General features: G+C 35.4%; 1 protein-coding gene and 3 long non-coding RNA genes across 4 annotated transcripts; 2 read left to right on the top strand and 2 right to left on the bottom strand.

Annotated features, from left to right (window-relative positions):
- The first annotated feature begins 27,790 nt into the window (after nt 1–27,790).
- Nucleotides 27,791–31,219, top strand: LOC109109262. Its single transcript, XR_006156327.1, has 6 exons — nt 27,791–27,904; nt 28,017–28,069; nt 28,181–28,249; nt 28,867–28,941; nt 29,125–29,205; nt 30,571–31,219. It is a non-coding gene; the product is annotated as an uncharacterized LOC109109262 (long non-coding RNA).
- Nucleotides 31,220–37,928: 6,709 nt separating this feature from the next.
- On the top strand, nt 37,929–126,217 carry zgc:171482 (zinc finger protein). Its single transcript, XM_042737403.1, has 7 exons — nt 37,929–38,416; nt 58,714–58,818; nt 69,136–69,228; nt 86,950–87,109; nt 92,508–92,732; nt 103,733–103,829; nt 126,166–126,217. The coding sequence occupies exons 2-7, from the start codon at nt 58,714–58,716 to the stop codon at nt 126,185–126,187; spliced, it is 702 nt and encodes a 233-aa protein (XP_042593337.1). The 5' UTR covers nt 37,929–38,416; the 3' UTR covers nt 126,188–126,217.
- Nucleotides 96,600–97,654, bottom strand: LOC122139465. Its single transcript, XR_006156326.1, has 2 exons — nt 96,870–97,654; nt 96,600–96,722 (listed from the first exon to the last, which is right to left on the bottom strand). It is a non-coding gene; the product is annotated as an uncharacterized LOC122139465 (long non-coding RNA).
- LOC122139464 lies at nt 98,713–112,923 on the bottom strand. The gene is made up of 3 exons (XR_006156325.1): nt 112,785–112,923; nt 98,952–99,156; nt 98,713–98,823 (listed from the first exon to the last, which is right to left on the bottom strand). It is a non-coding gene; the product is annotated as an uncharacterized LOC122139464 (long non-coding RNA).
- Nucleotides 126,218–126,586: the final 369 nt, after the last annotated feature.

The raw sequence follows: 126,586 nt of genomic DNA, 5'->3' as shown, positions 1-126,586 counted from the left end.
GGTCGCATCGGCCGACTCTCATCAGCAGCGCAGAATTAATCGCGAGCACAGGAGCTCATAATTTAAGAGCACAGCATCTGTAAAGTCCATCATGCCGCTGCAGTCCCGCCGACCACCTCGCAGAACAAACACGTCAACCGGGGAGATTTACGCCTCTACGGAAAAACAACTGAATCTGATAAATAAATCCATTTCCCTTGCGAATCATCGACAGCGAAGCTTCTCTGTCACTGCTTTGTGAGAGGAACCAACACGGGGGCCCCTGAGGGGTCAAGGTTGTTGGAAAGGTCACATAGAGCGACAAGCCTCTGTGTTTTGGCAGCAGGGTCGCAAACTTTGACCTCTGGGCCCTGAGAGCCCTAGCCTGGGAGGGTTGCACAGGCAAGAGTTAAACTGGGACCACCGTCTCTCACTAATTGACATAATCTGTAAACTCCAGTATCTGCCCCCGTTTCTCAGCCGAGCGGGTGGGTTAATCAATAGAGCTGAGACAGTGGAGGGTCTGAAGCCATTCATCCTTTCCAAAAGCTCCTCTATATACGGCTTGAACAAACCTTGACAAATAAAGCTATTCTCTGGCATTGTTCATTGGGAATGGCTGACTGCCATGTCTGGCTCTTGCGACCCACTCCTTACAGCACACACTCAAAGTAAGTTCCCATGAGGCAAGTGGAGGAAAAGCACAAAGCCCCTTTAGCAGGAGAAATACAGCTTTTTATCAGAGTGGTAGAATTGGGGTCATTAGGGTTGTGCCACCCCCTCACTAACCTTTACCTCCCTCATTGCTGTAGTCCTTCTTCCAGAGGTTCCTCATTCATATGCATAAGTGGCTTGAGAAAAGCTGCTGGGGAGCACAACCACTGATGACCTGCCAATCAATCTGCCACTCACAACTGTCAAACAGCATGTATATGATGGGCTATTGGACTAAATCGCTATGCTGAAAACCATTGTATATATATATATATATATATATATATATATATATATATATATACAATCAGCTAAAACCAAACCCGGATCTTATTGTTAGCCAACAACAAAGAGTAAATTCTACACCTGAATGTACAATTGTGATTGAGCACTTCAGGTGTCTCTTTTAACACAATAATGTATCAAAATGCCATTACAAGACAAAATACATAAAGTAGCTGGCCAGTTTCACATTGTGATACTGATATATTTTCTCTACAGGATTGTTTTTTTTTTTTTTTTATCTTAACTCATTTTTCTGTAGAGTATTTGTTAGCACAGCTAGCTACACTTTTTAAATAGCTTGCCCAAGTTGGCTGGCACTGTAATCTATGCCTGCTGTCTGAACTATGAGTCCAATGTCAGAGAAAATCACAAGGAACACTGACGATGGCAATGATTCAAACAGATGGTCTATTCTACACTAGTTTCAGCCAGACACAAAGCTGTAACACATTTAATCTGTGGTAAAAACATGATGAGCATGTGACACCACATCTACATAACTGGAAACGGAAGATACAATCAAGTCACCACTAAAAATAAGATGTTGGTGTGTCATATTAAAGAGAAACAACTAATTGCTAACAGTAAATACTTTCTGCATCTGTACAGTCTTCCAGAGCAAAAACAAATCACAAATGAGGTCTGTTAAACATCTCAATTGTTTCTTCTAGACAGTAATGAGATCAATTCAATTTTTGGCTGAAATAGCTTAAAAGGATTTGTCTAATGAAAAAAAGAAAGAAAAAAGATAATGACTCTTATAATCTCATGTGTCTCCACTTTGTATGTCTCAAATTTTCCAAGATACCAAAGACTGCGATCAAGTCACCAATTTCAATTTTTTAAAATTTTTCCATTGAAAAGCACATCTTGGTCAACCACTCACTAATGGATATATTTTGCTTTTTATTATAGACGTAATTGCATGAATGCCTTTTTAAACCCATTCCCTCAAACCTACCTACTTCCATAATTTCACAGTCCAATCAATTCCCAAAGGATCAAAGTCCCACCCTACATTTTTTTTTTCTAGTTGAATATCCTGTTTCACTTAAAAATACATCAGATTGCGTAAGTAAGATTGCTTGCAATGAGCATGACTTTAATTTTATAGTTCTATACTCTCACTCTATGCCAACAATTGTCTCATTTATTAAAGGATTAAAGGATTTCCATGAGATTCTCTGTGAGCACCTGGTTTTGTGGGACCAGCATGGATCTGTTAGCTGACCCCAGAGAGAGGAAAGTACATCCACCTGGCTCTCACACAGTAACACTCCTCAATGCCTGCATTCAAGAGCACAGCTGAACGTAACTTACAGAACAGCCATAATGCTGTCATCCCACACTTGTAGGTGTTCCCCTGGACTCCATCTGTAGCACTGAGCTCATGTTGCTTATGCTCACAGGAAACAGACTGACAAACAGGAAGAGAGTCTTAAAGAACTCTGCAAACTTCACTTTAAGAAAAAAACAAACAAACAAACAAACAAACAAAAAATGTTAAAGAAAAATACATTTGTATGCATTTTATTACATTTACATTTACAGATTATTAGAACACTAGTATTTTCACCAGCTAAAAAATGGTTTTAAGTCAGTTATTTCTATCTTTTGCTGTAGTGCGTCAGTAGGAAATTTCAGTTTACATTCCAAACATTAATTTTGCCATTAATTGCAATGATCCAGTGACATGCACAAGGAGTCTGACAACAGCCAGTGCTGTTATAAAAAAGATAAAAGATAAATAATGTCATAGATAGATTTTCTTTATCAATTATCTTCTATTAACTAAATTAAATCAACATTTGGTGTGCCCATTCTTTATGTTTAAAGCAGCTTTTGCCCTACTGTAGAGGCAAAAACTCCATGAAAGAGTTTTGAAAGCTGTGAGTTATGAAGTGTGCCACTGTGAAAACTGTAAGTCTATCCCTCACAGCTGCATTTTTATCTGCGTTAAATTTAATATGGTGTCTAACCTTACCAAGGTGTATAAATACATGCATATAACACAACTGATTTTAAACCCAAGCTAAAACCAGACATGCAGACCTGATTTATTGGCAATATCTTTGTTCTGAAACATGGGCTCCACCTGGAGGAATCTTGCAGCCCAAATTTGCTGGCTAACCAATCTGGTAAGATGGGAAGAGCAGGTTTGTATGATTCACAACCTTTCATTACACACTCAATCACTGTCACAATATCTCCCTCTCACTTTTTAATTTACATCCCTGCCTTACCCAAACACATCCATTCATTCGGTTGTGTCACTTCAAGGTTATCAGCTGCCAAGCCATAGCAAGTCATGATTACTTCCCTTGCCCAATCGAAGGTGGAAACTTCCAAGGAGAGTGTGTTAGATTCTTGGACCGACCAATCTGGGAAAATGTTGCATTTTTTTTTATTATTATTATATCGTGGCGTTTCTTGCTTTTGAAACTTTATATGCAAGACAAACGATGTCACATTTTACCTGTGAATGTGAGCATGCATAGTCAGGGAATGTGATGCAGTAAAAAAGATAGTGTACCACCAAATAAAACACCCATCTGTTCTATCTATTGTGACTAGTAGCCACCTTATTCTTCACGTAAAGTCTCGCCCATAGGCTTACTTCCACGAAATGATTCTTATCCGATGTCGACAGCTCTTTTAAGTGAATTACACACATACAGCAGTGTATTCAGTATAGTCTACTTCAAAAATGAATGACTCATGTGAGTCTCAGTTAAGTGAATGATTCATATGAGTCTCATTTCAGTGAATTAAAAGCAGTGCAGCCCAGTACATGAACAAATTAATCTTATGAGACAGTTCTTTTCAGTGACTCAAAACATACAGCACAATCAGTGTGGTCTGATTCCCGAACTAATGACTCATATGAGCCAGTTAAATTAATCTTGTTCAACAAGACAAGTTACCGTTTGAATCTGTCTGATGAATCATCCAATGAACTGAACCAATCAGAATGGTTACCGATTCAACATCTGATTTGCACAGGGAACTGCAAGTTATCATTAGTATCACCTAAGTATGAAATACTTTTTAAAGGAATACTGTCCTGCTGAATTTCCATGTTAGCCAAACTTAGTTTTGCTGGTTAATGCTAGTTTAACATATTTGTGACAGTCCAAATCATTAATGAACTGGTTCTCTATATGTTGCTTTGGAAAGTCTGAATCATTCTAATGAATTGTTTTGTCTTTCATGTTTTTTTTTTTTATATGAAGCACTGGAAAGTCTGATTCTTTCTAGTGAATGAATTTGTACATACTTGTTTTAAATATACGATTTGAAAACATCTCTAGATGACATGCTTCTTGAATAGCTTAATTTTTTTAAGCTAAGTTTTAAATTATAGTGCATTATACTGCATTGCATTCTTGTATTGTTGTAAAGTTTAAATGTTTATATGATTAAAACTGTTCATTAATTTCAAATCTATGGCTCTGATTAAATTATGAGCTATATAATTAAACGTTTATACCATTATTTACCTTCACTGTAATGACTTTTTGTGAACCATAGGAGGAAAAGATAGATTTGGGAACCACTTGGCTTGTGCTGTTGTGGTCATATCTAATTCAGTGGCATTACAGCAATAGAATAGGACTTATTTTGAAAGGGTAAGAAAAAAATGAGGCACAAATATTGAGCTCTTGCGTTTGTACAGTAGAGACAAGTCACAGATTGAAATGATTTATGTCCGACTATGTTGTGCTCTTTTTTTTTTTCCTGCTCAGCTTTCAGAGGTTTGGAAGTCCAATACCCTAATCACTCTCTCTGACAATATACACTCGACTCTCTCTATGTCTACACAAATTGTGAATTTGAGATCTCTGTTCATACATGCCATGATCTCTTTCCAAGAGGAGTATTCATGCACTTCAAAGAAATCAGAAGGGCTTATCACAGTTCCAGTGTGCCCCTCTGTTTATGAGGCAGGCAAGAAATCATGCGACACATTTTAAGTGCCAAGAGAGATGTTTGCAGCAGCAACCCAAGCCAGATCTGAGAGATCTGAGGTTTAGCTGATATCCTTGGCAAAAGAGCACTGCGATTCATCTAACACCTCACGGTCCTGGTACTCGATCTAATGAGCAGTTGGCACAAATTGAGCAAGAGAGCCTTTTTTTTTCTCAACACAGGAAAGATTTTTGACTGTCATGTATGGGAGTGGAGGAAATGTGGTGCTGGTGAGGTGGACATCCGGGCACGTGTAGCTCTGAAATCAAGACGATTCCATATTTTATTTCTGTTTTGTTCATTTATGCTCTCATGCAACGTGACACAAAAGGAATCCACACACAAAAAAATTACTTGCTCACCACACCAGTCAGAGAAAAGTCATGGTTTCCAAATGCTGATGAGTGAATCCTGAGTGAACATAAAAATGTAGCCCACCCTACAGTACATATCGATATAAAATCAGCTTTAGATTATGTTCTTTGGCATATGTCCCAAAGTATGAAGGGACCAAATTTATGAACTTTCTTTAACTTTGTGCACAGTATTTCACAGTATTTCAGTTCAGTGTTTTACTTCTGTTTATTAAATCTCTTTGAGTACTTCTCAGTAGGTGCTTTCTGGTTTTCTTGTTCCTCTTTGCTCAAGCAGCCCATGATCTGAAAATCAATAAAAAAAGTCTGCCATTATGAAAGATATACAGTACCAATTCTCTAAATGCACTGCTCTAAATTAATTCTCGTTCACTGCTTCTTTACAGTGCATTTAGAAAATTAGCTTCTTTAGTAATTAAAATTTTAAAATTTAATTACATTTTTACAAATGCTGCTGACAGAGTTAAACATATTTTCTATAGTTAAAAGAATTGTTTACCAAAGTTGCTGAACATTTGCTCACCCTCATGCCATCCAAGATTTAGATGAGTTTGTTAACATTATGTTACTTGCTCACTAACGGATCCTCTGTAGTGAATGGGTGCCGTCAGAATGAGAGTTCAAACAGCTGATAAAATATCACAATAATCCACACGTACCAGTCCACACGACTCCAGTTAATCAATTAATGTCTTGTGAAGCAAAAATATGTGTGTAATTTGTAATTAATGGGCAGGAGTTAATTAGTTTGTAATTAATGGGCAGGAGTCATGTGGATTATTGTGATGTTTTTATGGACTCTCATTCTGACGATCCATTGGTGAGCAAGTGATGTAATGCTAAATTTCTCCAAATCTGTCCTGATGATGAAACAGGATGGCCTGAGGGTAAGTAAATTTTCAGCTAATTTTCATATTTGGTGAACTATTCCTTTAAATTAACAAGGTTAACAACACTTACAGAAAAGTCACGTTCTTGATGTTCACATAAATGCTGCCATATTTTTCACAACTAATTAAATCTCCATATAGGCATTCAGGAACTTCACCAAGGTCACGGGTAATTATGAGCTTCTGCTAATGATGATCAAATGAATTCTGAACCTTGTGCTTTCAAAGTTTTCTGAAGTCGGGAGAAGACTACTGTATATGAACTCTTGTGTTTAATTAACTCTGGAGTCCAGCGTTCACTTGAATTTGTCTGCTGTCTCAGCTTTGGATGTTGTCTAATAGATCAAGTCAAAAATGCAAAGACACAGCACATTTGATCCATGCACTTTGATTAACAAACAGTGCTATAAAAACAAGCCGTTTCAGGGATGCAGGTCCAAATGGCATAAGCTATTCATTTAAATCAATATCCACCTCATTCAATCATTCTGTACATATACACTTTGATGTTCTAAACAACACCAGCAGCCAGATTTTGTGTGTGTGTCTATTCATTCATATACTGTAAATTACATCATCTGAAAACAGCACAAATATTGCATTCACATGTACTCTACTGTGTGGTCTTCTCTATGTAGCAGCACGTGACTGTGATGGCATACTACAAACATTTAGCATAAGAAAAAACAAATGTTCTGAACACACCTCACACTGGCCCTCTTTATTTAGACTGACGTAGTAATGGGCCATTACTTTTATGCGTAATATGCATGAGTATTATAATAATAAAATAAATAATATAATAAATAATAAACATTATATTATAATAAATAAAATTTATATTCTTATAAACATTAGACATGTCAATTGATTATTTTAAAGGGGTCATATGACGTTGCCTAAAATAACATTATTTTGTGTATTTGTTGTAATGAAATGTGTTTCTGCGGTTTAAGGTTCAAAAAACACATTATTTTCCACATACTGTACATTATTCTTTCTCCTCTCTGCCCCACCTTTCTGAAACGCATAGATTTTTAAAAAGCTCATCGTTCTGAAAAGCGAGGTGTGCTTTGATTGGCCAGCTATCCAGTGCGTTGTGATTGGCCGAATACCTCAAGCATGTGACGGAAATGTTTTGCCACTTAACATACTGTGATGCCGTGTCCCGGCGCGATGAGACAACAACAATAAAACCCATTACAAACGAGGCATTTGTAGCATCCAGTGGGGCCATAATTACTGATTATAATGACTTATACTGTCTTTTTACGTGTTGCGTTGCAGCGCACCACGTAAACATAAAACCATGTCTGCAATCTGCATTTGTGATCGGAGAAACAACAAACAACTAGCACTGCTAGTGAATCATCAGTGGCAAATCCTTTAAATAAAAAAACGTAGCCTACTTACAGGCTGTGAGTCAGCATTATTTGTCAGAACACCGGCACTGTAGGCTACTCTACCAGGAAACGTGTGCAGGAAATGCATTGCACACATCGGAATATTTGGGTTGAACTGTTCTGGAACAGTGTTGTAAATACAACTTAACCACTGATTTCTAGTCGTGTCCTCTTTTGGAACACACAGCGTCTCCACGACATGGCGGCGGCAACAATACTACAGCAAGAATAAAAGTTATGCCTTCTTTCTTTGTGTGAACATTTGGGAGATGTTATGCAAATCTTCCCACACAGTGATGTAGATGTGGGGGCGTGTTTAAACGAGGTGTTTTAGGAGGGCGTGGACAAGTCTTAACTTTTATAAAGAATATCTCTTTGGTTTTGAGACTTTAGTCTTTGCAACTTTAAGGATCTTATCTATTCACGAACAGCTTGTAACACTCCAAAGAGAAAGGAAAACTTGAAATCGCATCATATGACCCTTTTAATCAAATAAATTAAATGATATGCTAATTAATCAAATTTATCGCAAGCATATATCAATACTCAGTGAGAAAATCCCCAAATTAAAATATCTTTATTATTATAGCAGATAAAATCTTAATGAAAAGTGGCGTTATATATTTTTTTAAACTAAATATTTTTTTTTTATTAATTTATGTATTCTTTTGTTTACTGTACTTCCATATGAATGAACAGGCCTACAGTTCACAGTGATACATTTTAAGAAATCCAGAACCCAAGGCTGCTTCACAGAGCATGATAAATAAACGAATAAATAATAATAATAAATAATAATAAAAAACAGCATGACAAGCTATTAATTACAGAAAACAAGACAAATCGAAAGAAATAAATTGGATACAGAAAGGGAACAATATGATTCAGAAGGAAACTTAATGCAGATAAATGCACTCTGGCAAGAAAAACAGGAAAATAAAAACTGAAGAATCAGAAAATTTCAGTAAATCAAATCAGATGTGAAAGGAATCATTAATCTGATGTTTTCCGAATACAAATGATGAGTTTTTTAAATGCTTTTTTTTTTTCTCTTTTTTTTTTTTCTAGCCAGGAGGGGAAAAAGTTTAAATGAGCTTCTGGGCAATTTATTAACCTTTACTTAACGTGCATTTTTGCGTTGCTGGATGGTAACATACCCCAAGGTGGTGATAGAGTTACCTTCTATTTTTGGCATTCAAATGAATGTTTATTATTAAGGAAGCTAGCTATAAACATGTCAATTTTAACTTGATCTGCACGACAGATGTCTTCAATATGAAGTGTGCAGTTTTGGAAACACACGAAGATGAATAAATAATAACAGAGTTTTAGTTTTTGAATGAAATATTCCTTTAAAATAAACTGTTTTTGACACACCAATGTTTCTCAGAAACTCATCACATGGAATTTCCAAACAGGTTTCCTGAACACTCTTCCTATCTCGCACTGGTCACGCAACTCAGATAGTCCTGTTCCAAACTTCTGAAATAGCAGAATGTAGAAATTTACTACTGAAAAGTGAGTTTTTAAAATATGGATCTGAACCACTTGGAATTTTCTCTGTGATCCAGGAACACCCAACGCCTTTTAAAAAGGTTATCAGAAATTCACCACTGCGCTCAAACCAGAGGAGATTCATCTTAATTTATACCAAAGGATCTGTCATGAACTACTTTTTTTTCTTATGCTGAAACCCTGTTTGTAGGTCTGCTGCTTAGATAGCGCTGCCTCTGTTCTCTGGATCTTAAATCACCGGCTCTTCGCTTTGTCTCCAGCACTCAACACCTCCGTATAAAGTGAGAGGGATATTCTGCTGGCAGCCAGAAGCTGCTGAGCTGATGGCCTCTTTATTTGCTCAAAGCAGTTCATCAGTCCCCGGGCTAAACGTCTGTCTGCACGTGGACATCACATACAGGTAAAGTTGACTCTGAGTCATTTATGAGTCCACATGTGAGGGATCAGAGCCAAGGACGATGTCCAACCTGCATTTGTATTGTGCTTTAGACTGAGCTCAGCCCAGGAGTTTATAGACAAGCGATTCCACCAGGTGATGTAATTCCTTGGAGAAATCAGCTGATTGCTGAATGTGACAGCAGTGTGTCTTTTGGAAGTTCGTTTCTGGATCACACCTGGGGGGATTAGTGGGCGGCAGAGGAGCCATCATTTCCAGGAAACATGGAACATGATGAATTCCATCAGAATAACCACGTTTCCACATCCCGGGTTCAGTCTGTGACACATGAGACTTGAGTCAAAGCTCAGGGGTGAGCCGTGACATGTCCAGATCTGGAGACAGTATGTCCAGGCAGGGCGTGACAGCTTCACTGTTATCTATGGTCAGGCCTGACTCTCTGTCTTGGAATGTTTGGGAATGTCCTCACCGCAAGGGGATATTTCAAGTTAATTTGGAATGATCTGAGGGGGCATCATGGTTATCAACTACCAGTTGATAACCTTGAAAAAACACCTACTGCACAAGAACGCATTACTGGTTTAAGACAATCTCAAGACCTACTGCATGATTTTGCAATATATTTTGTATATATATATATATATATCTTAGCAACCATTACTCCAAGTTGCAGTCTTCTTATTTTTATTGTCGTACTTTTTATAATTTGTAATACTGATAAAAGTTGTGTTGCTTAATATTTTTGTGGAAACAGGGATGCCTTTTATATATTTATTAATAGAAATTTCAAAAGAGCAGCATTCATTGAAATAAAGATTTTGGCAAATTACAATGTCATCACTTTTATAGCTACTAATCAATTTAATGTGACCTTGCTAAAAAATATTTTATAGTATTAATAACTAATAACTTCAAAAAAAAAAATACACATAAAAACACATAGAGTATATATTATAATAATCATCTTCATCATTTATCAACAATAATAAAAAAAAAAATAAACACACATTTTTAAATATAATTAACAAATTATAATTAATTTATATTATAATATTATAAATAAAATTTTTTGTAAAATTATTATAGTTATTAATAATTATATATTTTTTTTAAAGCTGCTCAAAAATCTGTTTTGAATTCAAAAGGGCCTAGCTGTGTTTCTGTGCATGTATTTCTTCTCAATTGTATTAAATTGTATGAATAAAAATCAGTTTCTTTGCAAAGACAGCTAGATTCCTCTCTCAAAAATGATTCTCCAGTGCATTCCATGACGCTTCCACTATCACCATCAAGTTACCAATCCCTCAGTTTGGTGTCCCTTCCTCAGTCTCCATAAATCAGACGGCTAATGAGATCTGACCCTCTGATGACTGGCACAGCAGCAACTGAAAAATGCTCCCTTTTGTCTCACCTGCTCTCACCTCACAGCTATAAATCTTCTGCTCCGTGTCTGTGCTGAATGTCTCTCTGATGACCTGACTGACGGGCTCCACAAAGACTCCTGCGGCAGGAGGGGGAACTGGGCTGAGAGAGAGAGTGAGAGAGGGAGAGATTAAAGACTTCTGCTGTCCATCTGGCTGACAGGCTAATACATGAACATTCATCATGAGAAAGAAGCATTCTTGAGAGATATAACAGGAAGAGCAATGAGGTGTGCATGTTGGGATAGACAGCAAAGAGAACCTAAGATCCAAAGATGATGACATCATCAGGAACTGGGGAGGACTAAATCAAACAAGAACACCTTCAAAACTAAACTTCCTGTTTGATGCGTGCACAGCTACAAGTTTTCAATCCTTATTGAAAACTGGGTTAAAAATAAGAATGCATGGACATCTGGGAAATTTGGACTGCATTAATAAGAAAACAATGTTTTGCTGTATAAGTACCAAATGTATATTACAGCATAATATTTGCTGAATGAAATGCTTTCTTTCTTCTTACTCTTCTTGCTAATTTTGGGTTGCTGATATAAAAAACATTGCGCCTATTTTGCTCTAGCACATCATACTTTCTCACAAAAAAAATATTTTTTCATAGCATTTTTGCTTTTGGTAAAAATCCATAAACAACTTTTCCTCAGAGAAAAAGTCCATCCCCTGTTGTTCTCTCACATCAAAATCTGTTTCGAACTGTTTTGGTCCTTTTTTTGCTTGTTAAAAGTGCTTGATCTATGCATATTTCTCTCCTGATTCAGACGGTATATGACTTTTTCACTGGAGAAAGCAATATTATGGATAGAGGAACTGTATTTTAGCAGGAAGCAACAGCTTGAAGTTAAAAATGTCTTAATTGATGCACTGGAATTGTGTGGATTATTCGGATGTTTTTATCCGCTGTTTGGACTCTCATTCCGAAGGCACCTATTCACTTCAGTCCAAACAGCTGTTAAAAACACTGCAATAATCCACAAGTACTGCAATCCACATGAATCCAGTCCATAAATTAATGTCTTGTGAAACAAAAAATGTGTGTTTATAATTAATGGTCTGAAATCATATGGATTACTTGTGGATTATTGTGGTGTTTTTATCAGCTGTTTGGACTCTCATTCTGACGGCACCCATTCACTGCAGCAGATCCATTGGTGAGCAAGTGATGTGATGTTACATTTCTCCACATCTGTTCTGATAAAGAAACAAACTAATCTACATTTTGGTTGGCCTGAGGTTGAGCACATTTTTAGCACATTTTCATTTGTGGTTGAATTATTCCTTTAAAGCTTATATTTGTCTACATAATTTGAAAAATCATAGTTCTTATTTTGTAAAAAATTTGGTAATATTAGGCCTTTTTTTTTGCAAATCAACACAAATCTTTCACAAGATGCAGGGTTGTGTATTTATACAACAACTGGCGTGTATATGAGATTAGATTTCTTTCTTTTTTGTAACATGAATCACACTGATTCTTTTGAATCCATCAGTATTGAGCGGGACCTCCATCAGTGTATGGCTCTCTTGTGCTGGCTGACTGCTGGCTGGCCTGGACATGTAGTTGACAGCAATTTAATCGTGTCGTTTAGTTCATCATCTCAGAGTGAAAGCTCAACAGATCTGTTGATGGAGAGGCACATGTAAACAAATCCGCTGCTTCCTGTGAGCGCTGACTACACCGCCAAAAATATGTGTACAAGCCTGCACGCTTTCATCCTCACACACTCAGACTCTCACACACAAACAGACACAGAACAGTTTTGGTTTATTCCAATTTTGTGCAGCGTCTTCCAGTTTTACTTTGGAGGGGCTAAAAATATGTTTTCAGATACTCGTCAGCCAAGGCAAATATGAAAACATAAACATGAAAACAAGCGTTGTGAAAGGCACACAGACAGACTTTCTGCTGATGCTGAACGTCTGCTAGTGCTGAACTCATCTAAAAAAGTTTAGGGTGCTGAATGAAATTAGTTTGGGCCATCAAACTTACAAAATAATTTAGTATAATAAATATATTTAAAAAAAAAGTTAAAAATTAAAACATTTTTTCATGCCCTTCATCTGTATGTCTTGTAAATTCCATTATAATAAATTTTCATCTTTAAAATATCTTTAAAATGTTGTTCACACGACACAATCTTACTAGTTTTAATAGTTTTGAGACACATTTTAACAATTAAAAATAGCAAATAACAAAACAAAACTTTTTAAGCATTGGATAGGCTTATGTTCAATGATATGGAAATAAATAAACAAACAATATATTGACTTTTAAAGCCACTTAAGATACTTTTCGTCTATTAAATGCCTTTGTTTGTTACAATAAAGTATTTGACTATATATATATATATATATATATACACACACAGTACACACACACACACAAACAATATCAGATTTACAGATGTATTTTCCAGTAAGAAATATTGGCTGGTATAATTAAAGTTGGGACAGATCACATTTTTTAACATAAGATTGTCTTTAACATCTCGCCTGTGGCCCAGACAGTAAGTGTTCAAAGAATGTTCCAGGCTTGTTTTCGTAGCACAGTTCAATCAAGATAATTCCAGTGATGATTTTTGTTCAGCCTCAAGGGGTTTGTTTCCAGCGGCTGATTATTGACTGTCTGTCTTTGGTCTCTCTCCTTTCGTGCAGTCGTCTGTCACCAGTAAATGGCCTCTCTAAAACAGGAATTAGGAAAACTAGGCTGCTTTGCTGTAGTGGTGTGTAACATTCAATGCATTGCTAATCTTGTGAATTAACCGCTCTTGTGAAATAATGCTCCAGCTTTTGACCCAGTCATTTGGATCTACCATTTCAAAGCATTTCCCATCCTGCACATTTTTCAGTGGATTAAACAGCCTTATTTGCTGCAACAAACATTTCGACTAGACAGCTAAAAGCTATACAGTAAATGATGAAATACACATCTCATAACCCAACTTGATTGACAAATGCATTTGAACTTTGTCACCATGCTGCAAAATACTACATGCACCACACACAAAGACTGATGGCATATTTTGTCTGCAAAGGAAATATCAAAGGGATCATATCATGAGGAATTAGATTTTCATTGATACTGAGATAAATAATAGTGCAAGGCTAACATTAAGTTAATTTCAGAACTTTAAACTCCCTATCCAGTTAAAAAAGATCATTTATTAAAGCTAAATTCTAAAATTCATACTTTTGAAACATGCTGACATCATACAGATGAATGCATTTCAACAAATAGCCGCACACATTCAACTAAGACTTTTATTCACAATGTGCAGCTTTGTAAAATGAGATCCAGTGTAGTTCCAGCAAACCTGCAGCTTGTGAATTAGTGCAGCGCAGCACTGTATCTTATTTCGCATGCAAAGAGATGTTTACATAAAAGTCTACAGCAGCAGAAAAACTGCCTGTTTCATAACTAAATGTCAGAGACAGAGTGGAAAATGGTCTAAATTATGACTTTCTGGTGCAAAAACAAACTTACTAGCATTATAAGTGGACCTCAGGGGGAAAAAAAATTAGTTGTTGCAACATTTGCCATTTGAACTAGATGACTGAATGCTTTATGAAATATGCAACACATAGCACTGACTAATCAATGTGTTTAGGCTCTGCATATACTTGGAAATAAAATTCGGTGGGCTTTTTTATTTCATTTATTTATTGCAATTTACTACATGCCAAAAGAGCCTATTATATGTAAATATTTACACTCTTTCTTATCCTCTGTCTTTCCTGCTTAACTTTCCATCACTGAGAGTTTAAAGTCTATACATGGTATTATTGATGGAGATGATGAACTTGCTCAGAGAGAAACTCCAATGAGAACACTGCCTGTATCCATAAACAGGTCGAGGGGGTTTAGTGGATGTATCAATGACAAACACTTCCGACAGTTTCCTAATTGTTTTACTGCTCAGTTTAAGGGAAAGGCAGTCATTGACTCCTTGAGGCCGTTGAGTAACGCCCAGGCACTGTGAAAGCCAACACACCTCCTAACAGCTCCCGGGGTGAAGGGGCCTCAAGGAGAGCCAGGTCTGCAGTAATCATCGACTTATGGCTTTATTGGTTTCCTGTCAAGGGACAGAGCCTTTGAGCTGGATTTATCTTTTTCTGAAGTAATCAGCAGATAAGATAATTGTGAAAGCAGCATCTCAACCTGACTAGTGATGTGTACACATGTCACTATGTTTTTGTGTTATGAGACATCCAGAGCTTTTAATAACACTGTCCTGAGGTTAATCAACAGCAGGAATTGATCAGAAAGGGTTTGGAGCTCAAGAGACATAAAATGAATGGCTCACCTTGACATGTTGACCTCTTGATGGTCAGAAGGGGTTTTCAAGCGAATAATGATACAATAGGTTATATGTTAAAAATGGGGGGCCGATAAACAATTTCAGTCCTCATTTACTTATCCTCATGTCTTAGAATGTTAAAACAAAAAATAACTAAATTGTGATTAAAATTTTGTAAAAAAAAAACAAAAAACAAAACAATGCACATTCAATATTATAATTGCACTTTCTCTTATTCGCCCTCTTCGGATGCTATTTGGGAAGAGCTATTTGACTCAGCAGGTGTTACAGGTAATATTAAAGCTTTCTGCTTATAACGATTCAGAAAAAATAAACCAAATTTGAAAAAAGCTATTTATCACAAAATGTATAACTTTCGTACATTTTGAGGACTTTCCCCCCCACTTTTTCACTGTGTTTTTAGTCAAAAATGACCTGCCTACAAAAATGAATTTGCTTATACTATAAATATCTTGGATTTCTTGACATAAAACTAAACTTGCTAATTTTTTGTACTTGTTTTCTTTTAATTATCACAAAGTTAGGCCTCATTGATCTCAGCTTTCATGCACCTCAGTTAAGTGATTATTGCCTTAATTACCTACAAATAATGCATTTTTCAACCAAATTCTGAGGTGAAAAAGCTCAGATCAGTGAGCCAACAATCAGTCAGCTCAAAACTGAAATAGAAAATCTATACTAACTGAAAGAAAACAATTTGACAAAAAGACTAAATTCTAGATTTGGTGATGATATCATAATGAAAAATTTCCAAGAGTACCAACACCAAATTAGGTAAAGAATTAATTTATATTTCAGAGACCTCTAACATATAACAGGCCATGGTTTTACTGACCATAGTAAACTCCATACAGTAATACATTCAGTGCAATCTACTCTATGCACGCTTTTGTGCATGACCACAGAACAACAACTTTTAGGTTATCTCGGGTAATACAGTACAAATGCTGCTGGTCTTCAAAATCTTCAGGCCTGATATTGTAGTAAGATTACAAGGAGATTTTGAACAGCACTGAAGCAGACATACTGCTCAGATCATGATAAACACAATAATCTCTGTGCAAACTCATTACTTCCACAGCCCAGTATGCACCTCATATAGAACAATGGCTGCATATAGACCATGAGTCTTATTGATCTATGAGAAAATTAGCAACTGTACATGTGCAATATCAAGCATAAATAGAGTTGCAGTTCAGAACATGTATCCAGTCACTATTTCAGAAAATAATACCTTCCCCCTTATGTGATCTATTGTGTTATGTTTTATCCTCTCCATAATTTAGTTTTTCACTATATTTGCCCTAGTGCATTTAACCCCATAAAGCTGATGCATATTAAATATGATATGTCAGCTATTGATGAACATTTAACTGTTCATATCTTAATCATCTTTGCATTGCATTGCATTATATAATTTGATAAATTAATATAGTATGAGATCCATATTCTTATTATGTCCACTAAATTAACCACAAAAGCCTAATGTATCAAATATGATACAGAACAAAAAACACATGCAAACATCTTTTTAAAAGTTTAACTGAACCTTCAAAAATGTATTTTTTTATTATTATTATTATTATTTAATATGTTAGGCATTACAGGGTTAACGCAAAAAATACACACTTCATTAAATCATTCATCTGATTTAGAAATTTCCAAATGAGCATTTTTGCAGCAGCTTAGTTTAAAAAAAAAGTATTTTTGGACTGGGGAGGACATTTTCAGCTACACAACTTTGATTTCTCATGATATGACCCCTTTAAGCCATGATGTTTTTTTATGCAATTTTAGCCTTTTAACAAGGACTCCATGAGGCCTAGTGCAAGTGAAACAGGAATTTTAATCCTCTTTGTGCCTCTCTCAGCTATGATTAATCTTTTCAATATTAGGCACGATGAGAAATAATCAGTCTGAAAGGGCCCACGTCTACACAGAAGGAGGAAAATGCATTTTTTTGAGCTAGCTGTGGATAAAAGTCATACTTTAAGCTGAAGAAAAAAAAAATGGCAGGTTTGGTGGGCCTCCACAGTAGTAGAGGCAAAGACCTCTTAGCATTTATTTTCTAATTCATCTTCTTAAGAAAATCCAAAAAGTTACTTTAATGGTTCGGATATTTGGAAGCGTTCACTGTTGCAATGCATGGATAAACTGAGTGTCAAATCAATTGAAAGGATATAACTTCTATTCCTGTAAGTGTTGCTGGCTGCCTTCAAAAAGTATTGGCAAAATAATCTAGACTAATTTGCGAAGTCAAAGAACAAAGGCTGTGTTGATGAGACCATGCCAGCATTCTGAATGAGACTGTATTTCCCGCTCACACAAGGTTTTTGGATGGACACCTGCATGTGGGCTGCCACTGAGCTGTTGAGATCCAAAACTAAAGTCCCAGACACTTAGCGGATACGCAGTCCTGATGACTGTTCAAAGGCCACAGAGGACTGTGTTCTTAACCTCAGCATTTCCTGGAATGTGTTTGGGAGCTGAAGGCAAGCACGTTTTTTCCATGGCCCTGAAATTCCATGGCTTTGTCATATCTCTCATTGCAATTGGTGAGAGCAGCAGAGCACAGTAAATGCAAACAAACCCAAACACTCAGTTAAATGTTTTTAAAGTCAGAACATTATTATACAACTGCATATACCAAGCCACCAAAAACACAACAGCGCACAATCTTGAACACTCTGACAGGGAATGGCATTTGTAAGGCTGGTCGCTAGAGACCTCTAGCTATATCAGCCCTCACCCGATTACAGTATACTGACATGAAGGTGGTGGGTAACAGCTGGAGAGATATTAGAGGCTCTCAAACAACGTGTTGATTGACTGCTTCCAGTGTAATTCCTTCTTGCAATGCATAAGGGTGACGGGGGAATCAGAGGGCTGGAGGTCGACTGAGGAAGTGTCATATGGCACTTATCCAAACCAACTAGGAAGACGTGAGAAAGCAGACAGCAAATTTGCTGAATGGTTGCATGCATTTTTTTCTGCATAAATCCTTTCAGTTTATTCACACTAGTCGTATATGTTTTTAATAGGGTTGTTATTTTGATTTTGAATCAATTTAATCACTTATGCTGATTAATCAAAATAATCTCAATGATTATATACAGTATTCCAATTTGTTTACAAAAGCTTCTTTTAGACAGATTGCATGAATATTATATTTAATAAAACTACACTAAAAGCAATAATATTGTGGAATATTACTAAAATTTAAAATAGTTGTTTTCTATTTAATATGTCATTTATTCCTGTACTGGCAAAGCTGAATTTTCAGCATCATTACTCCAGTCTTCAGTGTTGCATGATTTTTTGAATTTTGATTAAAAGAAAAATTCAAAAGAACAGATTCCATCTGAAATAAAAAAAATCTTATAAATGTATCATATTAACATTATAAATAATTTAATGCATCCTTTCTGAATGCAAGGTTTTTTATATATATAAGAAAATCATGATAACCCCAAGCTTTTGAACTTTCTGTATCAGTGATTTTTTAGTATAATTTTGATACTCTTATAATTTGTATTAATATTTCAAATAGTTTTATTTTTATATTTTGTTCTCATTTTAATTGTAGTTTTGCTGATTGTTTTTGTCATTTTTTAAATAATTTTTTTTAAAATGTCTATATAGTTTTTTTTTATACATTTTTATTTCAGTTTCAGTTTTAGTTATCACATCAAGCTTAAAATAAAATGAACAATAAATGTTGCCATGGCAACTCACTGAAATAAAATGTTAAATTTTTTATATATTTAATTTTTTTTCAGTTAAGCTTACTTTATTTTGAGTACCCATTTTTTGTTTAACCTATAGTTAACCAAAATAACCTTGGTGTGTATATAACACACTTTTATTCTGTTACTCCCCAACACTGATCTGCTGCATCCTCCATAACCCAGGGTGGCACTCAAAACTGGCCTGCCAGCTGAAGAATTGCGCTGGGCAAATTTTAACCAACTCTTGTTTGTGCCACAGCTTGATTTGCTTGAGGGTGCAAAAATAACGCTGACAATGTGTGCAAATAAACAACACTATCAAATCCAGCCCTTAAACATGCCTGATAACAAGGATGATGTCCCACTGAACTTTACCCTAAACGTGACTGTCCTCTACTGGCCACAGCCACCTTGAGAATCATTGATGTTTTTTTTTTTTTTTTTTTTTTTTTTTGTCTCCATGTTTGGATGACTTTGTAAGCAAAATTATATGGGGAAAAGAGCGATAATGATGCTGATCTTTTGAAATGCTTAAAATATTTCTGAATGACTTCATTATTCATCTTTACTATACATTTAACAGGATATTCTATCCAGTGAGGTTTTGGCCTGATTAATTTTCTCTCAAGTGAGGGCTGAGCGACTCTATCTGAAAGTCTAGTTTTACACCACAGGATGAAATGAGCTGCAAAGACCCACATTTTGTAGTCTACAACAAAGCACACTGCACAGAATATGCGATCTCATAATGCATTGCACTTAACTTGAGCTAAAATTTAAAATACATTTTTGCTGCTTTTTCAGGCTGATTCTCGGGCATGACAAAATTCCTGGCCAGTTTTTCCATCCGTATTTATCCATATCACTTTTGCTCCATTTCAAGTCACAATTTGCACAGCCATAATATCACTGATGCCCATTTAAAAGCAAGAAAGAAACCAGGTGGCCTTTTTTGAAGGATTTTTTTTTTAGAAATGTCCAACCATTAATGGAGCAATAGAGTTTCAAATGGAAGCGTGTGCATTGGTGCAATGCATCAGGATGGCTTGCAGAGAGCATTTTATTTTCTGTTTTAATGGTTTACATTCTGCTTGGCTACTGAACTGAACAGTATTCCCTCTAATATTCATTTGGAGAAACATAAATCGTGATTTATAGTTAGCTTGAGTTTGGTTACATTTAAATTGGATGGCAAAGATCATTGCATCCAAGCTTACATTTCCATGGTAACATGCCTATGAAGTCATCAAATCAACAATAACTCACTCTGTGGTTTCAGTGCTGTCAGCTCCTGTCCAGCCCTCCTCTCCCCTCACACCTCAGGGTCCAGCTGGGAAAGTCATTACCTGCCCGCTGTATTGACCAGCATGCTCAGTGCTTCAGAGAGGAGCACAGTGACAGCCCACACAAGAGCCCCAGCAGGCCAGAGGCTAATTCACAGCACAGTGTGACACACAGAACAAATCCACGGGCAGAGGATCTGTGCTCTCAAGAGATGAATGCGGCAAGTCTATGTATTCTACATTTTAGACTATTACGTAAGAACTAAGAGGTCTGCTGATCTGAGATGCCACTGCGGCTGACCAGTTTTGTCATATACACCTGGTTTTATCCATAAGTTATATCTTATTGTATTATATTTATTATTTTACAGTGACACCCTTTAACACTTAAGCCACAATGAAACTGATAAACTGCATTATTTGCCTTGCTCCATTATGCATTGGACAAATGTAACAAGTCCCTTTTCATCACCTATATATATATATATATATATATAAATATATATATATATAAATTTCCAATAACAATTATTTCATATATATATATAAATTTTAAAATATAATATAAATTTCCAAAAACAAAAAAAAAACAATTTATAATACAAATTATTTCATTTCAGTTAATGTTTATTTTATGTATCACTGATTTTCTGTTAATAGTATAAAAAAAGTATTTTCTTATGCATTTTATTTCATTTCAGTTAATGTTTATTTAAAAAAGTATTTTCTTATGCATTTTATTTCATTTCAGTTAATGTTTATTTTATGCCAAGTAATGAAAATGTTTTCTATGGTTTTAGTTTTATTTAATGATAACATCCCTGGTACAAGCAGACTTTTCAATCAAAACAAACTTTATATATATATATAAATATATATATATAGATATATATATATATATATATATTATATATATAATATATATATATAAAGTTTGTTAGAATTCAAAATATAAAACAATAAAAGGAATATTGTTTAAAACAAACAAATACTTTTAGTTTGTCAAACTTTGTGGTATATGTTGATATGTTAATATAATGTACTACACCAGTGGACAATCATAGGACACTTGTGTGAACTGACTTCATACATCTATGAAAAATTACCCCAAGAACAACTGGTTAACAATAATTTAAAACAGTATTTCTGAGAGAAGCTCTAGAATCATTTGTTTGCAGATGAAAATTCATTTTTAAAGTGTGACTTTAGTGTCCAAATACAGTTATTTTTGGGGACACTATATATAAATTTGCTTATAAATGATACATTTGGAAAGCAAGTGGAGACTCTGCATTACCTCTTATTCCTAGTGCGTCTTTACTATAGCAGAACCAGATCATGTAGTTTCAATAATGACGACAAGCATCGGTTTATTCAGACTCACTAGACACATGCGATCCTGCTACTGCTGCAGCGGTTTCCACCGTCTCACTCTGATCTCTGGAGAGCTCATGCTTCTGGTTGTGCACAGATGGCAGGCTGCAGTCAGCCCTGGAGACACACACATGTGCGGTCTAGTGTGAGTGAAGTTAGCCAGAACAGGCAGTGTGTTGAATCACAGGTGTTTTCACCTCATGTGCACATGGCTGCTCATTCATTTCAAAGATTAAAATAGAAATGAATAGCCAATTCATGGTTATTTTTAGAATAAAAAATTTGACAAGATGATAAAAGATGCAGGTGGATTGTAGAATTTCCTGTCACAAATGTGACACAGACTAAAGGCTGCATTGACACCATGTTGTAATTACAGTAATTCCGAGATGACAATACGGCGTTCTACTCAGACTGGAAATTATGCTTTTCTATGGCAACACTTCCAATGCCAAAGTTTTCACGTGTTCGCAGAACTCGGAATTACAATTTGTAACCTATGAATGTTCTGAGAGCCATGTTGCTCCGAGACGCACAACAAACAAAAACAAGTTCTAAAATCTGTTCAAAATATCAAACATGTTTATAACCTCAGACTGGATGAAATTAAAGTCTGAAGATAAAAAAGTAGTCTGTAGCTATCATACACTATGAAATCTAGCATCAACTCATCAAGACTGCAAACTGGGGCAGAAATCTGTACATTTCATTTAATGTATTCCAGCTATAAATCACTCTAAATTGAATAAAAATCATTCAGTCATTTCAGCCATTCCATTAGCTAAAGTATGATGAATTATGTTAATAAATGTACAGGAATTATTTTACAAACAGGGTACAATAAAGCATGACCTGGAGCTATATTTATTTGTTGCAGCTAACAATTGGTGAAAAGAGGTGCTTAATCTTCAGAGACCTCAAGCATTCAAACTAAATGGCTTATTTTATGAGCCATTTTATTTTCTATAAATTTTACATTAAAAACTGACTTTGATAAACTTGAATAAATATTTGAATAAATTTTAATGAAATAAATGTAATAATTTTTTTTAAAAATTTATAAAAATGTATCAAATTTATTAAAAAGTACACAAAAACATTACACCTACAACAAAGTAACACTGTTTTAAGAATTATAATATAGTTTAAAGTGAATAAAACTGCTTAATATGATAAATATGAGAGTTTTGGTAATTAAATTGATTGTTAAAATACAATATTAAAATATATATATAACACACATTATATGTTTAAAAAAAAAAAACTTTTTTCTTTTTTTTTTTAGTAAACAACTTTGGCAACCAGGATTTGTTTTCTCACTGGTGGGCACGTCCTCCTTTTTCTGAAGTATTTCTCTTATATTTCTATGCTTATCACTAACCTAAACTCCCATTTTTGAAGAGTTTCTACTTTGAGTTTCTACACACTGAAGACTGCTTTCTATAAGGTCTATGGCTGAATCATGGAAATATAGGAAAGCATTTAAGACACTCATGACTTTAAAGCCCCAAAGAGAGGGCGAGGAAACGCAGACATTTTTCCTTTCATCCACTTTATTGAACGCCATTAATCATTAGCTTACATATGACCCCCAAAGAGCCAATTCAAACACAGAAACCAGAGAAAGATTTACTGCTGGGTCATTAGAAAGACATGCAACACAAGGGAAAATTTCTCAGTGAAACAAGTGTTAAAAAACGAGCTCCAAAGAACAATTCCCAATCATCAAGAGAAGGATGGATGTTAAGAGTGAATTTGTCATTGGACGTTCTTGTATTTTTATGCCGTCTGAGCTGTTTATCTTGTCTAGCTAATTATTCTACGTTGACTTAAAACTCTTTTTGGTCCAGAAAGAGGGAATTATGGGTACTGTGGATCATGTTCACGTGTCTCTTATTGTTTTACTTCTTGCTTGATTTTAAGGTTATTCATTTAAAAACGCTCACATGTTTGTCTGTCTTAAAGTTCCATCACATTCAACGTGCTACCACAACTGGGCACAAGAATCCTGAATTGTGATGAACGTTGCTTTGGTCTAAACAACTAAACATATTGGGTTAAACCCAATCCAGAAATGGAAAACTATGTGAATACTGTTCATGAAGAACAGGCAGTTTAGCCTCGATATTCGGTAAACAGAAAACAGGAAACTTCACATGAAAACTCAAAAGCATAAATTCAAGCAACCAATTGTTGCTGGGAGTTTTGCTTTGTTGTTTTGGTGACAACCTAAAGAGAACCTATACAGGGCATTCTCTAATGGTTATTTTTAAGTTTGATTTTATAACCAATAACTAATGTTCTCAGAATGTTCTTAGCTGGTATAATGCATTCATCTGGTGTGGGATTGTCAAACAACAAGGAGAGATCTGAGGTCAATATTATAATTCGTTCAATGCCTTAAGGGAACCTCAAAGCCTGGGTCAACTAAGCAGGACCAAATGGACTCTTTTAAAAGGGTGAGAGTCCAAAGTCTAGGCTTATCAAGGCCATTAACACTAGAGGCTGTGCTTTATAATTGACTTGGGGCTCATTGGAAAAAATCAAAATCATACTTTGCCTGCTTGCTGCGACACCGAGGTCCAAATCCTATTGCTTTTATGTGGCTTCAGAGGGCCATTGACTCCAGCTAGGGCTCGTAGAACCATGAGGCCCGAGCACATAGATCAAGCATGTAAGGACAGCATTGAGACGCTTTGCCACCTTACTGGGATAATTATTTGACTCGTTCAAAATAATGATGGTCTTATCCTCAGGGCAGTGCCAGTGATGATTTAAACAGGGGAAGAAAACCCTCTGTATGGTGGAATAGAAGGCCAGCACATTTACTACTATAAAACACAAAATCCCTCACAGAAAGAGCTCTATTGTTGTGGAGGATGGAGAGTGTGCCATATATACGGCGCTCTAATGAGACTGCTGACAGCACAGGCAGGAGAAATCAAAGAGCGCTGAAGGTGTCGAACTCATTGAGCAGTAAAGGGAGAAGCAGAACTGAACAGGTGCTGAGATGACTGTTACGCTCGCTCTTTACTTTTACTGTCCAAATAAAACAAACAGAATGCAAAGTTATTTTTGTTTGTCACTTTATTTTGTGAAATCCATCATTTAGGTTGAAGTGTGTCACAAGAAATGCAATTGTACGAAAAAACAAACAAAAACACATTACTATATAAACACAAACATTTTGCATCTATCAGTTTGTAGCCTATTTATTTCTTTGTTTCAATTCAACATTTTATGAATATGTACAATTGCAATACAATTTAGCTTTTATATTGTTTGCAAAGTAAAATGCAATTAATTGCTAACGGACAGATGCAATTGAATAAAATTTTCACATTACTATAATATTAATATAATATGTTCATATATATTAATATTTATATATTGTTTAAAAATACTGTTTTATGTATTGAGTTATATTTATTTATTGTAAAAACTGTCAAAAATGCAATTGTACAAAAAAAGACACATTACTATATAAACATTTTGCATCTATCAGTTTATAGCCTATTTATTTATTTATTTCAATTCAACATTTTCTGAATATGTACAATTGAAATTAAATGTTGCTTTTTTGCTTGCAAATAAAATGCAATAAATTACAAAAAGACAGATGCAATAAAATGTACACATTACTATAATATTAATATGATATACTCATACACGTTAAACAATATACTGTATATTCATATTAATATATTGTTTAAAAATTCTGTTTCATCTATTGGGTTATATTTTTTATTTATTTATTGTAAAATTGCAATGAAATGTTGCAATTTATATTGCTTGCGAAATAAAAATAAATAAGAAATTGCGAATGGACAGATGCAACTATAAAAAAATTATACATTACTATTATATTAATATTGTACACACACATATAGCCCATAGTTTAAAAATGCAATTTGATCTATCAGTTATACAGTATCAATATATTTTATATTTCTTAAAAATAAAATCATTTTGTATTTTTATATTACTTGCAAAAATACAGTAAATTAAGAACTTACAAAGATGCAACTGTATAAAACATATAATATAAATCACAAAAAAAAAAAAATTAACTGCAATTTCATTGCATTTTTACATGTTATATGGGGCAAAAGGAGTGATTTGGGAAACTTATAATTAACGCCTTTCATTTGGTGTCATGCATACATGGCATAATTTATATTCAACATGGGCTCATTCTAGTGCAGGAATGCATTGACACACGCTCATTAGTTTATCATAAAAAAGTAATATCACCAAAAATCTGCCGTTTAACAAAAATTATCCTGGAATCCTTCTGATATAAATGCAGATCATCTCATCCTGGGATCTGATCCTGACTGTAAAGAGTATTTTGTGAACAGTGTTCTGATGTTAGCACCTACAATCCATCACTCAAAAACTTTGACGCATATTTGCGCTGTTAATATTCAGACAGTGAGGTTTTTAGTTCCTGTGAGATGCTCCATAAGCTTACCATTAATATAGCACATATGCAATCCAGTCTTCTTACATTACCAGAGAGAAAACACACACCCACACACACTCACAAATCCCTAAATGGTCAATCATCTCCATGCAAGGAAATCCCAGTAAAATGGTCTCTGAAAATGAAGGCTATTGAATTAGGAGGATAACAGTCTTAGCACTCACCGGTAATCAAGTTTGCTGATTTTACCAAGCAAATTGAGCAGCATCCTGCTGAAGCATTCAAGCCCTTCACCCCCCAACCAAAGAGCTGTTGACCCAAACATCAACCCCAGAGGATTCGCTTCCCCAAACCACTAATGCAATTAGAGTCGCAGGCAAACAGAGGTGTTGAGGCCACGTCAAAATGTCCATGCCAACATGGGTAAGCTAGCATGAGCAACAATACTGTACATGCAGCACTATAAAGAACCCTCATAAATGTCTGTGTCCTTCTCCAACCACAGAATAACACTTTATGATTTGTGAAATGAAGCCTTTGCCCAACTGGACGAAAAGCCAGGGGTGACGAACTGCATGCTTTTGCCCCTTTTTCATTAGTTTGTTGTTTTATAGTCAAGTTTTATAGAAAGTCCTCTTTGGGTCATTAGAAATGTCTGAAATGCTCCCAGAAACAATGCAGCAAAGATTCAAAGACACAAAATCAGTATATGAGAATTTCTGAAATGGAAAAGATGGCAGTCAAACGATGCACTCAAGAGAACCATAAAAGAACTGTAAAAATACACTTTCACTTCACCTTTAGCTGTTCCATGGGTCCATTCCGAGGTCTGCACCACTGCTTCCAGATATATCGGCTCATAACTTCATCCTCCAGCGGCCCAGACTCTGATCATGGAAGAACTTGGGTAACAAGTTTGACCTTCATTCAGGACAGCAGCAAGTGGAAGCATGTACTTCTTGTCTGAAACATTAAGAACAGCCTATCAACAATCTCATTAGACAACTTGAAACATCGCTATTTGTTCCTAAAACATCTGAATAATAATATTTCTTGGTACATTAAATGGACTGGAACGGCCAACATTCTCCAAAGGATGTCCGAGCTCGGCTCCCACGCTGCAATTTTTAAAAGTATACTGATTATTGGATGGGATTTGAGTCAGGATTATTGGTTTCATGAAGGGACAGTAAAATCTCCAGTGTTGAAATCCCAGTGTTAAGGACTTTTAGAGTAAAGAGTTAAAGTTGTGGTGTTGAATTTCAAACAATTAACACTAGCTAGTGTAAACGGCACCCTCTTGCGGTGTTAACACGGAAAGTAACCCATATTAACACTGTTGAGTGTTATTAATAACATCCGGGACATTTTCTCGTGTGCGCGCATAAACCCATCTGAAATATTTTTTCAAAGACGCCATTTTCTTTGCTCGCGATGCGAAGTGCATATGGAATTAAAACAGCGAAATAAAGTGTTTAGTCTTACTTACAAAATATGTTTAGTAATATCATATCGTTTTATAATGATATTTATGTGTTGTATGCGCCTAAACGTTTTCTCAGAGACATTTCCTTTCACTCGCGACGCGGAACAGACGAGGGCTTTCTAAATTTTTCAAAACAGGAAAATCCGAAAGTAAGTGTTTTTATCTCATTTAAAATATGTATTTTAATAACATCACATTGATTTAAAGGTGATATTTATGTGCTGTACACTCCTAAACCTTTTCTCAGAGCGATATTTCATTTCACCCAGCGATGCGACTGTTAGACAGGGAAGTTGGTTTTAACAAGGAAAACACCGAAAGTAACAGTTAAGTGTTTTACCTCATTTACGATATGTATTTTATAAGATAATATTACTATATGATGATATTTAATTGCTGCACACCCGAACAAGCCTAACCGTTAACGGTTTCTCACAGATATGAATTGCTCTGCAGTGCGCAGATGCGGAGGTCACTGGGAAACACCAGAAGTAAGTTAACCGTTTTAAATCTTACCTCATTTAAAATGTGTTTTATAACATCATATTATTTATAGTGATATCTATCTGCTGTAAGTTACACTCCTAAACTTTTTCTCAGAGATATTTTCTTTCACTCGCGATGCTCTGGAGCAGATGGGGAAGTTGGTTTTAACAAAGAAAACACCTAAAGTAAGTGTTTTATTTATTTTACTATGTGTATTTTATAAAATAATATCACTTTATGAAGATAGCTGTATGCTGTGCGTGCCAAAACGATCTGAAACATTTTCACAGATCAAATCTGAATTTGAAGGGAAACAGAAGTGTTTTTTAACGTTAACTTAACTTACCTCATTTATAATACAGTAACTTATTTATTTTGCCATGTCATAATGTCTAATCAAACCACTGTAAAACTGCTCAAATATAAATGGCAATATAAGTAAATTGTTCTTGTTTTGTCACATGAACAATTTTTGTGATTTCATTTCATGAAATGAGTTTTCATGATGGTTGTGTCCTTATATTGGATTTGAGTGCTGTTTTTCCTTGAATTAATTTGAAAATAACACTCTTCAGTAAACACAAACTCTCTATACTGAGTGAGTTACATTCTTCATCATTCAAAGTGATTTTGTGTCCTCACAAGTCTTGGAGTATGGCACATGAGTTTGCAGTTAACTACTTTGTTTAGACACTTTATTATGTTATTATTTTTAAGCATTATGTTTTGTATTTAGCAAAAGGGAGTTGTATGCGTTTGGAATTACAATTTTAAATAAACTATTTATTTAATATTGTTACAGATGGTTCATGCTGGCTTAACAGAAAAATCAAAAGGAGATGATGTGCTTGAAGAGTATGAAGCCACCAATATATGAGTAAGCCACAATTGCATATTTTAAGATTATCATGTTTGTCATGTTTATTTTTTATAATAATAATAATAAAGAGTCTGATATCTTTCTAAAAAAATGTCAACTGTAAGTTTTTTTTTAATATATATACATTTGGACTGTCATTTATTTATGTGCTGTCCCATTTATGTGTATTCATTTTAATAGGAGTTGTCCAACCTCAACGCAGAGAGATCAGTATGCACTTGGAATTGTGACTGTCTCTGTCGTTAGAAGACCCATTTTTTAGTAAGACTGACTTTCTTTTTACAAAATACATTTACAGTGAATTAAATGCTTTCCTTAAAGGGATAGTTCACCCAAAAATTCTAGTGAAAGGGTTAGTTCACCCAAAAATTAAAATTATCCCGTGATTTATTTACCCTTAAGGCAACCCTAGGTGTATTTGACTTTCTTCTATCAGATTAATCCAATCTGAGTTTTATTAAAAATGATCCTGCCACTTCCGAGATTTATAATGGCAGTGGGTGGGACTTTCTGTTCAACAGTCCAAAAGAAGTACAATAAAATGCATCCATCCCTAATGACGTGACATGACATACAGCCAATTATGGTGTCCCATACTCAGCATTCGTGGTGCACACACACACCGTGAACACACACCCGGAGCAGTGGGTATCATTTATGCTGCAGTGGGGGTTCGGTGCCTTGCTCAAGGGCACCTCAGTCGTCGAGACTCGAACCCACAACCTTGGTATTGAGGTAGTAATAAACAGTGCCTCACACGGCTAGGGGTGGTGAATAAAGGCCTGCTGTAGCGAATCAATGCGTTTTTGTAAGAAAAATATCCATATTTAAAACATTATAAACACTTTCCTGTGCTAACTTTAGTGTGTTCCGGGCGGATGACGTAGGACTTTGGTGTAGCGTTAGCTCCAGTGAGAAAATGCTAGTCACGAAAGAACCAACGCTTGTTTACAAGACCATTGGAAAACCAGTCTCCTCTTGGCTTTCATTGAAATCCTCCGACACTTCTCTTTACAAATCCTTGTTTTGTACTTCTAATTTGGGATTCGCTCATGTTGCTCTCTCCTCCACTCTTCAGTGTTCGTCACCATGCATGTGCTTCGCCGACGTCCTACGTCATCCGCCCAGAAGGGCAAGCTAGAGAAACATTTTATTATGTAAGAATGCACTTTATTTCACTTCTTTTGGACTGTTGAACAGAAACACCCACCGACTGCAATTATAAAACTTGAAAGAGCTAGGACATTTTTAATTTAACTCTGTCTGGAATAATCTCAAAGAAAAAAAGTCATATACACATTGGATGCCTTGAGGGTAAGTAAATCATGGGGTAGTTTTAATTTTTGGATGAACTAACCCTTTAAGTCATAATTTACTCACACTTGTGTTCCAATGCTGTATGTTTTTTCTTTTGGACCTGTTTGTCCTTAAAATCTCAGTATATGCCAATCAATATCAAGCTTTTAAAAAAGATGCAAAAGTGTCAGAGTGGTCCCATGTATTTCTTTTTTTCTGTAGATTTTTTCAAAAAATAACGTTTGATAAATGGATTTGAAAATATCCTGTTTTTTTTTTCTTTCTTTTTTTAATTATTATTATTATTATTGTTATTTTTCAATTTTACAGGGGAAGGTGTGTGATGCTGCAAATAGGAGTGGATATCTTGCTTGGCTGAAAACTGCTGAGAAACGCATCTTGTCGTGCTGAAAAAAAGAAGTCTAGAAGAGAGAAAAAGACTATTCTCTCCAAGGAGGTCCAAACACCATCACAGACATTGATTAGTGAGCATTAACATGTATTCTGCATTTATGGTAATGAATGGAATGCTGTTGTTTAACCTGATAAATGTCAGCATTATACATCTTATGACATTAAGAGTACATATGGACCAAATAAGAATGTTTTTTGTGTCTTTGCACTGATTTGCTTTGACATTATGATGTTTAATTGTTGTAAGGTCATGCTCTTTACATTGAATTTTATAATTTTACATTTAGAATTTATTTATTTATTTTATTTTGAATTGCTTTGAATTGAAACATTGAAAGTGAAGACATTTTGGTGCAGGGAAAAAAATTACAATGTTTCAATAAAATAAATAAATGTAAACATTTATTGTTTTGTGGGTTTATTTTTTAATATTTTCACCTGAACACTGGGGCAGTGTTGACCAGTTAATCCATCAGTGTTAACTTTGAACACCAACTTTGGTGTTCTCATCATCAATTCTGGTGTTAATATTTTACACCTTAAGAGTTTGTTGGTTAACACTGTCAGAGTGGTTAATCATGCTAACTCTTTCAAAAGTGTTAATTTAACACTTTACTGGTGATTCCCATATATACTCTGGCCACAACATAACTAAAAATCATATTTAATTATATTAACATTATCAACAGAACACAGATTATTGGTTTCATGAAGGGTGGAAATATTTGACTCACTTCAACAGATCTAAAAATTATGTTTAATTTTAATGACAGAACCCAGTGGAATGCCAAACTGCTGTTCTGTATCAGGATTTTTGCTTGTTTCCAATCAGACATGTCCGAACTGAGTGTTATGCAAAGCTCTCTAGTTCCCCCCAGTGATTAGAAAAGTTAAGTGCATTTTTATTAACGCAATAAAATGCAAAATAGCCAATGTTTCATTACTAAACATATTCCACTGCTACTGTAAGAAGCATAAAATGGAGCTGAGTAACAGCTACTAACCCTATAAAACCTATTGTAAGGTTTTCTAAGGCCTCTAAGTTTGATCATACACGTATTTTAAGCATTTGATTATCATCTAACTAAAATATTATTGGGACATATAGAGCGACAACTTAAATATTAATATGTATTTCTATGATGTACGTTACAAGCTTTGCAACAGCATCCTACTTTTTATTATGAGCATCTTATTTTATTTTTATTTATTTACTTTTTTATTTATTTTTGGCTCTGTTTGGGCCTCTGAATACAAACATGCTATTTTTTCCCATTAGTAGGCTATTTGAGCGATAATAGCCAAAAGGTTTCCCAAAGAAAAAAAGTTCAATAAATCAATAAATTTAGAGATGTGGGAGTCTTATTAGTGTCATTTTATAGCCAAGATGACTGGATGTTTTCAACTGATTTCCTATTGAACTGTCACCAACTAAAATGCAGTGGTTAAACTATATAAAGTATAATGAATTAAGCTAATGCACGTTTCCATCTTAGCAAGCATTTTTGAGGTGTTTCACTTGTTCGCACTGCAGTAAACCGGTTAGCCTGCCCAGAACCTTAACTGAAAATGTTCGTAGATATTGGATGTTATCTTTGGAATGGAATTATGGATATTTTATTTGTAAACATCCTGCTTTTTTTTGCTTATTTCAGTTAATGTTGACATAAAACTAGCGAGCTAAGCCAGTAGTAGTACTGAGTGTCGTGTAAACAAGGATGAAGAACACGTGAAAAGCGTAGGATAGGAAAGAACAGACAAACCGATTCAATTGAGTGAATGATTCGCGAACCGCGTACGTCCCGATCTGAAATTATGGCTCGCGAATCGCACGGATCGCGAATCATTTGAATCAGATCGGGACCTCAGTGCGGATCATTTGATTCAGTCTTTCTTTTTTTCTGAATTATAATTATTATTATTAAAATAAAAGAAAGAAAGAAAGAAAGAAAGAAAGAAAGAAAGAAAGAAAGAAAGAAAGAAAGAAAGAAAGAAAGAAAATTAACTTTGGTTTTATTTAAAGTGCAGTAGGCTAACCATTTTTTATAACCACAGTTTTACTACAAATACCTTTCTTATGGTTAGTGTAGCAAAATAACGGTTAATTTGTGGTTACCATGGTTTAACTATAGTAATGTTTTTTTTTTCTTCTTCTTCTTCCTCTTCTTCTCTCTTTACATAATGAGGACACATAGGATTAATAGAGATGAAGTTTTCACTGTTTTAGGATTAACAGAACTTTGGATAGTTTCCAAAGTCTGACATTGATTGTTATGATATTTAAGGACGTAGAATTTAGTAGGGACAACGTGATATGTCCCTACCAAAATAAAACAACTACTAAAACGCTAAAACATCAATAAACACGATCAAACAATTAAATGACCGTTGTCTGCCATTATGTCCCCCACCAATGCCACAATCAAACCTGTACCCTTGCTGAATACACTGTCATTACAGTGCAATTTTTTTTTTGTCATCCAGTAAAAAATCCTAAACTTAAACCAAGAGATATTTACTTTTAGCAAAACTTCATTAAATATTGAGATTTTATTATCAAATACTATATACCTAGATGTAATCTGGCATTGATGTGTCTCTCCACTAGATGGCAGAAGACACCGGTACTTATTGAGCAGCACTACAGAAATCCAATACAGTACCTTAATTAATATCTGACAATGTAATATGTGTAGCTCAAAGTACACCTCAAGTCAGCATTGACCTTGTTTACTCTGTTTTTCCGTGTCTTGTTATGTATAAAGTTCATCAGTGCAATTTGTTTGTATGACTTTACTACTGTAGATAGCCAAAAAGCTGTGTGGTCATTGCAATGTAATACAAGTTTGGGTTAATAATAATTGTTAAAGTAATAATACAAAATATAATTGAATTAAAAAAAAAAAAAAAAAAAAAAAAAAAAAAAACACTGATTACATTAAACTTAAACTTAAACTTTACATTTAGATTCCTAAAAAATATAGGTGTCTATGGTGTCTCAAGTTGTCTACACACTCTCATGTCACACAGAAATTATTTTAATTATTATTTTGTTTACTTAGACAACAAAATAAGTAGTTTTTATCAAAATATCAAAGTTACTCTTTTACATACAACAAAAATGAATAGTGATCAATATAAAATATAAGTGATTAAAATTAAATAAAATTTTAAGTATTTTGATGTCAGTGATTAGCTGTGCAAATGACAGACTTTATGTTACTTGCAAGTGCCGGAAACCCCTAGTTAGGGTCAGTGAATGACTTAATAGACAATACCTTTCAATTGAATATTAATATTTCACACTAACTGGAATCATAAGACTTGCATTTGCATTACTGTGAGAGTCATGAAACTCACAGCGTGAGTTGAAATCTTGTTAATTTCTCTCCTCTCTCCATGTTTATCACCCAGTGTGAGAAAAAAATAACTTAATGAATCGCTTTGTTTTTTTTTTTTTTTTTTTTTTTTTTTTTTTTTTTTGTCTTGCACTTGATGAGGGCCTGAAGCTTGAATTACATATCAAACTCCTTCAGTACAAACACAGACACTTCCTCACTCAGCACAGCATCATATCTCAGAGCTCAGGTAGTTTATATGCAGACAGGTGATTGACAGGTCTCATTCCTGTATCAGGTGTCTGTTGGAGTGGGACATTCTCCATGCGTGTTGCCAAGAGCTGTAAACCCTAACAGCTGATGGAGATTAATGCATTAGATTTATCACAGCTCTCAATTACCACACTATGACACACATTCCCTTTTGGGCCAGAGGTCTCAAGAAGTACTAACATAAACCTCTCATATTTCAGACTTACAGACGGAGGAAAGTGTTGGTTGGTAATTGATATGCAATGTCATCACCATCCACTGCACACTCCAATTCAATAGCAGCCTCAGTGAATTTTCACTAGAAACTAGCCTTGAATGAAATTTATTTCATGACATCTTATTTTAGTTCAGTTTGACAAACACATAATTTCAACTTCAATGAATAATAATAAAAAAATATATATAAAAAATACTAAAAATGGTTAAAATAATTATAAACTGCACATTTTGAAGAAGATTTGAGAGGTGCTTGTATGAGCAATTTTCAGTTGTGTTTTATTACATAAAGACTGACACATGCGAAAGTCTTTATAAGAAAGAAAAAAAAAAACATAAACTAATCTATAACAGCTGTAAGCCAATAAACATGCAGCTGCACCAAACAAGCATCATGATGTTAGTGCCATCAAGAGAGTTAATTTGCTAAAAGCTGCTGAAAATTAATATTGATTAATTGATTAAAATAAGTTAAATTGTAAGCATTTCAGTGCCCAGTATGAATAAGCTGTGCAAATGACAAATAAATCAACTGTACTTGAAGTTAGGTCAGGATTCAAACCCTTATCGAGGGTCATGAAGGAGTTAATAGACAATCATTCATTCTGACTATAAATTAATATAAGGCTTTTTGACAACTACTGAATTACAGATTTTCTGAACTACAAATTAAAATACACATGATCGAAAAAGTGTAAGTTACACTTGATCTATATTTTTTAGCTACATAAAGACTGAATCATGCAAAAGTCTTTATGAAAAATATATTTAAAAAAGTAAATCTAAACTAACCAGCTTCAGCCAAAAAACAAGCAGATGCACCACACAGGCACTGAGAAGTCAGCACTATCAATGGAATTCATTTGCTAAAACTGCTAAAAATGAAAATATATGTGTGCATTCGACAGTAGTGTGCTTCAGCCCTGCAGCTATTACACAGAGTCCATTAAGCACACTGGCTCACTGTTTTGAGAGGCCAAACGGGTGCGGGTGGGAACTCACTCTCTCTCTCTCCTGCAGTCTAATGAGCTGTGCCTGGATCCTTGTCTCGTCAGATCTGAGGAACGTTAGGCGGGATACAAGCAGCGTGTAACGAGTCCTGTTTGACCTCGTCTCGGCGGCGGGCCGGCGTTTGGCAGCACCTGCTCTCAGCGGCTGTCATCAGATTTCAGCCACTGTCCAGAGAGCCTGGCTTCCATCTCCAGCTCTGTCCTGCGGCACAGTCACGTGAGAGACCCACGGTCTCATCCCTGCTGATTCAGAGACACCAGGAGAGAGAGAGTAAATGCCAAGGACATTTCAGGGTGCCAACCAACATGCATGTGCACACATACACTTGTAAAGAAATAACAAGAAGAAAGATTAATTGTATATTAAATATATTTCTCACCCTCAGGCCAACCAATATGTCGATGAGTTTATTTCTTCATCTGAACATATATGGAGAAATTTAGCATCACTTGCTCACCAATGGATCCTCTGCAGTGAATGGGTGCCATCAGAATGAGCTGATAAAAGCATCACAATAATCCATAAGTAATAAACACGACTCCAGTCCATCAGTTAACATCTGGGTCCAGTGAAAAGTCATCTTATCTGAATCAGGAGAGAAATATGCACAGATCAAGCACCGTTAACAAGCAAAAACAGTTCTAAACAAATATCTCAGTGGATTTTTAAGGAAAATGAAAACGGGAGATAGACTTTTTCACTGGAGGAAGTATCATTATGAATTATGGACTAGTATTTTGGTAAAAGGCGATGGTTTAAAGTTAATATGACTCAATGACGGCTATGTTAGTCACTTCACAAGACGTTGTTTGACTGACTGGAGTCGTATGGATTACTTGTGGATTATTGTGATGTTTTTATCAGCTGTTTGGACTCTCATTCTGATGACACTTATTCACTGAGGAGCCAGTGATGTCATGCTACATTACAGAAAAGTCTCTGCTAAAGTTGCATCAGATCAAATATTGCCACCAATGGAAATAGAATCACATACATGTTTCGGGGATGTTCCAGTTCCATGACAACAAACAAATCATCTCCTAACTATTCTTTATCTCTCTGTTTTTAAAACAGACATCTCTCTCTCTGTATATAAAAAAAGCAGTTTACACTAATTTGATTTGCTGGTCTTAGTTGGTTTAAGCTGCTCTGTCTGGTCTCCCAGTCTGTCCAAACAGATGCTTAGTTGGCTAGCTAAAAAGTATCCAAAAAAACAAAAACATTAAATCAGGTTGGGAGACCAGCTACATAACCTTCAAACCAATATATAAGTCTTGATTTGCAACATGTACAGTATTAAATATGTTACATATATAACTCAGCATGGATGACTGACCACCGATGACTTTTAAAATAATACACACCCTCATAAAACACATTTTGTGTCTACTCTTGTGCAGTTCAACATTGAAAATGAGTCTAAGAGAGCAAATGTGCACAGTTCAGCGTGGAATGTAACAAAACGAAAAGCATCTGCTTGTGCCAGAATGTGGTCCTACACATGACACTTGAGACAAATGAACAGCGGCATCACTGATTACCAGGCGCTCGGATGAATTGGCTTCCTCTGTCTTCTTTGCATGTGCATTGTGATGGGATGGCAGTGTTTGGATGCTCTACAAAAGCAGCTGTCATATCTGCTGAGACACTATAATAGGACATTCATTTCTAAGATTCTATGCCGTCTTTTGTGTTCAGCAAAAAAAAAAAATGTGACAATTTCATGAACAGATTTTGTGTGATTAAACAGTGCTGTCTCAATATGGAGTTAATAAACTGTGAAGACAGAAACACATTTAGGCCTGTATAATATGCTTCATTTAGAGGCAGTCACACTTCTGATTTAGAGTCTGAATTAAAGAAGGAAATACCTGTGTGTATATACAAGATGATAATAGCTACTGTATAAATAACAATGGGAATAGAATAGAATAGAATAGTTTTCAGTTGGCATTCTTTCAAAGCAGCATGAGTTCAGAAAAGTGCATAAGGTAATATGAGTTCAATGATCAATTGCCATTTAAATATCAGGAGACAATCAAATCAAAGACAGTCAGTCATAAATTGTATTAATTTGCCTAACATTGAAGGTGCAGTCACTGAATCCAGAATTGTGGAAACTGTAAAAAAAAATCATTATAGAAGAAACCCATTCTTGAAGTGAGGAGAAGGATTACAAAAATGCAGCAAAATAAAAACATGCCAGAACAAGTATTTCCAATGTTTTTAGACATAATTGTGAAACATTTGTAATTATTAATTTAATGAAGTGTAAATACTGTGACTGTCAATATGGTCATTGGAACTAAAATTGTACTACTTTGATTTTACGCAACTGTATTGCTTGGAGAAAATGTACTGTAAATACCCAGGTAAATACCAAGTACCATGCGATACATCTGGTGCATGCTACCATCAATGTACCATGGTACCGTCACGCAGTAACAGATAGTAACCCGTTACAGTCACTTCTCAAGAGGGACGCCCAATATTGCAAACGATCTGTGTGAATGACACCCGCGCGAGCAGACATCTGTGTGTGAGCGCAGTGCAATCCATCTCTCTGCTAGTAGTATCTCTGGATTACTGACGTGTGTGCCCGCGCTCTTATATCTGTGCGCTCTCGCTTTACGCGCAGTTTGATGGCGTCGCCGCGCGCTCCTCTCTGCGTTCTCCGATCATCGCTTACCATCTCACGGTTTATGGACGGCAAGGACCAGATATTATGATAGCACATTGTCGGGGTTGGTTCTATAACATTTTCGCCAAAGTGTTCTGTGGAAACCGCTTGAGCTCCGAACCGAGCCGTGAGAGAAAAGAAGTTTGCCGGATACAGGTGCGATCTCTCTCTAACTCCAGCTGATGATCACAGACACAGATCTGGACTGCCGGATTCCAGTAGATCATATCAGATCTAGCGCAAGGTGAGCTCAGACACACACTCTTATAATGACGATGGTGATGTTGTATAGAGTTCAATAACGTTTAGTCCTCAATGGAGGAGATTCCTTACAGCATGATGCTCTACAGAAATAGAGAAGACTGGGACTAGTTGTCACACTTCTTACTCCAGTTGGCTAAATATTTCTTATGATGGATTTGGGAAGCATCAGAATTTACGCATTTTTAAAAGTGTTGGATACACAAAGCTTCTGAACATTTGCATTATTGCACAGGAAAGAAAAAAAGATCGTTGAACGCACGTTGGAAGCGGGGCAGTTTGTCACACTTAGTTGCCACGATCTGAACCTGCTGTTTGTTGACAGATTTGAGAAGAATAGGCCCTACCCCCCCCCCCCCCTTTTTTTTTTTTGTCTGTCATTGATTAGCCTGTCTAAAGTAAAAATGGCATCGTCCACAACATATGCGGCAGCAAAATGTAAACAGCATAACAATTGTCACACAAAAATGACAAAAAAAAAAAAAGAAAACAACTGATTTGCCAACAAACAAAAAAATTCACTTAGTTTGTACAATGCAATAAAATATCCTTATTAACAACAGTTTTAAACTTAGTGTTTGAAACCAACATACTAAACCACTGTTAAAAGAAGTAGCCAATTATAACCGGAGTTCTGAGTTTTTCAGATCATTCAGATAAAACTTTCTCCTCCATTATTTGTATATTCTTTAATTTCTGTTATTATGGCTAAATATGTTACTTCTGTTATTAGACTATATTTTTCTTCAAACCAGTATCAGTGTGTTAAAGTGTCAAGACTCTGTCTAAACTGAAGTTTTAGCATAATTGGCAGGCGCCTTGAGAAACCTGAGATTGTTAAAGTTTTAGTTGCATTGATCTTTATTCATTTAGACACTTATAAGCGCATCCGCAGATAAGAGCTGCCTTTCAGTGTTATGTTACCTTAGTCCTGAGAATGTTCATGTTAACAAGATGCAAAATTTATCTCGTAACAGTCAACATAAGCCCTTGATTGGTAAGAGTGACGTTACCATTTATCACAGGACACTGAATGCAGACAGAAAAAGATACTGTTAGAGTGCTGTAAGGTCTGTTTTATGGGCATTTGAAACTAATTGAAAGAACAGAAGCATGCTGACATCTTCAGCCTCTGCCACCTTGATTCATACTGTTCACAGAGTGCACTATGCTGCCAACACTACACGCAAAAGTGTTATTTACAACACACTACAAGCTCTCACGCTAACACCCCTGCTTTTCCAGCCCTGTCTTTTGCATTTAAACTGAAATTGATTAGAAGCGTGTCCAGTGTGGGTGTTTTGTTTGGTTCACGTCAGAATTCTGTTACAGTCCTGTAGAACCTGCTGTCTGCTACTTATATCATCTGTGATATATTTCCATAAACTTTCACACTGTCTTATAGTATTCAAAGAGCAGAGCAGCTTTATAGCCAGGGATGAACTGACTTACATTTTAATTTTGTAGATGCTTAAATATAATCCAACTGTATGCTATCTGTATCTCATCATCTGTGTATACACAAAAATACACACCATAACAAAAAACTCTGATTGGTTGAGCCATGTTCAAAGCCTTTGTAGAATGCTGATAAACACATATATCAACACATATTCTATATTAATACAATAATTTGCAGTCAGGCATGGTATCATTCAGCTGTTGTTACTGTTTTATAAAAGTGGTTTATTGTGGAACGTAAATATAATAATAAATTGGTAGATTTTAAGCTGATAATAAACTAAAGTGTTAAAATAGTCTGTCAAGAGAAGAAATATTCAGTATCTGGATTTTGTAGCACATTTAAAGTAATGCTCTGGATCAAATATAACTGAAGCTGTATTGACTGCATATGTGGAATGCTGTCGATTATCACAAAGTAATTTAGACTCGTCCCTGAGCAAACATGTGAACGGTAATGCACTTACAATTGAACATTCTTTGACTTCTCCTTAATCCAGTTGCTATATTATTATGTTTCCCCTCTCTCATCTCATTGTGCTGGGTAAGCCTTTTCTGTTTATTTGAGACAAAAAAACAGCATGAAACAATAGATCATGTACACAGTGCAAGAGAGTTACAAGAGGAGTTCACCCAAAAATGTCAATTGTCATGTTGTTCTAAACCTTCATTCTGTAATTTTGTTCCTATGGAATGCAAAAAATGAGCAAAATTAAAATTTTCAGAAAACTGACCTTAGGTGAATAAGATAAGACGTAGAAGAGTTTGTTTATTTGTCAGAACTGATTTGGAGAAATTTAGCATTACATCACTTTCTCACCAATGGATCCTCTGCAGTGAATGGATGCTGTCAGAATGAGAGTCCAAACAGCTGATAAACACATCACAATAATCCACAAGTAATCCACACCACTCAAGTCCTTCAATTAACATCATGTGAAGCAAAACGCTGCATGTTTGTAAGAAACAAATAAAAAAAAAAAAAAAATCCATCAAGATTTTAAGCCTCAAATTATTTCTTCCAGGCTAAAATGAGTCCTCTGTCCATAATATTTCTTTCTCAGCTGCTTGGAATCTCATTCTGATGGCACCCATTCACTTCAGAGCAAGTGATGTATTGCTATATCTCCATCTTTTATTATCTGAGGGTGAGTAAATTCTCTGCAAATTTTCCTTTTGGGTTCATTTTTTAAGCTTCAAAATTACAAACAAATGCCATAAAATAGTCTGTGATTCATGAACTATATATTGTAGATTGACATAAAGTGTTCTGGTCAGTCAGAAAATAACTTTCTATGAGGAACAGATTGATGTTCTATTCTACAAATGTATTTTACCCTTTAAACCTTTGTTCCATTTCAATGCTGGAATGTACAGCAAGTTCATACTGTATACTTTGTTCAACAGTCCATTCTTCTATAATCTGCTTAGTTTTTTTCTGGCCTTGGCTGTATTGTTTAATACTTTACACCTCTGGATGGCAGGTGCATGGGGCTTTCTCTAAAGAAGATATATTTGTCCTGTGCCCTCTGTGGTTTATCTCTGGTGAGCAGGGATTCTCTCGCAGCTGTGACACCCGTCAGTGCTGAATGATAGATATGGTGCCGGTGCACAGGGGAAGTTTATGGAGCAAATGATTTGCTGTACCACACAATACACGAGCCTCTGACTCTCCTGCACAGAGATTCAATGCAAGAAATAACAACAGACCTAAAATAGACCTTTAATATGTGTGTGTGCATGTGTGCACGCAGAACCACAGCTTGTTAGGATACGCAAAACAACATATTTTCTATATCAACTAGTAGGTTAAAGGATAATTAGGCTGTTAGTTATTTGTTTTATGACTTGTCGACCACCATAACCCATCCCTACGTGTGCTAAAACGAAGTTCAGATAACAGCAATATGATTATCCTTGATTGGTCTTAATGTGAGTGGAGTCAAAACCCATGTGGCCTACTTTAAATACCATATTTTTGCCTAATCAACATAATTGCTCCGTCTCAGAGGGAATGATAATTATGTGCTTCTTCATTTCTTTCTTTTTTTTTTTTTTTTTTTTTAAGACAGGCTGATCTTTTGACCATGCTCTCTAGTTGTGTTTTTTCTTAACACTGCTCCATGGCAACAGGCATGACGATCCATCAGGAGACAAAAAAAAAAACAAAAAAAAACATGCATCTTTAGTATATTTCCAGAAGTTCATTGATTGCTTTTCACACTTTAATCATATGCAAACCCCCATGTCATCATTATGAGGTATGTTGTTGTAGACATATGAGATTAAAGACAGTAAATCCTGCAGGTTGCCAGTGTAAATGATAGATCTGATCTCTTCTCATTGAGTGTGCAATCCGAGCTTGCACATTAAACAATATCTATTTTAAATACTAATGTTCTCATATCATGCTGAAAAGCTTTTCTGTGTTTTTTGACTGTGTTGGTGTGTAGAAGATCTTTGGAAATGCTGTTAACCAGAGACATATAAAAGTGTCTGTCTCTGCTTCAGCTGTAAGTTCCTTTGGTAACTAAGATGAACATACTGATACATTCGTTGTTTGTGTGTGTGTGTGAGTGTGTAAGCTGAACAACATACACCTGACAGGAATATGGGCTGAAAATGTGAGCCAATGTGCCAAAAGCTTTGAGAGGTGACAGAATTCTGTGGTGAATGCTTTCCGATTCCTCAAACATGTTTCCTGTGCTATTTTATATTTTATATTTCTGTCATATTTATATATTTTTGGAGAGAATAGGTATTGTTAGGAAATTCAAGGTGGTTTCTAGGATGTTTTTGGAGGTCTAGGCGATTGCCTACCAATCCAAGTCAAAAGACTCTCAATCATATTGTTTGTACATCCTTCCTTATAAATCATTGGAATTTTTTGCCACTTTTACCACATTGCCATTTTATCCACTAGGGGCAGTATAACTCAAATCTATTGCAGTGTCATTTTAGAATGGTAACTATATTTAAAAAATAAAAATTATATAAATAATAAATAATATGAAATTATTAAATTGTAAAGTGACACTGAAGCCTGGAGTAACGGCTGTTGAAAATTCAGTTTTTTATCCTCTATTGGCAGTATAACTAAAATCTATAATAGTAGTAGTAATTTTAGAATGGTAACTATATATAATAATAATAATAAATATAAATTATATAAATAATAAATAATATAAACTATTAAATTGTAATGTGACACTGAAGACTGGAATAATGGCTGCTGAAAATTCAGCAATTTTTTTTGCTCAAATTTTAATAACGTGTCAATATTCCATTAAAGTGATCCCATAGTCGCAAAAGTAGTGGAATTTTCCAACCCCATATTTTTAAACATCACATAACCATGCATTAATGTCTAATCATAATCTAGTGACTTAGATGCTTTAATGAAATGGACATGATCATATATAATTCATTATAATTTAATGAATGCAAATCAAAAAGATTATTCATATCAGATGAATGATAAGTCAGTAAAATGAAAATTATGACTGGAAGAGACATATTTGAAGCCACTGTAAAATAGCCAAATGTATGCAAAGGCATAGCAGATTATATGATGATCTATCATTCTCACCTAATCAAAGAAGCTATCTACACTGAAAGACCTGTGTTTTGCATGCAATATAAATTGCATTTTGGTATAAATGATATAGAAGAATTTATCTTCATCAAACCACACAATTTGATATCATTCGTGTCCATTATACAAACAGTTGAGCTTGAGTTACACAGTGTTAACCCTTAAGACATTGCAAGAACCACTAGAAATGTACACATACAGAACCCTGAATATCATTGTGTTTCAGCAGTGCTTTAAACACATCTTAGTGTATTTGAGTTTGAGTCTACAGATACTTGTGCAGCAGTGATATCTTTAGTGCTACTGGGTTGACGGCTCTGTCTGCTATCTGTCTTCTGTCACTTGTGTTTCAAATGTCCAATAAGAGTCGGAACTTATAAGGCTGTGAGTCATAGACTGCATGCTCTGGTGTGAACAAACCAACAGGATGAAAGGAATGCGAGTCTGCCTTTGTTACAGGATTTTGTTTGTTCTCTCTCCATCTCGCTCTCTCTCTAATGTTTTGTTTATGCTTTTAATGATATCACCTCAAGGTAAGCCACACCACAGCTGCTGGTGGAAAAGGACATCACTTTGTTCTTGTAGAAATTTGAGCAGCGAATGCTAAAAAGCGAATGATAAAGGAAGAAAAAGCCCTGATTTATCTCTTTTGAAATGGCCAGGTGCTTAAAGGAATAACTGAATTGAAAATTATTATTTACTCACCCTTATGTTTTTTCAAACTTCTATGATGTTTCTTTTTTTCTCTGTAAAATGAAGGGAGAACTGTTACAGAATGCACTAGCTATTTTTCTCATAAAAATGAATAGGGATCTGAACAACAAAAGTGCCATAAAAGTAACAAACACACACAAAGGTTTCTTATTGGTATTGATGGTTCAATGAAGAACATTTAACATCCACGGAACATTTTCATTGCACCACATATACTTTATAGTGTGGAAAGGTACTTCAGATTATTGAAATAATCTTCACACTTAGAAAAATAGGTGCATTTAACAGAAAGATTCTTGTGGAATCCACAACCGTTCTTCTATTGCATCACTAGTAAAACCCTCTTCTGGAACCTATTTATAAAGGAATAGTTCACCCAAAAAAAGATAAATTTACTCACCATCATGATGAGTTTATTACTTCATCAGAACAGATTTGGAGAAATTTACCAATTGGGTGCCATCAGAATGAGAGTCCAAACAGCTGATAAAAACATCATGATTTTACACAAGTATTACAACCCAATCAACTACAACAATTAACATCATGTGAAATAAAAAAGGATGTTGTGCTAAAAAACAAATCAATCATTAAGAGGTTTTTTATTTAATTGGTTCCATCTAAATACAAGTCCTCTATCCATAATATTGCTTTCTGCAGTGAAAAAATCATGTTGTCTGAATCAGGGAAGAAATAGTGCAGATCAAGCACCCTTTAGAAGCAAAAAATGGTCCAAAACAGTTGAAACAAATAAGATTGTAAATTTTGAAATGTCAGGACAACAGGCTGAAGGACTTTTTACCTGGAGGAAGCATGATTATATGCTTAGTATTTTGGTGATAAACAACGGTTTAAAGTTAAAATATCTTGATGGATTTTTTTTTTTTTTTTTTTTTTTTTTTTTTTACAAACACACAGCTTTTCACTTCACAAGACATTAATTGATGGACTGAAGTCATGTAGATTATAATTATCACAATGTTTTCATCAGCTGTTTGGACTCTTATTCTGAAGGCACCCATTCACTGCAGAGGATCCATTGGTGAAACAGTGATGTCATGCTAAATTTCTCCAAATCAGTTACCACGAAGAAACAAACTTATCTACATATTGGATGGCTTGAGGGTGAATCAGCTTTCAGCAAATTTAAATTTTGGGGTGAACTGTTCCTTTAAGAGTTTATTACTTGTATTCCAAGAAAGAAAGTTTGGAAGGATGTGAGAGTGAGTAAATGATAACAGAATTGTCATTTGTAGGTGAATTATCTCTTTAACCCAGGTACAAGTAAGGGTAACCATGGAGGTGCCAAAGCCAATGATGTAGAGCTTTAGGGCTGCTCCATGCTTCCTGGCACATGAGGAGCCCAATGCGCCAGCGCCCCAGCAGGAGACGCAGTCTTTCTGCTCTCGCTACATCATGGAATCTGTCCTCATATGCTGGTATCCTGTAGGCATAACTTGTTCCCCCACATGCCTTTCCAAGAATTACATAGAAGGGAAATGCAGATTCACAAAATGCCCTGCAGGAAGTGACGCACATGACTGTGGTTTTTCTTTACAGGCATCTGGCAGTCATATACTGTATTTGGCTTTATGGCATGAAATGAGGAGGGGAAAATAAAACACTGTGATTGACAGGTTTGCAAACAAGGACATGGCAAGGTGCTTCAGTGAATAACAGAAAATGAAATTTTTACTGAAATGCATCTCTGCAGTTATTGCTTCTCGCCTATTTCTAGTCTTATTGCTGACTGAGGCCATATTCTCATGACATTTAGTATTATAGCACTTCAATTAAGACGTGTGTAAGGTCATTTTAAAATAACAGCCTGATGTAAAGGACAAAGTACAGTATGTGTGAAAATGAGTGGCCGTAATTGTTCTTTAATGATGGCTGTATGAATAAAGCATGCTCGTGCTTTAATCCTAATTAAGATAAATCCCTAACAATAACTGACCATTGTTATTATTTGTAATCTCTCAAAGCCTGTACCAGGCAGATAATACAAAAAGCGAATAGTTTGCATTTCCTGAATGAAATACCAGTTCTTGCAAGGCAGCAAAAGTATAGTGTTAAAGGTTTTAGGCTTTGGTTCTGCGTAGATAAAATGCCACATCAGAGCCGCTTTGCCGCCGTTATGACATTCAGTGTGCATCTTGTTTTCTATCAGCTATGCATGAAAATCAATGCAGGAAGCAGTGGCTAAGATGGTTAAAGAGCTGTTAAAAATAGCTTTCAAAGACCAAATCTTGCATGTAAATAAAAGCAGTTTCTTAAAAAGTAAGTACAAAATTTGTGAATTTAGTCTGTGTGATACAGGTTCGAGAAGCTTAAAATTACACAACCACGATAAAAAAGGTAAAGGCACTTCCTATACTGCATATAACTTAGAAAATATCAATATTTTTAGAAATATAAATATAATAAGTAAATAAAAATATAATAATATATTTGTGTGTGTGTTTTATTATTACTATGAATAATATTAATATAGGTGATTTTATTTTAATACTAATACAGGTATATATATATATATAAACAAAAATATATACATTTATAAATAAAATATATTTATATATACACATGTATTTGTAATTTGTATATGTACATATACACAAATACATATGACTTGGGAGGCACTTTAAAAAAAATTAAAGCACAAACTTGTTTGGAAGGACATCTCTGATTTAATACCTGTAAAAGCATGATGTGACCCAGTGACTTTGAATGAACCATTCAGATGTCATTGTGCATAAACTAAACTGAGCATTTTAAAGCACAGGAGATTTCACAGAATATGAAATGTTTAACAGCAGAGATGGGTGTAAAGACTTTGCTATCTCAAAAGGATAGCATATTCATAACACATGTAATATAGGAACTTTATTGTGCAGTCAAAGGTGTTGTGATTTTCTTTCAGAATATCACACACCAAAATTAGTGTCCTGAGATATCATACATCAAAAAATGAGACTGCGGGATGCTGTTGTTTAGCCAATCGGTCTCTGCATGTCAGTCATTTTGAGCCTTCTGTTTTGCCGACCGTTTCAGAAGATGCATTTTTAAGGGAATATGGTCTAATTCAGTGGCCAAGTCAGTGAAAGTTAGCGAAACAGCTTAGATCGACTTGTGCATAGGATTGAAGGTTGCGTCTCAAGAGACGTGTGGTAGAGAAAGAGCGTGGCATTTTAGAGCATCCAACTCTCGGTGAACAGAAGTCAGTGTTGAATATGAAAATCAATATTTGTATAATCTAGAGGTCTGAGGTTTCTCGACCATCTCAGAAGCACCTGCCTCAGCTTGTTTCTCTGTCATTATTATGACATTATTATATCAGAATCTAATTAACAAACCCTTCGGTTAAAGTGCAAGGTAACGGCTTCCTTTTAGGAAATTCATGAATAAACAGGATTTCAGTATTATCGTTAGAGAGCGTGTATCTAATATACAGTGCATGTGTGCGTCCCATCATTCCTAGAGAGGGTTTTGGAAGCAGGGCTAATCCTCTGTCATCTTGAAAGTGGGGTAAATAGGCATTTATTCAAAGGCTTTTCTTGGAAGCTCTGATATCAGCTACAGCCCACATTTAGCCCCAGACCGTATCCAGGGCATTGTGAAATGAACCAAAAAACCCTGAAGAGCGGAAGTGTTTGTGCGATAGCTCACACACAAACTGAATAATGGACGAGATCATGGAAAATATATCTGCGCTACACACTAACAGCCTGCACAAAACATTAAGCCGCAAGTTTAACAAAGCGGCATTAGTTCTTTGGTGTCTGTCGCTGTTTAAAAGAGTGTTTCTCATGACTCTGATTCCTATTTGGACTGACATGCTGTAGCTCTGTGGTTGGGGGTTGTTCCTCCAGCTTGGAGGCTTTTGTTATCGTTCCATCCTCATCTCTCATCTCTGCTAGAAATGGCCAATCTCACCGAGAGCTTCCACTGATAGGCGTGATGAATTTGGCAGGTGTAAGGACAGTGGGATGCTCCCAAAGGTCAAAGACTTTGGACTGTCTGTAGCAGTGATGTGTGGGAGACTTCTGAAATGAAGAGGCAGAGTCCCTCTCTGGGTTTGGGCTTTATTTCAGTCCAATTTAAATTCAGGTTCCAGCTCCAATTAATGTTTACACAATTTTATGGAACATAATTTATCTTACACTATAAAAAGTAATTAATACTATAATGTTTATAGCCTATTATAATTTACTATATTTATACATGCACTTAAAATAGTTATATACTATAATAATAATGTGTTACATTATAGCGCTTTTCTGGGTACTCAAAGCTCTTTACACATGGATGGAGGAATCTATTCAACCACCACCAATGTGCAGCATTCACCTGGATGATGCAACGGCAGCCATATTGCGCCAGAACGCCCACCACACATCTTTAGCTAACACAAGTGACTAGTTTAAAGTACTAGTTAAAATACATTTTAAAGTAAAGTTTTATTTGCTAACATTAGTAAACTACTAATAAGGACTGACTATGGGCAGTACTTCTACAGCTAAAAAATTTTCTCAACATTTACTAATACACTCTGAGATCAAATTTTTTTATTTTTTAACTGTGGAATATTATTTCTGCCGTGGGATATATAAAGGTAACTGTGAATTTGTATCGTACAATTCTGACTATTCTTTTCAATTCACTATAAAACTGCAAGATATAAACTGACCAAATTTTCATATCACAATTCTGAGATTAAATTTTTTGCTCTCGATTCTAAGTTTTTACAATCTTGCAATTAATTTTTTCTTTCTGTTTTTACGGAAAAAGGTAATTGCAGTTCTGAGGAAAAAATAGAAGAAAAGCCGGAACTGTGAGATATGAACTTGCAATTGATAAAAAATAAAAAAAATAAAAATAAAATGAAGAATTGCGATATAAAATTTGCAATTACCTTTTTTATTTATTTTTTATTTATTCTTGTGCATGGGTAAAACAAGCTTCCATAGTTAACATTAGTTAATGCACTGTTGAGCAATGTGAACATACATTTTTTTCACTAAGATTATCAAAGGGTAATAATGTTATATATTGCTCATTGTTAATGTTAGTTAATGCATTAGCTAATTATTGTAAAGTGTTACCAAATACTATTTATTCAAGCCAGTCACATCACATTTATTCATTTTTAATAGGATTTCTTAATATCTATTTATTTTCAATATTGTTATGTAATATATAGCCAGTTTGTTAATTTGTCATGTATTGGATTGAATTTATAGGGCCAAAAAGAATAATTCCTTAAAAGTCTGTGTAAACGCATCTTTTGCAAGAGTTGTTATACTGTACATTTATTGTTGAGATAAATGTATTGCATTATTTGGCAATGGAATTGCATTTCTTTTGTCCAAATGTAAATTTTTCCTCAAAAGAATCATTTATGGAACCACAATCGTTAAATTCCATACAATTTGACTTTTTTTTCTTTCTTTCTTTTTTTTTTTTAATAAATGGATATTCGGGTCAGGGGGCATGATTTACTGTGTCAGTTCACTGCATCTTTAGCCCATATATGATTATTAATAAACACAACACGACACATTTTCCATGCATGTGTATTTTTGAGGTAATGAATGCAGTTTATGTGTTTTGGGGACTTAATGATGTTTCTGTCCATCTGAGGCGTTCTTCTGGGGCCGTCTGTAGTTTGTAAATGAGCTTGTGGTGCTAATGTTCTGGTCCATTACCCTCTGAAATGGAAGAATACAGTAGCTCACTCCTCGCTGGAGTCCTCAGTTAATACAGCGCTGTATTTGACTATGCAAATAGTGAGAGGGAATAATCTATATTAGCTCACTGGCTAGGTGGCATTTTCAAACAGTCTTAATGAGCAGGTGGGTCACTGCATCGTATTTGCGGCTCTGAAATTTAAATGTCACTGCTTTTTGATAGAGTTAGCTGATTTCAGCTGATATTTCTGCTGCTCTTCTCTGTGGGGTTGGTGGGGGAAGAGATCGCGAAGGGAGGACCGAGGCCCAGATCTCTTTCGTCTTTTAGCTGATGTATTTTTAATGCTTCTCTCGTGCTGGTGGATGGGTGAAAAAAAAAAGTTCTCATCAACTTTTTAGGGTCGCTTTGAAGAGAAGTGGCTGTGGGATTTGGTGCCGGTCATGGGAGCCTGAGGCTTTCAAGCCTGCCAAAATTAATTTCATTTACATACACGTTTCTCTACCTTCATATCAGAGTCTTTCCCCCACAGAGACTGATTTTCTGCTGGGTGGATATGGGATGCTGTAAAAAAAAAAAAAAAAAAAAAAACTATGATCTTTGATACTGTAACCCCAGTCCGTACAGTTGGAGCACTAAAGCATTTGATGATTATCAGATTACATGGAAAGCGTTCAGAATGATTGTCAATGTGTATCTCTTCACTGCAGCTGGCAATCAAATAATCCTCTCTATATTAGGCACAAAACAGCGCTTCATGATGCTCTGCATCATTTGATACATATGGCAGCACATGGTGCATTACATTCTGTTTCACAATGGTATTTGTAATTGCCATTCTAGAGCGTATAAGCACATTTATTTAAAGAGGCCTAATGATATCATGTGGTGGAAAACTTCAGCTCATTTACTGTGCCAGCAGATGTCTGTGCCATTCTCTCATTGAGCTCTGAAGGTCATTCATGAGGGCTAAGTAGATACAATCATATATCTTGACATTTTTTTGATACTTCAGATCCTTGTATGGGCATTTTTGTGTTCATTCATATTGAAGAAGTCAAAGCTGCCTGATAAGTGGTACTGGACATAAGCAAACAGTGCCAGATAATCTGAAACCACAGATTGACTCTGTCTTCGTAGTTCCCTTTCAGTTGATCACTCTCGACGTCACATCGGTGATGATTAATGAATTGGGATCCCAATTCGTTGGTCATCACGGACGTGACGTCTCCATTCCCTCCTTCAGGGAACAAGGGTTACATACGTAACCAAGACGTTACCTTTCAATCGGTCTCTCTCAACGTCACGTCGGTGATGACCGACGATTTGGGATTAGGGTTACATACGTAAATGAGATGTTTTGCTTTATGCAGTGATTAAATCATTCACCCTTGTGAACGCTAAAATGACAAATGGGACACCCTACGGTCTCGTGGACTTAACGGACATACGCACGCGGCAGCCACTGTAAGTCCGTAAAACCGCAAGTGCACATGAAGTGTTCCATTTGGGACAGGTCCTCTGTCGGTCACGGATTATGGAAAGTGAAACTTAAATCTATAGGGGTGGTTGGATTTATTCATTCATGTAAAATATTATTAAAAGCTTCTTTCTTTTCAGATTCTTATTTACAGCATTATCATAATAAGCTGTATATTAACTTATTGGGAGAAAACTGGTAGTTCTATGTGAAATCAGACATTAAGCACCCCCATATAGCCAAAATGGTGAATCAGGCTCAAATCAGGCTTCTCCTATCGAAGCATGATCGAATCTTCGACAATTCAGGGTCACTCCTAATTAAAATATATATGAATATACTCGAAAGTGACTATGCCGCTATATGTCAGTGCACTGCCCACAGGGCTATCGGCGCTGACCTAAAAGCAACTAATAACAATAACAAAACCATAATAAATAAAACAAACTAAAATTAATACTGAAATATAAATACTATATGAGTATATACTGTAAACAATAAAAAATAAACTGAAAAACTGATTTATAACATTTGATGTATCGACATTTAAACATTTAAATAAAAACACTTTCACAGACTGAATATTATCAAGTTCATAGAAAAATTCTACTCAACTTTTACAAACTTAGTTAAAGAAACTGACTAATTAGGAATCCAAAGTTATATATTAAAATCTGACTGTAACCTGTAAAGTGTTCTCCCAAACGTGACCAGGTGGTTAAAAAGCTGCTGAAGCCCACCTGCAGTGAAGATAAATTAAACTCTCTTCTTACTTTGTTGGACCTACATGTTCTTTTGAAGAGCGAATGCTCTTTGAATACCTTAGTTGTGATTAAAGCGATGCATGAACTTTTGCATCCACAAAGGAAGGGCAGCCCATTTTTCCTCCGTGTCTTTCTCCCATCATCCATCACTGCCTTTTCCCCCTGTAGAACACCATGCTTTATCAAGAAAACAAGTGTGTTAGTCCTCTGTCTGACAGTTGCATGAGGCGAGAGGAAAGGAGCGAGAGAGAGCTGTAGGGGAGGAATATGAAGCTGCTGGTGGCTCACCACATGGGCTGTGAAAGAAACAGGACAACATCAGCATGTCTGTCATGATAGAATGACCTCCACAAAGTCACATCCAGCTGTCAGGAGAGCAGGAGGCAGATGGGAGAAGGAGGTATGATGAAGAGGAGGACTTTCGTGAGCGAAGTGCTTTAGAGAAGTGTGCCACATCCCACAGACGGGAATCAGCACGAATCGAAATAACGCATCCCTGATGTGTGGTACGTTTACACTTACGCAAGCAAATGTGGACGCAGTCTGGAAAGAAACATCTTGTGGGCTGTTTTGTGGGGGTTTTGTATCTGCGGCTGTGTGATCATGAGATTTTGAGATGATTTACTAACTAGATGAGAAATAGGAGTGCTTGCAGGGCAGCAAAAGAAATGTTTTCTACTGGCTGTGTGAGGATCAACATATTTGCTTAAAGGAATAGTTCACCCAAAAAATGAAAAATTGCTGAAAATATACTCAGGCTCAGGTCATCCAAGATATACATTTTTGACTGTTTTTCATCTGAACAGATTTGGAGAAATTTAGCATTACATCACGTGCTCACCAATGGATCCTCTGCAGTGAATGAGTGCTGTTAGAATGAGAGTCCAAAAACATCACAATAATCCACAAGTAATCCCCATGACTGTATTCGGTCAAACAACTTCTTGTGAAGTGACAAACAAATTCATCAAGACATTTTAAATTTAAACCATCACTTCTGGCCAAAATATAAGTTCCTAATAACACTTCCTCCAGTAATAATGTCTATCCAACATATTAGTTTTCCCTTAGTTTACATCTAGCATTTACAATCTAATCTATCTATCTATATTATCTCTATCCATCTATCTATCTATCTATCTATCTATAGTGCTGATCCGTGTTCTATCTATTGATTCACTACATAGGAAACCAAGGAGTGGAACACAGCAGGGCTGTAGATTCTTGCTCTCATTATCAACAGGTTCAGGCTCACTTCAATGTAGTATCTATCTATCTGTACTATCATTGGGTCTTACTCAAATTTTGTTTTAATTTTTCCAATGTTTATGCTCTATCAATCAGGAAATTGAATGGTGTGTCTCGGTCAGATCCTTAGTTCACAGTCTTCACTAAAAAAATCTAACTGTTTAGTAGATGAAAAAACTTTGACTCTCACAAATTCAAAATACGAAATAACCTTATAGAGACTATTCATTCATCGTCTTATAGACTATTCAACATCGACTCTCATATAACAAACAAACAAATTCAAGCAGAAACCAAGGAGTGGAACACAGCAGGGCTGTAGATTCTTTGACTCTCATATAGTGAACAAACAGGTTCAGGCTCACTTCAATGGTAGTAGTATTAAGTAAAGGAATATTGCACTTCTGAAAGATTTTAATTAGAAAATAATGTGACGGTTTAATATGTACATAGTTAGAAGTCTTCATTATTAATATCTCAAATCACATCATTGGGTCAATATCACCACAGAGTGCCTTTCAACCCTCACAATACTCAAAAATTTTGTTTTTAATTTTCCATTGGCTTTATGTCATATCATAAATAGTAGACACTCAAGTACTATAGAAACATATTAGCTGAGCTCCCACATTTCCTCAGCTCCCACACAGATTTTTTTACGATTACAGATATAACTATGGAAATACAGAGTTGTTCTACGACTACAGGCCATTTTGATTAAACACACAGTTGAATCACGTGAAGACATCTAAAACCAGATACATTTAATATGAGGTCCACCCATGTGAGCCAGAAATGCTCGTGTGGGTGTGTGTGTGTGTGTGTGTGTGTGTCTGGAAATGTCGTCGACATATATATTACTGTTTAATAAATGTGTCATGAGATGTTATCGACATCGCGGCGGCGCCCGAGGGGGGGTTTTATTTTCATTGCAGAAGGATTCAATTAATATGAAACAGATGGTTGAATACCATCCGCTCATTAGTGTTACACCACCATGTCATGGACATATATATTACTGTTTAATACGTTTTCATTGCAAAGTTAAGATGCAAATTATATTTTCTGAAAGGTATGGTGTCCCTTTCCTTTTAATAAACAGGGTTATTAAAAAAAATATATATATAATAATAATAAATAATGTAATTACATCCTCAACTGAAAATACTATCACTTCTGGCATATTTTATGCTGAAAGGGTGGACATGTTAAGCTTTGGGAAAGCAAGTAAGCAAACTCAGACGAAGAAAATTTGTCAGTTGAAAAGTCACCAACTTATTCACCTCAGCCGTTGAAATTCCTGCCACTGAAGAGACAAAAAAATCTGTTGTCCTGATGTCACTAAAGGGGAGGGCCTTTTCTTAAAGGGGCGGATTCCCCAATACAACAGGGTGGACAACCATTTAAAGGACATGGACAAACTCTTCTTTTTTATTAAATAAAAATATAGTTTTATTACCAAATGATCAATACACTCAAATTGAGTAATCTCTTATTTAACAAAATATTAATAGGATATTTTTATTTTATTTTATGATTTGACAATATTCTACTGTCATTCAAATTTAAAGGGCAGTGCATGGAAGATAGCAAAATAGCACTCATCCTCTTACACAAAACTAAAAACAAATCTAGAAAATGTATCTAAAGAGCCAAGTAATGCTTTTGTTGTGAATATAAAAATTTAGCCTAATATAACACACCCTTTCGTAGTCATTTTTATGTTAAGTTATCATGGCAAATGAGTTATTTGTGTACAGGACACCAAAAGGCACCCTTCAGTGATATTGACCCTATAATACGACCTTACAGTCGTATCCCACAACTTAAGCAATCTCGATCTTAAAGATGTGTAGAGTTCATTCATTTTGTGGTCATGTCCTTGATAGAAAGGCAAAGATAAGTGCATTTTGAAGACTTTCCCTAAGAAAAAAAAAACATCTGCCTGAACACTTTAAAGTGTTCTGTGTTGTTCTAAGGAAATAAAATTTCAAGCATATTAAATTAAACTATCATCGAGGTGCTGTGAGAGATCACTGATGTGTCACAATACAATTATAATCACAGAAAATTAAATTGTGTGAAACAGGTTTTGTGTCTAAATGCACACGGAGGGCTTGTTTTCATTGTTCAGATAGAATGAAGTCTTTAATGAGACTGCAGAGTGAATCAGAAATGAACTTAATTATACCACAGGATCATTTTCCTTCCAGATTATTTTAATCAATATTCTAACAACTGGCATCTTTGTTGAGGAAAGCATCCTTGAAGTGAAAGCAAATGTTCAGTCATTAATCTCCCATTGACAAACAGTTCACTACTGGCCAAATCTAATTCATTTTGCGGCTTGAACCACTAACATTGAAAGACACTGACATGTAAAGTGACCAGTCACATTATGTTCTTTTTGTGATGTTTAGGGACAGGTAAATCTGAAATCAGAGACTACAAGTGAAATATATGAGTGTGCTCAAGTTTATCTCATTCAGTTGCTACTAAGTGGCTCAAACAACACTCTTGAGGGGGAAATTCAATAAGAATGAATTGTGCTTGCTGATAATGTTGTTTATTTGCACACATTGTCAGCATTGTTTTAGCACCAGATAAAATAAAGGAATTATGCAAATCAGGTAATGGCGCCTACAAAATTGGTGCTGTTTGCATGGTATTTTACCTAGCTTGCAGGCTGATTCCTAGTGCTGCTGTAAATTGTGGAGGATGCAACAGACACCTCAATCACATCATCTGCACTGTTAAAAGAGTGCTTGACTAAACTGTGTCTGGATCATTTTAGTTTTTTTTTATTTTATTCTTTTGTTAGGTGCTTTTGTCATTTCTATTATTTTTTGTTCTTTACAAATATTAATATTTGTGTTTTTTATATTTCCATTTTTCCATTTATTTATTTCCAGTAGTAACTTTAGTGCTTCTACTTAAACTTATTTCAGCCTAATGTTTTAGCAAAGTTTGCATTTAATATTTATATTTTATTTTAGCTTTATTTCAATTAACAAAAATGTTTTTAATAGTTTTGGTTTTAGTTAACAATAATAACTGTATTCTGGAGTCTGCATATATGTCCGGTTATTATGCTCTTCTCTATAATTTGATGAAATACTACTGCCGTTTTTATTTGAAATTACACAAAAATCTGTTTGAAATAAATTTCTATTGATGCACGAACTACTGATACCATATCAATTAATTAAATGAAAAAATATAGGAAATTAACATGCTCAAAATTAAATCATATCAAATATTGACAAATGTTACATATTTAATTGTGCGTTCTTTTCTCTATTTTTATATTTAGATTATATTTACTTTCTTCTAACACTCTAGTAAGTTAACCTTTTAAAACACTGTAATAGGGAAATATTAAAAAAATCAATGTCCATTTTTCATACTGTACATTATAATGCTGTAATAAAATTGCTTTGGTAGCACTTAAAATTGTTTATTTATTTATTTGACAAAATACTGTAGAATATAATATCATCCAGATGATAAAAATATTTAGCACTTAACAGTATGAGGCAGAATTTTGATATCATTCATCCTTAAAAATGTGCCACGTTTTACATTAATATACAATAATACCAATGTTAATTTTGACACAAAAAAGCATTAACAAGTATCATTTGCATTGAAATAAGCTAACTTAATGTACTTAATTGTACAGTAGCATAGTGAAATGCTATATCAGCACATCTAACATAGGGTTTTTACATTTAAATACTGTGTTATAACTATTTAGTGCACCTGAATATCTTCAAAGATTTGCACAGGTAAGACATTATTGATCAGCTCGAAACAAGCAATCAAACAATGACAGTCTGTATAAATTCAACAGTCTACTAAAGAGAAGGTCCAGTATGTTTTCAGCTGTCATGATAAGGACAGTCTGATATCTGATTGTGTACTCCGTGTTCCTTCAGTGCCTGATAATTTTGGCCTTTATCAGAGATTCTTGGGCGCTCTGAGTCATTGGTGTGACACATGCTGTCAGGTTGATGTGTACCCATCAGTCCTTGCACACTAACTGCACCTGAACTCCTCAGCTCTGTATGCAGGCTCTTCAAGAATCAGGATTAAACCACAGTTGAATTTCACAAGTGCAACACTCTGAATTATTGATTTTGCATATCAGAATCACCCTCACCCACAGATGGCAAAAGAGTGATGTTGAAGTCTTAAGACACTTTGCTTTTCAATTATACATCGAGGATTTGGTTTGATGGGTGGTTTCTTCGAACATCTTATTCATTCTTGAAGAATCCTGCGCCTAGTTTTCTTCTGTGATAAATGCTAAATGCCAATTCTTCCTCTGACTCATGGGCTTTGTAAGAAAACATCAATGTACAAGGGACAATGGGATGTGAAATATCTTTTCAACCATCAATCAAAATCTGTTGTTCTCTTTAATAAATGAGTGGGAGTAGAACAATCCCATGTTTCCATAATGTTGGTCACATTCTCAATGTATGTGCGACCTTTAGAAAAGCAGGTCAGTTTACACATTGCATAGCTCTTTGCAAACAGTAGCCTGTGCCAAGGACTGACAAACATTCACACCTTTTCTAAGCGCACAGTAAAAAATAGCTTTCTACCTCAGTGGAAAGAATACGAAACTGCAAACTTCAGCTTTGTACCCAAACATACTGAGCTGCATGGACAACATTTTAAGGTCTCATAGACTTGTTCCCACTGCAATGGTTTAAGCAGTGTATATTAGAAACAGCCTTAACTAAATTCTAATACAGCATCACATATATCATTCATGGATAAAGCAATCCAATAAATATTATATTATAATATTAAAGTGATGTTTAATGATTTTAAATATTGAGTATTGTTTTTTTTCAAACACTACACTCATATCGGATTCAGAAATCACAGATTTTGGAAAATCCCTGTTGTGGGATTGACACACACAAAAAAAAACAATTTTAGCTGGTAGGCCAACTGGTTTTATAGACTGACCAGCTAACCACTGTAACCAGTAGCCAAAACCACTCAAAAACAACCAATCAGACTTGCCTGACTATGTAAGACTAGCAGCAGCGAGAGCTCTAATGTCTTTGTTTCCATCTGTATACACATTATGTATTGCCATATTTATGTAATTTGTCACATGCTGTTGCGATGCAGGGTCTTATGTTACATCTTTGAGAAAAATAATGTGTCCTTGTACTTCCTAACTGCAGAAAAACGACAATAAACCAACACTGACTTGACTTGAAAATAAGTCAAATCAGTCTAAACTCAAAATAAATGCGATACAAAGGAGCTTTGTGCGTCTCACCATTCTTTATGTGTGTGTGTTTGATCAGATGAAGTCTGCCGGAGCTGGTGATGAAGGACTCTTCACAGAGAGCTACTGTAACATCTGCAACGCTCAGCTGATCTCTGAGTCCCAGCGCGTGGCACACTATGAGGTGAGCACACACACACACACACAAAGAGAGAGAGAGAGAGCAGTGACACACATTACGTTAAAAGCAGGACTCATCAATTGATCATCAGGGATGTAATAATCATTTGTAACCTAAATGCTTCTCTCATGTATCTTTCAGTCGCTTCTTTTAAAGTTGTAATGCAGTGCACCTTTCCTCAGACCCACAACCCCTTCATAAGTAACCCAATGATTGACCATTAAATAATCATCCTCCTGCATTATTTACATCTCTCACGCACGGTTCCTGAGACCACAGAGTAGGGCTGGGCGCTATACTGGTATGAATGTGACCAGTATTATGTTGTTCCATGATATGGATTTTGCTGTACCATGGATACCGTTATATATTCATGAATTCAAATTTTGCCTTTATATTGTTTTGTTCAATTTGCTACGCTTTGCAAATTTTAACACAAATGATGATAAAGAGTTGGGGCTGAACATTTTTGTCCTCTGTTTGCAACGCCGTATTACACAGGCATTAGTAATCAAACATATAGAGCGTCGTAACAGACCTAATTAATAGACCTACAAATCACCTAGACCACTAGATTGTGCGATCGAAGAATCAGAGTTGTATTGCAGGGAGCCTTGTAGAAATATAAATGAACGATGCGTGATTCTGCTCTAAGCGTCTACACCAGACGCGAGCGGCGCGATTTGACAAAAGCAAATAGAACCCAGTAATGTTCTCTGCTGTGGATGCGACTCGACAAATACATGACAGTAAACTGATGCCACATACTATTTCTGATGAACTCCAGCGCTCTGACACAAAAAAACAATTGCAAATATTCATAAGAAAATCGTGAGAAAATAGTTTCCTCAATAATATTAAGCAGCACAAATGTTTACAACATTGATAATAATCAGAAACGGTTACTGAGGATGACACTGAAGACTGGAGTAATGATGCTGTAAATTCAGCTTTGATCACAGGAATACAGTAGCCTATATGTTAAAACATTCACATATATCATTTCAATTGACAAATTTTACAATATTACAGTGTTTACTGTATTTTTAATAAATAAATGTAGCCTTGGTGAGCATTAAGAGACATGAAAATATTTTTTACTACAAAAGGGAAGCCTGGCAGAAAAGTTTGGGAACCACTGGCCTACTCAAACAATATTTAATTTAATTCATACAGGCCTACCTCATGTTGCATATTTGCACTCTTTAAGAAAAACAATGGCACAATAAAAAAAGACTTTTCAGGTCTACGGCCAATCCCTCACTTTGTCTAGTTATATAAGGTTAAAATATTTTGTCTGTAATTTTTTGTTCTCATATCGCAATATAATATCAATATCTCCTGGACAGTGTAAAATATCATGATATGAATTTTAGCTCATATCGCCCACCCCTACCACAGAGTACGCAATCACTAGATTAATGAGCATGCTAATGAGGACAAACTCCTTTGCACAAAATCAGTGTAGCTGAGGGAACGTGTCTGTTCAACAGGATCGTTTGGCCAGATTGGTTTACGAAGAGAAGCCAGTGAGCTATATTCAGTGTTATGGTAACACTTTAGCTTCTCCGTCATTGATCCCTGCGATCCCTCGGCTTGAATAAACACTCTCAGGTGTCACAGCGTGAGGCTGATGTCCTGAATTATGGGTGAATGAAGGCTGGATTTACTTGCATTCATTTAAATACAATAATACATTTTCCCTCAAATGGTTTAAAATGGCTATTTTTGACAGTCAGAAGAACATTTGTCATTTCAACCAGCTGAAAATGACTAATCCAAGCAAAATGACATTATTTGTTTCAATATAACCATGACATTTTATGCAATGCTTTTCACTAAATAAAAAAAAAGATATTTAAATATGAAATATGCCCAAATATGACAACACATAAAGTGTGATATTAACAGTATCTACACATATTTTTCAATAAGACATTATATGAAAACATACAGGAGAAATTCTGATATTCATAACATTATTAGTATTATAAAAATAGTAATACATTTTAAGTAAGTTTGAGTGTGCCACAGTCACAGAAAAAAAAAAAAAAAAAACGTTTTATTTATATTTATTTTTTTATATTAATTAAATGTTTAACCTAAGATTTTTTTTAACATTTATCAAATACAAAGTTTATTATAAGTATTTATTATTATAAATTGAAAAATTTTACATTTAAATAAAATGTTTGCATTTCAAAATCATAATACATTTTCTTATTTACTAAAAAGAGCCATATCATGAGACTCATTAACGCACTAAACATAATTCATATTGTTGATTAATTTAGATTTTTCCAAAATAATGTTAATAATAAAAATTAAAAACTGATACATCATCCCTATACACCATACACCTCAGATGACAAATAATGCAACAATTTTTTTTCCCAAGTATCCAGAAAACTGTGTGTCCTCAAGGAAACTCCAAGTCGATGAACTCGTCACTGTGACCAGTTCATTTCAGGCCCCGAATCAACTGACCATTTCCCTGGAGAGGTGAAGAGAAGGAAAGGGAGAGAATAAGAGAAAAACAGAGAGACAGATAGAGATGTTCTGTGTGATAACATGAGTCTGCCACAGCACAGCACGCATAATAGACTTTCACCTACTACAAAACCACACAAACTCTTACCACCCTTCACAGCAATGACAATGGACTTTCGGATATCTCGGGGCCTTTTCCTCTTTCAATTTCTCATGCTGCACGTGAGCCTGTGTGCGCATTGCTGATAATCTGATGGATAGCTAACGGACATATACTAAAAGCTTGGGTTTAATGTCTCATCTCAGTCCTGAGAGAAACCTTGTTACCTGTCGGCTGCCCTTCACTGTCCGGCTTGGACACTTCTGTCTTCTTTATATCACTTTGTATTGTTTGTCCTGTCCATTTCTCCATTCTGCTTTCACTTGTTTATTTCAGCATTCACCTGGTTTCCCTGTCTATCTGAAAATAAATAAATAAGCGATTCAGCCGTCCCAAGTTCGAGTCCTGGCTTGTGGACCTTTCCCGTCCCCGCCCACCTCTCTCTCCCACTTCACTTCCTGTGAACTAACTGTCCAATTTAAATAAGACAAAAAAAACACCAACAATAAATCTTAAAAAAAAAAAAAAAAAAAAATACATGGCCTTATTGGTGTGCCATATGACCAAAATCTTATATCAACAAGAATATAGAAGATTTAATGACGATATAGAAGATATTCATAATGATACTCAAAAAAAATAAATAAATAAATCAAGACATGTTAATGTCAATACACACTGCTTTTCAATTAATCATGTCAATAAAAAATATTTAATAATTTATGCTCTAATATAACAATACAATACATAAGAAGCAGTATTTATCTATACATATTTTTCAATAAGCTATTCTAATATATGGAAAAGTATGGAAGATATTCAAATATTCAGTTTACCGTATACAGTATATTCAGTATACAGTTTTACTTGCATGGAAAATTTGACTGGAAAAAAAAAGAATTCTAATTTGTTTTTACGAAATATATTTTTAGGATTGAACATTTACATAAGACCATTTATGTTTTTGTTGACATTTAGTAAAAATTATTTTCTTTTCTTTCATTTTGCTTTCTTTAACTTAAAATAAAACTACTACTACTACTAGTAGTAGTAATTATAATAATAATAAATTCATTATTAACAGTAAGATATAAATGGTAGCGCTTTATTTTAAGGTGTCCTTGTTATGTTACATGCACTTACTATTATAATAACAATAAATTATTCATAATTACATGCAAGTAACTCTAAGACAAACCCTAATTCTAACCCTAACCATGTAGTTAATTAATATTATTCACTACTTAAATGTATAATTACAATGTAAAAATGACACCTTAAAATAAAGTGTAACCAAACAGACATTTATACATCTAACATTACTTATATAGTGCCTGGAAGAATATATGATGTCTATTTAAACCCAAGGTAAATATTATTTAGGTAATATTTTAATAATTTGCTTTGGCATCTGTAAATGACAGGATAAAAGCCAATTAGATGTTATATTGGTTTTTTTTTTTTTTCTTACACTGTATTAATTTTAATGTGAAATTGTATAGTTGACATTATATTGCAAGGGGATCATCAATTTAGCTTCTTGGCATCAAAACGTTTGCCGTTATGAATGGTACAGCGCAATCTCAACCGCATTCAGACACATTTCTATTTCCAAATTTACTGTCATACTGCTCTGCACTACTGGCACAGCAAAATTTCAAATCGTTCAAATATCACGTAACTCAACATTTTTAATAGCTGTATCATTTGCTCAGCCTCCTCGTAAATCATCAAGTCTTTCCCAGACCAAATGTTGCCTCTCTCTCTCCCTCAGTGTCTGGTCTTTAGCTCATTCTGAGTTTATCAATGGCCTCTTTCATCCACTCTCAGCACTGAGCTCTTCACTGGACCAGCGTAATCCAGTCTGACTGCTTCAGAGACAACAGAGACTCTCCTCTCTTTCTCTCTATCTCACTCAACTCTTCCTGAGCCCAGCTGTGCCTTCACTCTCCTCCAAGTCTATCAAAGTCTTTAACTCACTCATACTGTGGGACGGTAAAAATGTGTCCACAAGTGGAAATCTTGCTACAGTATGCGGTTTATACTGTGGCAGATATATTTGGGATATCTGTGAAAAGGGCTGCTTTTATATATGAGACTGATATAAAATATAGAGCTTTAATATTTCAGCTGTGGTGCTTTGAAGGGGATACACTTTGAGACTATATTTCAGAAAGGGATTTAGCTTTCTGACTGACTGTCAGCAGACTAAAACCTACCTGGGAAGTTTCATCTTTAAATTCATCCCCTTTACTGTTCAATATCTTTACTTCTGAGATAAATTCAACAACAAATTTCAAACAATCATAGATGAGGATGTTTTGGCTTTCATGGGGATTTATTGCTTTTTAAATGACATTAGAAATCTATCGTGTGTCATCCCAAGCCTAATAACATTCTGCAGATGCCAATGCTTTTAATAACCACTGGTTCATTGCAGTTTATTTAAGTTTATTTTCCAAATTATTAAATCATGTTTTATTTAAAGCATGGTTTAACGCAAGGAAGCATGGTTTCCGTAAGCCTGATATGTGACTAGTCATTCATTGACTACTCAATTTTGTTCTAGTAGAAAAACAACAACAACAACAAAAAAAACAATATAGGTTATGATCTACACTCTTAAGAAAAAAACATTAAAAATAATGCCTAATGCTCAGTGTTAATATGAAGGGATTTTCTATATTTAATTTTTACAGGTGTTTTAGCCATGTATTTAATTATGCATTGCATTATGTTTTGTTTTAGTTTTCAGTGTTGACCAACTAGAAACTGTGTAGAACCAGCCTTGCCAGTGTTGTTACTGTCAACTAAAACTACTAAACTACTAAAACTGTTTATGTCAACTGAAATAAATCCGAAACATAAAAACAAATATAAATATTAAATGAAAAATTTTGACAACTAATTGTACTGAAGTACTAAAACTGAAACTGAATTGTAAAACTAAAACAAAATAAATAGATTAAAAACAAACTAATAAAAATGACAAAAGCACATAATAAAAAATGTCTAAAACTGAAAATATAAAAGCGAATTTAAAATATTCATAAATAGTACAATGTCATAAAAAATTATAATAAAATAACACTTGCTACAGCTGGACGTTCCACGTTTTTGACCTCTCATCTCATATCTTAATGAACTCTTCAGTTCTCGTGAGGGGTCTGGCTTTACATAAGCGTTTTCATCCAAGCCTTTTTCTCAATAAGCAGAACTCACCGCAATCTGTCTAAACTTATATTAGTCACTTCTTTAATACCCACAGATGCTCACATTCCAGTTTTTAATTTCAAACATATTGCATATTACATTACAAATTCAAGCTATTCATCTTAAACCCACAGTGATATCAGAGCATTAACAATCTGTTCAGGTTTGATTGCTTATCTATGCAAATGTGGCTGTGCTCCAAAACCTAGTAAACTGACTTGCTGCATACTGCCTACATAGGCAGCTACCCGAAACAGAAACTTGTTAGTGACTTTATGGACATTCTACATACACAGCAGAAATAGATCTTCTCACTGTAAACAAATGGGAGATTTGCCTCACAACTGATTCCAATAGAGTTTGCCTTTAGCATGTGTTACTAAATATGTGCAAAACTCAAATGAGCGTAAAACAAACATAGGCTATAAATACAGGTTAAAACTGTTAGTTTTAATTAGAGAGGGGTTGCTGTGACAGACCAAACCTCTAACAACCAATTAGCAAGGTTGAATAGTCCACGTTTTTGGAAATAGTTTTGCTATGAAATTCTTCCAATTTAAAGCCCTGCCACACACATTTAGCTCATTTTTGAGTGTCCTGAGTGTAGTGTTTTTAAGATGCGGTGATGAGTTCAAAATAATCCAACTTTTAAAAATCAACCTGCTCTATTTTATTGTGCAGTGTTATATCATGGAACAAAAACCATGCTTTACATGTTCTGCTAATACAAACACTTCTGCTTGCAGAAGCACATCTCTGTAATTGACTGTGTAAATATGTTCTGTGATTTTATAGAGACAGAACAGAAATGTCATACTGCAAGCCTTTCATTTTTCTATTACATTTTAAAAGCAGTGTTTTGAAATATATCCTCCCTCAGTGAGCTCAGGAAATGGCTCTACATAAACGCTGTGTGAAGTAGAGTGTTTTGTTGCAGCTCAGCTTGAAAATGAAGAGCAGCCTTAAGTTTTGTATTAAAAAGAGGATAAGGAAAAAAGTCTGTCTGCCAACATGGTGCACTGTGCAAATGGAGATGCCGGTAGTACACGTGGGGGGAAAAATTAAAAAAGAGTCACCATAGACTGAACCCTGGACAGTACTAAGTCTTGAAGCAGGTATGTTTTTTTTTTAGAAGGTTACTGGGGCTTTGCTCTTCTGGCCCACCTTGATTATTTGATATGTGCATGGCTATAAATGTTTAGAACGTTAAGTAGTCACATGCATTATATATATATATATATATATATATATATATATATATATATACATATATATATATATACACACACATACACACACACACACACTGTTTATGCTATAGTGTATGCTATCTGTTTGTCTGTCTGTCTGTGTTTGTCTGTCTGTCTCCTTCATACAGTATATGAAGTAAATATTAGAGCTTGTAAAGTAGCAAAAGAACAGTATCAGCTAGTGTGTTGGATCAGAGAAAATAAAATCCAGCATTCTGTTGTCATGACACTCAGCAGACGTCTTATTTTCAGTCGGCTGCACACAAGAATCAGCACGAGAAAATGGGGTTAAATGCAACATTTTTTTGCTTAAATTGTCCTCTAGGCAAGGCAAAATGAGAGGTAAGAGTAATATGCCTAATTATCTTTCAGGATGAAAATAGAAGTAAGTGTCTATGACATGAGGCCTTAGGATTATAATATAAAAATGTAAAATAAATAAATAATAATAATAATAATAAAACTAGAAGTGGTAGTAAAAAGTGCACTTTCGCCCCTATTATGGGTAATAAAAGGTTCATATTTTGGTTTTGGGATTCCCCAACAACAGGTTGACATGCATGCAAGGTAAAAAAACACTTTCATTGTCTTAAAATATGCATTTATTTTTTCCCTTTTTGCTCAATAACTCCCAAACGATTCGTTTAACGATTCATTTTTCCAAACTCCTCCTTTACATGACACTAAACTGCGGTGATTGGTCTGATGACCTAGTTTGTCGTGATTGGTCTTCTGTGTGCAGCAAAGGTCAATAACAGAACACCCATCACCATTACTGACCCCACAGCTCGGAGGTAAACACCCAAACAGCCATGTTATATGTGTTAGCCCAATGCAGAAACGTATTGATAAAGCACTGCAGTTTGTATACATTTGCAACATATTACTCTATTCTTTGTCAGAACTACAAGTAATAACCACATACATTTCTAGACAATTGCGCGTGAACAGATATTGCTGTTTGACAGACACCTACAAGCTGCACGGAGTGGACACAGTACAGTCATGGCCAAAAGTTTTGAGACTTACATAAATATTGGAAATTGGAAAAGTTGCTGCTTAAGTTTTTATAATAGCAATTTGCATATCCTCCAGAACAGACACTTAATCCCCTACAAAAATTTCACTGCATTTCATTGCTGTCATTAAAGGACCTGCTGACATTTCAGTAGTTTAACTCAGGTGAGAATGTTGACGTCACACAAGCTAAATACAGACTTATTAAAAAGCAGGCCACAGTTCTATTGCCTGTTCAGAGAAACGCGTGCCGGCAAGCTTTTAACAGGCAGAACTAAGATACTCCTTTAAAATCAAGAACTTCAAGGAAAGAGAAGGTTCAATTCCTGTAAAGAAGCTTCAGGGCACCAAGAAAGTCCAGTCGTCCAAAGATGCGGGATCAGAGTGCACCAGTGCAGAGCTTGCTCAGGAATGGCATGGCGAAGACTTTTGGAAGATGGCCTGGTGTCAAGAAGGGCAGCAAAGAAGCCACTTCTCTCCAAAAAAAAACATCAGGGACAGATTGATCTTCTGCAGAAAGTTTAGTGAATGATGCTGAGACTCCCTTTCTTCAGTCGCAAATAATTTTGTCAGTTGCAACTTATATCACAAAACGATCGGTCCATTTCTTAAAATTTAAAAAAAAAAAAACATAACCATCCAACAACAGTTTTGCTGAAGAACTTGCATTAGCACGATGGAGCACCGTGCATAAGGCAAAAGTGATAACTAAGTGGCTCGGGACCAGAATGTTAAATTTTTGGGTCCATGGCCTGGTAAACTCCCCAGATCTACCCACCATTGAGAACTTGTGGTCAAGAAGAGGGGGTGGACCTTAAAACCCACTAATTCTGACAAACTCCAACAAGTTTTCTCCTATCAGTCACTTCAAAATCAGTCCTACATCATTGTCTTTAAAATTATTGTTTTTAAACGTTTTAGAGTACATGACGGCAAGTTTTTAACAGCAAACTTTTTGAAAACTAATATTTATGTAATTCTCAAAACTTTTGGCCACGACTGTACACATCTAAATACGTATTTTGCAGGCCACAGTAGGCTTCAGAGTACATGACGGCAAGTTTTTAAAAGAATTACTCCTGATAATTTACTCACCCCCATGTCATCCAAGATGTTGATCCCTCCCTTCATTCAGCAAAAAATAAATCATCAGCAACAACAAATATAACAAAACGATCGGTCAATTTCTTAAAAATTTTTTGTTTTAAAAATACACTTTTTGCTCGTCTTGTCTAGCACTGCGATGCGCATGTATACTCTGTCTACAACAGTTCAAGACAGGGTATGTCTTAAAACTCCCAACACTTTTCTCCTCTAACTTCAAAATCGTCCTACATCATTGTTTAAATTTATTTATTTATTTTTTATTTTTTGGAAAGAGTGTTTGACCATCCTTGCACGTTCACTTTGTAAACACTAGGTCGGTGCTTCTGCAGCGATGTCATTTTAAAACCGACTCGTTTTCATGACTCAGAGTCGACTCTTTCTTTTAAAAGACAATAACTGTATACACGGTGCACTTTTAGATTTAAAACTTTGCAGGATGTTTTCATTCACTTAGAGCTGTGTTACACATTGCATGAAAGGTAATTTTCAAAAATCCATAATAGGGGCACTTTAAAAGTCAAAGAATCTTTCAAACTTTTGATCTACTGTACAAACCCGAAACCTGATAACAGCTACGGCTGAAGTCTACAAAGTTTGAATGGAGTTTTTTAACCAGAATGTTTTAAGAATATCAATACAAGCCAGCTTTGCAAGCACTGCAGAGTTTGACAGAGAACGAAAAAACTCAGGGCATATACAGTACATATATATGTAAGATGATTGTCAGAACTGCACAGACACTACAAATCAATAACAGCTAGAGGGAACAAGCAACCTCAAACGCTCTGCACAAAAAATACCATACAAACACAAACTTTCTTTTGAGAACTATCAGTAATTTCAGCAGGAACCAAAAGTATGCATCAAAATTATTATATCAGTTGATGCTTTCTTTTATAAAAGAAAAGTATGTCATGTTTTTATTTCATAATTGATTGATTGTTCAGTATGATCCTCTGCATTGCAGATTGGATGGTTGATAATGTGCATTATTTTAAGTATTGCAGAATTGGATATTTACTGGGTGTCTGTCTTTTCCCTGCATAAAGATGTGTTTCATTCATGCCAAATCAAGTGAGAACACTTTGGATTATTATGTGTTAATATCACTCTGTTTTTCTGTCTCTTTCTCACACACAACAGAGCAAGAAACACGCCAACAAAGTGCGTCTGTTCTACATGCTCCACCCAGAAGATGGAGGTCCACCATCCAAAAGACTGAGACCAGACAATCCGGTATTTTCTAAAGCACATAACATAATTTAATTAAAATACCAAGCCAAGTGGCATCTGCAAATGATCTATAATGTAAAGCCTAAAATACATGTATTTTTGTGCAATGTTTTACAAGTGATAAGTTAAAAAGTGATCATATGTATTATGTATTAGTTTTTTTTTTTCAACTGCTTACAAAATCTTTACTTGTCACATAATTTCTGAAACCTGACACTCAAACACCAGAACCACATACCAAATCTGCAAAACCATACTCTAATTCATAAAACACTTTTTGCAAAACACAACACACAATTCTCTATGTAATATATTTTGAATGCAGTATTTCATTTTGCAAGACATATGGGGCATTTTGCATTTTGTGTGTGCAATTCTTGGATTAGTGTGTAAAGTTTGAAATAGGTTTTGAAAATGTCTGTAAGCAGTTGAACAAAAATAACTGCAAACTAAATGCCATGTGGTTTGATATTTTGCCTAATGCAATGACAAATCATACATTTGAACTACATGCATATTTAAGTCCCAAACAGATGTATTTAAATGATGAGTGATATTCCTTAAGGTAGAAAAATCACTAATAAAGTCTCCTCTCAATCATTTCTCCTAGATAGCAATGAGATTATATGGAAAGCAATTTAAAGACTTCAGTTATTTCTTTGAGAAAAATCCTTACCCTCATCTGAAAATTGTCTAAATTTGTGCTTAGATTTGCCAAGATACTGAAGTCAAATATCTAAAAATGAACTCAAATATATCTCATCAAAACATCTAAATTATGCTGTCAACATTAATTTTATACTGTTACTATATCACAACTGATCTATATTAAAAAAAAAACACTAAGCGTTTTTTTCTTTCGGATAATCTACTGAAGTTAATTAACCTCAAGAGAGACATTTTGTCTTCGGTGAAATGCTAAATGAGGACAGTGGAGATTACAGGCACTGAGCTTTGATTTTTCTGTTGTTTTCACTCCTCAGAGACAGAATGTTAATGTTCCATTCCCCCAAAAGGCAAATGACCGGCACAGCAGTTATCTAATGTCTTCGCGGACTCTGAATTAAGCCATGATTAACACAAGCTGTTTAGAAAGCAGATAGACAACTTGGAGAGGCTATAAACCAGGAGATGTAGAGTTCCAGGGCTTTTTAGTCTTTTCTGGCAGTTCTGAATATACCATAAAACATCTTAATGATCCCAGGGGGAATTGATGATATGACATACAGACGCATACAGGTTGTTTTGACTGGTTATGAAGTGCCTGAGCTCTTGTAATTGCTTTCTGAAGGGTCTCTGAGGGGTGGAGATGTTTATCACTCGCATTCAGTCAAACCTCCCAGCTACCATTCTGTTTGAATCGTTTTCTACAGAGCTCATTAGTGGGACTGTTTATGAATAATTCTTCTTGGTACCAGGCAGTCCTCGGCCACGACTGCGCCTTCACTTTCAAGCCCTCCATTTGAGTGAAGCAAAGCAGATGGGCCACAAATCAAAAGCAAACACAAAATGAAGAAAGTACAAGCCTCTAGCCTAACAAAACCAGTGCTGGCCAACATTTCACTGACTGAAACTTTGAGTCCTGTCACTTCACAACTTTTTTGTCCACTCCACACATCCATACAAGTCAATTCAGACTCCTCTGTCAAGAATAAATGGATTGAAGCAGATCTTTCTCACATTTGCTCGGCTATCAGTCTGGAATCAGTCAGAGACACTGTGTACCCTGTCAATGGCGTCTCCCACAGGACAGAAAATCACAAGATCTCCTTTCACATCGCTCTTATTCTCTAAGACAGACGTACTGAGAAACAGACCATCATAGACTCAATTGTTTCTTCAAGACAGAAATGATTAAATGGAGATAAAAATTTAAACTCATGCCTGATATAAAGACTCTAGTAATCTCATATGCATCTCAATAACAGTTTCAAAATAGATTTCAGTTTCTTAAACGGTGCCCAGATTTGCCAAATTACCCAAGTTTACAATCAAAAGTCAGAGAATTCAATATGAAATCAAACATGTTTCTGTTTTTACAACATTTAGGGATCTTAAGGGAAAACATCAGAGAGAAAGTCGATAGTTACATGAAACATTAACATTTTCTCTGGCTTCAATTTCTCATTATGTTCATACTGCACCCAATCCCCAAATCCAAACTTTAGGACTGTCCGCACTGTCATTTTGTAAATGTGGTGTAGACAGTATCTTCTTGGTTGCCATAATAATGAATTAATGAAATGCATTTTAACAATCAGATTTTACTCAGATTTCCTAAAATCTTTTTATGTTGGCTTTTGCTGTTCAAAGTACAAACATCTGAAGAGCTCTAAAACTAACAGTCCAAAAAATCAATATATCAATTAATAAATGTGGTACTTTAGTATCATTAATATACTTATCTTACTTCATCAACTTAAACTGAACAGAACAGAAATGTTGCATTGGCAACTAGATTAAAAAAATGTCTACTTTTTTAATGTTATTTTAGTTAATGTTAATTTAGTTTAAGTTACTTTAGTATCATTAATATAATATAATATTTTGTCAGTAGTTTGAATTGGGTTTTATTTGTATATTTTTCATTGTAGAAATTTTATTGTATTTTGTATTTTTATTAGTATTAATTTATTTATTTACTTTTTAATTTATTTACTTCGTTTTTTAATATGTCTACATACTTTTTAAGTTTTGTTCTTAGTTTTTGTTGTTTTAGTTCATCAAATTAAACTAAACAAAAATTAGAAATGTTGCTTTTTTGGCAACTAGTTTAAACAAAATGTTCACATTTTTTAATGTTTTATTTCAGTTAATGTTTAAGTATGAAGATGATGTTTTTTAATGATTTTAGTTTTTAGTTAGTTTTAGTTAGTTAAAAAAAAAAAAAAAAAACTTTATATCTCCCAGTTGTTACTATGTTTCCTTTTTTTGTGACTTAAAATATCACAAACTGTGAATCTTCCAACTTCATACTGTATCTCGAAAAGTGGATTTATCTCTTCATAATTACATTTTTAAATTTTTTTACATTGAGGTGAAATCAGGCTTCCATAACATTCCATTCCAGTGTGTAAAAGCAGAGCCACCCCTGAGAATAACACTCAGTCTCGTTCTCAGTTAAACTCGCCTTGTTTTCCCGACTCCTTGACTTCATCAGAGAGGAAGTGAGTTACACCGAGGCTGTGGAAAGCATGTTTGAGTTTCCTTTTCAAAGATGTCAAGCAGAAGTACACAGACTAGCAGGAGAACAACAAAAGAGGAAAGTAGGTCAGAAAGGTGCTCGGAGATATATATATATATATATAAAATCGTTCTTTGCCTTAGTGGCTCTCCATTAGGTAGAATGATGAAGTTAAAGAATGTTAAAGAATATTTTTTTTTCCCCTCTATCTCCTCCATTTTTTTAAATCTATATTTTGTATGCCGTTTTTAACCGGCACAATTAATGTGCCTCTGACTTTCCTCTTTCAGGCTCTTATTTTTAGCTTGTTTTCACACCCTTCCCAACATTATAACAGAGGAATGAGAGAGTGGAGGAGAGAGATAAACAGACTCCTAATTACATGCTCTTTGTTAACAACAGAACAGGACCAGACACTGCCAGAGCATCACACACATGCTTACACATATTCTTCAACTTCACACAGCAGCACCTTCACTCACACATGTTCACACACTCACTTTGCTTTCATTATCAAACCTAAAATAGGTCATATGTAAATGTATTGTGTAGGTGACAATTCACTGGCGAGGAGGAAAATGACAAGTTTGAATGAAAAACCGAGAGGAAATATGAAATTGACTTGCATTCATCTTTTTCAACGAATGCTGTAAAAAAAGAAAAACATTTCACATTTAATCAAGCAGGAGTTCGATTTTGTTCAGTGTCTGTTGGTCTTTCTCACCTGTGTTTGGTGGTTTATTTTAGATGTTTCTGTCTGCTTCGATTTTCACAGTGTTATTTATTGGATTACACTTGGCTTGTCCCCTCTAGAGGTGCGAGGAGAATGTTTGCCCTGGTTCTGGGATCATAATCATTATAGTAATCCTTATGCACAGGCCCTGTGGACCTGAAAACCATTGAGAGTATGCTAGATTTCAACATACAGTACATGACTGAAAAGCAAACAATCACCAAAAGCAGGCTTTCAGCAACTAAAATATCAAATTCAAACAGTTTCAGTCCCTGCTGGGGACCTCTGCATCCCTGATGGGTTCTTAAAAGAGTTTAATCTTATTTTTATTCTGATTATGGTTCTCAAGGGCATATACGGTTAGAGCCGGGTGATATAACTAAAACAATTATATCCTGATAATTGTCAGCATTTTCTCTGAAAAGGATGGTTTTGTTTCACTCAGAGGAACCATCATTTCAACCAAACAGCTTAAATGCAAAATCAACATTTTTTTTAATTTATTTATTTATATATATATTTATTTATATTTTTCTCAGAGTCCTGACAGTGTCCTGAAGAGCCAACTAATGATAATATCATTTTCATGTTATGGCCAACAATTGATACATGGCAAATATTAAAATTCTCTTGTGATTTGTCTACATAAACTAAACTAACATTTATGATGTACAGTATGGAAAACAGATCATTTTAAGATTTGCTAAAGATTTTTTTGACACTGTTACAAAATGATTTATTTTATTTTATTTTTAGATGACAGCAAAAATAATCTAAATGTAAAAATAGGGAAAATGTGAATGCACAAATAAATATCCAATCTACACTACCATTCAAAAGTTTGGGCTCAGTAAGATTTTTAAAATGTTTTTGACACAAGTCTAAAGAAGGTCCTAACCAGGGCTGAATTTATTGAATCAGAAATATAGTAAAAATTGTAATATTCTGAAATATGGTCAGAATTTTAAGTAACTTTGATCCCACTTTTTATTAGGTGGCTTTAACTAGTACATGCATTTAAATGAATCATTTGGTACAATGCACTTATTGTGTATATAAGTACACTGTACTTATATTTTTAAAAATACCTATATGTAGTTGCATCTGTAAGTACATTTATAATTACACTGTTGACCCATCCCTTACAACTTAACCCACCCTGAAACCTACCCATACCACCAAACCTGTCCGTAACCTTACACGTATCCCACCTCAATAGCAGCAAAAGTGTAAAGTGACATGACATACAGCCAAGTATGGTGACCCATACTCAGAATTCGTGCTCTGCATTTAACCCATCTAAAGTGCACACACACAGCAGTGAACACACACACACCGTGAAGACACACCTGGAGCAGTGGACAGCCATTTATGCTCACCTGGGGAGCAGTTGGGGGTTTGGTGCCTTGCTCAAGGGCACCTCAGTCGTGGTATTGCCGGCCCGAGACTCGAACCCACAACCTTAGGGTTAGGAGTCAAACTCTCTAACCATTAGGCCACGACTTCCCCATATTGCAATACAATATGAATACAATAAGTACATTGTACTTATTTTTTGATGAAAGTGCATAGTAGTTAATGCCACCTAATATAAAGTGTGACCGTAACTTTTTGTGTTGTAAAATATTAATCATTGTAATTTATTCTCAAGTCTTCATTGTTGCATGATCCTTCAGAAATCATTCTTGATTTGATGCTTAATACACGTCTTTTTATTATATCAATGTATATGTAAATCTCAATAAAAATGTTTTTGTAGATTTTTTTTCTTCATGATTCTTTGATGAATATAAAGTAGAAAAGAACAGCATTTATTTGAAATAAATTTTGTTATTTCTTAACTGTCAACATTGATCAATTTAATGCATCCCTTCTGAACTTTGCTGAAGTATAAAAAAAAAAAAAAAAAAAAAAAAAAAAAAAACATTATTAACCAACAGTGATGCAAAAAAAAAGCAATAAGATACTAACATATTGTGCAAATTGATCAGAAATATATGTTTTATATATCACTCGGCTGTTTTATACATCACTACAGTGTGTGCAGTGCCTTGGCTTCCAAAACAAACTAAATTGTGTTGCATGCACTGCACAGAGATCACATACTAAAACACACATCATAATGAATGCACACACACATAAACAGTAATGAGCATAGCTTGAGCTGTGACAGTGGCCTGTTTTACATGAGCATAGCAGTGGTGAGATGGGAAAACACTTCTGTGAGCTCAGAGCGCCACACACTCACCTCTCCTGCACACAGCAGTCAGAACACACACGTTCACTGGCCATCTCACTGGAATCAGGTCACAGGCAGAGAGAAACAGAACTAGGCCATGAGGTTTGAACTTATTTGTCTGTTTCTTTTCAGCAGGAAGGTGACAGCGAACACTCTGGTCCTCTAACACAGTGGTTCTCAACCACATTCCTGGAGGACCACCAACACTGCACATTTTGCATGTCTCCTTAATCAAACACACCTGATTCAGGTCACCTTCTCATTAGTAGAAACTCACAGACTTGTAATGGGTGTGTCAGACAAAGGAGACATGCAAAATGTGCAGTGTTGGTGGTCCTCCAGGAATGTGGTTGAGAACCACTGCTCTAACACACACACAAACACAGCCACAGCTCTGAGACGCTCGCTCTGGCCCAGACGTGTAAAAGAGAGTCAGCTCCTATGTGACAGAGAGTGCAGTGAGAACAGGTTCACATTTCACTCAAATGTGCCAGCATGCGCCACTTCTGGCATAACACGACAGCGCATTCTGCAATGGTACAATTCATGCATATACACTGCCATTCAAAAGTTTGCAATCAGTATGATTTTTATTGGTTTTCTTTTATATCAATATAAAGAAGTCTCTAATGTTTATCAAGGCTGCATTTATTTGATCAAAAATACAGAAAAAATAGTAACATTGTGAAATATTATTATAATTTAAAGTAATTGTTTTCTATTTTAATATACTCTAAATTTTCATCAGCCATTACTCTTCAGTGTCATGTGATCCTTCAGAAATCATTCTAATATGCTGATTTATTATCAGTGTTGGAAACCGTTTTGCTTAAAATAAAAAAAACTGTGATACTTTTGTTCAGAATTATTTCATGAATAAAAAGTAAAAAAAAAAAAAGCATTTATTCAAAATAGAAATCTTTTCAAACAATATAGGTCTTAACTATCACTTTTTATCAAGTTAACATATCCTTGCTGAATAAAAGTATTAGGGCCAGTTTTACTAAATGGCAAATTATCGCGAGAGCGCAATTCCAAAACAGCGTGATTTACTAACAATGCGCAAATTAAAGAACACAAACACAACATCTAATTTACATAGCAGCCAATGCAATAAACCAAGCACAGCGCAAATTAGTGTTGTCACGTAAATAAGCCACAGTATGTTGAAAAAGAACCGGAGACCAAAATATTTAGTGTTTTGCTAGAAGTTTTGATAGACCTGGTATTTAGTGACTTCTAGTTGAGGGTTCCAAGTCGTCTTTTATTTCCTGAAGCAAATTAAAAATTACATGGCTTGGCAAATGATGGGTTCAGATAGGTTCGGATAGGTTCCAAATAAATTAATACGTGTGAAAAAAATCCTCTCCCTTCAACCACGTGCTCTCTGTTCTCTGCGGTGCCTCCTTCTAGCAACAATAATTGCAGCCATTTCAAGAGCAAAAAAGTTTAAGACATACTTTTTTGGGACGTTAAATAATGGCACAAATGCCAGTAATTTGACGAGCGCAAATATTAGTAAAACACCGTTGTGTGATTTATCACAATACTCTCCTCCCATACATTTTTATATTATATTTTAATAAATTAGATAGATAGATAGATAGATAGATAGATAGATAGATAGATAGATAGATAGATAGATAGATAGATAGATAGATAGATTTTTTAATTCAGGTGCAAGCAGCACAAACTAAAAGAGAAGGAGATCGCTCATATATGGCTGGACTCACCTTGAAATGCTGATTTTACTGTAATGAATGTGAAAGCAAAGCACAGCTGAGCACATGTTTGTCATTGCAAGGACTGATACATCAACTTTAACCACACTAAAACAAAAAATATTGTTTTATGGAGCTGAGTTCCATGTTTGGGTTTATCTAATGATATTGTAGGACAGGACCCAGAGGAGCACTGTATTGCTCAGTGGTTGTTCTTTCAGAGCTCAGAGGACCAGAGCTCTCAGTTGTTTCTTTTACGTGTCTACAGTCTCACATGTTTCTCCTAAAATCCCTTTGAGAAATAAAAAACGGAAACTAATGAGACATTTGTTGTCATGCAGTCAGTATAGAACTATACCATTAGTATGGATAGCAACGCTCAGAAGATTTAATCTTAGATAAATTTGATGAGAAGTGCTCCTTTTAAATACTATAATGAAACAAACATTAATTAAATATTAAGAATGTTTTTACTGTCTAAACATTTATATATAAAAATATTTTCTTGAAACAAAACAAACAAACTTGTGTAGGATAATTCTTCTTTGAACCTAAACATGCTCCAAAACTCATGAAACTTTGCACACACGTCAGAACTGGCAAAAATTTACATCTGATATGGGTTTCAGAAGTGGGTGTTCAAAATAGCTCGATAGTGCCACCTGTACACATTCAACGGAATGCACTTTCGTACATGTACGAAAATCGCCACACACGTAACACACCATTACATACATAAAAACCCAATAGGAAGTAAATTATTTTGAATTTCCTGTATGATTTTTTGTGCAGTTTTTGCCATTTCCAGGCCTTGTATTTTGACAAATTCCTCCTACAGTTTTAATTGGATCATCTTCAAATTTGGTGAGAGTTATCCTAAAGCCTCTGTGAAGTTAAATTGCGAAGATCTTGAGTGTTCGTCAAAGGGCCTGTCCCTGGCGGCCTGACAAATTTGATGTTTGAAACAGTAAGTTGCTGTAACTCAGGCAAACAATGTCCAATCTGCCCCAAACTTCGCACGTTTGATAGGCGTTCTGTCCTGAACACAAATTCAGTTATAGTCATAGCGCCACCTCCTGGCAACAGGAACTGTCATGGTTAACACTGTTATGGACTCCTAGGAACATAATAAAAAACATCAACAAGTGTTAAATAGGCTGGTAACATGCTAGAAACATACTAAAACATGCTAGCAACACTTAGCTAAGTGCTAAAGCATTCTATTAATGCAGTGAGACAGGAAGTTACTGTAACTCAGGCATGACGTGTCCAATCTGACCCAAACTTAACATGTTTGATGAAAGTCCTGGCCTGAACACATCGACATGCCAAGATTCAGTTATAGTCATAGCGCCACCACCTGGGAACAGGAAGTGACATGTTTAACACTGTGATGCACTATACACAGTAAAATATGCTATTGTGTGCTAAACATGCCAGACATATGCTCAAATATGCTAGAAATACTTACGAAGTGCTAAAGCATGCTATTAATGCCACCAAAAAGGAAGTTATTGTAACTCATGCATACAATGCCATTACTTTTTTACTGTATTTCTGTATTTTGATCAAATAAATGCAGCCTTGGTAAGCATAATATACTTAATTCAGAAAACTTAGGAATGTAGTATATTTTATATTACTACTAGAAAAACAGACAAAAATCTTAATTAAAAATTATATTTTTGCTGTGTACTTCTCTAGAGAAAAATCTAAAACATTAGGCAAAAGTCTCCATTTGTCCCCCATTTACACTTTTAACTTTTTAGGAGTAACAGCTAAGAGGTTAAAGAGTTGTGGCAGAGCTGCTGTGGTGGTCAGGCGTCCGCTGCTTCAACATGCTGTCATGGGTGCTCTCCAGGTTTTCAAACTCGAACAAGGTGAGGAGGAAAAGAGCTGTCAATACTAATAAAGATTTTTATCACGGGCACCGAAAGTCAACGAGATGGCTGCCCCAAGGGAGCGTGACAGAGAGAGCTGTCTGGATATTCATTTGACAGAATATCCTCAAAGAGACAGAGCCGAGATGCTATGAAGGAGAGGGATACAGAAAGAGAAACAGACCATCACACCTTCCAGTGGAAGTGTATCTCAGATTTTCCAAGACTGCTATTTTACAGACATTTTGCTGATGAAGCGTCCCTCCAGAGTGTTGCTTTGCACCTTTTTTTTTTTTAATGTGCAGAAATAACAGCAGTGATGGATAAGCAGAATGCATAGATACAAACCTGGCCTAAGACTGGGGAAAATGTCTGACACAACTTGCTTGAGCCAAACTTTTTCTCTACTCTGGAGTGAAAATATGGCAGATTTATTTTTAAATGTCTGATTCATATCAAGCAGATGCTATTTGCGGTATGAACAACAATAGTTCACCCAAAAATGAAAAATCTGTCATCATTTACTCACCCATATGTTGTTCCAAACTGGATGATGTGTCTTTTTTTTTTCTTCATAGTTTCTTTCGTTTTCTTTTATGGAAAGTTTAGCACTGTGCTAAAGGTGCATTCAGTTATTTTCTTCATTATTAAAATGTTTTACAAACACAAATGCATAGTAGGTGAATTGAGGTTAATTAGGAATAGTGCTGGGCAACGATTAATCGCATCCAAAATAAAAGTTTTTGCTTATATATGTGTGTGTACTGTGTGCATTTATTATTTATATTTAAAGACACACACATACAGTATATATTTAGAAAATATTTATTTGTATATATTTATATTCATATAATTTATATATTATATATATATATATATATATATATATATATATATATATATATATATATATATATATATATATATATATATATTTAATATGTAAAAATAACATATTTTACTTAAATATATACTCTGTGTGTGTGTGTGTGTGTGTGTGTGTGTGTGTATTTATATATACATAATAAATATACACAGTACACACACATATATTATGTACACAAAAACTTTTTTTTTGGATGCGATTAATCATGATTAATTGTTGACCAGCACTAATTAGGACATTTCTTCCCAGTCATCTCAATGGTAAAATGGGTCCCAATTTACCTGAATGCACCCCTGCTTTAACATTTTGAAGTATTCCTCACAGAGAACTATTGGATAGCTTCAGATGACTTGAAATATAGCACACAAGACCAACTTTATGACGCTTTTTGGTCTTTTTGGAGCTTGACCTTATCCCTTCCTATTCACATTTATTACATTTTGGAGTACTATTATTAAAACAATTAGGATGAGTACACTACTGTATAAAAGTCTGTGTTAGGTAATGAGTTTTCTGTTTTATATTTTAATATATTTCAAAATGAATTTTCCTGTGATGCAAATCTGAATTTTGAACAGCCATTAATCCAGTGTTCAGTGTCACATGATCCTTCAGAAATCATTCTAATATGCTGATTTGCTGCTCCTTTCTTATTATTATCAGTGCTGAACAAAGTTTTGCTGCTTAGTTTTGTAAAAATCATGATACAATTTTCATTATTTTTTAATGAATAGAAAGTTGAAACAAACAGCATTTAATTTAAATAGAAAGCTTTCATAACATTATAAACATCTCTACTGTTACTTTTGATCAATTTAGTATGTCCTCACTAAATCAAAGTATTCATTTCTTTTTTTAAAAAATGCTGAAAATTTGAAAAATAATTTAATTTTTGGTATACTGAAGCATAACCAATGAAGCATCAAAGTAACCTGACACAATACAGTATCTTTTCTGAAACACTCTTAATCATCGTAAACATCACAGATTGTCTGTTTTAGACTAGCCCTCCATGCAGCTTCCTTCATGCTCTCAGGGTTTCCACTCATTTCCTCTGATATCAATCTGGAAAGATCTCACACATACATACACTAAATCACATTCAGTTTTACAACAGGAATCAGTCAGTCACTTCTTCAAGGTTCAAGGTTTTTCTGCTCTCTTCACTGAGATTCTGATTCTAATTGCACTCAGCAGCTATTGATTTTTTCTTGCTGGAACTGAGGCCCTTGAGATTTATTCAGATATATATATATATAGAAACATCAATAAAATATCCTACAATTATGCATTGCATACAGATATAGCAATAACAACAATTATTATTACTATTTATATACATTATATATTTGTTGCATTAAACAGATAATTACATTTGAAAAATCTCTCCAAGTTTTCCATGAAACCTGCTAAAACATCCCTTGTGCTATGTTTAGACCTCTGTCTGGGATCCACTGATCTAAGGCTGCTCGAAAGGAGAATTTTGCGTGTTCATTCCAGTAACTGTTTTTGATGTGTTTATAAGAGATGATAAGCTGGATTGTTACTTTGAAAGGCAGGTCCGTGAACTGGGACAGTTCTTGGCTTCTCTTTTCACCTGATTTACTTAAAGCTGACCTCTTTCCTGCTGCACTGGATCAGGACCTGTGTGAGAACGGGGGGTTGGGAGATTGCCAAGGGCCCTGTCTGTGCTAGAATTGATAGTAGCCTCGTAATCCACAGTCCATTCTCCAGAGACGAGAAGGACAGTTCAAGCCACTGGCAGCAGCTCACAGGACACACAATGTGGCCGTAATCGTACGCTTGTCTGTGTGTGTTTTTACTGACATATGAATATTCAAAATATCTTCAGGCTGTTAGATTCTGGAATCTGAAGCACATCTAATCAGTTTTCGATGGCCAGAAAACACTGGCTGAATATTTTATTTGTTTGTTTTCCTGCTGTCTATCTGAAATAAATGTGATGACAACCGCAATTTTGGAACAAGTTTGGAACATTGTATTTAAGCACATTACTGCCTCCTTTGAATGAATAGCAATCATTGCATTTCTCATGTGGGAAAAGAATAAATCTAAAAGTGTGTGAGAAATAACTGGAGCAATAATTCTGTTGCAAATGCACAATTGGATATTTTTATGCATTTAATGTCTGAGATATATATATATACCGGTCAATTTAGCTCAAAGGGAATTATTTTGGTTTTATTGGGAATTTGGACAGAAACACTGTTTTACAGCAAATCACTGAGTCGGCCAGCGATTCATTGAACAAGCCGTATAACATCAACTCTGCAATGAATATTAAAATCCAAAATAGAGTTAAAACACTATTAATTAGCACAGTAACAAGATCAGCAGTTTAAGACATTAACCCTCTGGAGTCTAAGGGTATTTTTGGGGCCTGGAGAAGTTTTGTCATGCCCTGACATTTGTGCTTTTTTCAGTTTCTTATAAATATCTAAATGGCTAAAGTCTAATCTCACTGTAATCAGCACAAACTAGGCTATAATAATATGTGAGCAGCATGTGTGTACATGATTGTGTTTTTGAGAAAAAAAAAAATGTTATGCATGGTTAGTGAAAAACTAAAAATGTTAAATCACTTGAAAAAGGCAATAAAAACACATATAGAAAATTGGTTCCCAGGAATTTTGAGAACTGGAGCTTGTAGCCTAGAATTTTTTTTTTCTAAATGATGTGAAAATCATCTTGTTTACTCACTTACAGAAAACAATATATTGATTTAAATTTTCTAAGACACTTTTTGTTGGTAAAAGTCATATGCGAGTAGGTGAATAACTATCATGAATTCACACCTGAGAAGACAAAGACCTGCATAATGAGCTGCATAATGAGCCATTCAGTCAGCTGTGTCACTGAGAGGGATGAGTTACAAGAAAGAATGTGAGGACAAAATAAATCTATATAATTTTATGTTTGTAGTTTATTTTAGAATACATTTAATTATCCCACAACATAATTTAATATTCACTTGTGAGTGCAGTAAACAGTTTATTAGGAAAAATCAAAGCTGACTTTCAAAACTGATTTTTTTGCATCATTACTCCAGTCACACAATCCTTCAGAAATCCTTTTAACAATCTTATTTTCTACAAAAAAACATTTATTGTTATTATTATCATTATTATTATTATTATTATTATTATTATTATTATTAATGTTGAAAAGAGCTGAGAATATTTTTTTTTGGGTTTTTTTTTAGGGGGATAAATTGAAAGAACAGCAATGATTGTTACATTTGTTACAGTTACATTTATTGTTACATTTATATTATTTACATCAAGCTTTTGAATGGTATAGTAGTGTATATTGTTATTGAAACTTCATAATATTTCACTTGATTATACATTTAGTCAGGAATTATAGTTTGGAAAAAAGTCTTTGGAAAAAGTCTAACTAGTAAAATGTTTACACGTTATGTGAAAACTAGTACAAGTATATAAATAAATAAAAAGAGACTTACTCATGTTTATGAACTCTGCTGAATAAAGTGCTTCGTTCTTTTTTCTGAGGAAATCCAAATCTCACAATCCTCAACCACATGACATCTTTTTGGGGTGATTTATGTCTTATTCCTCTCATCGCGAAGCAAACAGTAAAATAATAAAAACTTGAAGAACAGTCTCGCTGCGTTGTCTTCTGTTGTGTGGGCGTATTCAAAAGCCGCGCGCTTCAGTGAAACATTTGAATCTCAAAAGCGCGCTCGGGCGCGGGGGGGGCGTGGTCGCATTAGAAGATAATGAAGGGAGACGTGAAAAAACGGACATCGCGTTGTTTTCATATGGATTACTTTATCACAGAATATTTGTTTTCAGCAGCACTTGTTTAGTTTAAAAGTAGACATGTCAGGCTTTCTATAGATATCTCTCTCATGTCTCTTCGTTGAGTATTCACTGAGTTACAGTTCATTTTAATGACGCATTTGTATCCGAAGATCAGCGCAGACAAAGGCTGCAGACAGCACTCCTTGTTTGTTATCTTTATTTTATAAGTGCACAAAGTTTTGTTGTTATTATGTCTGTAACATACAAAAAAAAAGTAGACCCTTTACAGATTCGATTGATGTATTGCACTTATCTGTACGATCAAAACTGAAAGTGTAATTTAAGTTCTTTTCGGGGTTATCAGGAGAAAATACCCCAAAACGCGTATACGCGTTAATCGACTCCAGAGGGTTAACTTGTAAGCACAAAGCACAAAACACAAGATACTTCTCTTTTCAATAGATATAGGGTTTTATTGGATAAATCAAAGACATATAAACTAATCTAACACATGAACACAGGCATTCACACAAGTTGCAGAAAGAGAGAAAATAAGGAAAGAATGAATTTGAGAGAGTGAAAATGTGAAATCCCAAGTTAATAGAAATATGTGCAATCGCTTAGACCTGAACAACCATCAATCGTTTAATTAACCCTCGCATTGATTGCCTCAATGAGGGTAAAAATTTTATTAAATGCACCAGCTCAGCTAGAATCTGGAGGTTTTTGAGTAGCTTGTTTAGGGGGTTCCCGTCATTGCATAAAAGGGGTTTCCCAAGTTTGTTGATTGGCTGGAAGTCCAGTTGTCGTTTGAAGTGACATCTTGGAAAGCCAATGGTTGGGCGTTGGCTGAAGATGCAGAGTTGTGGGCTGGTTGAAGTTTTGAGGTGGTCACAGACTCGAGGTGAACTCGGAGACACGGGATTGCGGCAAAACTCAACTCAGAACATGAAACTCTCAACAGAAAAGAAAAGAAACTAAAGTAAAAGAAAGAAAAGAGTAAAGTTTGACGAGACTAGATGGCGTTTCTCTGCAAGCCAGAGAACTCTTAAACGGCGCTCGAGGTATTCACTGGCAAAAAGCATGGCTAAAAGCATAAAGCAAAAAGCTAAAAAGCATAATTTGATGGTGTCCTGAGTTTATAAACTGGGCTGTTGGACACATCCCAAATAGTGTCTTGACCAATTAGACATTGTCTTAGCTCGGGGTGTTGCTGTGTTTCTAATCCGGACATGATTTCTACATCTTAACATCAAAAAATTACAAATTTTCCCAAAATTTCATATAATAAATTAAACTTGATTTCTATAACAAGAATATAATACATTTTATAAAGTATTGATTGATAGAAACATTTAAAGCATGCATTTTCAAACTCATACATACCCAACATGAATATAATTGTTATTCAAAATACAGACACAGTGGGCCCTATCATACACCCGGCGCAATGCGACGCAAGGCGCAGCGCAAGTGTGTTTGCTAGTTTCAGTCCGGCGCTGTTCGCATTTTCCCATTCAGCGCCACATCATTTAATTAGCAAATGCATTTGCGCCCATTTGTGTGCCCATGGGCGTGCTGGTCTAAAAAAGAGGTGTGTTCAGGCGCATTGCTATTTTAAGGAGCTGAAAATAGACTGCGCCATAGACCAACTCAATCCTGGTCTAAAGTCTGGCGTAATTTTTTTTCTTTGTCATTTAAAAAGTGGTTAGTATAGGCGGGTCCACAACGCACGTACACGCTGCTTACTAAACACAGGGAGGCACAGCAGCACACAAACATGCCAAATATTAAAAATTAAAGGATTGCAATGCATAATAATTTTTTGTAGGCTAATTAAATATAAAACTGCCTACATGTCATAATGGATAGTCATCGCATGTATCAGAATTAGGCTATCTATTTGCTCGCACACGAGCAGCTCCATTTCATCTCGGAGACGCGTTCTGTCTTTGCGCTTGCCAAATTCACGAGCACAACTGGCTCAAGGGAATGGGAGATGACACTCTGATTGGTTTATTGCACGTTACGCCCAAAAAACACCCATTACTCATTAAGAGAATAGGGACAACCCGTTTAGACCATGTGCCCGGGCGCGCCAACCGTTTTTCCGTCATTAAAATAGCAAAAGTGGATTTGGACACGCACTGAGTGCACCTGCGCCGTGCGCTTTTTCACTTTGCATTTAGATCGTTAAAATAGGGCCCAGTGAGTGATTAGAACAGGGATAGGCAACGCTGGTCCTGGAGTGCCGATGTCCTGCAGAGTTTAGCTCTAACCCTAATCGAACACACCTGAACAAGCTTATCAAGGTCTTCATGATTACTAAGGCTACAGACAAGTGAGGGTTTTTATTCAGGGTTGGAGCTAAACTCTGCAGGACATCTGCACTCCAGGACCGATGTTGCCTACCCCTGGATAAGAACATGATATTCAAATGTGTGGATTACATACATGATATGGAGTTAAGCAATGGACTGATATTCATTTATAAGTCCTCCTTTGAGATCATTTTGGTGCATCTATATCTGTAAAAGATAGTCTCTTTGTCGTTCTGTGAACGTGAGGATGTGCTTTGTGAGGAACAATAGGTCAAAAGGTCTAAAAGGAGCCTGGTCTTTGTCCTAGGTGGGGGAAACCAATCCGAGGAAGTCTTTAGCTGGTGATTTCTATCACAGATTTACATGTGATGGTCATGCTGTGCATCTCTTCGACCCTTAATCTTGGTTACTTGCCCCAAAATTGACAATCTCCTTCCTAAATTGGGATTATCAATAAGTGTTCTTTTGTGTTAATGTTGCAAGCAGTTTGAACTGTGGAGCTGGTTGGTTAGGCTTACTTCAGGCTGGCTGGCGCTAGGGTATCGTGGACAGATTTATGATGTTGTCTTGTTATCCTGGGCCTCCTTGTGAAATTTTGGCTCTTTGGGTTATTCCAGCACCAATCTGATTGAATCTTAAATTGTCTGATTCACTCTGATACCCTACAAAATGTATATAATAATTATTTAATATACACACATTTGAAAATATTTTAAAATACACACACAAGACTGTAAATACAAATGGTTTAATCATTTATGCAAGAGACTAGATAAGAGAAACTTATGTAGATTGAACTTTTTGAAATGAAATTAAACTCATTATTCATTACCTTAAACCATCAGTAACCAAAACTTATCAATGTAAAATACATTTGTGATATTTTTTCATAAATGCATCAAAAAGGTTAACGCATTTTCCATTTTCCACATTCCAACGCATGTACTATATGTCCTGTTTTTCTATCTTTTTTAGGACAGTGCAGAGAATGAGGTGGACAGAAATAAATGCTGTACGCTCTGCAACATGTTCTTCACATCTGCCATTGTGGCTCAGTCACACTACCAGGGCAAAACACACGCTAAGAGAGTTCGCTTGGTACTGGGGGAGACACCAAGTCTGCCTACACCCACAGGTAAGAGACACTCAACTAAATGCATTCTTTTTTTTTATTTTGTATTTTTTTTTTTTTTTTTTTGGATACTGCGATATAAAAGCATGCTAAAAATCTTGTTTTTGGTATTTTTCCACTTTTACTGAGAGTAGAGACACTGGTAGTGGATTAAACTCAGAAGAGTGTTCAGACAGTTATGAATCACAGCTGTAGGAATATAGCTCCTGGTTCATGCTTGAAGTCCAGAGTGCTAAACTCAACCTAAAGTTCAGTTCAGTTCTGTCAGGCAGGCTTTGTTTATGCCCGTCAGCCCAGCTGTGTGTGTAGCAGTAATGAAGCTTTACACAAGCTCCAGTGAGTGTACTACAACACTAGGGATACACAGGGGATACACAGACACAAGACATCTAGAAACAAACAGTAAGACTGCACTGTAGAATATTGCAGAGTAGCTGTCTGTTAAATGTGCAAAACTGTGATAAGAAAGCCTTTCTCATGAGCATTAAGCAAACAATCAGAATGCCAGAATGCTCCGAATGTGAGATCAGAATGATCCAGAATCTCATGTGTCACTGCTGAATCTTATTCTGATGCCTCGTTTGAACTAAGCAGTATAGCTAAAAAAGAAAAAAAAGAAGAAGAAGAAGATAGAAAAAAGATTGTGGTTTGTGGCTTTTGAAATGTTTTAAAAATATGATTATAATTTAAAATATATATGTTTTTATTTTAATAAATATAATTTACTCCTGTGATGCAAAGCTGAATTATCAGCATCATTAATAGAGTCTTCAGTGTCACATGATCCTTCAGAAATCATCCTAATATGCTGATTTGCTGCTAAAGAAACATGTCTTTTTATCATCAATGTTGAAAACAGTTATTTTTATAGAAAATGTTTTTTAGGAGTCTTAAAAGAAAGTTAAAAAGAACAGCAACAGAAATGTTTGACATTATTATAAATGTATTCCCTGTCACTTTTGATCAATTTAATCTGTCTTTGCCTAATGTATTAAGGTCTTTTAAAAAATACAAATCTTACTGACCCCAAACTTTTGAACAGTAGTGTATATACTTTATCTCAGTATGAATATATTTTTGTTTTTGATACTCAGTATTTTTCTTGATAATATTGTATTTTGCTCTCAAACTTTGTCAAAAAATGAAGTTTCGCACAAGTAGTATATAAATTTAGTCCATCTAGAACTTTGTCAATTTAGAAACTTAATGGACAACTACAAAAATGCAATAAACATTACCACATTACCATTACCACATTGCAATCACGTAATCACATAAGCATGCAAAAGGCTGAAATAGTCAAGAAAACAACATTTGAATGGATTTCATCTGAATTAAATTGCATAAATCTAATACTTTGGGTTTGGTGTTAGGAACAGAGCATTAAGCAGAATGCCTAAGGAATATTAATAAAGTGCAGCATGGAAAACACAGTAATAAACTCCTGACATCAAAACTTTATGTTTATGTCTCTGATGATATTCATAATCCTAACAAATAGTTTTATCTATGCTCATTATCAATGAATAATTCAGAACGGAGGTTGTTTACAGATGACTGGACATAATGTGATTTATAGCAGTTAAAAGTCTGAGAAACAACATCATATAATTAGATTTCCAATAACAACTAAGTTTTGAGTGTAGAGAAAAAAAAAAAAACAGTGTTTGAAGTGATAAAGAGGACAGGCTCATGCACCTGAAGTATCAGAGATGAAGCGTTAACAATGATGAACAGCATTCATGTATGTTGCAGAAACACAGTCAGTCAGATCAGATTGCAGAAGGGTTTTGTATGCATTTTCTTTTTTAAAGCACAAAACTGCCTGAGAATAAGGCTGTGCAAGAACTGCCTGAAGCAGCGTGGGTCAGTGTCAATGTGCAAAACTTACGTGAAAATTATATTAAGCTTATAAATGAATAATGGTTAATAAAAGAGAGAGCAAACCATTGCCTATCTGTCCATATCAATCCATTCATCCATGAACCTTCCTAACTAACCATCCACCCACCCAACCACCCACCCAGTGTAAACAAGGCGTAAGTGTAGGTTGCTTATGGTTGGCAAGCAATGCCACAACTGATGATATTCAGCATTTTTCTTGATAATAGTAGCATGTTTGTATGTATGTATGTGCGTGTATATATATACATATATATATATATATATATATATATATATATATATATATATATCAACTGATGTGTATTATACATTTCCATCAGCATCAACAAACAACAAATTACCTCTCAATTGGATTTTGCACTGTGAAGCTAAACTGATTTATGATGGACACTTTCAATCATCTGAGCACTGGTCACTGGATATTTGTGGAAAGTCATCAATGTGGGTGGTAATAAATACTAAACCTGGACTCAAACTGCTGCTGTATTCAATGTCAGACAAATTTGTCTTAACACATTTTCAATCTCTCTGTCCATATTTGATTACGCTTCACTTTAAAATGATCTTAACCACATTACAGATGTCTACTGCAGGCATCAGGACAAATAGGAGGCATATGTTTCTATCTTTAGCCTGTCGATGACTATTGAATTTCATTTCCTGTCATAAGGGAAATTATTTCAATCAAGCAGGGTAGTGTTTGTTACAGCCCTCCAAACTTATTCCACTTATGTTCCTGGTAATCACGTATAGTAGATATTATACCAAGTGCTCAATGGTGAGTGTGATCATGCAATCATCATGGTTCACTCTCAGCTTTATGTCTTATTTTTTGTCTTAGATGAATCTCAGATGGAGATCACACAGTAGACGGCTTTAGCAGAGCAATATGAAAGTACTTTTCCACAAATTTAAAGAGAAAATGGTGAAACGGGGGTTTCAGGGGAGATTAGAGTCAAAAGTAACCTTCGTGAAAATCCAGAGTGCTGTTCCCTCAGGAAAACTCATCAGAAGAGGATCGGTGTTGACAGTCGAAGCGGATGTGATGGAGTTGCCCTTGAGATAGATTTTACCTGCCCATCCCCCATCTATTTCTGTTCATCTTGTCACTCCATCTTTGCTTCAGGGTTCATCTGCAACATCTGTCTCTGCAGGTTATGCGGTGCTCAGGAATACATACATGGATATGTGTGTTAGTGATGTGCAAAATGGTTTTAATATTCAGCTTAGTTTTAAAACATCCACCAGACCCTGATCAGATACTAAAAGGATATTCACACAGCATGCATTCTTGCTTTTAAAAGGAGCTCAATAGAATGAAACAAAATTCAAGGGTCTCAAGATGTTTTTAAAAGTTGAATTATTTTCCACATGACACCTTCCTAAAAACACTTATAATTGCCTAGAAATGTATTGTCGAATTCTGTGAATCTGTTACAAAAGCAGTGCTTTGATGGGTTCAGTGGTAGTGCTTTAAAGAGGATGAATTTAGAGATGCAACTTCTCAGAGAGGATTTTAGCATGCTGGCAGTTCAGCGCACTGTCAGCAAACTAAAAATCCTGTTTAAGAAGCCCTCTGTATTTTATTTTATTTTTTTAAATATTACAAATAAAAAAAACAATAACAGAGAAACTTCTGACTTATTTCTAAAGTGTGTATGCTGGTTTTGTCAGACCACTGAAAGCTGATTTTAAGTGATCCATGCACAGTGATTTGAATCATCTTTGCTCATGCGAGTGAGATGTGGGTGGTGAGAACAGAGAGGTGTAGTTACTGTATGCGTTCTTGGTTGCTAAAGTATGACAAATCAACTAAATCAAATGATCAAGTTCTTAGCAACCATCATCCAATTTAAGATTCCATGCAACCATAAGAGATCTGTATATTTGCTAGAAGAATAAGGATATTGCCAAATTTTGATCAAAACAGACGGTGGTGTCATGTTGAGTGACTTTGGCATGCTGGTAGATTCAGAGTATTTTTCTGCCAAACTTGTTGCTATGATACATTTCCGAATTGAAACTGCTGTTATATGTACTTATAAAACCAATAGCTATTAAATAAGTGTTACTCTACTGATTTAAATAGAGTATTAGTTTTACTACACTGGGTATCTGAGAGTTAAAGGGATAGTTCACCCAAAAATGAAAATTCTGTCATTTACTCACCCTTATGTCATTCCAAACGTGTATGACTTTCTTCTGTGGAACATAGAAGATATTTTGAGAAATGTCACAATGGAAGTCAATGGTCAGCAAAACTGTTTGGTTACCAACATTCTTAAATATATCTTATCGTGTTCCACAGAAGAACGGAACGGATTTGGAACAATATGGGGAGAAGGTGATAGAATTTACATTTTTGGGGTGAACTATCCCTTTAAGAGAAAGCAAGCTCTCCGTTAATGCTCAAGTTTGGGAGAAAGACTAAGGCTGATGATACACAGGGTAAATTTTTGAGCAATTTTGCTGGGCAACTTTTTTGATCAATGTTGCTTGGGTACTTTGCCATTGAGGATGGGAAACCAATTTCTATCTGTGTCTCACCTGGTTACCCATTGATGGCAACATTGCCCAAAATTTCTATCTGTTTGCACCTGGTTGCCTGTTGACAGCAACATTGCCCAAAGTTGCCCGGCAACATTGCTCAAAAAGTTGGCCCATATATCATCAGCCTAAATTGCATTTTCTCTTCTATACACTCTGGAAAAAAAAATAAAAATCTGTCACTGGAGTGATACATTTTTAATGTGGACAATTTGGATGCTAATATGTCCTGTACACTTTATAATGTACCAAATATGTACCTTTAAACTGCACCTTTTACGGGTAAATAGAGTGAGTGAATTGATAGACTTTAAAAATTTAAATTCTGTTATCTTTTACATTATGTAGTTCCAAACCCCTTTTTATACACTTTCCCCCCAGTGGAACACAAAGGTTAGATGTTTAGCAAAATGTTCACACTTCTCTTGTTCATACAGTGAACTAAATTAAGTATATTCAATTCCATTCCAAAAATTACAAAAAAAGGTACAAAAAATATATATATATTTCTATGTACTTTACAGCTTTCTTCAGCATCTATTGAATTTAAAAGTCCAGTAAACAATCACAGTGTGTTTAGCTCATTCTAACCTGCAGCAGTGTTGTGGCCTGTGGCTATTTGGGGTTGGTAACCATGGTAACAAGTCCCATGGTGTCTTCAAGAGTGTCACCTGGAAGATCAATCCATTTGCTTGCTTTTTCCTCATAAGATGGAGGAGGGTAACCTAACTCAGGGGTAAATTTCCATCTCCAACATGTGCTGACCTTCTCTTGACCTGCATAACTCTTCAGTAGATTTGGCTTGGAGCCATCAGTGTGTTTGCCAGCAGGACAGTTTCAGCTGCACTCAACTGAATCTCTCTGTTTGTTTTGATATTGAATAGGCTCATGAGGTTATCTATATTGATGGATATTTATAGATGACGAATGTATATTCTGTTCTGTGCAGAGTCAGCCCCGCCCACCCCTCAGACCACAGACACGCCCCCTCCCTCGTGGCAGCCGCTGGCCAATCACGGCGAGGCAGGCAAGTACTGCTGCTTGTGTGGCGCCTGGTTTAACAACCCACTGATGGCACAGCAACATTACGAAGGCAAGAAACACAAGAGAAATGCGGCGCGGGCGCGACTGCTGGAGCAGCTGGCTGGCAGTCTGGATGCCAATGAAAGCACAGGTCAGTCTTCAGTCGCCTGAGTCATAAATGTCTCAGTTTGCATAATTTGGGGCCATGGTACTACCCATGGCGGTACCCTTAATTTGAAAAAAGCAATCATCCTTGTAGCTGAATTTTTTTTTTTTTTTTTTTTTGTCAACACCATTTTAGCTAATGTTTTAATGCAATTAACACTAGGGTTTTTATTTTGATGAGGGTCTCTAAGAAAGCCTTATACTGCCTCAGTCCCTCTTTCATGAGGAATGTTGGTGTATAGAGACTCAGTAACGAATGTTACAAACAATATTTCATCAGTTAAATCAATAGTTTTTTTTTTTTTTTTTTTCATATCGATAGAGTCTTTTACAAAGGAGGGCAATGTAAATAAACTGGCTTTAAGAAAAAATCCACAAATTTTCTCAGTAAGAGACCTGATTCCAGATATAATCAGTCTTCCTGGAGAATTAGTAAGGTATTTATGCATTTTGGGAAGTATATAAATGATTGGTGTAACTGGTTAATCAACCTTCATAAAATCAAACTCCTGTTTTGTAATCTCACCAACATCCACAAATTGTTGAAGGTATTCCTGAATTTCGTTCTTAAAAACATTGGTGGGCTCAGTGTTCAATTTCTTATAAAAGACATCATCACTTAATTGTCTTTCCACTTCTAGGTCATAGTTAGCAAAATTCATTACTACAAAATTTTGTACTACCTCCCTTATCTGCTGGTTTGACTATAATAGTCTTATCTTTTCTTAAATCCAACATGCACTTCGTTCATCCTTAGTTAGTTATTAAAAACTTTGTACTCACGCTTGTTAGAAAATACCTCCCGTACTTCCCCCTCTACAAGATGACAGAACATTTCTAATGAGGCATTTCTGTTCTTAAAAAGAACAAATGATGATTTACCTTGAAAATTTGTAGAAATTCTTGTTGTTTCAGAAGGGGGAGGGTGATCAGAAAGAGGAGTATCTTCCACACTAAAGAGGGTATTCAAGGGTTCCACAAAATATATATTTTACCAAAGAATTCTCTAACACGTAAAGTTCTAAAAATTTTGTAGAACTTTAGAAAAATCCACATATTTGCATAGGTGTTGAATTCATCATAATTGGTACAAAGGGACAAAGGACAGTCCTTTACTCAAGGCGGTTAAACCTGCAGGATAATAGTTTTATCAGACAAATTAATCACATTGGATATTTCCTGCTCTGAGTTTGATATCGCCGGGGAGAAGATTTTTTTTCTATGTTTATATGACAGCAATATACTAAAACGCAAGTTTTCCTTTTGCATTTTTGAAGAGTTTTGCATATAGACAAAAACATTTTCAAAACGATCCCTGTTCACATGGATCCACGAAAAACAACTAAAAATGCTGCTTTATGCATGCCAGGCCAATGTCACTAAAAAAAATACTATTTTTATACTAGGTAGCTATATCTGCGAACATACCTTTAGACTGAATACGTAATGCGCATCTGCACCGTTTTCACAAATTCATGTTTTTGTAGTTTACACTGAAAAGCTAACTGTATTATTTTAAAAAACTTGTACTTTCAAAATTTTGCATGTTCAGACTCCTGGAATGCTGTTGTTGTGTAAATAAATGGCCAAAACTTATAAAAGTTGTCAAAGCCGTTAGCCTTGTGGGCAGCGTGCTGACATATAGCACCGTTGCACTGCAGGCATCCTGAGATCGAATTCTACATTGCTTCCTGTCACTACACTAAATAAAGGCAAAACGTCAAAACAAAAAGGATAAAAAGTTTTTCATTTTTAGCTGAAAACAGCCTATTGTTCCCATGACACATGCAAAAGAGCTACAAGGAATTCAGTGTCTATGCATTTTGTAGCACTCGTGTTACCTGCATGCATCCACAATTTTTCAGTTAAATATCCCCCCTACTTCTGCTCCCCACTGTTGAATCCTGTCAGTGACTTTGTGCTCTTCAAATGCATACTTCACATTGCCGTAATCACTAGACATGTTAGTCATACAGTGTGTGATCCAGGTATCCTGACAGATCCCATAAGCCAGTTCAAATAAACGGCGGGGATCCGGCAAACAATATGAGGGCGTTGTGGTGGGAGGAGATGTGGCCCAGTCAGTCAGGTGATTGCAAATGCTTATTATGTGACCATCAAGGGTTTGGTTACAAGGTCGAGTCGAGTATTGCAAGTCAAAACGAATGAAACATTATCATTTCAAAATTAAGCAAATCAGTCAAGTGCATTAAAACTGCACTTAATTATAATTTTATTAAATTTTATATAATTATTCTTGGTAAAAATAATCTAAATCCTTACATGAAAAGCCGTGAGAGTAATTTACTTTCATGTAATATTTATTTGGTTTTACCATGAGGCACATCATTTTTATTAGTATGCTCAAGGCAAATTAGCAAAATGATCATGGAATCTTGTTTTTATTTAAATCACTGTGTCTTTAGGAACAATTTATTATTCACCTGCTACTGAAATGAACAAGTCAGGCTCATTAATCTATTGTTCTTTTAATTAGATGTTCACAATAATAATTAAATTAAAAAACTCAACAAAACTCAATAACCATTTTTGTTAAAAATAGAACATCTAAGAAGGTATTCACTCACTCTTTATTGGTTGATTGCAACACTTAACAAAAAAATCTGCATAAGACCAGTTTGTGGTGTTTTTAAATTCATAGAACATTTTTGAACACTTTGAATAATGGCATTATCAAAAACAATGCAATAAGTGATTAAAAAGGGCAATATAGTTCAACCACAAAATGGCCCGCGTTCCAGGCAGGCCAGATGTGGGCCGGACTGGGCCGAACCCTCCCCTCAGGTGTGGCTCAGATTGGGGGATTCTGTTTACTTAAGGCAAATAATAAACCTGTTTTTTGGCCCAGTTCAGGGCCAGTTAAGGGTATTAACTGAGATTCTTTGGCCCATGTGTGGCCCTAGTCCAAACCTTTCTTGCTCAAGGGTTTGAACAATCTCAAACATATTAAAAACTAAATACACAACCCAAAAAAAGTCGAGTATTGCCTTCGGATACATCTTAAAAACTAAAAAAAAACAAAAAAAAAACAAATTGCTCAGAATATGATTCAACAAGGATACAGTAAAAAAACAAAACAAAACTACACAAAAAAATTTCACAAAAAAAAAACTTTTATAAACACCTTAACAATTATAAAAATAATAAGGCTGATCAAGATGATTGGCATCTCAACTGAACAATTACACTGTACACACAATGCTGTTTGGACCCAACTAACTTTCAAAATCTTCTTTTGTGTTATATGTTTGGAGCAACATAAACATGAGTAAATATTGCATTTAAATTTTTGGGTGAACTGTTACTTTAAATGCTTCTGTTTTCCAAAAAAGTAAGAAATGTGGATGGTAATTTATATTGCATAGATCCATAAAAGCACCATAAAAGTCTCATAAAAATGGTCCACACAACTCGTGCACTATATTCTAAGTCTTCAAAAAACAACAACAACAAAAAAAAAAAAAAAAACATATGATAGCTTTGTATTAAACAGACAGAAATTTACTGTCATTTTCATCATTTATCTTCACAGTAAGACTGTTTTTCTGTGCTTCCATATCACAATCATGTGGCATCATGCACTAACACATTTAAGTGCCATTTTTGAATTGAACCCAAATCTGAATAAGACCTAAGTGCTCCAGCTATAGTACAGCATCAGAGGATGTTGAATATAGTGCACAAGGCACATTGACTACTTACTGTATATGGGTCTCTTATGGGAAACATTTTAGACATTATGTGCTAAAAAACTATGCCAAAGGTATTAAGAAGGAGACAGAAATAACTGATGTGTGAGGGTTGAAAGACTGGTCTATGTTCTCTTAAATACCTGCAAACTGATCAGTCCAAGGGTAATCGGAGCTTCGGTCTCAAGGGACATCAATCACAGTGAAGAGTATTGTCCAAAAACAGCATGTGAAAACGTGCCAAGGCTCAGCAGGTAACTGAGATTCTGCATTACCAGAGATAGAAATACACAAATCACAATGCAGAGGGTGAGCAAGCCAAGAAGGCATGTTTTATTTTTAGCCACTGTTCACAATCCTGCCTGTAAAGTCTGTCATAATGTCATGCATTTAAAAGGTCTTGGGGGACAAACCTGTTGCGCTTTACATATCTAGTGTAGAGAAGCACAGTGTTTTCTTTTCAAGTCAAATCCTGTAGAATCTGCAGTTGTTTTGGTTTTTGTCAAGACTAGAGACAACAAAAATGAAAATCTTACATTCATGCATGCATTCTGCATAAGAGATAATCATTTTCCCCAGCCATGACACAGCAGGGTGCCCTTGTCAGGAGCTTTTCCCTGTAAATGTCACTTCTATTGAAATATCAGCAGAAATGCTGCTGCTTACAAAAGCCTTTCATTAAGGTGTTCCAAACATCACATCTATGTACAGGTGCTGTTAGTTAAGCTTGTTCTGCGGTCCTGCCAAATCCCCACAAAATCTTATCCCCCTTGGACCCCAAAGGATAGCCGTTTGTAATGCTTTATAATGTGAGTCGAATCATCTTGTTATGTAAATGCAGTCATAATTTTGCCCAGATGCAAACCTTTTCTCATTTTCTGCTTTGGGCAAAATCTGATGAATTTTATCAAGCTACGTGTTTTCTGTTCATCATATAAAGCAATTGTCTCTCTTCACAAGACTTACATTAAACCACTCTATTCGTATGGATTCGTTGTATAGTGCATTTAGAACCTTTCTGGATCTTTTAAGTTTTGGTTACATGGACTTTCAGTGGAGATACAGAAACCTCTCAGGTTTCATTCAAAATATGGGTTTGGAACAGTAATTACTGTTCAAACATTACAGAACATTCATATAGTGCATATACAGTATTCCAATAATTATCTGAAATAAACAGGTAAATAAATAAACAACTGAGATCCCAAAAATGTGTATGATAGAGTAGCAGGATTTCTTCTTATTCTTCTTATTAATTATTATTGTTGAGAGCACAAAATGGTAAACAATGGTTTAGTTGTGTACTTAGCTAGATTAGATTATATATTCTATAAGATTGTACAGGAAAAGCTTACCAAAAATTCTGTAATTTTCTGTCAAAAAATGTCATTCAAAACCTAAAAAAAAAAAAAAAATTCTCACATATTAAGAATTAATCCTATAATTTTAGTAAATCTTGGCCATGTTGGAATAATCCGTTACCTTGTTTTAGTAAATCATGGCCATGTTGTACAAATTTGTTCCCTTGTTTTATTTAATTTAAAATGAGGGAACGAACTAGTACAATGTGGCAATGATTTACTAAAATGAGGGAATTAATTAAGTAGTGGGAACAAATTCGTGGCCATGAATTAACCAAAATGATGGAATGAATAGTTAATAGTAGCCAGGGTTTGACAAAAACAAGGCAACAATTTAATAAAACTAAGGAATGAATTCTTAATTTGTGACCATGATAAATATACTTTGGTCCACATGTTAAATGCGGGGCTTATTTTGGCTCTTTTATGGTGTTTTCTGGTCCATTTTGGAGCTTGACAGGTCACAGTGAATTGACAGACTCGTAGACTCGGGGCAGCTGTGGCCTAATGGTTAGAGATTTGGACTTGTAACCAGAAGGTCGCAGGTTCGAGTCTCGGTGCTGGCAGGAGTTGTAGGTAGGAGGGAGTGAATGAACAGCGCTCTCTTCCATCCTCAATACCCATGGCTGAAGTGTCCTTGAGCAAGGCACTGAACCCCCAGTTGCTCCCCGGGCGCTGGATATAGCTGCCCACTGCTCCGGGTGTGTGTTCACGGTGTGTTCACTTCTCACTGCTGTGTGTGTGCACTTGGATGGGTTAAATGCAGAGCACCAATTTCGAGTATGGGTCACCATACTTGACAAATGTCACGACTTTCACTTTCACTTTGGGGTCCAACTGAGGATGGGTTTTATCAAGATAACATATTTAAAACAATGCCCAGCTTCGTATCAGAGTCTAGATTGCCTCGATCTCCTGAGCTCTGCTTGCGGTTTGGTCATCCTTCAGGGAGCTGTCAAGATTTCTTTTGGCCTGTCCTCTCTCATTCATCATCCTCATTAGCAGCCTGCACAACAACACAGGGTACATGCAACATACAGACAAACACACGTGTCCTTTTTTAAAAGGAAAAGACTCAGAAAATTGGAGGAATGCAAAAGAACGGCTTTTCACTGGGATGCAGCTTTTCATTACCAGTCGAGCTTCTCATCAGGTTCAGGAAGCCATTGGTAGGGCTCATCTGAGAGATGACTGCTAGCGGATCCCGGCCCAGACTCTTGGCTATTTTCGTGGAGAACACTTCAGTGTAATTGCCTTCCAACTGAGGCTATATATTGTTGCTGAGAAAATTGGAGCGCAGCACAGACCTCTCCTGCTGCAAACAGGTTTTCATTTCCCCCTAAATAAAAAAAGCAGGGAGAGTGACAAGCTTTAGGATGTAAATACCAGCTTGGCGCTGAACAGCCTCCTGCCATTTCGTGAAGGGGGATATTGAAAGTGCAGCTATTTGCGCTGTTTAAAATTGCAAGAGTAGTTTATGTGCTTCACAGAATCTGTAAAAAGTCAAGAACAAGCCAGCGTCTCCTTCCTGCTCCGTTCATATCCACCGTGACAGGCAGGATTAAAATTGACATTCATACTGGATTATTATTGGCGTGGCTGCATAAGAGAACCTCTGTGCTTGAAAGTAATGAAAGAATTAGAGAATTGAGTGCAGGAATTCATTATCTTAACCCAGTGGAAATGGTCTCGATTGTGAAATGTAGGATTTGATGAACATAGATATGAATCCTCCATAAAATGTGTAAAATTGCTGGAGGAATCATCTTGGGAATTATCTTGATGTATTAATTTTGGTAGTGACATGATTAGATGATCATTAGATTTGCTACATTAAAACGCAAAGGCTGAGGCTTTGCTTACGCTACCATCTAAAGGAACATTTCTTATTATCTTGACATTTTATATTTTTGTGGAAACCGTGATACATTTTATCTCAGGATTTTTTGATGACTAGAAAGAACATAATTTTCTTGAAATAGAAACCTTTTGTAATTGTCTTTACTGTCACTTTTGATCAATTTAACACATTCTTGCTTAAAAAAAGAATTAATTTCTTTCAAAAACACACACACACACACACACACAAAAAAAAAAAACTATGGACATTTGAAAAGTATATATTGTACGTTGAACAATATATACGTGTGTATTTTCAGCTAACTCAGCGCGCTAACAAATAGAAAAACATAAATTAATACATAAATATAGACATAAATGAATACATAAATACATACAGTGTATCATACAAAGTGGCATCTAGAAACTAAAATACTTTTTCTCAGAACTAAACAACTAGATAAACCAGCTAATGTTTTGTCATCAGGGAATGGTTTAAGATTCAGAGTTTACGAGCAAAATTCATCTTACCTAAAAATAATCCTTTTCCACACAATCTTCAAATCATATTTATGTATATTCTGACCTACTTTTCAAAGTTTCCTTATTTTTTAATGAAAGAGAGACACTTTTGTCTGAGTTCTAATTTAATACTCAAATTCTGAGTAAAATAGCAATATCAATTAAGTCTTTCTTTCTGTCTGATCGGGCACGGTTAATAATTTAGTTGAATTTGACGAGTGTCTCATCTATTCGGTAGCAATTTCCTGAGCAAGAGAAGAGAAACTGATTGATGGCCTATTGTCGGAAATAAGTGAGACCTCTTTCCCACGAAACCAGCAGTTAGGAGCAAACTTTAATCTCCTCCTAGTAAACATTCATCTTACCCTGAGCAACATCTCTCTCTGTCTGTCTCTCTCTGTGGTTCTTTTGGCATCTCGGTCGGTTTAATTAACTGGGATTAGAAGCCACCACAGTGTCTTCTAAGGCTGGTTTATGAGTAGCACACTAAGAGGTCATCAGGGGTCCTACATGAAAGAAAATCCCATCATACAGAAGCAAACACTCGCTAAAGCTACTTATGAAGTCTGAAGGCCAAGTCTTACATTTTTAATCTTTGAAAGAGTCTGGTCCTTCAGCTACTGATATAATAGCTGAATGATTTTCAGTTAAGTGCAAATTCTTAATTAATAGACATGGCAAAGTAGCAAGAGTTTAACAGGAAAAAAAAACTGTTCTCAGACTAATTTAAGCAGCCTGTAAAGTGTGTTTTATAAGGTCAGTTAAATTTTATTGCAATATTCCTCTGTCATGCCATACATCCTGTTCATATTAATAGCTTGCTATGAATAGTGTTTTGGATTCATTACACATACTTGCTGTCACCATATGTTTGGTGTACTGACACCACAAGCTGTCTGTGAACATGCATCACATCACTCTCAACTCACAGATAGCATCCAGAAAGGATCACTACAGTGTGTGTGTGTGTTTCTATTTCAGTGATGATGAAGTAAAGATGTTCAAAAATAAATTTTGAATAAAAGCACTAAAAGGCTGCTGGAAGTCATAAATACATGTTTGTCCTTAAACTAATATGGGGCATATCAATATGCTGACAACAATGGCAATAAAAAAAAAATATTGTTCATAAAGTCTAGATGCCCTTGAAAATGCCATTTTAAATGAGATAATCCATCAAAGATTAAGCGGGTATCGAAGTGCAGCATTTCTCTCAGAATTTGCTCTAATTTCCTCAGACCTGGTAAGACTAAAGAATAGGGAAAAGTCTTCATTTGACTTGTCTTCTTTTGTAATGACCATTCAGCTGATTTCTGTCAAGTGTTCCAGACCTTGATGGAAGCAAATTGGGGAAAATTGGTGTTTTGTGAATTTTCAGAGCACCAAATAAAGCATGAAGCCATGAGAGGATGAGCATCACGGTGTTTTTGCCATGTTTAAGGGGTGTTCTAGCTCCCTTAACCATGGTAAAGTCGCTGTAACACAAAACCTAAATATATATTGCTTTTATACAACAGCAGTAACATCATCAAAATACACCAATGTTCAATAAATAGGTACATTTATTTGATTGGGGTCAGTTATAATTCATGAACGAAAACATTTTTTTAACATGATATTGATTAGATGATATTGATTGATAGATTTTTGAGGTGCACTCTTGTCATAAATTAATCTATTACTTCTCCTACATGATTTTTAACAAAAAACATTGGTAAAATATCTATTTAGGAGTCTTAGACCTTTCCAACGATATGTAGTTTGTCATGAATAGACTAGGTTTTATTGTAATATAGTGAAGTAAATGTAGGCGTCCCACAGAGGGGACGGGTGACAGTTAACAAACTACTTCAGTTGTGTGTGTTTAGTCAGATTTACTGAATAGAAAGTGTCTGTGTGCCTGTCACCGCATGTGGAGCTTCAAACCTGACAGAAGTCTTTTCAAACAATGGACATTTTTAAAACAATCATCAATTGTGTTGATAAATCTGTTTACAATGACTTTTCAATGTGTTTTTCCCCGAGTCAAAATATACTCAGCTTGAAACTCTTCATGCAGCTTTGCAGTCCTTTCACTAGCAATATGAATACTGTAGTGCTGCACTGATACTGTTAACATGGTGTCGAAATATGCACTGCTTCTGCATGTGGTGTGAGAAACACCTCACTATAAGCTGTTTACAGTTTCCAAGCAACCCACTGTAGCAACTTGTCACTTTACTAAACAGTAAAATTTGCAATAACAAGTATACATTCAGCATTGAATGCAGCTCATTGATCCAGAATTAAGATTTGGATCTATACAAGTATAATCTTCTGATACATAAAATGCAGCCATTGTTAGTGCTGTCAAATGATTAATCGTGATTAATCGCATCCAAAATAAAAGTTTTTGTTTACATAACATATGTGTGTATACTGTGTATATTTATTATATGTATATAAATACAAACACATGCATGCATATATTTAAGAAAAATATGTTATTTTATATATTAAATACATTTATATATAATATAAAATATGTATAAATGTAAAAATTTTCAAAATACTGTATGTGTGTGTATTTATATATACATAATAAATATACACAATACACATACATGTATGATGTAAACAAAAACTTTTATTTTGGATGTGATTAAATGTGTGACAGCACCACTGATTAGTATACTAATTTCATATGCATTCCTTTCAAAATAAAAGTTTTGTTTACAATTGTCTTTGTTATTTATTATGATATATAAATACACACACATGAACATTTAAGTTCCTGATGGTGTGAGTATATAATATAAAATATAAGACAGTGAGTACACATACATATGTAAACAAAAACTTTATTTTGGATGTGATTAATCGTGATTAATCATTTGACAGCCTTTATGTAATTTTTTGAACAGATCGAGGAACAGACAACACTGTAATCAAAAATAACTCTGCAGATGTCTGAGAGAAATATTGCCCAGAACGAGCACACATGGTCTCTCCACGTGATGAACGAGCCTCTGTGCATTTCTGTTCTACGTCTCTTTCCCATTCTTCACATCCATCTATTTTTGGTCCAGTGCTGTTCGTTATTTGTGGTACCACCTGCAAAGCCTTTAATTAGCTCACATCTGTTTCGCTCTCTCCCAAACTGATGCACTTGGCACCCCTCCACTGTAAAAGACCATCATGAAGCATAACCCCCCAAATCAAAAGGCCATCAGGACAAAAGGAAGCTAAAATTGCTAATACTGGATTCTATGAAGATTGCAGAATGAGATGTCGTATTAGGAGCGGGTGCATTTTTATCTAACACACAGAGAATGGAGTCTTCAAACAAAACCCTCGTCATGTCGAGAGAAGCAAAACAACAGGGATTAAATATAGATTTCTCTGCTCTTTGTCAGCCAAGGCATTCTCAAAAACAAAAAGCAATCAATAATGCTCAAAAGAAAACGAGAAATGGGACAAAACAATTTTAAGAGCATTTCAGCTGGGACTTGTTTCTGTTCTGCTTTCAAGTCAGAATTTATTTTTAAATTTTATTTTTTTTCTTTGTGTTGCAGGCCTGCGCCGGAGTTACTCGTGCAGCGTTTGCAACGTAGTGCTGAACTCCATCGAGCAGTATCACGCGCATCTCCAGGGCTCCAAACACCAAAACAAGTGAGTGTGGATTTTCTGTCCGGAATGATATTCCCCTCTTTAAAGTCTTTCCAAGAGACTGCTCTCTTTATAGTCAAGGAGACTTAATGGAGTTACTATTAATGTTTCATTTAAGTAGAGTAGCAGAAATAAAAACAGAGAAATTAGAAAAAAAAAAAATCAAAAGATCAAATTTAAAGGGGTCATATGGTGCAATTTAAATTTTCCCTTTCTCATTGGAGTGTTACAATCTATAAAGTTGCAAAGACTAAAGTCTTAAATCCAAAGAGATATTCTTTATAAAACTTAATTGTCAACCACAACCCCCTAAAATGGCTCATTCTAACACACCCCCACATATCTACATCACAATGTGGGAAGATTTGCATAACACCCCCCAAATGTTAATGCAAAGAAAGAATGTGTAACATTTATGCTCTCTGTTGCCACAGCTGCCATGTTGTGGAGACGCTGTGTGTTTCGTTGAAGTGAAACTTTGTTTGTTCTTCCAAAAGAGGACATGACTAGAAATCAGTGGTTAAGTTGCATTTCAACACTGTTCCAGAACAGTCCAACCCAAATATTCAGATTTTATGGAGGATGAGGACTGTTTCCTGAATCATTAGCCTGCAATGCGTCTGTGGCACAACGGCTGTTTCTATTAAGTTGGGCAGTTCAAACTTCAAAAATCTGACTCATGGCCTGTAGGTAACGTTACGTTTTTTTATATTTAAATAATTTGTCAATGATGATTCAAACGCGAGTTTTGAGCAGCAGAGTAGGCTTGTTGTTTCTCAGATCACAAATGCAGACATGGTTTTATGTTTACGCAGCACGATACGCAACGCAACGCAACGCAATGCATAAAAAAACAGTATAAGTCATTATAATCAGTAATTATGTCCCCACTGGATGCAACAAATGCCTTGATTGTAATGGGTTGTATTGGTTTTGTCTCATCTAGTGATGTCCTGATCGCGAATGAATCTTTCTATTTAACCGGATCTTCTTAGTGAACCGGTCAAGCCAGTTGACCAAATCAAACTGAATCGTTTGAAATGGTTCGCGTCTCCAGTATGCACTAATCCACAAATTACTTACATTATTCAGTTTATAAACGTGCCTTATACTCCCTCTGACGCGAAATCAACCAATATCCCAAATTATTCAGTTACTCCTAACAGTACATTGACTGAACTGCTAAAAGAGAACCGGTGATAGGATGTGCACGAGCAGAGCAGCTGGACCGAGTCTCGTGCTGCTGGCCTGGAAGACGGCATAGTATGTTAAGGGGCGTAACATTTTCGTCACACGCTTGAGGAATTCGGCCAATCACAAAGCACTGGATAGCCGGCCAATCAGAGCACACCTCACTTTTCAGACCGATGAGCTTTGTAAAAATCGACGCGTTTCATAAGGTGGGGGATAGAGGAGAAACTATAATGTACATTATATGGAAAATAATGTGTTTTTTTTTTACCTTAAACCACATGCATTATACCAAATACACAAGATATATTGTTTTTTTAGCAGCATCAAACACACATCTGTGTCTTGACAAATCGGACTGCAGTTTATGACTTTGTGAAAATGTAATTTAATGCCATTGCAGTATAGAAAAACTAAGGTGATTCCAAAAAAGATGATACAATTATATAATATAAAATATAATTATTAGCATATTAGAATGTTTTCTGAAAGATCATGAGACAATAAAGAATAAGAATAAATGATATACATTTTAAAATATAATAAAATACAAAACATAAATATAAAAATCTATTTTTTTTTAAATTGCAAAAATATTTTACAATATTACTGTTATATTACAAACTTGCATATATATAAATGAAAAAAAAAAAGAGAGCGAACAAAAATATTAATATTTTATCTAAACAAAATGGTTCCTGGAATGAAAATGTCAACCTTTAACTGTAGCTTAGAATTACAAAATCATTAAAAAAAAAAAAAATGCTTTTGCTTTTACCAAACTGTACTGTAAACTAAAGGTTATTGGTCTTTAAAAAAAAAATAAAAGGACAAACCCATACTTCCTGTTTCACAACAGTAGTTTATTGATACAGTCTTTAAACTCTTTCATCCTTCTCTTTAAATCTCTTTTTATCCCTCATGTCTTCTTTAAGATTGGCTTATCGGTCATATTTCTTATACATAACCTGACATCTACTGATTCTGTCTTCAAAGGGAATATCAGTGGTCGCATCAGTTATCATAGTCTGCTCAGGTCTGCTGCCTCCTGTTGAGTTCAGTAGAAATCAGTGCGATACTGCCATAACTTTACACACCACACAGACAAATCATGCAGGATACCTTTATGTCTGCTGTTGACTGGTGGGATGTCTGTGATTAAAACACTCTGACTTAAGGCTGCAATTTTAAAACATCAGATTCTATCTTTCTTTGAACTCAAAGCACAACTCCCTACTAAGAACCATGGGATGGTAATGATACATTCCCATTAGCCTTCTTAAAGGGACAGTTAACTCAAAAAACAACTCACCCTCATGTTGTACCATATGCTGATTTTTCTCACAAAAGGAGAGGTTTTGGAGGTCTTTTCCATAAATGCATCTGCCAACCACCAAGAAAGATATCAAAAAAGTCCTTATTCACAGAAAATATTCCCCATCTGCTGTAGCTTTCAAATGTTTCAAAAAATGTTTGCGGATAAATGATTATAAACATCATTGGTTCATGTGACTAAATGTAGTTATCAAACCAGACTTTTTATGCTTACTATAAACAGTCATTTGGAAATTAGAATTTCATCTTATTCTAATAAAGTCTCTTTAAGGGAGATTTTTAGGTAACATGTAATGGAACAGTTGATTGAACCTTTGTACAATAATAATAATAATAATAATAATAATAATAATAATAATAATAATAATAATAATAATAAATCCATGTGATTTTTTTTTTTTTGGAGTGTATTTGATACATCAGGCTTTTAAGGCTCATATAGTAGGATATAAGAAAATATAGAGCTCATATTTCCACTTGCGGAGGAAAAAATCCTTTGATTCTGAGCAAAAAAAAAATATGCAATTTGGTGCAGTTGCTGATATTTATATGGCAAAAAGTTCTGATAGCTTGCAATTCATTAGAGGTCTTAGAAATGTGCATATCAAATATATACAGTATAAATTTGTTTTGCATATCAAATATATATAGTAGAATTTGTTAACTTGGCCAGCAAAATGTTTTTAACCAGCTTCACCAGTTTATCTTTCTGATTAAGTGGAGGAACAGCTAAAAAAAAAAAATCATTATGCTACACAAGCTATTTTTTTCTGGTAAACATTTTGCCTAAACATCTAGATTAGCCTGAACCACCAGGAAAGTTCATGCTAGAATACAGTGGTTATTTAAGTAGGTTGGTATAACATGATGTTTTCTATTCAGACTGAGGTGGGTAAACATTGCCACCTGTGAGCACTCAGAAACAATTAAAGTCACTTCTTGTTTCCGTCTGGCAGAGCCCTCTGTGCATCAGCAGTGGTGTTTAGTTGATCTGCCACCCCGTTTGCCTCCAAATGCACCCAACCGCCTCTGGCAGGACATGCCTATCAACCTCGTAATGAATTAAAAAAGATTTAAAGTAAGAAAATTAAGTAAGAGAGAGGAAATGAGGTAGCAGTGCTCCCGCTGTTTGTCCAATCACATACACGGTTGAGAGAAATGAACCCACCTTCATACAAGGAACTGTCAGGTTTTAGGCTTTTTAATCGTCTTCACTTCGAGGCAGCTGGCCCATTTCTGCAAGCTACGTGAGACGACTACAACCGCTTCCAGCAACCCCTAATTGCTCTTCACAATAAACCAATTGATTAACATGCCAACAGAGTCGGGGTTGGGCAGGAGGACTCCAGCTGAAATCCAAATCACTACTATCTTACAATCATTAATTGTAATTAGAGCTACATCCTCTCATACGAGGAATCACTGACAGCCAGGAAGAGTATTGATTAAGGAGGATGTTTCCCTATCTTGTCACTGCAGCGGGTCTCTGCGTATTCTGATTAAGCAGAGGAAAAGTTCATGTAAGGGTCTGTTTTGAACTAAGACAGCAAAAAAAGAGCCGTTTTTGTCTTGTAACCCCCTGCAGAACATCAGCACTCAGGATGCTGTTGTGGGAGGACAGCGTTTCCGATCTGTGCCCAACACAAGCAGCTTCCTGCTACATACACATTAACTTTCTTTGTTGTAAACGAACCGCTGCAGTCCACAGCCGGTAACATGCTTTGCCAACCTGCATTTAGCAGTGAATACAAACCTCAGCAAATGGAGAATATTTATTCATAATATAAAATGTGCCTATATATTTATATATATTTCTTAAGATGAAATTTTCATAAAATGTCCTTTCTCTTTCAAGTTGCATTTGTAAGCCCAATTCATCTTACAGAAGCCATTTATATGGACAGCTGAATGTGAATTAACTGGTTTATGCATTAAAACAAAACAAAACAAAAAATCCTGCGCTGTATCTTTTTGGTGGTTAAACATTGCATATATTTCAGTTTGTCAGCAGTTTTAGCTGCTTTAAATTCTGAGTAGCATCCAGTTTATTTTATAATACTATAGCATCCATTGTCCTTCAGAATGAGGACATATACAGTACACTGAGACACACACACACACCATCATGGGGGCCATTCTCTCTCATGCTGAGAAACTTTCCCTCACACACACTCATCAGAGGGACTCCAGAGGCCCGTCCCTCTCATGCTGAGACACAGACACACACTCTAATCAGAGGAGCTCCAGGGGCCCGTCCCGCTCATACTGATACTCAGCAGATGGGCAAAAGGGGTGTAATATTTGCCAGGTTGGTTTCATTATGTAGGGCAGCAGCCAAAAAACACCTGATTTCATTTTAAACTGCCAGCTTCACGCTCTTCACCAGAACTTTAGCATTTACAGTCTGGACTGTTGCAGGTTTTTTTGTGAAGTGCATAGTTTTGAGTGAACTCTTTCTTTTGCTAGCATCACTAACTTATTACAGTATTTTAATGTTCAAGGTCATATTTGGAATTAACCTTTATCACATACAAAGGCACAACAGATGCTCATAGAAACCCCAGCTGTGTTTACTACAATTTCTTCTGTTTTGAACCTGAAAACTACAAACTGAAGTTGAGTCAGGAAGAAAAAGAAACAAATAAATGCAATTGTGAGATAAACCTGCATCACGCATGACTGTTTCTGTTTGGTGTCAGTCTTTATGGTAAATCAGAGAGTATTGTTCTCTGTGGGCATTCTGAGACTGACACCAGTCCTGATTGGAACCAGTCAGAGTTGCTGAATCAAAAATGTCCAGAGTTAGGTAGTTACAATTTACTGCTAAATGTTCAGCAATGCAACATTTATAGCATGATTCATTAACTGCAGTATGCTGTGGTGCCTTGTATTGGATGCATAAAACTTCAACTTCAAAGGTAATAGTATGATTCATCTTTACGTAAAGATTCATCTTCGGGGGGGAAACGTTATGCATATAATCACAAGCTGAAATAGGCTGAATTAATATATATATATATATATATATATATATATATATATATATAATATATATATATAATATATATATATATATATATATATAGATGTAGAACAAATGGAAAAGTAATTTTATTTATTTTTTAAATACACAAAAATAAAAAACACTTGTGCACCAAAAACTCAAACTAAAATTACAAAAAAAAAAATTAAATTAAAAAAAAAAAATACAAAAAACCCTGCAATAAGTAAAATCTAAAAATAGTCATTTTCAAAAAAACGACACACAAAATAAAAAAGTACTTGTGCAGCATAAAAACTAACTCAAATTAAAAATATAATTTAAAACCCCAAAACAAAATAAACATGTCAGATAAAAGCTATAATAATCAATGGTTCTGATGGCTATAAAAAAAGGAACAAATCCATATCTAATGATGTCTATCAAATTAAGATCTGAAACTTTAGGCAATTAAAGCTCATCTGTGAAGTCGTTATCATAATTATTAAGATAATTTGCAAAATCTTATGGTAAATTTGTCAAGTGTGCAATAAGAGGTTGAAAATGTGCTTCTATTGCACCAAAGAAAAAAAGAAAAAAGATCTGACTTTTCCAATGCAGACAGATTTTATAGAATCAGTATTCAATATACTGTGAGTCGTAAAGTGTTTTTTTTTTTTTTTCCTCACGCCATTAAATAAGAGGAACATTCAGCCAGAAGGAACTGCTGCTAATGTGAGGGAAATTGATTTTTGAAGACCAGGAAGGATAATGATAGCAGTCTAAAAAAAGTCATAAATGAATCATGAATTCCCGTTCAGCTGTACAGGCTGGTTGGAGATCTGCGCGTCTGAACAAAGACAAAAGCTTAACTCAATGTGAAAGGTTCTATGGCTTTTTTAACGACTTTAACGTCACCAGAAATGCCCACTGGATTTAAAGTAGACATTATTGCCTCTTGATTCATGGTGAAAATGTAGAATTGGACACCAATGTGCAGATTAAATGCTCAGCATGTCCTCTCTGACTTAAGGGATGTTTCTTGTCTTATTTTCCACTGTTCAGTCTCATATTACACAATCAAGCGTTCCGTGAAGAGCAGCAATGACAGTCCAAACTCTGATGGCTATAATTATCTGAAAAGCAGGAACGGAACGTCAGAGAGACTTCCTGCTTTAGGGGGCGGAGGAAGAGCTGTCACACACCCTGCCACCCCCTGCTGTAGCCCGTATGTGGAATGAGCTCTCAATCTGAAGTTAAATTTTCACCTGTCACTACTGCAGGCTTCACAAAATCGTTGGTGTTAGATTCATGGAAAAATTAATCCAAAACTTACAGTTGTTGTCATGTTGCTCCAAATCCATACAGTATGTTGTTATTTTCTCAAATCAAATCGAGAACATATTTACAGAACTTTGATTTTAGTGAACTACTCCAGTGGTGAGTGAAATGTGCATTTTTGCATCAATCTACCTGGTTTTCATCATGATGGAAGTAATCAAGCGCTATCAGATGGCCACACATACGGAACATTTTCGGTTCAGCACACTTAACCATCAGCATCTCTTCTGCATGAGCAGCATTTAGCCTCTTGCTTATATCAGAGTTTAGTTTCAAGGTGACACTGTAGGACAGCTGATGGGCGTTCACACATAGTTGAAATTTCAGCAATTTGCAGTTTCCAGCAATGTGAGTGACAGCAAATCCTGAAGGGATGCAATATGGGTGTGTCCTTCAATGCAAAAAAGTTGAAAAAAGTTTAACCTCATGCAAATGAAAAGAAACAATTCTATCAGTAACAGTGAATACACTGAAGTGCACTAGTGTCATTGTTATGAAATACTAAATCAGCTATTATATTTACAATTTTTATTTTGACAATTTAATTGAACAACCGATGATGGACAAAGCTCTTTGCTTTAAATAAGATCTTTATGATATTACAATTTTTAATACCATAGATATTTCATAATTCTTGTCACCAGTGTCAATATCCCAAAAGAACTAATACTAGCCTAAAATAATAATAAAAAAACAACTCAAACTCACTGAAGACAGGTAAACAGTCAGCAATTAAATAAGAATAAGAAACTATTTACAAAAAATACAGTAGAAAAATAAAGAAATGCTACAAACATTATATAATTAAATTTATAAAAACACTGCATATTCTTTACTGTGTAAATTAAATATATATTTCTTCTCATTAAAATGCAAAAGTGATTTAGTTAAGAGCAGTGAAAGATTTTCTGTTTTTTGTTGATTGATTAACATGAACGACTGGAATATTAGACTGCTGTCACTTTAAGAGCTGCCTCGATCCAATATACATGTACAGTTATACGTTTTCTTTCTTAGCTGTTTGCTTTCACTTAAGAACAGTAGCCCAAAATCTTCACCAGATGACAAATTTCTACCGGTTAATCTTGTCTACCAGTATATCGCCCACTCTTAATGGAAATATTGAATAATAACCCCATTAATTATATTAATTATAAAATTAACGGGGGGAGGCGTCATCTCACCCCAAGGGTCTAATTTTATCTTTTTACTTCAAAAATACAAAAACATTGATGTGTCCACAAAACCTTCATTAACAAATAGACACAAGAAACATTGATATTCAACCTAATACAATGTCAGAGGTTGCTATTTTCCAGAGACACAAAATCAGATCAGTTAACCTAAAAACTTTTCGACTGACTGTGTCTCACAAATGTTGATATTCAGATGAAATTTAACAAAAGAGTGTCAAGAAAAAAATGGGGGGATGGGCATTTTACAATATTTGTCTTTTAACTTACACTGTAAGTAATATATAACATATATATTATTTATAACATCATAATACTCGCTTGAAATTAAGAATAAATACATAAATAAATAAATGTTTGTTTCTTTTTAGTTATACCATACAGCCACTCAGCAACCTCAATCAATACAGTCAGTATGTGTGAATGCTTCTTTGTTGCGCAGTACCCAGGCACCCAGACCTGCATTTTCAACACTTCAGGATCTAAATCATTGTCTCTTCAAGTGCACATTTAGCACACTCCAAATTTAGGGATAATGATATGGCAGATAACGAGCAGCAGTTTGATTCAAGCTGTGCTCTTACATCCTCAAGGAACCCTGTGATTGTCTGCGCATCCTTCCGACTCTGATTTAGCAGAGTGGATGATGCAGTTACTCACTGTCCCCAGCACTGACCTCTGACCCCTGCAGACTGCCAGACAGGTTGTTATAATCAGCCACAGACAGATGATACCTGCAGAGATGAAGCTTTCAGCCGATCGTATTCACTAGCTATTACCCCGACCGCAGACTGCCTGCTCTGTTTGTGTCTGAAGCACAGTTGGTGGCCAGTGATAGTCTCACTACACTGTGACCAGAGAGCTTGTGGTACAGGGTCACGCCAGGCTGTGCTGACAGAATGTGTTAGCAGTGCTTACCCGCCGCTGGCCAGTGTCGCCCTCTCTAGAGCTCTAGGGTGCACCGCTGGAGGAAGACTGCCTGGTTTAGCATCTGCATCCCACTCCCACCGCGTCCTCTAAAAGCATTATCCCACTCTCTTTCTGCCACCGAGGCTTGGGCCATCATTTCCTGTAGCGTCACGCTAACTCTGCTGAGTCATAGCGCTCACACCCCAACTCTCACTCCGCCACAACACGTCAGCCAAGATGCAACAACCACACTGTGCCGGTTTCAAATTCACGCACACATCTCCCTCTTAGGACACATAAAAATAGAAACATATGAGACGAGCATTAAGATACAATAAGAGCTGCATACATATTTAAAAAGGCTCTGAGTTTGACTTTTAAGAACGCATAAAAATTTTGAGTGTACGGAGCGAGTCAAATTAGGTGGGAATGAGTAGATAAATGCCATTCCTTTGAGCATTCTACGCAAGAATCCTGAAAAAGTGTATCATAAATTGCTTTTATGGAGAGTGGAGTGTTTTCAACACTGATAATAATAATAATAATAATAAAAGGTTACATGAGCATCAAATTAGCATTTTAAAATGATTTCTGAAGGAACACGTGACACTGGAGACTGGAGTAATGGCTGCGGCTGCCATGAAATGAATAAATTACGATTTAAAATGTAATAAAATATAAAAAACAGTTGTTTTAAATTGTAATAATATTTCACAATATTGCTGTTTTACTGTCTTTTTGATCAAATAAATGCAGTCTCGGTGAGCATAAAAGTACGGAAGAGGATTAGGGCCAAGCAATAAAAAAAAAAAAACATCTTGAGATTGAAGTCATTAAATTTTGAGAAAAAAAAAGTCAAAATCAACTGATACACTAAAGTGACCTAATTTGTGATTTTCTTTCCAACAGGAGGCCTTCTTATATGCATTGTGCTCATAAGAGTTGCACTTTAAGTATGTTACCTAAGGAACTTGTGGTCTCCAAAACAGACAATAAGCGCTCTGATTTCAGTTCATTTCCTCCTGCAGTTGCAGACACTGGCTCATCTATAACATTCACTCCATCTAATATTCTCCATCAAAACAGCAGGTGAAAATGGATCCTACTGCCTCAGTCTAAACTCTGTCGTGCGTTTCAGTTGTTGGATTGCCAGTTGGATGTGCTCTGCAGGTGAAAGTCAAGAAGAGTTAAACACATGCATTTGGAGCTGAAAGCACATCCTCTTTACCGGATCCCCTCTCCACCCACTAGAGTATATGAGCAGTACAGAGTAGAAGCGTGGAAGAGGAGCTGCATGATTTAGCCTGGAGCAAGGAGTGGTTTGGTTGAAAGTCAGAGTGCCTGTGTTTTCTCTTGCTCCAGGATCACTCTGATACAGCTGTGCATGTCATTTTAACGGGCCATTATGCAACAATGAATAAAGTAATAGCAGCCAGAATGGGAAAACAAACATACATTTTTATTATTTATGGACAGAAAACTATCAAATACAAAATATACAGTGAAGATCAAAGACAAATGTACACAGGTGTAGAGACAACAAAATAGTCATTGTAGACTTTTAATAAAATACTGTATAAATCAAATAAACTGCAATAAAACAAGCAATAAAATAATATAAAGCAAAAAAATAAATAAATAAAGATTTAAAGTGACATTATATTTAGTAATTCCCTTGGAAAACCTGGATATTCAAATCCATTTGAAAAAAAAATCTAAAATCATTTTCTAGTTATGTCCAGCTCTAAAATATTTTATCAGGTAGAAATTGCAATTTGTGAATATATATATACATACCTTTAGAAAACCCTGTAATCAGAAAAGTTGTGTAAATGAATTGGTGTAAAAAATTTAAACCCTGAAGAATATTTAGCTATTGAAAGCTATGGAATATCAAATTATGGAATGTTATTATGTACATCATTTGTAATTATTTTCGTAAATTATTTTAATATATTGGGGGCCTTTGAGTCAAACAGGTTGAATAGATAAACTTAAAAAAACTGAACATTATAGAAGTTAATGATATTTTTGAAAACAACATAAAGGACTTTCCTATACTTCTGCCTCTTGAAAAGCTCAATCTCAGGTGAATTCTGATTGGCTGTCATTGTTTTTATTCATCACATGGAGAAAATCTGAAAGTGATTCCAAATATATAGTTCCTCTGTGTCATTTTAGTCGTGGTGTGGATTTCCCTTTCCTTATAGCATTGCAACGATTATATACTTCTCGTTATAGTTATCATCCCTGGTGTGAACGGCCCTTCACACTTGAAGATTTCTCTCACCTTTGAGCACAGAGACACGCAAAGTAGAAAACCTGAAGTGGAGCTGGAGCGGAGTGATTTTGAGCGAGGAGTGCAAATATCTGCCGCTCCAGTCTACTCATCGTCACAGCGCTCTCTGCTTTTTTTCTTCCCACTACTGTGTTTTCTTATCTCCTTTACAGCTCAGGAGCACACAGGTCTGGCCTGCTGTGATTACACATCCTTTATCTTCCAGGCAGGCCGGCTCCGGCCTCGCTACATCACTCGACTGGGCTTTCACCTGAGCTCTGTTTGCTCATCAGCACTCTTAAGGAGATTTGTAGTACGTGGCCAGCAGTTGGATAAGTCAGTGATTTAGTGTGGGTGAGAGCAGGACTGCTGACAGTGTGGCGTTTTACTACAGACGGTGAGGACGGGGCACGTGAGAGCTCAGGATTCGGTGATCTGTGACCCATTTTCTGGGTGTGACGATAATGTGAGTGAAGATACCTTTGTCTCACCCCGTGAAAAAAATGGAAAAAGGGGGAGGGAAATAGAGGATGAAAGCAGACAGCAAGAGAATGAGGTTGCAGAAGGAGGAGGAGGAGGACGGCAGGATGCTTGAACAGTCGTGCTGACTGATTAGATGAGAGAGGTGTAATCGGAGACCTTCGCGTTGATGTTTAGACCCTCTCCTCCTGCTATCGATCCCTTGGGCTGCCTGGAACAAGATAGGAGGTTCCAGCTCATTGGGCTCCCTCTACCTGTTTAATCACTCTCCCCAACTGCAGTCCGATTCCTCAGAGGAAACCCAGAAGACCGGGGCTGTGCTCTGGTGGGACATAGCTGATCTGTTGAGACAAGACAGCGTGTCTTGTCGGGATTGGGAAAGATTTACAATAAGCCATTATGTGCCAGTGAGGATTCAGATCACAAGTATGCAAACTCAGATGCTTCTAGCTATGCAAGCTCAAATTTCACGTTGTTGTTTTTCCAAAAAAACGTAAGAACAACTTAATGATGCAACACAAGTGTGTGTTTCTTTAGCGTCTGTGACATTTCCCAGGGGTTCGATTTTTTCTTGTTATATGAATATCCCATTAAAAAAAGTAAAAAAAAAAAAAAAAAATCTAAATAAATGAATAAATACAATATAGAAATTAATACTAAAATTAATTGTGATTAATCATTTGACAGCACTAATATGTGTGTGTGTGTGTGTGTGTGTGTGTGTGTGTGTGTGTGTGTGTGTGTGTGTGTAAATAAATATAAATATAATATATATATATATAAATAAATATAAAGCATCTGCTAAATGTCTAAATGTAAATATATATTAAATTTAACATACATTTATTTTGTATTACTTTACATGTATGTGATTGTAATTTTAGTGATAAAATTGCAATTGCAATTTAAAATGTAACTTTAAAAAAGTTTGCTGTGTTTGTTTGTTGGCCACAAATTGCCCAAAATATTGTAAATATATAACAATATGGCTTAAAGAAATATATAAACAAATTAACTAATAATAGTTCATTAATATGCCAATTGCTTGTATTATTTTGTGAAGCCTCCAGGGGTTCTTGAAAGGTGCTATAAAAATACAATTTATTATTATTATTATTATGAATAATAATTTTATATATTTTAGTATGGTACCATTTCACTGTAAAATATAAAAATCAAGTATTTAAGAACCAAGTTATAGGCCAAATTATATAAATAATTTCTATTTTATAAATTGTGCATCACTATATGTAAGTATGTGCAAAACAACAGCATGCTTGATTGGTCATATATTCACATCTGCATTTGCATTCTAGCATCAACTATGTTTCTGGCCTCAGAGTTCACCTGGCTCACTCCAGGGGAGCAGGAACTCATTCACAGAGGAGATTGCTCATGATTGACAGGCACAAATGAGTTTCATCTCATTTTCCTCTTACATAACTGAGGAATGAGCTGCCTAATGTGCGGCTGGGTGCTGGGCGAGAGAGAGTGGCTTTGGGGATTAAATCATCCCGTCTCCAGGGGACGAAGGGACGGCAGCTGATGCGGATGCGGCTCCTGCTGGATGCGCATGGAGTCGTGTAAGGAGCTTTGGTGGGGTGACGAGTACTCGGCTGACAGTCACTGGGGATTAGTTCCCAGTGCAGCACAGGCATAAAGAGAGGCTGGCTGTAAAAACACATTTCTCTTCCCGTCCTTCAGTGGGGGCTAGCGTGGGTCTTTAATCTGACTGCCTTCCTCTATTGCATTTCAGCTTTTTCAACCTTTCCTGCTGCATCTTAGAAGTCTCACAAAACTACTGGCTTTGCATTAAAGACAAGTTGCTTTTAGCAGTGTAGTTTCTGTGCAATTTTTCATGCTAAAAATGACACAGAATGCACATTTTAAAGTAGCATTGTTTTTTGTAAAATGTGAACTTAGCATTGTTTTTTAAATATCTGCAAATATATTATAGTATTTTATGCTTTAGTACACTCAAACAATTACATGCACCACTTTTAAAGACAAGTTGCTTTTAGTAGTGCAAATATATGTTAAATTTTTCATTTTTTAAATATGATTTATAAGCATGAGAGTTCAAGTGGTCATTTTTAAGCTCTCATCTCTAGCATTCATAAAGCTGAAGCATAATTAAATCTTTAAAAATAATATCCACATTAAGAGCATAATTTTAGTGGCCCATCCCTGAAAAGTTTTATTTATTTATTTATATTTACTGCATTCAAAAGTTTTTAAGATGTTTTTTTTTTGGGGGGGGGGGGTAAGGTGAAGAAATAAATGTTACAGTATTATTAAGCAAGGATGCATTCAACTGATTAAAAGTGACATTATAGACTTTTACACTTACAAAAAAATTATATTTCATATTGATACTGTTGTTTTCTATTTCAGCCCTCTCACCTTTCTGCTGTATCTTAGAAGTCTTGCAAACCTTGGAATACAGACGTTGTATTTTGTAGCACAATATCTGTTTTCATCTTTGAAATGTGATAAATGAGCATGAGACTGCAAACTGGCATTTTTAAGATTGCATACATCACTAGCATCCATAAAGCTAAAACATAGTTAAATCTTTAAAAAAATAGCTTCTCTTAACTCTCTTGGAATTGTGCCTTTTAAACCCCACTTAGTGAAATCCTAGTTAGGACTTGAATTATGCTTCTTAATATTGCTATAAAAACTGGCATATTTCAGTTTTGTAATGGAGAGATGAGTGCTTCCTAACCTCATAATGGATTCGAGACACATTAGCAAACAGTTCAACTCAAATTGCCTTAGTTTCATCATTTACTCATGATGCATGAGTTAGTTTATGAGAACACTGGATATTAGAAGTGGTTCTTTTCAGTGTGATTACGAAAAAGATTCCTCAGGATGCTGAGCAATAACGCTTGGATTTCACACCTTGTTAGGTCTAGTGTGTAAATACACTTTAAACGGGAGAGTGCGTGTTAGTGTTCACTAGGGAGGGATCTAACAGAAGTACCATCATATATTGCATTCCCTGATAGTGTCTTTCAGTAATCGCCTAGATTGTTCACTTCAGAGGAGGAATATAAGCTGAAATGGCTTTTTGAGATGCTAAATGGTCCAGTATGTTTCAAGACTCCATAGTAAAATTTATTAGTAGTACCCTGACAGGTAGTGAATAATGAAGATACTCTAAACCTATTTTTTAGGCTACATGTGACACATTATGTATCTCTTTATTTGTCTATGCCACCCTGGTCAAGGCTGCACTAGCTGTTTGTAAAGAAACATAGTGTTGTCAACCCAAGGGAAGCATCTAACAGAAGTACCGTCATATTTTCTTCCATGATATTGCCTTTCAGCACTTGTGCAACTGCACTCATATTCATCGCCTAGATCTTTCACTTCAGGGGAGGACAGAGGAAAACAAGCTAAAGTGGTCTAGCTCACACAGGCCCTCCTCTGGGTTTGTTTTCCTCTCGGCCCAGCATGCAACACTTAAAAATATGTGCTGGTAGAGAAGCATGAAGGATAAACTATAATTTGAGATGCTAAACAGTGCAGTAAGATTCCTCTCCAATTACTTTCAAACTTTTCTCCCTGTGCCCATGCGTCAATAAATTCAGTATTGACTAAGGTTAAACTGGTCACTTTTTGTGCAATGAGAATGGCATCCAAATAAAGAGAAGTCATTCTGAGACTGCATAATGGAGTGTAATTTTGAGTGGCCTGTCCTTAAAAAGTTTGGGATTAAATAAATAAATAAATACACACATACATACAATTATTCAAAAATAATGCATTAAATGGATCTTTAGTGAAAAGTTACACTGAAGACTTTTAAATTAAGAAAACGTAAATAAATTCTGTTCTTTGAACAGAATCCTGAGAAATCCTGAAAAAAAAAATAATAATAATACAATTATCACATTCTCACAAACATTTTAAGCATTTTAGCAGTTTTCAACATGGCTAATAATAGGAAATGTTTCTTGAGCACCAAATCAGCATATTAGAATGACTTCTGAAAGATCTTGTGACACTGAAGACTGGAGTTATGATGCTGAAAATTTAGCTTTGCCATCACAAGCCTAATGGTTTGTGTGGGAAGTCGTGGCCTAATGGTTAAAGAGTCGGACTCCCAATCGAAGGGTTGTGAGTTCAATTCTAGTCCCGGCACGAAATGAATTTTGGGTGAGTGAATGCACATACATCAACACTCTCCACCTTCAATACCATGACTTAGGTGCCCTTGAGCAAGGCATCGAACCCCCAACTGCTCCCCGGGCGCCGCAGCATAAAAAAATGGCCTTCCCACTGCTCCGGGTGTGTGTTCACAGTGTGTGTGTGTGTGTTCACTGCTCTGTGTGTGTGCACTTCGGATGGGTTAAATGCAGAGCACGAATTCTGAGTATGGGTCACCATACTTGGCTGAATGTCACGTCACTTTCACAGTAATAATATATTTTAATATATTTTATTTTTAAAAAATATTTTAAATTGCCCCTATTATGGGTAATGAAAGGTTCATATTTTGGTATTGGGAGTCCCAAACAGACTGAAATGCATGCAAGTTCAAAAAAACACTTTCATTGTCTTATAATATGCATTTATTTTTACCTTACTTGCTTAAAGACTCCCAAACGATTCGCTCAATGATTCATTTTTCCAAACCCCTCCTTTGCGTGACGCTAATCTGCAGTGATTGGTCCGATTGGTCTCATTTCAATTTTATAATGCCTGTAATGCCTGATAAAAAGCGCCATTTGTGAGCACAGTGCTGCTTTGTGTACAGGTTACCGAGAAAAAAAACTAAAAAAAAAAAAAAAAAACGCTATTTTTACCGCTCCAAAAGCACCATCTAGTGTCAAAGAATGAATTTGCATTTTCATTCAGACCAACAAGAAAAAGACCAACAAGTGGGCGGGCAATATGCTAATGTTTCATGTAGATGTCAATATGAAACGGCTTGGGATTCATTTTAAAAAACAACTTGTTTCAATGATTCAGAGTCGACCCTTTCTTTTGAGAGATATCTTTATACACAGTGCACTTTCAGATTTAAAACTTTGCAGGATGTTTTGATTCACTTAGAGCTGTCTTTCACACTGCATGAAAGGTCATTTTCAAAAATCCATAATAGGAGCACTTTAAAATAGGAAATAGTTATTTTAACTGTGGAAATTCCAAAAGAAAAAAAAATTAAAATGAGTTATTTAAAAAAATAAATAAATAAAAAAATATTTAATTAAATGAAATAAAATACAATTATTTAATAATAATTGAACATTTTGATTTTTAATTTGCAGGTTCAGTGTTTCATTATATATATACATGTAAAGCTAAATATATTTATGATTATACAAGTCATATACAATTAATCATGATAATTCAAAAAACGTTCACCTTCAACAGAGTTCAATATACCATAGTACATTTTTTAATAAATAAATAAATAGGCCAACTATTATTCAACAAGGATGCATTAAATTGATCAAAAGTGACAGCAAAGACTTTTAAATTACAAAAAGTTACAATGTTATGTGCAAATAATCATGATTAATCAGATGATTAATCAATGCAAATGATTACACCATCAACAAATTTACGTAATTAAAATGGGAATGTGTGCATTGATGATTGTAATTTAGAGTGATATAAAAGAGTTTGATATACCATAGACCATCACTACTACACAGATACATAGATTTCAATTAAAATATTGATTGTTCACCTGACACAAGCTTACATTGCCTGTCTGCACAGTTTCAAACAGTTGCCAATATGTCAGGGCCCTTAAGATAAAGCGCATTCTTCTGCAGGCCAGCAAGCTGTCCAACCTCAGCCAAAGATCAAACCAAAGGCACACCAATACTTCACCAGGATCTCAAGAGATGAGTCAACAGTTGACAGGGTTTTTTAAAGCTCATGTAAATAGGGACCCGGGAGCGTCCAGAGCGAGTCTGGCCTCACAGCGACGCTGAAGGGGAAGGCTGATGTCAGTTCCTCTTTCTTCTGCTGTCACTCCAGCGGATTGGAGCGGATACAAGAGGATCGTGACCCCTCTGGCGCCCTCACATACAAACACCTCTGACTCATTTTGGCAATGGCTGATTGTGATGGCAGTTCCCCTTCACCTGGGATGTCAGGGTTGGCACAGTTTCCAAGGTGACGGCTGTCTCCATGACTAACTACAGAGTATATCCACACCATACAAACATGTGCTACTGCATTTCTCAATAAAACACACGCCAATCTTTTGATAAAACATCTGCAGAGCTAGTATACAGTAATATCTTGCAGGCATATTAAACTGTTCCTCTGCAATGAATGGGTGCCATCAGAATGGAGAGCCCAAATTACAGCTGATTAAAACAGGTAGTGCACAAGTAATCCACATTTTAGTCCAATATAACTTTGTGAAGCAAAAGGAATTAGTTTGTAATAAAACAAATCCAGAATTTTTAATGAAATTTGCAGATAAAAATACAAGTCCTTTATCCATAATATTGCTTTCTCCAGTAAAAAGATGTTTTGTCTGAATCAGGAGAGAAATATGCACAGATTCAAGCACAGTTGCCAAGCGAATACATACACACAAAAGAGTTCTAAAAATATGAATTTGATGTTCTGAACAACTAAGCAAGGACTTTTTAACGGAAAGTTTATGTGGATAATGGAATTGCATGGACTGGGCCATATGGAGCGCTGGGAGTTTTCCTGTGGGCCGCTGTAAAAATGTGGGCCGGCCCACTTCGTAAATATATAGATAAAGAATGTAGCTCCCATCAGCAGATGAATGGCCCGTGCAGAACACTTGAGTCCTATTAATTTTTTTTGCGCGCTCTGGCCAAAAGACTATCTGGGCTTACTGAGTGGCTCAAAAGTGCTCGTTAATGTCAAAATGTTTGAAATAGCAATCAAAATCGAAGAAGAGGTGGGATTTATGTTCACAGAAAACTGAGCTGCGCGGCAGTTGAATGTGAGTGGAGGTAAGATAAGCAGCTGAATATGACAAGACTTCAGCAATATTTGCCAACTGTTTACGATTTAAAAAAAAAAAAACTCAAATGACAGACGTTATTTTTCAGGGATGCAAAATTCTACTGGCCTTTTTGAATGTTTATGCCATTTACGTTTAAGATAAGAATGAATGTTTGTAAATCTCTAGCCAGGCTTTCTTCTGTAACTTCAGTGTCTAAAAAAATTGTTTGAAAAAACCCGTTAAAATATAATTCACAAACTTCGCTGGGAACACTTGTAAATCTGAAGACTTGCTTTCAAGTGCCGTGATTAGGAAAAGATGTATTAGGCTATAATAAAGAAAGAAAATTTGCTAGTTCACATGCATTATTTTACACTTGGAGAGAAATAAACATCACACTTAAATACCAATAAAATAATAAAGCAGAAAAACATCACAATCAAACTACCAGTAAAATAATAGTGTAGTGAAATATTACATTTAAATTTTAATTTCTGATTAAAGCTGAATTTCAGCATCATCAGCCTATTTCAGACTTCAATGTCACATGATCCTTCAGAAATCATTCTAATAAGCTGTTTTGTTGTTTTGCTGCTGTCACTTTAAAAAACAGTCCACATTCTGCACTACATTCCAAGACTTTTAGAGCAGAGTGTTGTGTCATATGGACTGATATTATGGTAGGCATTAAACTGTCCCACTAAAAGAGATGTGGAAAAAATCTTCTAAATTATTTACTATTTGTTACATACACCATTAAAGACAAATTATAATGTAAAGAAGTATGCCAGTCATTTATTAATGTTAAATATAAGAGAAAAAAAAAGATAGCATTTTAATTTCTGTATTGTGTTATAATTTTAGGTTAGTAAGTGGTATTAAAAATTGCTCTGTGCAATTGAGCTGGTGGGTTTATGGTGGGCCGCTCTGTGCCAGAAACTCCAGGGCCACTTTTTAGCCCCAGTCCGCCCCTGTTCACAATAATAGTGTGTTACTATTTTTCTGATCAAATAAATGCAGTCTTGGTAAGCTTAAGAGACTTCTTTATATAACCCCAAACTTTGGATCCATAGTGTATATTGGTGATAAGCTGGTCTTTTCAGCAGGGACATTTAGCAATTGTTAGCATAAGTAAAGCCAAATCTCAGATTTGCACATTAATCATTGCCATCTTTTTAATTTTCCTTCTCCACTTTGCTCTAAACGCATATATTTTGGTCTCCCATTGGCTTACTAAGCTCAGATGTTTGGCAATTATTTATTATGTTTGGGAGGAAATAAGAAAGAATCCATTGGGGGGGGGGTTGGGCATATAAACGTCTGGAGGAGTGAGGTGCAGAAAGTTAAAGGTTCTTTCTATTGCTGGTTCTATTAAAATCTGTATTTCTGTCAGAATGATTGAAGATCGGTCTTCGTTTATGAGCCATCAAAGAAACTAGGTTAGGTATGGGGCCGAAACTCTGCAAATTTTATTCACTGTATTGTGCTCAATGAACTGAGTCACTCTATTCCCTCATGGCAGCTCTGATATTCTCTTTATAACTCTGTGGGTGAATTGACTAAACACTTCTGCCACTTTAGCATGCGGCATTTCAGCACCTGCAGTCCAGCTTAACCAAGCATGGTAAAAAATGCCTCAGTACTGAATGCATTGTGCTATTACTATTCACTATTACTATTCACATAAGGCTGGTGGTAAACAGAATGTTAAAAGAGACAATAATTTACTTTTTCTACCAATCTTGGCAGCATCAAATTACAATGATTCCAAATTAGGATCAAGTGATAAGAGGATAATGGATAAACTATAGACAAACAAACAAAACTGTAGCTTATCACTGGGACAGTTCCTTCAAACATACACATTATACTTTACTAGCCCATAAAGAATGCATATAGTTAACTTAAGGGTGCATAAAAGCACATTAAGGCAGGGTTTTTTTCAAACTTCTGGATGTGAGGGATCCTCTAATATGAAGATTCTCTTGCAAAGGACACATATCCTAAAATATAAAGGCAGCCATATATTTTAAGACACACTAATATGAGTAAAAATACACAAGTATGCTTTTTTAACATTTTACCCTTGTGCAGCTCATAGTTAAATAAAAGTCCTGCCTTGTACTAATTTGCAACTTATAGAGGTACAGATAAAGTGCAAAGGTGTACATCTGCGGGTACTGCAACAGTGACAAGCTAATGGTATTTTTTTAACACATTATTACTGATGGGAAAAATTGCTATCAGCATTTATTTTGTGGGTGTGTTTGCACAATTACCTAATTTGCATAATCTCTTTAGTGTATCAGGTGCTAAAACAAGCATGCAAATAAACAACGATATCAGCGGGCACAGTTCATTCCCCACTGTATTTTCAGTCAGTCTTCTGCAGTACGATTTAGATAAGAATTATAAGACCGTGGTAATTGTAAGGTTATTCTACAGGCAAACTAGCAGATGAGCAGATTTATTTTCAGTCCTGTTTGGGCAAGGGTGCTGAGAATGACCTCCCTAGAGACTGAAGCTTCCCCAGGTGTTCAGCTGTGGCACTGTAACAGGCTTGAGGACAGAGCTCAGGCTCTGGATTTTAATACCAACAGTCCTGGTGGCTAGATTTAGTCTTGCGCATTTCTCGTAAGGGTATCTCTGTGTGTGCAAATTGATGTTTGAAGAAAGAAAGGGAAATATTCACTGGAACAGTTTATCTTCTGTGATGGATTAGATAGATGAGAGTAAATATTTACACCGTGTCATTACATGCAAGCCAAGAAATATCTATCCTGAAACAATCTCACAGTCTCTCCTCAAGCTTGGCAGGTTTTACTGAGTTTCAAATGAAGACATTTTAATGAGGATTTTTTTTTTGTCAAGGTGAAAATTACAATAAAAATCCTGATATTTCTACCTCTAATCACACTGTGTATTTGCATTGATTACCAAAATCAATAAGTCATATAAAAGCTTCAACAAATATGTATATTGAACAAAACCTGCTATTTCAGCTTTTTGAGCTCAAAATAAATCCTCCATAATCATAGACAGTATTGGGGAAGCTTTGAAAGTCAAGCAACACAATTTAAAGTATCGATTCTTCTGAAAAAAACACTTTCCATAGTCTTCAAACAAAAAGACAACAGACAAAAACTAAACTGAAACTACTTGAGGGTGTAATTTATTTTTAAATTATTGCATGTTTCTCAGATATTTGGACCAATAAATGTCCATGACTGTTATTAGTGGCCTTAAAATTGGATTACAACAATCAATCAATCTTCATTAAGAGAATTTATACAAGACAAAAAAGACAATGAAAAAATAAATCAAACAAAAGGAAACCAAAAATGACAAACAAACAAAACCAAAAACAAAACCAAACCAGACCAAACAAAACGAAAAAAGGAAACCAAAAATGACAAACAAACAAAACCAAAAACAAAACCAAACCAGACCAAACAAAACGAAAACAAACAAAACAGAAACCAACATCAAACAAATCAAAAAACCAAACCAAACCAACAAAAAACTAATTAGTAAAGGTTATTTGTAACTGAAAAAAGGGGTTTTGAAAACAGGAATGTTACTTAAACATACTTAAGTTAGTAAACTGGCTATGTTATAAATATTATATGATTATTGATTTGTATCTTCTTTTTTTTCTTTTTCTTTTTTTTCAGTTTAAAACAGCACCAGCAATGAAGAACTGGAAATACTGAAGCTGAAACAGGAGAAACAGACAAAAACGAATTGTGTGTGAACTCATAAGAAAAGACGTCTTGTTTGGCCACAGGAATTGTTCACCTACAACATCTGAGGTTCCTCAAATGTCAAGTGTTTTATATTTTTTGTTCACAATCAAAAGCTCAAAGATCTACTTTGGGAATATCGTCCATCCTTCCATGAGCATAAAGGATGCCTATGATCAATCCAGTGACATTCATCATGTAACATGAGCGCACCAGCCTGAACAGACATGCAGTGGTCCTGCTACTTTTATTTTTGCCTTTCAAACTCTTGTATGCAGTGGCCTGTCATTTTCTCTGCTCTTCAAACGAGACATCGCTGGCTTTGGCATGCCCATGACAGAAAGAGATCATC

This window comes from Cyprinus carpio, chromosome B13, assembly GCF_018340385.1.
Source record: "Cyprinus carpio isolate SPL01 chromosome B13, ASM1834038v1, whole genome shotgun sequence".
Lineage (NCBI taxonomy): Eukaryota > Metazoa > Chordata > Actinopteri > Cypriniformes > Cyprinidae > Cyprinus > Cyprinus carpio.
This window is presented reverse-complemented; position numbering and strand designations above follow the sequence as displayed.

What these genes read in the sequence shown, in the direction of transcription:
- zgc:171482 (XM_042737403.1), top strand. Translation starts at nt 58,714, where the DNA reads ATGAAGTCTGCCGGAGCTGGTGATGAAGGACTCTTCACAGAGAGCTAC. An exon ending in AAGTCTGCCTACACCCACAG is followed by an intron (nt 87,110 to 92,507) that starts GTAAGAGACACT and finishes TGTTCTGTGCAG; the next exon opens with AGTCAGCCCCGCCCACCCCT. An exon ending in GGCTCCAAACACCAAAACAA is followed by an intron (nt 103,830 to 126,165) that starts GTGAGTGTGGAT and finishes CTTTTTTTTCAG; the next exon opens with TTTAAAACAGCACCAGCAAT.